The sequence below is a fragment of the Gallinula chloropus genome (assembly GCF_964237585.1).
Source record: "Gallinula chloropus genome assembly, chromosome: 9".
Taxonomy (NCBI): domain Eukaryota; kingdom Metazoa; phylum Chordata; class Aves; order Gruiformes; family Rallidae; genus Gallinula; species Gallinula chloropus.
In genome coordinates, this window is record NC_140094.1 from 9,105,584 (window position 1) to 9,248,197 (window position 142,614).

Consider the following 142,614-nt stretch of genomic DNA (forward strand, 5'->3'; position numbering starts at 1 on the left):
AACGTGCCCGGGCGGCACCTCGGCCTGGCCCAGCGCCCCGGCGACACCCCCTCCGAACTCCCTTCCTCCGGCCCGCCCCGCGGCTCTCACCCGCCGATGCCGATGATGATGTTCATGGCGCGTCCGGTAGCCGCGCGGCCCGACTTCTACAGCCTGTTCCTGACGGGGGGCGGGATGGGGACCCGGTGTCTCTGGTACGGGCTGCCTACGTGCCTGAGCCGGGACCCGGGGAAGGGGGAAAGAGAGGGGCAGGAGAAAGAGGAGAAGGTAGAAAGGGGAGAAACCCAACGTCAACTGCCGGGCAACGCCATGGCCGGTGGAGGAGGGAGCAGCAGCAGAGCTGGTCCGCGCCGCACCAGAGCGCTCCGCAAAGGGAGGCCGGTACCCGCTGCATGGGGCTTCCCCTCACGCTCCTACGCGCCCATTGGGTGGACGCCACCGCTGCAGCAGCCAATGGAGAGCGCGAAACCCATTAGCGTCGCGACTATTGGGCAGAGCGCGAGTCACTCATGCCCGATAGGGCGCTCATTGGCTGTTCCGCTGGCGGTGGGCAGCTGCGCCTATGGCAGGAGCATCGCGCGCCCGGGCAAGGGGAGCGTGGCGGTGGCTGGGCGCTGTGGATCTGGCGGGCCGGGGCCTGTGCGCTCTCCTGAGGTCCTGTGAGACGAGGCGCTGCGGGAGCTGGTCCCGTCGCTAATGGCAGCTCCGACGGGCAGCTCGGTGCCGCTGGGCTCCTTCGCAGTGGTAGCGAGAGGGCGCGGCCTGAGGAGGGTGAGGCCGAGCCCCGCGCCCTGGGGAGGGCGGAGCAGGTGTCGGCTCTGCCGCCTCCGCCTCAGGCGGCGCTGCCCTCCGCGCCTCCGCCCGGGGGCCGCTACAGCGGCTGCGGCGGCGGCTACCGCGTGGGGTGGGGCGCGGTTGTTGCCTTTGTTAGCGGCAGCGCTGGGCCTGAGGAGCCCTTCGCCGAACGGAGCCGCTAATGCCGCCAACCGAAGGGCCGCGGGCGGCTCTTAGAAAGCTCCGCTCCAGATAGCGGCCCGGCCTGTGCCCAGCGCCTCAGGCCGTCACACAGGGCGGTTGCGGCTGCCCCACAGGGCCGTGGTGGAGCGGGAAAAGGTGCCGGGACCGGCCTTCCGGGCATCCCCTGCCCTGCGGCGTGACTCAGTACGGCAGCGCTGCTCCGACGGGGAACGGCTGGGAGGGAAGCGGGCGGGCGCCGGGCTTTGCTCTGTAGCAGGGTGACCCCTGCAGTTTCCCGGGGTAAAACACACCCGCAGCTGTGCAAGCATCTTCTGCGTTCAAGGTCAACGTCTGTCCTTAGGCCATGAAATTCGGGAGTTTTAATAGGCGGGTACAGAAACTTGACTGAGAAACTTGGCGTGGAGGGTTAGTCTCCTGTGACCCGCAGGTTTCAAGAGAAAGGCCGTTGTAACTGCAAGAGCACACGTTGTCCTTGGCGTTTGTCCCTCTGCTGTGGGCTGCCAGTGCTTGGTATTCCTGCAAACCACAGAAGAGTGTAGGACTGGAAGCCCTGCCACACCTGAGGGACTTTACCCCTTCTTATTAAGGCTTTTTTCCCCCTTCTATGAAGAAATAAAATTTTTGGTCACAGTGGGGTTTTTGTGGGGTTTCTTTGTTTTTTTTAATCTAATCCAAGTTTGTTCTTAGTAACACTAAATTCCATTAATTTACAAGCTAGTAACTTGGTTCAATATATTTGCAGTGCCAGTGGTTGGTGTGTTGCCAACCATTCAGCTTGACTATCATCTTTTTGAGACTTTTACTAATTGTTTTTTCTCATAAGGCTCCAGGCAAATGTCAGTTGATTTCTCTAGCAGTTATTTTAAACTTCAGACAGAATGCATTATTTGGTCTCTTGGCTTTTCTAGTTTTTTGAAGGAGGATGGGCAGTTAGGTAAAAATACTTGTGTTTTTTTTCCATTTCGTGACTAAGCTAATTTCTGGTTTGCAATAGAGGATCTGGGGTTGTTTTGTTTTTTTAATGTGTGTGTCTACGCAGCTTTTGAATGGAGATACTTCAAATCTTCTGAGACTACACCCAAATTCCATAGACTAACAATACCAACACACCTAGATTAATGGAGGTCTGTGGTAAAACACTATTTCAATCTTTCTATGAAGTTTTAGGATGGCAAAAAGCCAATATATAATCAGGCTACATAACAGTGTTATTATGTAGTTTAAGAACCACATCTCAGAGTAAATTGTAATCTGTGTATGCATGAATACCATCAGGATGCTATTTCCAAGCAGTTAAGTATTCTACAGAAGGTTTTCAGCTGTTTGGCTCCAGGGTTCTTCCAAAGTATTGGTAACTTACTGATTTTTACTCTTCACTTTTCACCAACCAAGATGCTCACTTGAAGTTTTGTGCTCAAAAATAACTTTTCATCTAGAAATACAAGTTCCCCTGTTTTTTTGCCATACCTCGCCATTCCAGTGTGTCAACACACAACTGTTTTACTATTTTAATGTGATGTAAATATCACATAAGCAAGGTAAGGAAAAGTTTATGAGCAGTGTGGGTTTTTTAGGAAGGTGATTAGGCTGAAATATGCTTCTCTCACTTCAATTCAGCACGGACAGGACTGGAATGAAAACGACTAGAATCAGAAGTTAGCACAACTTGAACAGCTTGATTAAGGCAGGGCCATGATATCTTTAGTCTGATGTGTGATAATATGTGCTAACTTTGCACTCATTGTCTTTCACTAGAACCTCAGAGTCAAGGTTTTGTCACACCCAGACCTTGAGTGGATGTTACTTATCAAGATCATCGTGCACAGAAAGGGAGGATTCTTTTGGTTTGATTCAGGCAAACATTTTCCGTTTCATACAGAACTGATATTTTTTTAAATGCAAGAATGTTTTAGATAGTTCAGTACGCAGCTATGGTGGGAAAAAATGGAATGTTTTGCTTGGTAAAGTGTATCTAAACATTCTTATAACTCTCCTGTGCTTTAAGGCTATGAACTCCAGAATGGCTGTGCATCCTGCTCACTGCATTCAACATCTGTGTCTGTGCGTGCTAGCCATTTCCCTGGCCCTTTGTCCCTCTCTCTCCTCGATGATACTGCTGCTATGGTGAAAAATAGAGAGAAAGAACAACAGGATATTGTCCAGTTCTGGTCTGCGTGCCAACAGTGACAAAATGTTGTTTTCTCCTCTGATTGGGGATTCTTGTTGGCTTTTATTAGTCCTGGGTGAGCCTGAACACATTAAGAAGTGGGGTTTCTTTAACATTCTTTCAGTTGGTGTGGAAACCTTGAGTCTCTGGGAGGAAAGTGGTGCCCCGTGCCCTGGCACAAACTGTCCTGTCCTGGAGGATGATTCTCTGACTCATGCAGAGGAAAAGAAGATTTCTGTTGCGAAGCACAACAGGAAGACACCCCTGGCTGCTGTGTGCCAGGAGGACACCTGCAGAGCTGCCGCAGGGGTGGAAGTGAGCCACAGGCTGTATGGATAGTGCTGAAAAAACTGCCGGGCTGCACAGATCTGAGGCCAAACTAGGACGCGATTTCTGTTCTCCCTTCTGCCTTTCTGACACCTGTAGGTAAGCGTGGAGCGCACAACGGGCTTCTGCGGCACCTTACCGAGAGAAGGAGCTATCGCAGGGGATGGGGTCACAGTGAAGCATCCTTGCTTAGCAATCAGGATTGATTAATTATAACCCAGGAGTACGAACTGCAAATGTGCTGGGGTTGCCAAGGCAGGAGCTGAATGTGTGTCAGCGCTTGAATGAGGACGTACCATCCCCTCGGGACCTCCTGGGAGCAGCGGGTAACACCCAGGTATGTGCAGAGCCAGGAGGTAGGTGGCAAAACGCTTCGGGGTACGGTGGGAGGAGAGCAGGGGTTTGACTGTTATATTTGGGATGGGGATGTTTATCTAATTTGACAGTCATCTCAGTCAATCTGCTTTCAAAATAGGTTATTGGAGTGCAGTGACATAATTTATCATTGTTAAGAAAGTCAGCTTTGATGCACTCCCCTGAACATGAAATAAACCCAAAAGATCTGCAGCTATTGTGAGTTGCAGGCAAAAGCTTTGACTTCTGTGTGTTCTCATGGTTGTGAGCCACTGTCCTTTCTTTGCTGCACCCAAACCAGGCATCAGTGGTGATAAAGACAGTTGTGAGAAGATGAAGTGAGGTGAAAAATTGTAACTGACCCAGATAATGAGTTGTATTGAAACCATCCAGGACAAAATGGAGTAATATGTGACACATTTTTCAATAGCATCATACAGGGCACCTAAAGCTGAGGCAAACATAACAAAAACTTTGAAAGATAAATGGCAGAAATTTACAAAAAAATCTGCTTGAACTCTGAGAAGTGATGAAGTGTAAGAAAACCACAAAGGTGAAAGAAACGTGCTAATTACGTCACTGTGGGACTACATAAACAATTCTTGGGATTGGGAAGTTTATGCTCTTTGGTTGTGAAGACTTTAGTGGGAGTCCAGGAAGGCTGAACTGATGAAGCTGTAACTTCTCTTAAGCTGTAAGATTTAAAAAAATGAAACCCAGTGCTTTATAAATTAACATACAATACTGGTTTAGTGATCTGGGGTATGAAAAAGCTAATACAAAAAGCTACTCTATAGCCCTGGGTTTTATTTGAATGAAGATTTTAAAAGAAATTTGTAACCACTAAATCATCGCTTCTGGGCATTTAAAGTTAGTGAGTTTCCTGGTTGTGTCTTCAGTTCAGGAGTGCTGTGTTGGTAGTTTAATATATTCTAGGAAGCTATAGGCTGTGTCTGACAAATAGTTTCTGTTGCTGACATATAAAGGTTTTTAGCTTTTTTCCCCCCAGCTTTAAGGACTTTTTGGAACTGTAGAATACTGTGAGCTTTTCGGTGTCTAAGCAGCGTGACTGTATCAGATGTAAGGGGGAAACTTTTTCTGCACCTGTTTGCAAAAGTGAAGTATTTGGTCTGTTATGCTTCAAAGCTATTTTCTTTCAAAATACTGAATAGTTCCGAAGCATTGTCTAGCTCTGCTTACAGCCAGGTCATGGACTGTTAAACAAGACCTGACTTAATTCTAGCATTTCTTTTATTATGCTACTGTAAAGAAACCAGAGCTTACCCTACTGTTTGTCTGGGAGTAAACGTGCAGAGTTGTTAACCCTGATTTCTGACATGAATGTACTGATTGTTTGTTTTTTTTTTAATTGATGCTACTCTTCAGTTTAGGTATGGTTTAAGAATTTTACAGTCTTGTTTTAGTCTTCTGAAAGGTCTGTTCCTCAATAACTGTTACAAGGCACTGATATATTTTAATATGAAATTAAGTAGGGGATTTTTTTGCAGGTGTATTCATCACACGCCTTCTGTGATCTTTACCAGTGAATCCACACAAGAAATTCCTTCTGTAACTCACTCTAGGAACTGCATCTTGGTCCTTGTACTGCCTTAACTCCCACAGCAATAACTACCCTAAACGAGACCTTATCACCTACTGAAAAATACAATGACTGAATTCCTGGTTTGTTTCAACTGGTGCAACGGTGAACAGCCCCAGCCGGTAGGTAGATGCACAACCACCATCCTTTATCAGAGCTGAAACTTTGCCTTTCCCTTACGTGGAAAACACTTTCATTGTCATGTTCTTTTGATTAGCTTGGGTTCATTAATGCAAAAGTAAAAATGGACCTGTTAAACTCTATCGAAGCTATGTATGTTTGTCAAAAACTTCGACCATATGACTGTTTGCAGTTCTCAGGCCCTGACTTTGCAGTGTTTTTGCTAAAATGACAGTTTTTGCTAGAATTCAATTAACAATAATGCAGTGACTTTGACCCTCTCACTGCAAACAGCCTGAAACTTCAGCCTGGTTGCCGTGAGGAGTCATTAGGGTCAGGCTTTGTTTGGATGCTGCTTGTTTCTGTCTGAAAGCTGCTCATGTTTTCTGAACAGAGATCTAAGATGTTTTCTCTCTCACAGAAGAGGCGCCCGAGACTGGACCGGAATATGATAGGAGAACCGATGAACTTTGTACACACTGCGCATGTTGGGGCGAGAGAGATGAGTAGTGACTATTCATCAGTAAGTGTGTCCCTCTTGGGTAAGCAGAAATCTCCACTCAGTAACCTGTAGAGCAGGCAGCTAATAAAACACTAGATAACTGTAAGAGAGAAAAATCTGGCAACTTTTTTTTTTGAGGTAAGAGATGTAAGAATAAGTGGATTTTGGATAGCAAGGCCCTTCTTGTGCACTGACTTAAAATAGTATTTAAGTTACTATTTCTCCCTACTACCAGGGACCCAGCATTGTAAACATATGTCTTATGTGCCTCATCAAATTGACGCTTCTAATAACTGCTCTGGCAACCAGACTTTGAGAGATACGTGTTCTAATCAACTTTTTTTCTAGGCTGTATCAATTCAGGACCACATGAAGTCTAAAGGTGGCTACACATATGGCACTTCTGCGGCTGTTGAGGTGCAAGAAAGTGAGAGAAGGCTGAAATCTGCTCTGTCTTGAGAGGACCCCCTGGACTGTGTTTTTGTTTTCTCTAAAGCCTCTTTATCGTGGAGTAGAGAGAGAACTTGAATTATAAATAGGTCAGTGTGAGCTTTGATGTTCTTTGCACAAGAGCTGAAGGAGTTACTGTAAATTATCCTTAAAATGGTCTGTTGTGGTAGGGTTCGGGTAGCAACTGGAATTTGTCACTGTGGATGACTTCCTAGGTGTGTCTCAAAAACCTCATAAAATTGTCTTGTAGGATGGGATTGTCAGTTAGTATGAACTGTCAGGGGTTTTGGTCTCTCCTTTTTCCCCCTCAAGAAATGTGAGGTTGATTTAACTGGAGATCTTCACTTGCTTGAACTTCTTACATGGACTAAACTGAATTGCTGAATGGGAGCTTCTAGCTTATAATACAACTCTGGACCCATTTTTTGGATGGCTTACAGCCTAATGCATAAATCTACTGAGCTGTGCTTTGTCAGGTTGGTTTTTTTAAATGTTTTTTGGTGGTGAATGAACTCTACTGCAGTATGGTTAGCTGAGTCAGTTTCACTGCAAACCATGGTGAAACTTCTGCCTTGCTGTGATAATGCTTTTGGAGCTAAAATTGGAAGTTTATAAACATACTCTCAAATGAGGCTTAGAAAAACATACATTTCTTTCAATTACTGGGCTGCTTCCCTTCCCTATGTGCAGTAGTGTGACTGAGGGATATTACTACCACAGTGTTGTTAATATGTATCCAGTTAACTTCAAGTGGTACTACACTATGCTCACAATTGTGTGTTAATTTTGCATGACTACTACTTAATTTTAAACTGAAGTGAAAATTATGCTGTTACCAATCTGTAACAGTAACGACATAGGACTTCAAAGGGTATCTCACTCTTTGCAAGTCAGTGGAGCTCTCTCCTGCTCTATGATCAGCTGAACTTGTTACCATTTAGAAAAATTCCTTATTCTTGAATTAAAATACATGCCCTATTTTAATATATCTTAAAATTAGCATGTTAGCTGTATACTTAACTTTTTAAGGTCTTTGTTGATATTTTGTCTTCTAACTTTAAGATACAGAGTTCAAAGAAGCTAAATCCTATGTACTGTTGAGGAAGCATAAAGTGGCCAAACTGTTTTAAACAATTAACTCCTAACTCATCTGCTATTGCATTGAGTTTGTGCATTCATTGGTCCATGCTTGCCCAGAAAGAATAGTGATAGAACAACTGTGTTGAAGGACAAGGGTTATATTTTGTAAACACTGGAAGAAAACAAATTTAAAAGGAGTTTGTTTCCTGAAGACTCATTTGTATATTTAAGATTAGTGATATATGCATAACTAGAAATAAAGAAGTTGGTGATCATATCAGTTCTTCTCTCTAAAAATAAACCAGCAGAGATAATTTTGGTTTTAGACCCTTATTTATAGAAAAATCCCAGTTTTCATAATGTAAACCAAACAGTGCTATCTGGTTTAAAATTAATCTGTGTTTATCACCCTATATAGTATTAACTAGGACCATATTAAAGTTAAATAAGATGTAATATTATTAACTGGAAATGTTTTGCTATTGCATTAAAGGTGCCTTTACTTTTAAAATCTAAACAAACAAAAGCATGTCATAGGACTTGGGTATTTTTGTGCTGTATATTTAGAAACTTTATCCAGATATTACCTTTCATGTAACTCAGCATCACCTTATCTCGCTTATAATAAATGTGTTGAACGAGGCACTTATATTCTTCTGTTGTGAAAATGTTGGTATTTTTCTGTGCCCTGAACACCTGCTGGCCAGGTGGGTGGGTCAGCGTGGCTTGAAACTCTGCTGCACAGCTCCAGGCTTCTCCACTAGAGAGCATGGTTTTACATCAAGTCTCTCCCATCCCTGCGCTTTGCAAGCTATTACTCCAGTGTGCTTTGTGTTGGTTGTTTTTAGGTGAGTGTTTGTTTTGGTTTTTGGTGGTGGTTGTTGTTTGGGTTTTGTTTGTTCGTTTGCTTTTTAACTTGGCTGGGATAAAATATAACAAATGAGATGAAAGGATCCAACTTGTTAATCCACCTTGCAGGTTGTGAAGACTTTACATGAACATAACATGGCAATGACACATTACTGCTCTGACTTGATGTTGTTTTATGGTTAACTTGTTGTAGTTGGAAGGAAAATAACTTGCAAGTGGAGCAGGATCAGGTTTTTCTTATGTAGTCTGGCAGTGTCTTTGCAGTAAAAAATAAATGGGGATAGGGTTTAGTACTTGTCCATCATATCCCCTTGATTTCCCTGCTAGGTGTTACTGACTTTACAACAAATATTGCATAAATCTGTAGTCAATATATGGAAAAGGTATTTGGCTTTTTTCACCACCTAATATGTCATTTTGCCTCCTGTAACAGCTTTATAACAGTTATGTAGTGCTATGTTTTGTTCCAAGTTAGCCTGTAATGATAACTTGCAACCCAGGCAGGTAGTGCTGTTCATCTGCATGGTCTTGCTGTGTTGGACTGTCAGGTGCTTCTGCAGCTTCTACTCTGTATAGACAAGAAATATTTTAAGAGATTAATAAATACCCTTAATCTTACTGTGCCAGCAAGAATAAGCAGAACTTATAATCAGGTATGATGATGAAATTGATTATATGTCACTAAATATAGTAACACTGAAAAAAGAAATCAAATCGGTCAATGAAAGGTGATCACATGGCTGCTCTTGATTGTGTTGGGATTTGCTGTGCTATCAGCTCTGTGAGGCTGCCATAAAAACCCAACAGTTGAAGATAAGAATGATCTTGTCTGCCTTTCGTAATAGCTGTAGAGAGAGGCCAGATGAAGTACGAGAAGAAACCAGTGCTGTGTTACAGTAGTATCAAAAAGATTTCTGGTGAGGAGATTCCTGTAAGGCTTCCAGATACTCTGCAGGTCTGCAAACTGGGTTAGTCCAGAATCTCAGCCTGTTGTTTTAATGATACTGTACTATGAAATCATTCAGATTAGTTAGGCAGTCCAGGAATGTGAGGTGGAAGCTAGATCTTCCTTCCTAGCTTTGTACCTTCTTTTCTCAGGAGATCAAACTCGTCAGTGGGGCTTATTAAAAAGACTATATGCCATACTCTGGTTTACTAGGTCGTACTTCTAGTTAGTGGCTCCTGAAGGTAGACTTTGAATTCTAAAACCTGTAAGACAGGTGAATCACACACTAAGGGGTATGTCAAAAGTGTGGAGTCCTAAAACTAAAAAAATAAATCATCTGTTTCATTAGATTGTCTTCAGGGCAGGAAACAATCTGCAAAGATGAACTATAAATAGAATGCTATTCTAAAAACAAGGCTGCTTGGAATAAATATTTCTTATTTTGAAAAAGAAGTGGAGACTTGCATTTTTAACTCCTTGCTATTGCAGTACCATTCTTACTTTGTACCCTTCTGTCTTAATACAGGGACTGGATGAATAGAGTTTAGGCACAAAATTGTGCTTAATGCTTGAAATTCAAATTTTTTGATACCTACCTCTACAGTTGTAGTCCCTGTGTGCAAGAGGAGATGTTTGAAGTGCTTGGGCTTCTGTAGACTGCAGACTGCCCTTTCCTCATACACAGTGATTTGTGTGATGCACAAGGCCCAAGTTCCTGACATCAGTGGTTTTCCTGGTGATATTCATGTAGTTAAACTGTAAAAGGTTTCTTAGTCCTTCCTAGTCCTCTCCAGGAACCGGGCTGTTGGAGAGTTGTTTCCTCAGCAGAGCTGTAAGCCACAGAGCTTTGGGCCAGTTTTGTACTTCGCTGTGCATAATGCTTAATTCTTCCTGCTCTGGGGAAGCTGGTCAGAGAGGCAAATGGGACAGTTGGGAACTGCAGAACAAGGAGATGTACAAGTGAGGCATGTTTAGGTGCAATGGGAAGGCCAAGTGGTGTATGTTTAAGGAACGAGCAGGGAGCAGAATGTGTGCATGTTAATGTTTGTTATCTGCAAGGCCCAGGACGGCTTTGTTGCTATCAATTGGAAAATACTCGTAATGTGTGCGTAATTAGTATATGGAGGAAATTGGGCACTTAAATGCATGACTAAGCTGGGACTTTGAGACACAGAGTGCCAATGTAACTTTAATGGATGGTAGTGTACTCTCCCTGCAGTGGCTACAAAGCATGGAACCACCCAGACAGCTATCTTTGGTTCCAGCAATTGCAGACTGATGGCACATATATGTTTGTAAGACAAGGTGGAGCTTTTTTCTGATGAATCTGAGGTAGCAGATGTTCTAAATGCTGAGGCTTGCTGCACTCAACATGGAACACAAAACAAGTAAAGCTAGATTTAATACAAAATAGCAGTAGTAAAAGGGTATTTGCCTTCAGTGTACTATGCTGCCAAACCTTCAAGGAAATGAACCTGATCCATCTGATATTCAGCTTCCAGGTAGTGGGAGGGTATGATAGATTGGAGCTGAAAGGTCATGAAGAATTCCTTGTGCCTGGGGAGGTTTGTGTAACATTCTCCTGGCTTCTCTGCAGGCTGAGGTGCCAGGATGTCACCACAGCTACACCGGGTTTCCATTAGGACCTTTTCTCCCTATGCTATGTAGAGAAAGGAAACATGAAAGAAAATAATGAAGGCACTTTGAGCAGGCAGGGACATTACTAGTATTTGCTTTTGTGCCAAAAATACTTGCAACTTGAGGTGCTCAATACTGAACTAGGACTGCTGTCTTTGCCTGCGAACTTCCAAATGAGCAAGCTCATGTTATAGTAGCACACATGGGGTGTGCTGTGGCACCCACAGCATGATGTGCTTTGGCCTCTGCATCACCTAAACCCAGCCTGAACTGGCCTATCAAGCGTTGTCGTACACCTACCAAACACCATTGGTTGTCACTTGTGCTGCACATCCTGTTTCTGTGCATCCCATTAGCACAACCGAAATCCTAAGATACTACCCCAAAATGTAATTCAAATGGGAAGCAGTCCTCTCAAGCTAGCTTTCATCCTGTTTAGAAGAGAGTAGTAACAGCTGGATGAGAGCAACAACTTTGAGGTGTCTGTTGAAATCAAGGCCACAAAGCTATACTGAAACCACTTTGTTCAGTGAACCTTTTTAAGTAGTTGTTGTTATTAAAATAATGTAAATGGGAAGAATGTTTTCTTTATAACAATTTAAAATTTCCTCTGGTGTTTGCATATAAATCCAAACTGAGCAAAATCAAGGTTGTTATTACTCAGAGCTCACCCTAATTCAGGGGCAAAAAAGAAGTTGAATTATGTCTTTTACTGTTTTAATATATATGTATATTATATTTAGGCCTTCATCTTACGTAATGTGGAAGGAAATAATCTATTCTTTTAAACTGAAATTAGTATGATTGCTCTGGCTTACTGGAAGTTTTGAAAATGGACTTAAAATCTACATTTAAACCACTGAGAGAGAATTCAATGTGCTTGTGGCCAATGGCAGCTTTAAAAGTGGATGACTAGCTAATTACAGATTCTTCATCAAAGCGCTAGAGAAAGTGCTGGGTTACAGGGGTTTTTATGTTGTATTGCAGTGTATTTACATACATCTGATCTTGCTGGTGCTTAAGGCAGATGTGTACCTTTTACATAAGCTTCATGAGCTGAGTCTAAAGGTGAATGAAGACTGTACTGATAACCAGTAATTCATCTCTTCACAGTGAGCTGTCCAGAATTAAGGATTCGTAGATCAGGCAAAACAGTGGCACTTATTCTAGACAAATCTCTTTTAAAATAATGATCTCATATATGTAAGTTGGGAAGTCCAGACTCAACGTGAGCTGAACCTCGTATGCTTTTGAATGCAGTTATTACCCATGTTTACCTTTGCAGTCTCTGCCACCAGGAAATACTAAAGCCTGACTCAATACCTATGAAGGTATGATACGTGCTTGAGAATAGAATTCAAAAGTAAGGTTTACTGTCCCTATTAATGCATGCTAATGTGACCTTACTGCAAAATAGTGTCTGAGGAAGGCTTTCACCGGCTTCTTTCAACTACTTTAAACATCACCTTTGAAAATGCATTTGAATGGGCTGTTCTTTCTGCTGCGTAATGTCCAGTGAACTGGGGTATGTCTTGCTTCCACAGGCTGGTGTTTACTGGTGTTCAAATCAGGCTGTTGGTGCATGGGGAAAAGCTGTGTTTGAATTAATAAACAGTTCTTAAGTACTGGTCTTTGCTATGTTTTGGATCATTTTCTTGTCAGGAGATAGAGGTCACATCAGGCTGTTGCACATGTCCTCATTATTGCCACGTGTCTGTCTCTTGGAGAGGGCAGGTTTCAGTAAGTGTTCCCCATGTCACTTTACTCAAGAGGTTTCAGTGTTATCTTGCTGTCTTGTTCCAGGCTCCAGCCAAACAGCTGTGAAAATACAAAGCAGTGAAAGAGACAGTTTATAGAACTGGGTAAAATTTTCATTGCTTAAGCCACTTCCTTTTCCTTATCACCTGTTTCATTCTGTCCTATTACTCTACATAATTTCTTAGAAATATATTTACATTCAGTATTTGGGTCAGTGTTCTCTCTTAGCTTTTAGAATTGAATACAACATACTAAAAATACCTTCATCCCATTGAAACTATTAATGACCCCAAAATCCCTCTTTAATAATTTTTGTATGACATAACTGTTTAGTGAGCAATCTAGTACCTTTTATGATCTTAGTCCTTTAAAAATTATGCAGTATGTTTTCTCTTAAATACCTAATGCTGATAGCTACCACCCTCCCAAGTCTGCCTGCCAAACAAGGCAGATATTCTCTGTTCATGGTATTTTATGCAAAATTAACAGAATTGGACAGTAATTCAAAGTTAAGATAATGGAAGAGCAAATTTAATTGCATAAGTAGTTGTAGTGAAAGGAACTGAAAAAGGCAGATTGATTGGAATAAGTTTATTCAAAAGCTGAGAGGCTGATAAATATGAAAACCCCATAAAGCAGCACTTAATGCGATGGGAGAGTCAGGAGAACAGCCTTGAAATGGAAGATGTTTTGCATGTCTCTCCTTGTGAGTCAATTAATTTGTGTTTGGAAGTGTGTGCGTGTGGTGGAGAACAGGCAGGGGGAAGGAAGGGATCATTTCATCATCCCTTTGAAAAGGATTTCAATACATGTATTATTCAAGTAGTTTATTTTCTGTGCTGATGGTTATTTAGCTTCAGTTTCCACTTTCTAACTAAAGTTCTCAAAGCCTACATGAAACACCTTGGTTCCCTAATGCTTTAGGAATGCTTGAGTTGAGTCACAGATTTTCTTTCATGTTGATGTTTTGGTTTCGAGTGGGGATTTTTTTTTCTAGAATGTTGTTGCTCTTTTTTTCTGATGGAGATTATGGTGACAGCGAAGGGATGCATGTTCAAGCTAATGGTAACACCTAAAGACTGCTTCAGATGCCAATAAAAGTTATCTAAGAAGTTTTTTTGATGTCGTGAACATGAACTGCTTGTTCTGAGTTAACATTCCCTTTAGTTAAAGGAATTTTTACTCCTAATATTTCTCCCCAGCCCATTTTTTTCCAGCTGCAGGCAGAATACAAACTGCTGTGCTTTCCTGGGGAACGCAAGGAGCAGGATTAGTGTTTGGTAGGGACAGATACGCTGTGGAATCTGATTTGTGAGCAACTATGGACTTACAATTATAATTAAACACTTGTTCCATGCCAGAATGCACTGCCATGTACCCTTAGATCTTTACAAATCACAGAATTGATAGATTTATTAAAGTAATCTCTATTAATCTGTCATCCAGATCCTGTTAGATTCAGAAGAGAGAGTAGTTGGAGTAAAGTGTCACGGTTGCTCTGACAACAGCACCAAAATAGAAACACACAGATGGACAATGTACTAGCCGGGGTTTTTTTAAATACCAATTCTGCTTGGAGTATGAATTATTAGTTGTGCCATGGTGTGCTGCTACCTTTCACTGCTCACATCAAATTGTTAGCCATGCTTTTGCAGTGTAACAGATCTACAAGATGCATAAAACTGTTGCTGATACAGAGATGAATTGCAGATTGTCGCTGGAGGGGGAAAAGCTTGCCTGTCACCATCAATACATCTGTATGCATCAAAACATTGCTTTCTTACAGGTATGTAAATGTTATTCAGAATTTTTACAGCAACAGTACAGTTTAATAAACATTTTCCATAATGCTGTGGGAAGTGTTCCCCGTAGATGTTTTACAAGGCTTTGTCCTTAAATTCACACAGAGGAAAAACCACACTTGCAGGAACCTCATTCTTCAGTTGTAGCAACTCATAACTGCTTAGTTTGTGAGCAACTCAAGCAAGGGGGTTACCTGCTTATGACTTTGATTTGCTAATGTTGGAATGTAGCTCAACTCTTATCCTCCTGCCTCTCCCTCTTCCCTCACTCCTCCACCACCTCGCTCATGGCCCCATCCCCTTTCTCCAGTAATCTCTCTTGGCTTTGCTTCTGCTTTCCCATGCACGCTGGCCCTGGGGCAGGCCCCAGCCCTTCAGAAGGAGAATCACCAGTGAAGGACGTTGCATGAACATTACTTAACTTCCTTGGTAAATCAGAGAGTTGTTTCAGGCTCTCTCCTTCCTGCAAATCACTGCTGGCTCTTACATCTGCGCTTTTAATACTACCAAAGTCTGGAAGGCGTTTCTCAATTTTTTATTTTTTAAAGTACAACGTGATTCCTTCAACCTTTTGTGATAGGTCCCATTTTGCTGTTTCTTGTGTACGTGTTGCTCTCTCACTTAAGGGCCGCTGCTCTCATCGCCCCTCTTTCCTGGGGCTTGATTGTTTAGAAAGATGAAGTCAGACGAAACGCTTGGATTTGTCTCTAGAGCTGTGGCACAGAACTGTCCCTTTCCTTTTACTGCTGACGGCTGTGAAGAGTTTCAGGTACCATTAGGTTCCTCAAACCCACATGTGGGGCTGCTGGGTGGAAACCCCAAGCTGACAGCTGCTGAACACCCAGCGAAAGAACAAGGCGAAAAGAAACACGGGGGGAGGCGGGACGCGGGGCAGCCCCGGCCGTCACACGGAGCACGCGTGGCTCTCCCCGCCAAAGACCAGATCGCACCCACCCAGCCGGCGGCAGAAGCCGGCACGGGGTCCCGTCTGCCCGGTTGGTGCCCCGCCCGGAGTGCCGCCCTGTAGCCGGGCATCCCCGCCGCGAAAGCGAAGGGAGAGCCGCTCCGGTGGCCTGGCCGGTGGCAGCAGCAGCCGCCCCCATCGGCCGCGGCGGACGGAAGAGGAAGTGGCGCCTCTCCGGGAGCCGGCGACGGTGAAAGGATCCGTGGCGGTGCTGGGCGGGCGGGGAGAGCCTGGCTGAGGCCCTTCCCCGAGCAGGTGGTGGCGGCGGCTGAGGAAGATGAGGGCCGCCGCGCTGCTGTGGGGCCTGTTGCTGCCGCTGGTAAGGGGCTGCGCTGCCCTCCCCGCGGGAGGCGTCGGGGCCCGGCTCCTGGGCCGGCCTGGGCCGCACCGCATCTGGCGGCTCGAGCGACTGCGGGGCGGCGGCAGGGCCGCGGGTGGCGGTGGGGCTGGGGTTGGCCGGCACGCCGGGGGCTCCTGCTCCTCAGCCGGCCGAGGGGCTTCTGTCCGTCTTGTCCCCCTGCAGCCTTTCCCCAGAGAGCCCCGGCCGCCGCGGGCACGGTCCGTGTGAGCCCTCGGGACTGGTGTGTGCCCCCGCCTCCAGACGCGTCCAGGGCGGTTTGGCTCCGAACTGTGGCCCGGGGTGGCTTCGGGCCTCCCGGGTCTGCCTTGGGTCAGGGCCCCTCGGTTCCCCCCACCTTTCCCGAGCCCCTGCCGTCTCTCTGGTGCCAGGGGAAGGTCGACTCGAGTCACGCGTTGGTGGGTTTAGATAACAAATCTGCCGGGTGCCCGCATAGATAAACGCTGTTGTTGTTTCTGGAGGCGCTGTTGTTGTTTCTGGAGACACTGAAATTGGGAGGCGGGGGAAGGGGGAAGCTGGCGCTGCGCGCATGCTTTCTGGATTTTGGTTTGCTTGTTGTTCCTGTGTGGGGCACCTTTGCAGCTTCTCTTGGCACTCTGGTGTGTATTGCTGTGGAAACCGGGTAGGTTGCTGTCAGCCTAATGGAGTTATGAAATGGGGAAGCCAAACACCTCTGTAACTTGCTGAAGCAGCATGAAGGGCATATCTGCACTGAATACTGCTCCACTAAGGTGTTTTGTTGTTGGGTGTTTTGTTTGTTTTTAACATAACTTGTAGCTTGCCTTGGTAAGGCAGGACACAGAGTGCTTCCCTATGTAGGGGGTCACCATTGGATATGCTCAAAAGTAGGTGTACAGGGTGTTTTGTTAGTGTCTCAAGAATGCCTTTGGGGAGTGCTTTGCTCCTTACCTTAGTGGTTTGGTGTCCTGACAAGGAAAGGGGCTTCTGCTCTCCTGCAAGGCTGCAGGGCCCCTGTCCTGCCTTCTCTGCAAAGGCAGTTGTAGCAGTGGGGAGCATTGGACAAGGTTATTCAGCTTCAAGAACAGTATCCTGATGTCAACAGTGTGAGGAGTTAGCCCTGGGAAGGTAGTTAAGTGTCCAGGGAAGGACCACTGCTGCTCTCTGAGCAGGGGCACTGGTTCCCATGGGATGCAGTGCTCAGAGGGAGGGCAGGAGGGCCAGTTTGGCCAGCTGGCAGCACTACAAATTAATGCTTGTTCTGTTTGTGGCTACTGGTAATTTTTTCCTACTTTTGTATGTTCCTGGGGGCTTTATGTTGTTACTTTCTACAGACAAAATACCTTCTTGTTCTGTACCTTTGAGTTTATGTGTCTTAGATGTTGTGATGGATATGGTCATACAGGCTTATTTTGGTTTCTGTGTCCACTGGCTTATATAACTTCCAGTAATCCACGTGGTGGGGTTACTGGCACTCTCTAAAACTCAACAGTCATCCCAAGGTCATATCCAGGGATGTATTATGAAAACTAGGGATTAAGGTACAGCATGAGATGTTGTCCTTCCTATCAAAGGGAAGGAGTTCTACCAGAAAAGTTTAAAGGTGGCAAAGGAAGGAAGTTTAGTGAGGGAACCAGCTGTCAAAAGTAGGAAGAAATTTGTTTGAAGGTGAAGGGCGGTTGGGAATGGCCTGAACCTGGGGTGAAAGGAGGTGATGAGGCCCCTTTATGTGAGAACAGCTGTCACGCCTCTACTCCACAGGGGAATGTTTTTATGCTGGAGTAGGTCAGCCTATGGAAGCCGGTTAATCTTTCCAGGAGCAGTTTTGTGGACACACCCTTAGTCTTCTACTTAGGTAACAAGGTTGGAAATTAACTCAGTAAGAAATTTTTACTTTGCACTAGTACCCAAACGAGTAGCCCTTACCTGTTGTGAAAGGATACTGAAGCAGTTAGAAAACAATGACACTTTCATCTGGATGCAGCAAGAGAACAGTGGGATTAGCAAGCAGCATTTCTCTCTGTTTTTAACTTCTAAATGCTGTCTTAAAGCTCAGCGATGAATAGGTGAGAGTAAATGTCATGCTTTGGTCTTCCCTCCCCCACCTCATGAGCAAGGATTGTGTTCCCTGATTCATCCCCGAGAAGGGAAGCTTGCCAAACAAAACACGCATATCAATTAAGCGAGTAATCGCTCCTTCTAGGTAGACTTAGCCTTGTGCAGCGTTAACACTTGATTTCCTGGAACCCACAAAACACTCACTCGACTTCATGAAGCAGAAAGAGCTTTAAACGGATGGGATCATCTGGGGTTTGCATCTGTTGGAAGTCTTTATTGCTTTTTATCTGCCATTAGTTTGTACTTTCAGGTGAGTGCACTTCAGGGGAAGCTTGATCATTTTTGTGCTGCTCGTAAATCACGGAACAAGTGATTTTAGCTGACAGCTGCAGAGCTGTGACATGTTAAACGGTTAATGTGCCCGGGCCCTTTGACACAGTTCTCCCAGCAGATGTTCCTGTGCTGTGGCCGATATAATGGATTCCTCTGAAGACGGTTTTTTGCTATTCAAACCAGGCAGACATAAACCTCTGAAACAATATCGTCACATGCTTTTCTTTTCTCACTGGGTCTTACTTGCCACAGAATACTGATATGCAAGCCTGAGGAGAAATACCTCTGTGCCACTCTTGGTGATTAGCACTGTATATCTGACAAGTATTTGGGCTTTTCCCCCTTATCCATGCCTGCTGCTAGATTAATATCTCAGTGTCCTTTCAGACAAACCTGCAATTTACAACAGGATCGATTTATTTTTGATCTATTGATACATTCTGACAGGGAGGTCAGTTTCTATCTCAAGAAAAACAGTCCAAATGAGGTCATGTCCCAGTTTTTGTAAGAAGTGAGGTACAAATGACGCTTATTTGTTTTCAGTACCTTGCAGCTACAGCTAATCCTTAGCCTGTTCATTTATCTGCTTAGATACCTGACCTTCATTAGTGGACTGATGCCTGGGGAGAAGTATACACGCCTAAAGTCATCAGAAGTTTTAAAATTTGTGTGTATTAGTAAATAACAGCAATCATGTTATATGAGGGACTCAGAGACACCAGTATTTCCTTAACTACACAAATTCTTCTCAAAGTACACTAGTTCATCTCTTTGTGTTTACAGTTACATGGTAAAAATATTCTAGCAGTTGCCATATAATATTTTTAGTAGTTGGGAGACTCTGGAGTCTGCAGTGAGGGGAAGACTTGAATCCATTTCCCCATGTTCTGTTTTAATTGGTTTCTATGTTAAAATTTAGAGGTTTTGGAAAGCAGGGGGTACAGAATCTGAAATAGCTTCCCTGGGCTTCTCAATGATACTCCACTTGGTGACATGACCTATGCATGTAACAATTTTTTTTGTATTTTGAAGTTTCATTTGTTGTATTTTAGATGAGGGAAAATAGTTTTATACCGTGACTCATTTTTTACTGGTTTTCCATCCTGCTCTCAAGCTGCCCATCTCTCACGGAATCAATCATTAGATAAAAGAATTACTTGAAAAAATTCCTTTTCTACTAACAGCTTTTTTCTTTCTAACAGTTTTTTAGAAGACTGACTGATATTCTGACCTTTGTTTAATTCAGAACACCCTGGTTTGTTGCAGGTGACTGCAGATGAGGGGATCCTGCATGCTTATGGAAATGGTGTGCCACCAGTAGCAAAGGATTACTGCATAATTTACAACTCTAATTGGATATCTCTTCCAAAGAGTCTGGACAATGCTGTAAGTAGGTTATAATCATACTCCCTAAGAAAACCAAAATGCAGCATGAATTTTGGTTACCTGTAAGTGGTTTTCAACATTCTGAGTTAAATAGGTGCTGTGTTGTGCACTGAATATTTATCTTTTTGGGTCATGCCTCCCCCATCCCAGTCTCTATAGTGAACATTTCTATACTGTAAAAATTGTCGGCTTCTATCTGTGCTTAGAAATGGTTTTCAATATATTTATATATCAATCTGGTATTTTATTTTCTTCAGGTGTTACCAGTATGTCTGAATTCTAGGTTTGGGACTAAAACTCTTTGTTTGTAATAAAGGTGTAATCTTGTGAAACAGTCTTTCCTACTGGTTCATCAGTTTGATCTTTTGTTTAATTGTCTTGAAAATGTGGCAGAATGGGACATCATCTAGAATGTATTATCCTGCTGTGTTTTCTGAGCATGTTTCTTTGAGCCAAACTAGGAAGTGAGGCAGAAACACATTTTCTTAAGGCTCTCTTCATATAAACAGGAAATTCCCTCCTGTCATTCATTAGCAGGTTCACTCAAATCTAAAACAGAATAAAAATTGTTTGTCTGCCCCAGACATCTTTGCTGTGCTACTTCAGCCACTGGGTTGTCTTGATTAACTAAAGAAAACTGATAATAATCTAAAAATAATTGTCAATATAGAATCAACTTTTGAAATAAGGACAGAAATATTTACATTTTTTTGTTCTGTTTTAATACATTTGTAATAAATATTCTGGTTCACCAACGATTTTTGAACAGGTGTCATGCTTCAGAGCTCTGGTTACGTTGTATCCACCAGTATCCTTTTGGCTTGTGAAGCCTGGAAATATCCCTGACTGTACACTGCATTACCCAGAACTACAAGCAGGAACTTTACTATATAACCAGCTTCTGATGTTTAAATTGTAGCAGTAACCACTGTGAAATTACATTTAGAAACACCCAGACACTTCTGATACCTGCTGCCCTAAATGTCCCTCAGTGTTGCAGGCTGCAGAAACTGCTGCTCTGATTTTATACTCCTGAATTAATGATTCCTTTCTATTACATCTCTTGCTGGCAGACCTCAAATCAGGGAGCATAGTAATGCAGTCTTCTAGATTAGCTTGTGGTATCAAGTTTCCTACTATCATCACATTTCTTTTCTCCCTCTTCTCTCTGCAGACTTTCAGGACTCTGGAAAACCTGACTTCCACAGTACTCTGCAATTCTTCTGAAGTGCCTTCTGCCTTAATGAAGGATAAAGCAGTTGTGGTGATGAGAGGAAACTGCACTTTTTTGGAGAAAGCAAGAATAGCAGAAAGCTCAGGTGCTAAAATGCTGTTGATTGCCAGTAAATCAAGGCTGGTAAGTTAAAATATACAGTTTTCTTCTCTAGTAAAATAGTGTCCTACCTGCTTGGTCTGATGCAGTGTTGTGCCCAAAAAGCAGGGACCCTCATAAGGTGTGGGTGAGTCCTTAAGCTTCTGTGTCCCCAGCCGGGAGCTGAGCACCACGCAGCCACTCGCTCTGGGGTGAGGGCGAAGGGGGAAAGGAAGAAAACCAAAGGCAAACCTCCTGGGTTGGGATAAGGGTAGCTTACTAGGACAGCAGAGAGAAATAATAATAGGACTTTTATAATAAAAATATATGAGGTTGGTGATACACAATGCAGTTTCTTACTGAACCACACAACTCAGGCTGCACAGCTCAGAGCTGTCCTGAAGCTGGATGGTCCACAAAATCTGTGTCCAGGAGCTGTGCACTCCTCCTTCCACAAGCCTCCCTTTATGCTGAGCATGACATAATTGGTATGGAATACCCTCTTTGGTCAGTTTGGGTCACCTGTCTGGGCTGTGTTCCCTAGCAGCTTCCTGGCAGGCCCCCTCTTCCTTTCCCCCCTCCCTTCACCCCCTATTCTCATACAGAGCAATATGAACAACTGAAAAGTCCTTGACTGCTTGGCAACAACTAAAAACATCAGGGTGTTATCACCACTGCTGTCATCCTAACTCCCAAACACCCTTACACCGACTGCTAGGAAGAAATTAACTCTATCCTAGCTGAAGCCAGGACACCTTCCCTGCTGAGCACTGCCCTGGCATGACTGCTTTTCCTGCGGCCCAGACGGTCACCGCCAGCTCGCTCTGTGCAGCACTGTGTGTTATCATCTAAATGTATCTGCCCCTGAATCCTATCTTAATATGTGACTCTAACCACGGTTCTGAATGCAGATGCTTGTCTTGATCATACTCTAGTTTTAGTGTACTCTGAACTCTCTGTAATCTTAGATGAGATTTTAGATACGTGTGACAAATAAACTAGTAAAATGTAATCCAAAATCAGAAATAGAAAAGGTGTTTTGAGCTGTCTTTCCAGATCCTTCTGCCTCTCTTTATCCTCTATTACAGCTGCAACATGCCTGTACAAATATTTGCAATTTATGAATCTGTGTGATTAAAATGAAAAGTTATTTTTGCTTTAAAATCTTGGAGAATAAAAACAGTTTTGATTATTCCTATAAAAGCCCAAGAACTTTGTGAATCCAGATGTGTTGGTAGTATCATTTGTTTTAAGTACATCTGTCTTCATTAACCTTTTGCAAAAGGTGATGAATGAGCTGCTTTTTTCCCTCCTTATGCACACACTGAAATTTAAAGGACAGTCTGCTTCTAGGGTTCTAACCTGCTTTGCAAATAGGTTCAGCATCCGTATCACTGACACTTTCTCTCTTAGTCTCCTCTTGCAGACAACAAGACTGATTTTGAAGATGTGACTCTTCCAGTTGCTCTCATAAGATATAGTGACATAGTAGATATGCAGCTGGTAAGTAATGCAACTTCAGTGTCCTACAGTTTGTAGAAACTTGGGGTTTTGAACAAAATAAAATAACTCCAGGTCAGATATGAATGTCTACCTGATTTGAATGTGCACAGGTACTGCTTTTGATGTCACAGAAGTGGATGGACATTAAGTCACAGAAGTGCTATTTTTTCTAATTCAGGTTAATTTGGGAGAATAATTAGTTAGAACATTTAAGAATGGGAGACACAATGCTTCGCTGGAAGGGAGGGTAATCTTAGAAGTCTTCCAGCTAAACAAGATAAACAGCCTTCTGGTAGCTGGGTATACAATTGTAGATGCCTGGCATCCATCAGGACCTGTATCCTGAGAGGCTAAAGGCTGTTCCTCTAGCACAGAAGCTAGAACAGTAGAGCTTGTGTCTACTGGCATGACACCTTTCAAGCACACAGTACGTCCCAGCTAGGATCTTGAGGATGGTGTGAGGGTCTTTGCCAAATGATGAGCTCTCTCTTTATATAGCATGACAGCATCTGTTACAGAGAAGTTAGGCAGTACAGTCTGATCATGAGTTCATGGTGAGATGCCAAGTGTGAGTCACTAAAATGTGGCAGTTGTAGTGTCTCCTACACTTTATAAGCAGGGGAGTTTGTTTTGAGGGTATTTGGAGTTTGTTTTCCTTGACATGTAACATTAGAACACAGAAGAAAAGAAAACAGCATCTCTTCATTGGTGTGGCTGTTGAGGTTGTTTTGGGTTTTTACTTAGTGCTCAGTAGTTTTGCTAGGCAGGAGATGTGCTGCACGTGTCTGTGAACAGCAGAGGCTGGCACTAACCTGTGGAATCTTAGCTTCTTGGATCAAATTTGCAAGCTCACTTCACCATTTCTGCTCTTAATCTTCAGAGCTGCCATGGGAGGTTGTCCTAGGTAAGTATGCAAACTGAAACCATGCCTAGATGTATAGGACTTTGATTGTTCCCTGTCTGTTCCCATTAAAGACTGGTTCTTGCTGAGCACTGGCATGACTGAAGGTTTGTGACGACTGTCAGTCTGCCATAGTCTTGATGAATACTCTCTTGTGGCTCAGGTTGTCCTTTGTCTTGAAATTTGTTCCTTCAAGTAAGACAGTGTTGTTTGCTTAATGGAGTGGTTTTAAGATAAGCCCCTCTTGCGTGGAGGGGAACTTGGGCAGGTGAGATCCCTGATGTTCTTAATGTTCTCTGTATCACTTCATTGCCCAGTGCTGCTGCTCAGGGTGCTGGTGTGCAGAATCAGGTCTGTATGGCTGTAGTAATTCACCAGAGTGTCTTTGCTAGTAGGTGAGTGTGCCAGGTAACATCTCATACTGCTGATGAATCAAAGCATTTGGTTTGGTATCATGAGACAACCTTCATATAAGTAGTAGGGAACACAGTCTAGACCTCAAGTGAGCCTTTCCTAGTTCTGACAGTTTTTGCCAAAGCCTTCTGTCACGTAACTGGCAGCTCTTGTTCTGAATTATAGGTGCTGTTAGCAGCTGCCAGTCATTGTATTCTCCTTCTGCAGCTGTATTTCTGTTATAACTATTCTCAAGGTTTCTGACTTTCTCCTTTGATTTAGAAGAGCCAGACAGCACCTGTCTGAGGGTCGCTAGTTCTTGTATCAGCACTCTTTTTACTTCTACTTAGATTTCAACTCTTCTGGTGTTCACCATTTGAGTCAGGTGTGAGTTTTGATAGCACCAGCAGAGCATTCTAACCTTTCTAGTAAGTGGACAGCTCTCTCAAAGAGTTACTTGAGACGATGGATTTGATCCTTGTACTCCCTGTGGTGGAAGTTGAGACTTTGCAAGTTTTTAGTGACAAGCAGAACAAGAGGAACAAAAGGAAATAATCATTCTAGAGTCTAATGTGAATTAATCCAGCTTTTCCTTGAAGTTTCTTATAAAGTGGAAGACGTGTTGGAATTGTGTACTAAAATGTAGAAGTCTTTAGGTCTCTTAAGATTATTTTTTTGGTACTTTTTTGTCTGTTTTGGTTTGTTTGGGGTTTTGTTCCTTGTTTTGTGGGGTTTTCTTTTCTAAATACAAGATGCTGTAATGTGAACGGATATTTTTGTCTTTGTGTAATGTTATGTACCACTTCATAAACCTGCAGTGTTGCACTAGAATTTAATTTTCTTTCTTATTTTCTGGACTTCCTTCAGGCAAAGGAATGATTCTGACTTGTTCAGCCTGCAGTAAGGTTAACATCTGTAATTAGAAAATTCAGATGCTGAAATTGATCAGCTTTTTTCACATATGGCCAGTGTGTTCCACTACACTGCTCAGCTTCCCATTCAGTCTCTTCACTGCCAGTCTGATCTTCCTGTAGCCAAACCTGCCTGGCACATTCGTTTTCTCTCTTGCTTTTATCCCACCTGCAGGCTGTTAACAAATCTATTTTTCCACTGCATCTTTGGAGTCTGCTTTGACTACAGGATTGCTTCAGATACTTTGACTTGGACTAAAATGTCAAACCTTTCTTCCCTACCACCTTCCATTTCCTGTCAAATTTTAATCTTTTGTTTGTTTATTTCTTAAACCTCACCTTCCAGTCAAATGGAATTGTCTTGGTTTTGCTTTCAAGGTTTATGTACAATTCAGTACCAGTTATGTTCTTGGCATTTCCTCCCATCTTTTTCAGTGTTATTCAGCTGAGTGTTTTTTTACTTTGGTGTTTAAGTAGTGTGAAATCACTTTCTTTTCTTCTGACTGCATCTCACATGATGCCTGTGTAAAGCTGCTATTAAATGACACACTGCCACCCTGAGCTTTCACTGTGTCCTGTCTGAAGCACTGTACCTGTATCTGGAGTCTGAGTTGTGCAGTTTCAAGATCTAGAGGTAGAGCTCTGCTCAAGTCTCAGGAGTCCTGTGAGGTTGAATTTCCAGTTGACTCAGCTGTGCTTTCCTACAAACCAGGCACTGTGATAGTGCTTGGATGAAAAGCATTTCGACTAAAGGCACAGCTCATTGGAGGTGTTGGAAAAATGCTAAGTAGTACCCTTTTGCCTTGTGGCATCCATGTGTTTCCACAGCAGTAGTACAGGGCTTGTTTTCAAACCTGGCCATCCTGAAAGGCACCGTGGGAAGCATTGCTTCCTCACAGTGACTGATGCAAACATATGGGATGCCTTGTGCAGTAAGTTGAAAACTTGCTGTCAGCATTGTGTGGGCTCAGAGCAGAAAGTCGTGGTGTGCATCTTGTTGGAAAATAACCAGTATAATTCGATGTCCTTATGAACCAACTTGTATGTTATTCTTTTCAGACGCTTGGAAATGAAGTTAATGTGACTCTGTATTCACCACCTTTGCCAGAGTTTGATTACAGTATGGTTGTCATCTTCCTAATTGCTGTGTTCACAGTGGCACTAGGAGGCTGCTGGAGTGGACTAGCAGAACTGTAAGTTTGTTAAACTGTTTAAATTGTATGGGCTGTAAATTTTTTAAAAGCTGTCACTATGATCAGTGAGAAGGTTGTCGACTAACCAGAAGATCTAGGTGCAATTAGCTGCTTTGCCATGAAATAAATGCTTGAGCACTGCAACCTCTGAAAAATCACCATAGGTCTTTGAGGAACCTTGAGTAGTAGATCATGAAAGTCCCAGAGGGATAACACAGTTCTTGGGGGAGGAATGAGTTAACATTTTTGCAAATTACCAAATACCCTGTAACTGGCATTGTAATATTCCACTAGCTGTGACACAAAGGTAGGTGTTTCTAGTGACATCTTTAAAATCCTGTGATCTGAAAGGTACATATGTAGTTGTATGTAGTGTCAGGGATTGCAGGGTTCTGTACAACTGCTTCATCGCAGCTGGCTGTGCAGCATGCTCTGGGATGTCTCTGCACCACACTCCTGTCACTGGGAGCACGGGGAATGTGGTTTGGTTCTGCCTGGGTGGCTCCAGACAGCTGAAGTCCAACCTGGCTTACGTCCTTCAGCTTTGTGTGTTACCTGATGGAGCAGCAGAGCCGGGGCAATAGCAGCGCTGGGACTAGGCTGGGGCAAGGCAGCAGCAGCTGTCCCTGTGCGGACAAGATGGGGTCTGGAAGTGCAGAATGGCAAATGCTGGGGTCGTAGGGGCTTCTGCACTGTGCTTGGGGGCTGTGTGCCTGTCGTTAGTGCAGCAGAGCACACTTGATGCACAGGACTGGTTTTGGTCTGGGTAGAGCCGGCCTTTCGGAGCACAGCACTGCTCTGCAGTACTACCTGGGTGTCTGCAGGGATGAATGGGCCAGTGCTCATTGCTACCTGGGGCTTCCCGGTCTTAGTGGTGTTCCCCAGAGCAACAGGGAGTGGACTGTGTGTGATAAAAACAGCTTCCTCTTTCCCACTAGTTATGCAAATCCAGCAATTTTAAAGAGATTAAAGATGTAGAAGGATGGGGGAGGTGTGTTTCTTTTTATAAAGGTTGGATCTGATTATGCTTATTTTTACCCTGCAGTGCTGTAGGGTGTGACTGCACTGAATGCCAGAATAATGTGCTGCTGTCTCCCATCCTGAAAAATACCTAGATGCAATTACATTAAACTTGGTAAAGTGCACTTTCATAAATCTAGGGTGAGCTTTTTTTTAAAGCTTTTTATTCAAAACATGCCCTCTGAGAAGGTGATTCATCTACCAAAGTGTCTCTTTTGAAGGTAGCTGTTTCAGTGCTGAATTCAGCCATTTGTAGGTACGGCCTAAGATTCATCAGGAATGTGCTATCTGATGGGCAAGTTGCACTAGTGTCTGTTCTAAAAAGCAGTAATGCCATCAGCTCAAAGAACTAACACAACAACTCAAGTCTCCTTATTTTGCGTGGTGAGGTATAAATATGGAGTATGAATGCACCGAAATCTTACACCCAGTGAGAATCCCCAATTACACCCCCTCTCTTTCTTTCATTTGCTCTGCAATTATGAGGTGTAAGAGTAACAGAACTAGTATTAGCTTGGCTTTGCTAACATGAATGTTTCTTGCAGATGCTCAATGTGCATAGCTGATATTTTAAGATGGTGGGTAATACCCATGATTTTGATTTACCATAGGCATTTTTATCACAGTGACTACATTTAGCCCAAGAAATGTTGCAGTCAGAGGTGATAGAGTTCAGCACATGCATCCAGAAAAGGACTTCTGATGCTGTGAAAAGCCAAAATCAAAACTCAGCAGTCTTGGTGGCTATGAAGCAGGTATTTATTGCAGCACTGGGTGCACAGGGGATCGGCTCCTCCTAATGAGTGCCCTGAAGGAGTTAGTTGCACAGCTTATACCCAGGTTATACACACGTATTCATGACCTTTCAAGAAATTATTAACATATTCATTACTTTTCTGGGAACTCATTATCAGGTCTCCACCCTTTCCCATGTGCACACTACAGTCTTTAGGTGGTCTTCAAGGACCTTGGTGCTCATTTACTTCAGCCGTTCATCTCCATCACTGTGGTTTTTGCTGTGAACTACAGCCCTTATCTTCCTCTTCTTGTTTACCAGAGCCACAGGACTGGTCTTGGCCCCCTTGTAGCCTTGAGTTTTCTTGTTCTCAGAGATAGTCCCTCTAGAAACTTTACAATGTGCTGGTATCACACATTCCACAATACCATTGCTGCAAAACGTGTTACTGGTATCTACAAAAGTCTAGACAGTAAGTCTCTATTAGAATCATTGCTGCATAGTATGTTGTTGACACCCATGATACCCCAGACAGTAAGTCCCCATTAGATTCAGCCTTCTTTTCACTTCAAGAGTTTTGGTATAGGACTACTTTTCCTCACATGAATTTGTCCTTGTAACCTGGACGAGGTTAGGAGTGCATCTCTATTAAAAAATTGTGAGAAGCTTGGTAAGAGTATATTTTTTTCTTAATTTTTAAGTCCAATAATGATATAAAGAATTAGCCTGCAATGCTGTCAGTCTAATTGATGTATAATCAACAGTTCTGGTCCAGGTAAAACGTTTTCATAATCTGTCAGCTGAGGTAAATGTGTTGGTTGTTTTCTTAAAACAGTGAGAATTTGAAAGCAATGGCAAGTCCTGGGGAGAGAGAAACCAGACGAAAGAAGGAAGAAAATGTTACTTTCACCCCAGTAACAGTCATCTTGTTTGTTGTCATCTGTTGTGTCATGCTGGTCTTACTTTATTTCTTCTACAAATGGCTAGGTAAGAAACAATGGATTCATGATTTTATTAGGTGTCTGAAAAGCTAGATTTCTAAACTAAAATTACTGTAATTTTAATTGTTCTTTCCATCTAGGGGTTGAGGGTTGAAAAGATGTAGTTGCTACTTAAAAAAGAGAGAACCTTTCTTCTCTCTCAGAAAAGGCTGCCTTGACAGCACTAGTTCTGAATGAAGTCATGTGGACAAGAGATGAGTAATTAACAAAATGTTGATGTTCTTGGGAGGATGTCATGATAACTTAGTGGTGTTTAGAATTAAAGTGTTGTTAGCTATTGCTACATTGACCTTGAGTTTGGGGTTGCAGCACCCTAATTAATGTGTCAGGTAAAATGACATTACCGTAAGGGAATACACACAGGCATACTAGCTCAGTTACTGAACAATGCAGATCTAGTAAAACATATTTTCAAACTGTTAGTTGATTATATTTTTTTCTGCTCTCAAAGCATGCAACTAGGAAAATACCCTGTTGTAAATCACACTTTTTAGTGCAAACAATGTAACTTGCATACTGAAAGCTTCCTAAATTCACTCTTTCCTAGAATTTGTCACCAGTTAACCTCCCACATCTGCAAAAGAAACTTCACCATCCTGACTTTGTTTAGCTTTTATCTTACTATGGGCAATGCTACCTTGACTTATCCCACTAAAAGGCTGATGAACCTTTTAATGTGATGAAAAGGTTTAGGTTCAGAATGTCCCCTGTTTATGCTGAGATGTTTCAGGTGAGGGAAGTGAACAAAGAGGCCTCTTACCGGAGATAAAAATAGTGCTTTGGTTTTAGCAGTAACCAAATAAAAGTATGTGAAAGCAGTAATGGTGACATTTCCTCTTACAGAAAAAGGAGGGCAAGTGAAAAAGTCAGTTTTCAGTTCAAAAATATTCAAACTCAAGTCTCTGCTTGATGAGAACTCTTGTTGTGGCAGAGATACTCAGAATCCAGCACTTTCTGAAATCAGCTGACTGTGGTCTCCAATGACTGTATGGAGCGGTGCTGTAACTGTTACCAGTTTATATCAAATATATATTGTTGTGTTCCTGTTTGCCAATATTTTTTTCTATTGTATTTTGTCACTGATTCCTATCTTTGTTTCATTTTATTTAGTGTATGTTATAATATCAGTCTTCTGCTTGGCATCTGCAATGAGTCTCTACAACTGTCTGGCAGCATTAATAGCAGAAGTACCGTTTGGGCAGTGCAGGTATTGTACACCTTTCAATTATTAAGCCTGTAAGGATTCTTATGGGTGTTTTCTGGGTGCTACTCAAGGTAGTGTGAAAATAGAACAGTCTGACATTGTTTCCTGTATGCTTTGGTGTGGGGGATTATTTCAAAAGTACAAGCTTCTTTAATAGATATTAAAGGCATCAGTGGCATAATTAAGTGTTAAGATAGTGATGTGGGTGATTTGCTGCATTACCTCTATTTGAAAGCTTTTCTGTGTCAAACTTGAACAAGTCTGCTTGGCTGTCTGAGCTTAGTTTTACAAAGTTCTGATTGTCTGTAGGATGTGCTCACTGTGTTCCTCAAGGAACTCCCTAAGGGGGAAACCTACATTTATTCTGGTTTCCCAGAAGTGGGAATGCTAAATAGCTTCCAGCTCATAGTGGACTGTTCTATGCTGCAGGCGCTGGAGTGGGGCTTTTTTCCTCACGTACTGTACCTGTGATGGACCAAGTTTTAACTTCTTGTGAAGGCAACACAGTGCCCTTGTCCTCTCTTAGAAGCTGACAGCCACATCCTAACTCAGGTCGTGCATTATCAGTATACAGGTAGCCCCTTCTCACTGCTCCAAATACCCTGCAGGTACTACTGAGTACCAGTGAGTCCCTGTTTTTCTCCCGTGTTTTCACTTTAAAACCCCCTAATGTTTAAGGCAACGAATGGCTCTTCCGCCCAAAAGAACAGTGCTCTTAAACCTGGAAGCCTGAGGCTGTGTTTGCATGTGGGTGAGTACAGGATATTGGAGCCAGCTGATCCAGTAGCACATCAAAGGTAGAGATCAGGTAGAAAAGGCAGCAGGTTTTGTGTAAGCGGAGGGACAGGCATCACTTCTGACAGCAAGTATCTGTTCAGCTGTCCCAGAAAATTGAGTGGGCAGTGGAAACAGATGCTGGCTTGTGATTTTGCAATAAGTAGCGTTCCATTTTTAATTTTGGTTTGTTGTTTTTTTTTTTTTTTTTTTTTTTATAACTTGAGTATTCTTTAATCTTGATTATATTTTTTCCCCACCACCACCCCTTTCTGGGATCATGACGTGACTGTCCCTCACTGACAGAGTTCTGGTGGTATAGTTGTTACATGACAGCAATAGATTAGATAAATTCATCTGCCTACCACCTTCCCTGGATGTGCTTGCTAAAATGAGGGCTGGCTGTCAAAGCCCAACTTGGTTTACTGGTTTTAACGCAGCCCAGAGAAGGACTGGTACTGTGGTGGTGAGACTAACGCTGTCAGAGTCTGGGCAGAACCAACAGGCAAAGGAGAAGCTCTGTGGGTGGGAACGCTGCGTCAGACTGATAGCACAGGCATGTGTTTTGGCTGCTGCAGACTTCCTTTTTTAATTATTTTCTCTTAGGATTGCATGTTGCAACAAAACCATTGAAGTGAGGCTTATTTTTCTTGCTGGATTCTGCATAGCAGCAGCTGTCGTCTGGGCAGTGTTTCGAAATGAAGACAGGTAAGTGATGCATTCGGGCTTCAAAGAGTAATATGACTAATTGTCATTAATGAACTTCCCATCGTGTAACTATTCCGGGAGCATAGCAGCTTTCTAAACTCCACTGCTGATTTAGAAAAAAGAAAGTAATGGAAGTACTTCTGAAGCTTAATGAGCAGGGGAATGATAGAGAACAAAGCTATGCAAATGAACTGTGTGGTAATTAGTTACAAAAAAATCATGAAGATAAGGAAGAATGAGCTTTATTGCTCATGATTGCTACAGAAATGGAAAAAAAAGTGCAAAAATAGCATAGGGACCACAGGACCTGTGCTTCTTGTGATTCAGTGGAAGCACAGGACCACAAACATTATAGTAAAATCCCCAGTAGCATTTTGAGCTAGACATTAAGTAGGGTTCCAGTCAAGTGAGCAGTCATGCAAGTGAACACCAAGGCCCTGTTATGACCTCTGTTCTACTCATTTTCTTTGCAGTGTGATGGCAAAGGATATCTGCCTGTTTATGAGCAGAGGCTAGTGTAAACAGACCATATCTTGAAACTAGTGGTTTTGGTAGCAGTACTTCCTTAAAAACTAATTTCTTGCTTTCATTTTGCAATCCTGCTACAGCAAAATCTGGAGTTGTTATTGCACTTAGATTCCAGCAGTAGTTTGAACAATGTGTAAAAAAAAAATGTGTTCTTACTTTTAGGTGGGCTTGGATTTTGCAGGATATTTTGGGAGTTGCTTTCTGCCTAAACTTTATTAAAACACTGAAAATGCCCAACTTTAAGGTACTGTAACTTGCTTACCATGAGAACATATCGTAATACAATGAACCTCTAAATTTAGGGTGAGGAAGTATGTTTTAATCATTGAAGAAATATACATTAAAAAGTCTTTGATAACTATTAAAATAAATTAACCCTGTTCTAAATGTTGTGCCAGAATAAAAACACATCAGGGAGGAGAAGAGGGTGTTGGGGTGTTGGGTTTTTGTTTTTTTCTTAACAAGGTGGTACAGGAATGTTGGTAGAATCTGGCTACATGGTCCTTGAAAACCTACAGTAATATCTTTATCTTTTTTTTTGCCAGTCCTGTGTGATACTTCTAGGCCTTCTCCTTCTATATGATGTATTTTTTGTCTTCATAACACCATTTATCACAAAGGTATGTCTGTGAATTTTTCTTTAAAATAAACCCAGAAATGTTGTTCAGTCACTGGAGGTGATATTCTTGTCAAACTGATCAGTGTTTCAGTATTCTCAGTGTGGAGATGCTGACTGCCTTTTTCCCCATGTAAGACAGCTGCAGCCTAAACTTCCATCTTGTATGGGCTGCAAATTTTGTTAAATGACTTAAGTTTTCAGCAGTCACGTAACCAGCAGTAAGCTGTCCCCAGTTGTGTGACGGCACAGTGATAAGAAATGACTGTTCCCCAGTTACCTTCCTCCTTTTGCTCTCAACACCCATGGGCTGGAACATGCTCTGGTACGTTCCGTGGGTGCTCGTTTGCTGCTGTCGTGTGAGCCCTATGGGAGTGTACCACCTTTTATTTTGAAGCAGAAAGCTCACAACAGAAAAAAGCTGACATGTTTTTATCTGAAATTCCAGCTGTGTCTAGTGGATTTGTTGTCTTGTGATTGTCTTTTTTTAAATGGTTATTTTAGGCTGGATTACATGTTTTTAGTGCAACACAATACCATATAATACTGTATGATACTAGTGCATTCCTTTTGATGTTCAGGATTTTTCCAATCCTGAATTCTAAGATGAGGTACAAGCAGTTTTAGTAAACATAGTATGGATGTTTTGGTATATTAAACCACTAACTTGTGAAAATAACCTTAATTTCAGAATGGGGCAAGTATAATGGTTGAAGTTGCAGCTGGTCCTTTTGGAAACAGTGAAAAGGTATGAATGGTTGTTACGATATGTGCAACGTAAGTACTGACACTGTGTAGCTAATTCATAGTGTGCTGTTCAGCATAACTTTCTCACAAAATATAGCCAGCTTCTGCTATTTTCTTTTAAGTATTAAATACCTGTTGACTTGGGTTTGATCCTAGAATGATGGAAACTTGGTGGAAGTCCCTACTGAACGCTCAGCTCCCCATGAGAAAGTAAGGAATGTATTTCAGATACTGGATTTTTAAATGATTCCCTCTGACAAGACTACTCTTTTGGGGAAAACCTGACTGTCCAAATTTCTCTTCAGGGCCTGGATATCATTGATCAATACTCTGTAGTTAGGTTAATCATCCAGACTTGTTCCCATTGTATGGTTAAATGTTGTTTTAACCTTTTTTTTTGTGCGTGTCAGGGCATATTATTTATAAATCTAAAATTCCAGCCTACCTGTTGCCTTAAGCTTTATCCACTCTCTATGTTGCTTCCTGGTTTTTACTTTAGGTTCTACTTATTTTGAAGTTCCGCATTAACAGTAAATTAATTATATTGAAACTGTTTATTAATTTAAGCAAAGAAAAAAAACCATCCAGGCCACCAGGATGTTTTAGGTAAGATTTATGCGGGCTTCTGAAATGCTGTCTTACAGTTACCTGTGGTTATCAGAGTGCCCAGACTTGAATACTCCGCATCCATGCTGTGTGACATGCCATTTTCACTCTTGGGCTTTGGAGACATTATTGTCCCAGGTAAGGAAATGTTTTTGGTGGTCATAACTTATGAGTAAGTATTTTGGGTTGGATTCTCAACTGACATTAGTTTATTCTATGAAGCAATTACTGAATGGAATGCAGCAGTTTGCCTTGGTCTGTCAGTGGACTACAAAATACAACACAAGCAACAATATTAGAAAGTGTAGTGTGTTAGAGAACACTTTAATAGTGAGGGGGTTTTGGTTTTCTGTTGCTCTGTATTGTGGAAATACAAGTCCCACAGATAAATCCAGTCGTCAGTATTAATTAAACCTTATCAAAATCTCACACAAAGCAAATATTCTGTGACTTCATAGTATTTTTGTATTCTAGACTACCTAATTAGAGGTGAGGTAAGGGAAAATGTATTATCAAGTTTTCCCATCTTTCTCAGAAGAGCTGAATTTGCCGTAGTTAATCCTGAGCAAGTTACTGAAGTCAGGCACGAAGCACCATCTCATGCACAGCATGAGACTGTTAAGAGTGAGCATTAAAATCCTGTTGAAGGAAAAGTGTTAAAACTAGGTTGTTACTCTGTTGTATTAGAAAATAGAAAATAGTGCAATGTAATTGGCCTGCTTATAAAACTGAAATCTTTTAATATTAAGCTCACTTGGCTCATATTTCCTTTATGGCTTTGATTTTTCAAGACATACCAACTGGTTCTTGGCTTTCCAGAAATAAATGGGAAGAAAATAATATATAGTAATGGGAAGTCTTACTATAAATTTGTTTTATGCTGCCTTGATTTGGAGGATTGGGAAGAAAAAAAATAATCATAGGTAAATATTTAATTAATCCATTTGTTTTTTTTTCTTCAAGGACTTCTGGTTGCCTATTGTCGAAGATTTGATGTTCAGACCGGTTCATCTTCTGTATACTACGTTTCCTGTACAATAGGTAAATCGTGGTGTTTAAGCAATGTCAATCCTCATCCTGGCTTTTTCTGAATGGCAGAACTAGAGAGTCATTGTTGTCAAGAATCTCATTATAATCTCTTGTTAGTGAGATGTGATTCTTGCCCATATTTCAGGTCAGTATTCTTTCTGGTAGTCAGTTGCTTTGAGAAAGCTTGGAAACAGAGCAACCTATTGTCCCTCCTTCAGTTAGGCTAACTCAAAGATACTCCTTTAAAAATAATTCTGGCTTAGTGAATGAGTGATATCATTTAAATTAATGCACTTGTTCTTGATTTTGTATGTATACATATCTTTTTATAGCTTATGCCGTTGGTATGGTGCTGACTTTCATTGTTTTGGCATTAATGAAGATGGGACAACCTGCCCTTCTCTATCTTGTACCGTGTACACTCATTACTAGCTCGCTTGTTGCTTGGAGGCGCAAAGAGATGAAGAAGTTTTGGAAAGGAAGCAGTTACCAGGTAGGCTGGATGACTTTGGCATTTTGTTGTTAATTCCTTCCAGTCTATACTTCTAAGCTCCTGGTAATACAGCACCCACAAGCCAATGTTTGCTGTCTTCATGCGATCCTCTGCAACTAGTAAGAAACAATAGCATTTACTTGTAAGAAAAATCTTAGTCTAGTAGTTGACGTGGCAGATCAAAGCTTAGGGGAGATGAAATAGCTGCTTCAGTAGTCATGGGAAGAAGTAATTTGTTCTGGTTTATTTTCTTTGAAATGTTTTAACATTCCTCAGCTGTCACCTTGATGTGGTATAAAGTAAGTCACCGAACTGAGCATGCAGATTCCAATCTGCACTGTCCTGTGTTAAAACACAGTTTAAAAAAAAACTGGCAATCAACTAGAATTTTAGAAACTTCCCACACATCACTGGTGTCCTGCATCATCAGGGTTACAGGGAGCATTCGCAAATGAAATAGCTGGGCACTTCCTATCACAGCACACACTGCGTGCGCACTGCCTTGTGTGTTCTGCATTTCCCCTTTGGGTCTCTCTAACGCTACCCAGGGACGGCAGAGCTGAAGGTCCCACAGGATCTGCCACTGACACATGTGCATTCCCCTTGCCTTGACTTGCTGTAGTGACCGTGTGCCTGTAGCCCCTGGGAGTGGGTGTTTATCAGAAGACAGACCACACTCGGGATTACTCTCATCTTTGTGTGAGACCTGTATTTGCATTCAGAACCTCTCACCCCTGCCAAGGCTGTGTTGATCTCGGCTCAGAGTTAGTCATTGTGTGGGGAGGTGGGTGATGCAAAGCTCCTGAAAAGCTCCTGCTTTTTCAACTTTGGATTGCAGGGTTTAGGTGGATCAAGGGAAGTCAAGGTGGTGGTAACTGATAGATGTCAAACAGCAGGCCCACAGCTCCTATAGCATTGTCTGCTACGTGCTGCCTTTTGTTGATCTAATACTCTTACACCTGCTTCAGCTGGAGGTTGGCTAGGTATGAGATTACTCAGGAGATCTTCATCTTGAACTGTCTTTTTGTCTACAAAAACAATTCTTCTGAATTTGTAGCTCCAGTGAATAAAAATGTTTCTCTGCAGGTCAGAATGAATTTGGCTTACCATGCTTCTGTAATGGTGACTGGCTGCTCTAAAATAAACACATCCCTATGTCGCATGTATGAAGCACAGTAACTGAGTCTGTTGTGGGGCAAAAACTTTGCAATTTATTTCTGTTACTCAAGCTCCCGGTGAGATTGGCCTAAGTAAACCTGGCAGCTCTCTTTTAGCAACAACAATTTCTTGTACTTCTCATAGCAAGACTCATACTTGGAAGAATTATGTTGCCATAGTAGTTATTTCATGTCCTTTCAACTGGTTTCTTGAAGGATTAAAACTGCTCTGAAGTTCAGCTTGTTTTGAGGTCAGATGACTTAATTTCTGGCACAATTTAAAATGCTGATTTCCACCCCCACTCCGCCACCCCTGAGTTAGACTTGCCTGCAATTGAGCACTTCTGTGTGACTTGACTAACCCCTATTTTTCTATAACCTTCTGAAGAACTTCTCTGTACTAACTCTTTCCAGAACTCCAGTTGTGCTCAGAATGCTGCAGTGTTGATCCTTCACCTGTGTTGTCCTCTCCACATAAACCTGTATTTTGAACTGTCCTTACTGAACCCAGACACATAAAAAAGACCCCACAAACCCCTCCCAACCCAAAGGCTGAAATCACCGGCATTCAATGCTCATTCTGAGGAGGAAAGATAGAGAAAGGTGACAGAAGACCATTCTTTTGCTACAACAATCAGATGGGAGCAGGGCTGTCCGATTGACAAGGGTGACCAGGCTTCTGTAGAGGTTTGTTTTGCCCTCATGGGAACAGAGGAACCTTGCAGGCTTGTTCAGTCAAAGTGTGACAAACAGGGGTGCAAGAGCATGTGCAGTTTATCAGGTGCCTAAACTTCCCAAGTGCTGCTCTTTGTTTACAGTCTGTTAGGTGGTTTTACTTTTGGCTTTTTCTGATTATTATTGTGTATGATTTTAATAATGGAATGAATTTTATTTAGGTATCGGACTCCTCCAGGACGCCTTTGCTACAAGGTGTGATTATGGTCTTTTAATGCAATTTTATTATCTTATAGTTTCTTTTTTGTTTTTTTCCCCCTCTGCTTCCTATTTTCTTTCTTTTTTGTGTCTATCTTCTATTTAATTTTGGGTTTGAATTAAATAGAACAGGATAGAAATTATAAATCTGTTTTTATGCTTAGGTGTTATAAGGGGTTTTTTTCTTTGATGGAATACAAGAAAAAATACAAAGTATCAATGGAGCTGTGATCCCTAAGCCTGAAGGCAAGGCTTTAAATGTCCCCTTGTAACTTCCCAAATTTCTAGTAGGAGTGTCTTCAAGTATTTAGCATTGGTGTCATTTCCTTTACTGTTACATATATGGAGATCCTTCACTTAATTTTCCTGTGCCACTGCATTGACCTGAAAACCTGCTTAGTGCTAAACAAGGGTTTTGTTGCTCTCCGTTAGTGTTCAGCATTATAATTTGCCTTTGGTAACTGTGTCTGCAGTCCTCCTTATTACTCAAGAGTATACTTTGTCCTGTACTGTCTGGAGTGCTTGCAGTGGGACAGGGAGCAAGGGTTTGGATCAGCTTTTGTGGTCTTACTGCTGTGCAGCTTCTCTCCTGCAGCGAGGAGGTTTAACCTGCATAGGCTGTATGTAGCTCATGACTGCTGACACCGGTGGTATTTATTTTAGCTGTCTGCTGTCTCAAGCACAGCATGACAAGAGCAGTGCAAGCTTTCAGATGTCAACTTCTTGCAGAATTGAAGTATTTAAAGATAATCTTGGATTACACTCGTCAGTCTAGCTATACATCTATTTACAAAGTGTGGCTTGTCTCCCCTATACACTGAAGACACTGTGTCTTAACTTCTGAATTAAAAGTACTTTTCTTGTTAGCTTCTTTCTTGTAATAAAGAGTACTTTTAACAATTTGTCTCGTTAAAAAGCACTGGAAATGAGATACAAACCCAAGAGGAGGTTAGGAAATGGGAGAGGCCGAGTGCAAATTAAAATCACATGTCAAGGCTGTATTTTTATAACTTAAAATTCACATGTCCTACAGTGTACGCTCAAGTTCTTGGACAGGAGTGTTTAAATCAACTTTTCAGTTTCTTCTCTATACATATGGGAAATACTTGACTCCCTAAGGTAGCTTTAAGGTGCTGTAATTCTGAGCTGAGAGCACTTCTGTTTCTGCATAATGAGGCAGTCTTAAATTCTAGTTATGTCTTGTGTGGCTTTTTTAATGGAGTAGTCTTGAGCTGTGATGAGTTGCTGCACAGGATGTTTTAACTATTCACTGAAGCACAGGGATTTCTCAGGAGGATAACGTTCCTACTTTTCTACCACCAGACAGGCAGTGCTTCTCCTGGGAAGTATATAATAAAAGGCTTTGTAGTGTTTCTGGATTGCTTGTATTCATCATATATACCTGCATAATAAATTATTTTGATACCTATTTCCCAGCTATTGATTTAATTTTAAAATACTACTTGGGTTTTTTTTGTATCAGTACAATCTGTGAAATAATTTTAGTAACATAATGAAAAATCTAGAGGACTCCTGCAGCTTTGAAGTCAGAAAAGTTGCAGGACTATTCTCTCTAGAGCTCATTGATTGGCAGTGTTCACCAAGCTTTCTCTCTTTTGAACTAATGAATAATTTGTCATTGGCATGTTACACAGCACACACCTACTGTTCAGTACCACGATATTAAATAATGATTTTAGACACTTGCAAATTAATCATAGCTGTAAGTTGGTAGGGATTCTGTGATTGCAACATCATCAGAGTGAATCTTGCAGCCAAGTGTGTGTGTACCTGCTGTGTACTCTTACAGGTAGGATTTTATGTTGCCAGGTCTAGTTTAGCTCTGTAGGGTTTTGTCTTTTGGGGTTTTTTAATAGTTCACCATGCTTAGGAAAGAGCTGTGTAACTAAAACACATGTATGTTTAACCTATTTGATGGCCCCTTGAAAGCTGTCAGGATGTGGCAGAAAAGCTTTCAAATCTCTTTACTACTAAAAATTCTCATCAGCCCCGAACAATGTACAGTCCAATTCCTTTGGCTCTTTCAAGGCTTGACACAACAGCTTTGTCCAGGATTTTAGCATGGTGTCTTCATCTTGCTGCTGGTCATTGTAAAGATTCCTGGAGCTTCTGCTGAGGCTTTGAGTCAGGGACCGAGCTGGAGAACCTACAGCTTAGACTGACTTGTAGGAAAAGCTGCTTAATGCAATCGTACGCTTTCAGAAAGGCAGCTGTTGTCCTTGACTTCAAGTTGTGGGCTATCCTCCTTCTATATGGTGGAGAAAATAGAAGTGGAGTGGGGTGACTTTCTGCATTTCCCCCCCAACTTTTTTTTGGTCTGGTAATATTTCTGTGTATCAAAAAAAAACCAAAACCCTCTATCCTCTACTAGCCATCAATTTTAAAGTTAACTTAAAACTCTGATGTATTGAGCAGAGACTTCAATACGGGTGGTACCTCCAGCCTAAGTACACACTGTACTACTTACCTTGTTGTAGGGTTAAGAGGAGAATTTTTGACTTCTGTATCCACTGAATTGTTGCAAATAGCGTTAATGCTTCTGGAAGCATCTTCTCAATTCAACAGAGATACAAAAGCCACTTACCAAAACAACCTTTTCTATGCCAGCTGTTTGATGATCCTCCCTAGGATGAAGGAAGATACGTGGCATTACTTGATGTAATGCGGTACTGTGTGTGGTTTTGTTGGGTTTCTTTCCTGGAAACAAATACTTCATTCCTCATTCAAAATGAATGTTTGATTTCTGTAATTATAGGGAGTGGTTAGCTTTGGGTGACTTTTGATGTGGATTTTTGGTCAAAGCACAGGGAGAAAGTTCTAGATATACTGAAGTGAATGCAAGGCTGTCGTAGCACAGTAGCTTGGTGTTCACTGTGGGACTGAGTGTGTGCTATTGCTGTAACTCGTTCAGTTACATCAATTGGAAAGTATTATCTGTCTATATAATAATATGGTTTAAGTTCTCCTCTGTTGCACAACTTTACAGTTCCATTTCCTTTATACTTTTTAAAATAAAGGAAAAAATTACAAAGAAATGTTGCCAGCACAGTTAGTTCTTCCTGTAATACAGCTAGCTCTTACTGACACAGACAGAGAAAGTTAGTCTGTTCTAATTGAGCTATTGCTTGATACCTGTGAATGGTAGGTGGGGTCCTAAGGTCTGTTTCCAGTTCTGCAAACATTGTCTTTGAAAAACTTAACACAAATTGTTTTGGGGAGTTTTGTTCTCTATTTAGTAATTGAGACGCTTTAGACTCCTAAGTCTAATTTCTTGCAGAGGACTTAGATCCCTGACTGGAGAATGTTTTGTAGTGGAGAGCATTAACTAAAAGAGCTTTGATTATTTGGCTTGAATACTGTCTGATCTGTAGAAGATTTCCTACCTGTATGCTGCTAAAAATGCACTCTTAACATGTGTTTAATTAATTTTTTCTTAGCTAACAAATACTTTGGACCAATGGGGAGAAAGCAGTATCTCTTTATGATCTATGTATCTTTTTTTTTATTTTCTTTTTGACATTTAGATGATGGAACACCTGGATTACACAGGAAATGAAGAAAGCACAGCATCAGCCAGTGAGCAGCCTGGAGGACAATAGCATGTAGGATCCTGATTTAAAATAGTATTCAAATTTTCTACAAGAGAATTAAGTAAACTTGGTGAAGTTTTACAACAGAGTACTTCCTACTCCATGTGAAAGGATTTTTTTCTTACTCCCGCGCCTATATTTTTATGGAAATAATTGTTAATAACATAAAAGTAATCAAAATAGACTTGCATTTTTACAGCCAAACTATAGCTAGTGAAACTGTGCCTTATTTTGGTTTAAATAAAAGGATATTTTCTATGCCGTTTTCCAAATGTGTTTCTATACAGTATATTTTTATAGAAGTTTCTTGCCCGTATCAGTTTGATGCAGGAAATGTTTTCCTCATGTGAAAAAGAAATAGGTACAGTGTCCTTCCTAGGATTTCTTTCCAGCTTTTGAATGCAAAGAGTGGCAGTGATGGAACTACAGCAACTAAAGGATGAAACTATAGTTCCATTCCTACACGTAACTGAACGGACAGCCTGGGTGTCAGTCTGTGTGTGTCTGAAGCCATAAGATAGAGAACAGGGAACTATCGCTTGGGGTTGTGAACCCCTAGAGTGCCACTGGCTTATGCCTTAATTGTGAATGTTGTTAAGATCTGATGCAAGTCTTTGTATTATATACATCGCCAGTCATTTCCAGAAAATAAAAGGGGGGAGGTACTTACATAGTGGTCCTGGAAACTGAGATGCAGCTCGTGGAACAGATGACAAACAAGTTGGTGCAAAAGGCAAGAGGGTTTTAGCTCAGGAAGTGCTGTTTGAGGGGATGGGATGAAATATTAACTCTGGCCTGGTTCTTCTCCTACCCGTTGAGGCTAGATCTGTGTCTGTGGTCTTCATTTGGCTTATGGGTCTGTTCCAAGGGTTAGGGAAGACAGTAAATGGGGTGGGAGGCAGTTGTGTGGGTTTTTTTATTTTAAATTTTTTTAGCTTTACTTTGTTTTGTTTTTTAAACTATTTTTTAAAATTCTTTGCAATTGATAGACAAAGCAACAGGTTTGAATAGTGCTAGTAGTGCCTGTGTTAGTTAAGGCCAGTGCATGTGTTTAACTTGTTTAATCTTAATTTGTTTTAGCTTTTAAAGACTTGGAAAAGGAGAAATAGTTTAAATCATTAGTTTGCCTTTACAAGAGTTTGAGTTTGACACTTTTCCTTTTTCCAGGAAACTGCAAATTGTGGGGGATTAGGCATAGAAAATCTGTATAGCTGTAGTGCTAACACTTTACACCAAAGAAAATTGGAGAAGGCAGCAACAGGAAACCACTGACATCAGGTAGTCCTTAAACACTTTTCCTGTTCTTTAAATGAATGACACTCCTATAGTCAGTCCAAGCTCAAGAACCCTGGAGAACAACCGAATCAGCGCACACTGGGCAGTGGCAGCGCAGGCTTTCCTGCCTTGCCTCACCTAAGTGCCTCGCTGTTCCTCTGAAGGTCACCTTTAGACATTTATAGTTAGTTTGGGGCATGTTGGCTCAGGAAAACTTACCCAGATTAAATCTACTTTAGCTAGATTTACTTTGGAAGTACGCTAATTAAGACAGTTGTAAATCTGCATCGTCAGTTAACAAAAGCTTACTGCAAATTTGCTGCTTTACGTAATTTATGTCAAGTTTAACTTTTGCTGGCAAGACTCAGGAGCAGACAAACTTACAGCCTGAGTATGTCACTGCCATTCACAGGGATGGACTGTGATGCCAGTTGGTATGGGTAAGGTAACTGCTGTTTGCACCTTCCCTAAGAAAACAGAAATTCCAAACAGTTTTCATGTTTGTAGTTTCCCTTCTTGACTTTTTTGACCTGAGCTTGAACTGACAGCTGCAGAATACAATGATTTTGTGCACTACCTTCAATTTTTATTTGACTGGCACTTAATAATAAATTACAGCATACCTCAGTGTCGCAATAGCAGACTGAAAACTTGTCCTCTGGTATGTTGTCGTGCTCTCTGACAAGCCTGATGCCTGCCAAAGTTAAATGGTTATGAAGAAATCTCTGAAAAGGGGTAAAGAAGTCATAATTCATTCAAGTTGCGCACTACTCAAAGCCCTCAGAAGCATCACCAATGTATGACTCCTTTTTCTCTTTGAAATCTTCTGCATGGAAGATTTGCTAAATTTTCAGCCGTAAATGATAGTGGAATTGGCATAGGGGAAGACCTTTGGCAACATACATGTATTCAGCAGCTGGCTGTGGAAGCTCTGTCTTGTTCTGTGCCTAATTAATGCTCCATGCCTGATCATACCTGAGGTTTCACACAGATGTGCTGCAGTTTAATGGGTTGTAAACTAACTTTTTTCTTTCAAATGCTTAGGTGCTTTGTTTACAAAAATTTAAGAATGGAGTTTAAAATTTTATATAAATAATAGGTTAGTATTGACTACTGAAACTAAGGTTTTTGTAAGTTCAGTAGAACTGATTGCAACACTTAGCAATTCTGAATGTTCTTAATAATAAATTTGGTTGGGCTAAACACTGTGTAAAAAGCCTTTTTAGTCATACTTTAATATAAAAATCTTACTACCTTTTTCATTGTATGTTTACTGACAACAGCCGCCCTTCCTTATGACTTAAGTTATCACTTTAAGAATGTTATTAATAAATGTTACTTGGGAAAAAATCGATGAGCAACTGCTTTGTTCTGACTCTTTCTTATTGTGCACACTCACTCATGGCAAAACAGGTAACAGTAATACCAAATAAATTAATAATTGATTCTACATGTCCATAAATAAGTAGTTGCCGTTTTTATCTGTTCTGCCTGATGTCTGAGGGTTATGATTTTGTTAGTAACTACCTCTGTGGTGGGTTTGGGTGGATTGCCTTTTTTTAAAAAGTTGGGTTTTGGTATGTGGGGAGAATTGGTGTCTGAGTTGAGCCCCATCAAGTTCATTGGTCTATAACCCAGCAGATGCTTGTTGTGCAGCTGCTGGCCAAGGGGCACTGTGAAAGCATACCTGGCAAACAGGGAGTTAAAAATTGAACACATGCAAACTTCTCAACAGTAACAAGCTTACTTGCATTCAGCTGAGGAAATTGTGCTGCAGAAGAGTAGTTCAACTGAGTGTCCTAAGCCTTAGACACAAAGGGAATTAAAAACGAAGCTTCCATGTGGAATCGCAGGGGAAAACAGTAAGAAATCCCTGAACCTGAGTACACCTGCTATGTGATCCCCGAGGTGTCCCTAGAACCCTGTGATAGCATGTTTGTCTTCAACATGCTTGTAAGTTATTTCCAGCCTCTTCTGCTTGTACACAGCAAGTTCCAGTACCACTGAGTCACAATAATTGTGTACTTAGTTGGGAGAAAACTCTCCAATATGCTGTTTGAATTTACCTGTTTTAAAAGGTAGTGAAGTTAGGGAGAAGAGGCACAGCTGCACTGGGCAGACTTGTTTCTCACTGTCTGTTCCCCATGCATTCTGATGTTAAGGCTGGTACATTTTTGCAAATCTGAGGCTGCAAAATTGCAAGCAGCAGAGCGGCATTTTCCTCTAAGGAAGAGGGTTACCTTTGTTAGCTAACAAGTGCTTACAAATCTTTACAGTGCAATTCTATTTAGACATAAGGAAGAACTTCTGGATGTTTTCAAACACTGGAGCTGGCTGCCTGGAAAGGTTGTGGAGTCTCCATCCTTGGAGATACTCAAAGTAGAACTGGACACAAGCCTGTCAGCCTGCTCTGAACACTGGGATTGGAAAAGGTAATCTACAAGAGGAAACTTTCGACTCCACTGCTCTAATTACTAAGGCTTTTTTGTGATCTTTTTCCAGCCTGAATAATCTGCAGTATTTTTTTATTCATAGGAAACCTCAAATTTTTAGCACAACATGGATTTGATTTTCTTTTTTTTTTCCTCACTTGGAATAGTAATTTGCTACTTCTAAACTGTTAGATTTAAGCATATTTAAAAGTTGGGTTTGGATGTGCAAAGCTTTCAGAAGCTGAAGCACTGTTTTATTTTCCAGTGGCCAATATGTCACGCTTTACTGTGGGTATGATTTTTCTTTCTAAGTTTTGAGGGAAGCAGGTGGAGATCAGCTCAGAGGGTTATCCCCTTTGCCAGAAGTGAGTGATCAAAGTTCAAGGATTTGTGCTCTTGAGAGAGGCTGATGATGGAGGCTCAGGTATCTCTGGAATCCCTCTTATTTGTAAAGAATGTGCAAGATCCTGTTTCCCTGAACACAGAAGGCATCAAATAGCTGAGAACAGTTTTTTGCTTGCAGCTCAAAGACCTTTTAACCAAGGAAGTGTTTAGATCAAAGAGCTCTCCTTCAGGTTCTTAGGACTGTGCTTACAAGTACTTTATTGTCTGCTTTTCTGCTCTTCCTCCTCACTAGTGCACATACCTCCCATCTTTCCTTCTCTTCTCCATTTGCAGACAATACCAGCATATTTTGAAGCATCTTTGCACGTTACTTTGGCTTGGACAATAATATGTGCTTCTGTTCCAGTATGCAGACCAGCGAATATGAGGAAGTTCAATCTTTTGGGGTCTCTTAAAAGAAATGCCACAGTCATACCCATTGGTATCACTCATTTCAAACAGGAACTTACCTTCTGTGCATCCTTAGCTGGGGCTGCATGAATGTTGGTACAATAGCCTGGCTTAGATTTGAAAAACAAAAGTAAAGGAAGATTTTACTGTTTTACCAGGAACCGAAATGCATTCCTGCTGGCTCTCCCCATCTTCTCCAGGAAGTACAAGAGATGTGATAGGCTGTGTTTAAAAGCTCAACAATAGCTCAACTACTTTAATTTCAAGCTGTATTGTGAAGCTGTTATTTTTTTAAAGCCAGGCTCGCTGAAATCTGATAAAATCTTGCAAAGGGTTCCCATTTTGGTGTAAATGTCCCTATACTGTTCCTGGCAGCTGCTGGTTTTACACATGTAAATTCGGAGACACACCCTTGGCAGTTTTATGCAAGACTTTGGCCTGCGTTGGGTAAATTCTCAAGAACTGTTTTCTGAGCAGTAAGGAAGGTATCATATTCCCAAATACAGGATATGCTTACATTTTACCTTAGATGATGGGTTGGGCAGCATATTTTTTTTTGTACACTTCCAGAGCACGTCAATGGAAAAGCCATACTTTCATAACTGCTGTGTGCACTTAATTAGCTTATTAGCTTGAATATCCCTTCCTATTAATATAGAGCATGTTTAACGCGGATTTCAAAACTGGGAAACCCACAGTTTCATTTGGATGTGACAAGCCACACCGCAAAGCCAAACCTGAGTTACTGGTTTTGCGCTCTGAGGTAGGTGCTTTAGGTCATCAGGCCCTTCACGCTGCCATCAGAAAGCCACTCTGCTTTGGTAGGAACCTGCCAGTCCCAGAAAAATGGAGAAGCACTGAAAAACTTAGAAGCCTTACTGTCCAGTTTCAGCTTGGATATGGTTAATTTCCTTCCTAGCAGCTGGCACAGCGCTGTGGTTTGGATTCAGGGTGAGGATAACACACTGGTGGTTTAGTTGTTGCCAAGCAGTCAAGGACTTACCGGCTCCTCATGCCGGTCTGCCAAGGAGAGGGTGTGGGGCACCAGAGAACCTGGGAGGGGACATGGCCAGGACAGCTGACCCAGACTGGCCAAAGGGATATTCTGTACCATATGTCATCTTGCCCAGTATGTAACTGGGGGGACAGTGTCCGGGAAGTGGTGCAGCTCAGGAACTAGCCGAGCATCAGCTCTAGGTGGTGAGCAACTGTGCTGTGCATCACGCATGTCTTTTTATCATTATTATTCTCCTTTTTCAGTCCTATTCTTAAATCGACCCACGAGTTTTACTTTTTTCAACTCCCACTGTGGGGTGGGAGCGAGTGAAGGATGGGCTGTGTGGTGGTTTGAACTGCAGGGGGGTTAAACCACAACTTGTAGCTTTCCCAGCATCTCCATTGCAAAGTAAATGGCTGACTCTGTAAGCGAAACAGTGCTGGAGCCCTCAGTGAACAGGTTACATGCACAGAAAGCACTCCTGTGACAGGTCTCATGGTTAGAAGGGAGCTGAACTCACTGTGGCAGTCAGGTGATACCAAATCTGTTCCCTTGTCTCTAAAGGCATGCTACCTCCCTGCTCCCCTTTTATAATTAATTACTTTGTACAGTCAGATCAGCTTTGCTCATTTTAATATGTGAGCGGTTCTGTTAATTTAAATACATGCATTGACTGTGAGATTGGAGTCTAATTTAGTTACAGGGGATAATTTGCTATTAAGTATGTAAAATTAAAATTCGTACATTATTTTTTCTCCCAATATATCCCAAATTTGCCCTAGATTTTATGACCTATTTCATGAATATACAGCTAAGATATTTGTTTCCTTTGAGGGAATACATACCTTCTTGGACGTCAGAACTCACACATTGCTCAGACTTAATTTTTGGTTTTGAAGAACCTTGGTATAGTGCAAAAAGATAACTAAACCTCTGGGACCTCTTCAGAAAATGTGTAACTGTTATGTACCAAAGACGTAACCAAAAATTTTAAACAGTTTAAAAACAGTGAAGTTACACTTTTTTTATTATTATTTTCCCTGGCTTCAGTGGATGTAAGCATACTGCTTTTAGGTTATATTGTGTTATATAATCAACTATATAGTGGTTAACAGCAATAAGCTGTTTCCACTTCATCGCATTTTGAAACAGCATCTTGTGAATTGCTGAAAAGTCAGGGGTTTGTGATGATATTTAGTGTATTATCAGAGAGGGACTGGGCAAAATATTTTCACAGAAACAGCAATGTCAGGACTAGAAAAATGCTTCACAAATAATGGAGGGGACTTGCACATCCCATAAACTTGTGCCATCATATGTTTTTCTTCCCCCTTACCTGTTTTTTTAATGTGAAAAATTTAAGTATCTTCATTGTTCAGGAGTAGCGGTTAGAATGGAAACTGGTGAGTTGCCTCTCTGGCTACAGCTAGACAGCAGGAGAGCAGATTTGCCTAGATACATGTATCAGAAGTGCACAAATATGTGGCAAACAAAAAAAGGGGGGGGATTGGGAGAATTCACCCTTGCTAAAAGAAAAGTGACTCACTAATGCCTCTTTTCTGCCAAAGGTGACTTTAGTAAGGGACAAAAATGGTTTCTACACAGAATCTGTTTGACCTCTAGTAGGATATTAACTAGATTGCCTTATCAGTTGGTGTTTGCATCTGCATCTGATTCAACTATATGGACTCCAGCACGTATTTTGAACAACTTTAAAACAACAGCTGCAGAAGAACAGCATTTTTCTCAAAACTTATTAGGAGTCAAAACAAAAAAAGTCAAAACCAGATTACTTTTATTTAGTGGCAACTCATTTAGTTTCTGCTGAAGAGGAATGCTGTATTTTAGGTTTTTTCTTTCTGTGCATGAGCAGGTATTTCACCTACATGAGGGTGAGAGAGCAATCAGCCAGCCTCATCCTGGCTACTGGGTATTGCAATATTGACATAAGGGCTTCCTTAGAGAGGGTTGGTATAATCCTTCCACGCTTATTGCAGTGAGGTCAAGTTACAGCTGGTTTAATACAATGTAAAACCTATTGAGGTTGACATCACAAAATTTACTAGTTCTGACAATGATTACATAACAAATAATTACTCAACATAAAATGCCAGTGACAGACTGATAGTTTGCTTTGAGATGTAAAAATGAGATACAGGAACCACATAGCAAAAGGAGTTTTGTTTAAACCAGTTATATTCCATTTGAGATAAGAAAAGCTTGCTTCAGGTTAAAGGTCCTTAAATGCAATAAGGTATAAAATACTGCTTCATTATTTCCTTCTAATTCACAGCTGACAGTTGTTGATTGGCAAAAAGATATCAGAGGAATTTTGAGTTGACTATTATGGGGTTGGAAGGTAACACTTAGGATGACAAGTCGGAAATATTTATCTTACTGCTTAGTCCTCTAAGGTTCAGGCACAGTGATGAAAACAAGATTTAACATCTGAATGTACAAAAATCCACTCTTTGGATGACTAACTCTGCTAGCTTTGGGTCAGATTACATCATGTTCTGTATAGCTGATCAATGTAATAAAAGGATATAAGGTGACTTCCTTTTGCCATGTGCCATCAGGTCATAGGATGTATTTCACTGTGATACTATGTCCTGCCCCCCGCCCCCCTTCACAACACTCTGAAGCCTGACACTCCCCCAGAGTGAGGCAGAGAGGATGTTGATGACTCATTTTCCCTTCGTTTTCTTCACAGGCTGTTCCATGAAACAATGTGCTGTCTCTCCATCTAAGCTTATCACAAACAGTTTAACTCTCAAATAATTTGATGTCAATCTCTTGACAGCTTTGCAGGATCAACAGGAAAAAATGCATGGAAAATTCCTCACCTCAAGCACGTTCTCCTAAAACAACAGTATGTAACAGAGAAGTCTCATGCCTAGGCTGGCCACCAGCTACTTTTTCCTAATTCCCTTGCTCCTTCTAGCTCTTGGACTTAAAAATGTTAAGAGAGGCCAACATTATAGCCATGAGAATCAAGTCAGTATAGCCCAAATACTGCTGTGAGATGAGATGGAGGACCTAGTCATGGAAGAACTTGCCCATTAACTTCACATCGGATGTGAGAGGGTTTAGATTAATTAGGGAAAAAGGAAGGGAGGAAGCAGAAATGTGGTAGTTTGTCAGAAATGCTTTGCAGTGTTAGCTGAAGAATTCAGAAATCCCCTATTTTCTCTGCTTTCCTTTGGAAAGTTCTTGAACTATCTCCAGAAAATCTTACTGGGTTTCCACTGCTCCGTCTGTTCCGGCTCCATAAGCCAAGAATGAATACTGGTACATGGGCATCTGGGTGGGAACAAGTAGCTGCAGATCAGCAGGCTTGGATTTTTCCTGCAGTAAGAGAGAGAATTTAGCCTGTTAGTCGTGATATCTCATACTCAGAACTAATTTAGTTTTCGCTACTTTTCCCTGTTCTACGAAAATGGATTATATATTTTTTTAGGGTGCCAGAAGTGTGATTTTCTTACCTATGTGAGATAGCACAAAGTCTTCTGAACTAAACCCAAGCCTGAGGAGGTCCCCTGCAGCTGAGGAAATGCTCACAGCAACACCCTAATGTGGAGCTGAGTATACGTAGTTGCATGGGTCTTCTCAAATTTGCACCTATTTGACTACCAGGTTCTACTACTGGAGTTGCCCTGCTAAAAGGCTGCTAACAGTAGGACCTTTTCTTTCCTGGTATCTACAGTTCACTCTAGCAGCTGCCAATTCTGCTGCGGTTTTTTAAGTGCTTAGTCTGATTTTTGGTCATCCTTCTCTCAATACTAGAGTGGGCCTACTAAATCTGGCAGATTCTTAACAGACTGTTTCTGTCATGCTGAGGCTCGCCAGTTTTCAGCTGTGAGTACATGCAGAGCTCGTTACACCGTGATGCAGGAACCCCCAGTTCAGGTGTGGACACACTCCTATGTCTGTCAGCTTAGCCTGACACTAGTGGGGTTAATGCTGGCTTTTTGCAGTAAGGGGAGATGGGTGGTACCTGGTTCAACACAATGTCACAACAGCACAGATAATAAGGCCTGACAATTAAAGTTTTAGAATTAATTTAACATACTAATTGAGTTTATACAAAATTAGTGCTCTTGAATGGCTATGATTATTTTACAGATAGCACACCAGATTTACTCAAAAGCCAGATTTAACTCCATTGTGAACCAGGTTTTCTCTGCAAAGGAAACGTTGAGCTATCTAACCCCAATGTCTTCAATAAAAATTAGCAGCACACCAGGAATATTAGATACACGTTTCTGAGATTTTTCTCTAGGAAATTCTGAATTTTCTTGTTTTAGGAACACCAAAAATTTAAGCCAAATTCAATTAGTCATCTTTTCTTCCCTTAGAAACACGGTTTATTCCAGCAGAGTCTGTTGCAAAAGATAAATACCGGAGCGCACGGAGGGAATTCCTGCGCGAGGCTCATTATTAGCAACGCTAATTCTCAAGTTTCGCTGACAAAAGAAGTCAAGATTCCTTTCCTGGGCCGTTCCTAATCTAAACTGGGAACGGAGCTGATTGAAGTGGAAGAAACGCATCCTCCTTTTTCCCCTCCAAAATGAACTTTCCTCCAGTTTCCCTCAGAGGGAGTTACAGAACGTGCTGGAGGGTAACGGCAGCGCTGCCGTGCCTACGCCTGGCTGCCGGCGAAGCACCAACCAGCCGCTGCTGCCGAGCGCGTAGTCTGAGTGAGGCGTAACCTTCCCGGGGCACGGCCGCCTGTGCTTTACCAACGCGCGGAGCGCCGAGACCCGGCTTGGGTTTGAGGTGGGGTTTTGAGGAGCGGGAAGCAGAGACCCAAACGCAGCCCACCCCCCCCCCCCCCCCCCCCATCTCGGCCCTCACCACACCTGCGCCGCGGAGCCCCGCGCTAAGGCTGGTGGCTTTAGAGAGTCGGGGTGTCAGGAGCGGGACTTCCCCCTCAACCCCCGCTCAGGCGGATTTTTATACGGAAAGCCCCGTTTGTAACGTCTTTTCGGCCTCTGCCTCACCGGGAGCCGGCGCCTGCTCTCTGGCAGCCACTTACACCTTTAGAGGGTATTTCGGGACATTGTTCGAGGCTCCCCTTTCCCCCGGCTCGTTTGGGGAGGGGGGACCCGCCCTGAAGGGGCCGCGGCGGGCGGGCAGAAGCGGGAAGCTCCGCGCCGCCCCGGCGTCCCCCTCCTCCCGGGGGCGGTGCGCGCTGACGCGACAACGCCGCGGCTCTCCGCCGGCCGAGTCGCACAATTATGAGAAAGAGCCGCCGGGCCGAGGCCGCCACCAGCACTGGGTCCCGGTGCGGAGTCGAGCCAGCGCCGTCCTCCTCGCCCCGTTCTCCCTCTAGCCCCGGGAGCGTTGTCCTCGCCCGGCTTTTCCCCACCCAGCCCTCCACTGCTGCCGAGCTCAGCCCCGATAGATGGAGACAGGCCCCGCCACCGCCGACGCCGAACCACGAGCAGGAGCTGCCCGGCGCGAGGAGAGCCAGAGTCGGCACCGAGACCCAGCCCGGCCCTGAGGAGAATGGTGAGGGCGGCGGCGGGGTGCTGCTGCGGCGGGGCCGGGCTCGCCGCCGCGGCTCGAGGGGGGAGGGACGGGGGCGCCGGCCGCCGGATCAGACCTGTCCCGGCCGGCTGCTTCGGGTCCCGACTGCAGCGGCCGCTCTGATCCGCCCTAGCCCCTCTCGCGCCCAGGCTCGCCTCCCGCCGCGGTGGGGCTTCCTCTGCCCGCCCGGTCGGGGGGGGACCCTGGTGGCGGGGAGGAGGACGAGGGACCCCGCCGGGCTGTCAGCTCCGGGCCGGAAGGGGAGGCGCAGGCTCGGGCGCCTCAGAGTCGTCCGCGTGCGCTGCCCGGGCCCCCGGCGACCGGTGGGGCGACCCTTCCCCACCCCCCTCAGCGCCCGCTCGCCCACGACCCTGCCGGCCCGCGACCCTGACGGCCCGGCGGGCCCTGCCCTGCCCTCCCGGAGCTCCGCGGCGCTGGCTGACCCGAGCCGCCAGGGCGAGGCTCCCGCCGCCGCCCGGCGTTTCCAGAGCCTGCTCGCGTGGTGCCCGCGGGGCCGGCCAACGCCGCCCTGCCGCCGCCGGCCCCTTCGCGCCTCCCCGCGCCTCAGAGCCGCGCGCTGCGGAGCCGGTCCTGCGGCTGAGGGGACTCCACCGCTTAGAAACGTGGTCTTGGGTTTAGCGCTCTCTGAGCGCTGCCGTGCTCCTTTACGGCTTTGTCTAGTGCTGGCGTTTCTGCGGTGGACTGTGTAGTGCTCTGGGATGCAGTTGTCCTTCCCTCCTGATCGTTCTGCCTGTTTCATTTTTACAATTCCGACACGATGTCACGTACAAGGGAGTGTATAAACCCTTACAAAGAGGTGTTTGAGCTTCTACAACGAAAATACATATTTAATTCCAGCTCTTTCTTCTCCTGGCTGCCAGTCGGTTCCTCATCCCTATGCTTGTTCCATAATTCTTATTTACAGGATTTAGTGAGCTGTCAAGTCAAGTGTTTTCCAATGATTTTGAAAATCTCAGTGGCGTGGAGCCTACATCTGTGGATTTCTACAGTCTTCTTGAACATCTAGTCAGATGCTTTGTTTCATTTTAAATAAAGGTGGTTTATTTCACAGTACACTGTTCAAAGCCACAGCGATTCATGCCCATGAGCATGAATCCATTTCTGACTTTATCTCTGAGCTGTGTAGAAATGTGGGCTGTCTTTTTCTAGAATCTGCACATCTACTGCTCTTCTAGGAAGAAGATGAAAGTGCAACCTTCTGTTCTGACTTGGAAAGGGTACTTGTCACCTTCCACTTGTGTGGTACTTGCTCCACTCAACTGAAGCGGGTTGGTTTATTTGTTTTGCTTTTTTGTTTTTTTTTTTCAAGTTTTGCTGGTGCTGACATGACCGAGATGACCGTGGCTCAGCCGTTTTTCTGGGAATGTAATATGTTAGCAGTGTTTTGTACTTACCATGTGTTTATCAAGTATTTTGAAACCACTGCTTGACAGGTGTTGTCCCTGAGTTGAATATAGGACATTTAATGCAAGTTCATTCTGCTAAAAATTTCCCTGCGATTTGGAAGTATTTCTGGACAGTGTCCAACAGTAGATCAGAAGTTATTCTAAAGTATGAGTCGTTCAGTGTGGCAATTCCGGGAGTTGAGCCTTTTTTCTTTTTTTTTTTTCTGTTTTTTTTTAAATGTGTCTGTGTGGGTGAGGTAAGTGTCTGCTAGATCATCCTTCATACCTTCTGGTATAAGACCATTCTTCACTTTGCTATTTCAAGTGGGGAAAAAAAACCCTTTGTAAACGTGGAACTGTTTAGGCTGGTTTTGGACTGTTTGTACCTTACTTTCCTGATGTTTTACTTTGATATTTCTTTTGCTTGCTTGAGCACAGGAGTGAAAGGGTAGCTTTCACTTGTCGTGCAAAGGCACCTTGAAACATCACCTTGCATTTAACAGGTATCTCACTTATCTGTAAAGATACTCTATCAGATTGTCTATCTTGCTGCATGCATTGTCTTGGAGAGAGGCGCTCTGTTGTGCGTTAACTTTCACTCCTTGCCCCTTGAGGCTCTGCGTAACTCTATAGCCTTGCTGCCTTTTTTTGTCTTATCCCGACAGCCCTGCTTTCTCTGCTCTGCTGGTGATAGCCCGCAGCATCCAGAGTCCTCTCTTTTTCTCATAGTTATCATTGCCACTTGCTGTGCTTCCCGTTCCTGGAAGCAGAGCACCAACACCCAACCTTTTCCTGCTTCTCATTCGTGTCCCTTCATAAGGTGCGTTTCTATTAACAGTGTTCGCTCCTTGTGGACAGTCATGACAGATGATGCTTAAATAATTGATGCTGACACAGTAGGGGCTGGCAATATTGGTCTGGCAATTTTGCACCAGTAATGTTGCGAATCTCTAAAAGGACTTGTCAAAAAGTGTGTGTGAAGTGAGGGAGGTTTACAGTTTGTGTGCTTGACAGGATTTTGCACAGTAAGCTTCACTTTCTTTTTCCAGAAAGACCCTGATGAGCCTAATTAGGAGTTTAATACGTAGCTGTACTAGCAGTGACACCTCTAGTGAACTTCTGATGCTGTCAGCATATCGTTTCAAACAAGCCCAAATTTGAAGTTCCAATATTTAAGCACTGGAGTCTGAATTTTGAAATTGTGACTTAGGCTTTGAAAAATCAAGGCAATTAAATGATACTTCTCATACCGACATACTTAATCTGAAAAAAAATTAACATATTTATTTCTATCAGAATTCCTCTTTTCTTTTCACTGGGTTTGTTTTGGCCACAAATTTGCATGCCATGTTAATTTGTTGAAATGAATAACTGTCTGGCTGGTTTATCCTACTTTTTAAAAGGCAATAAGTGTGTTTTCCAGAATTTAAGTTTTGTAGTTGAGGTCATGTTTCCTGTTTCTAATGTGAATAATTCTGTTGGTGCATTTTAGCATCTCTGGTTAAAATTCCAGCAGCTGGCTTTTCGGCAAGTAAATTAGTGAATAATCTCACTCTGTGTGTGTATTTGGGTAAGATAATTACATGGTTACTAAAGATAATGTCACTTCTTACCTCTGATACTGACAAGTAGTGATGGCCTCTGAGAAATTAATCTGTATGCTTCATTATTTGTACAAAAAATAGTTGTAAAATGTGAAGTTTATTGCATGCTTTGTTTAGGTTCCCTGACCTAAAACCGTCTTTCTCCTCTATTGTATTCTCTGCAGTCATCTTATTGTCCTTTATTTAATTTAATCCCATCTCTTTTGCCACGTAGTGAAAATACAGAAGCAGTATAGAAGTAGTGGTGACGTTATTATATTGCAATACAACCTATACTGAAAGTTATCTACCTAATCCTTGGTTTCTATTATTGTTATTATTTTAAACTCAGTTTTCCTTCTACTCAAATTGTAGATATATTTGTATTTCAAGTACTAAAAAGCTAATCTAACAAAACCCCCGGAAAAAGTAACCCCCTGAAACCTTTGTATTGGCAAGCTTTGCTTCCTGATCTGGCTCAGTGAAGGATTAGCTGGGCATCAGCGCTGCTGTGGGAGACAGGAGGTAGGATGTGCAGGAGGCAACTTGTCTCTTTGGTAGCAGCCGGTCATTAAACCAGCATCGCCTGGCATGCTGAACCCTGGCGTGTAACTGGGTGCGACCACAGACCCAAGCGGCAGCGTTTCCGAGACCTGCCTCCTTCCCAGCTTTTGCACTGACAGAGGGAATGCTATTTTTTGAGGAGTGGTGAGATTTTTTTTTTTCCCCAGCCTTCTTTACACCTATATTTTGCTTAGCACATAAAGTGGATGTGAGCTGTTTTAAAGCAGGGGCGTGAGCCATTTTCTTTAACTACTAGGTTTGCTGGAACCGCAATACAGCCTGAGTTTGTTTTTCTCTCTAGCTGCTATAATTCCTGTGTGGAAACAGGGACAGTGCGGGTTGTCTCATCGCTGTCAGATGAGCAGAGGAAACTTCTTTATCCCTCTGTTCTTACCAAGAAGGAAAGGCCAGCGAAACTCTTGTGGGAAAAGAAAAATGAAAACCAGTAGAAACTGGGATAAATAACATTATCCTTAACTGTATTGGGTTTTTTCTGTCCCAAGAATTGGGCAGAAATTGTTCTAATCATATGGAAAATACAGGAAGAAAAATAACTGTGTTGCTGTTTGTGGTGCTGATAGTTCTGAAATGCTGTGTTATGAAAGGACTAGAATATTTAACTGGGGAAAATGGTTTTACAACATGTGGTATGAGGATGTTATAGAAATAGTCTGTGAGATAAATGTAGTGGTTGATTGCCAGGGAGAGTTTAAAGTATAGTGACAAAGTGGTATTACATTGGAGTGGATTGAACATGGTTTTTAAGTTACGCATTCTTTTCCCCCTTAACTGAAGTAAAGTTCAGCTGTTATGAGGTGTAGGCTTGGATCAAACCTTTATTCTGGGATTTTTTAAAATTTAAAAGTCGCATCAGAGTTACAGATTATTTAATACTTAGGTTAAGAGCAATATATTTTTTTTTCTAAATAGTCTTTCCAACTCAATTTAACTTGAGATGTTTCATGTAATTTTTATTGTCAGATTTTCTGAAATGTTTGGGCTCAATGTGTATGGCAGACTTGCAGGTGCTGAGTCAGTGTATCCCAACCCACCTTTATTTCATTTGATTTCAACTGAAGGAGCATGGCGTGTGATATGTGTGCTAGCATTTCTGTGGATTTTCTACAGCTGCAATATTGGAATTTTACAGTCAGTTTCAGTAATAAAGCTGGTACTCTGTTGTGTATAGTTTGACAACCTATGTTTTCAGACAGTGATCCAACTTCAGAAACAGCTATTGTAAACCCTCTGCAAAGTTTTATTGCTGCTTCATCTTCAACCTTCAACTGTTTACATGCGGATGCAGTCCAACATTAAGTGCTTATTTTGTTTAAATACACATAATGGCTTTTGCGAAGAGTATGCAACTAGCCAATAAAGTGTTTCAAAGAGTATAGGTAGATGTGTGCATGTAGTTTGTCTGCACCTGAAAATATTGCCCATGTGAATCTTAGCAGTGTCTAGACTTACTGCTAGTAATTGCAATACCAACAATTTGAGGAGGACTCTTTCTGAGTTGGAGAGCTTCAGAGCTGTTTCAAGGTTTGTGGCAGCCTGGTCAGGCTTTCTGTTTCTTAGTCTTGGATCCCAAAGCCAGGTGTGGATGGTGCCCAATGCTACTGGATTATGCCTTTAATTTCTTACTATTAATGAAGTTAGTTAAAAAACCCAAAACCCATACCAACCAAACAAAAAAGCTGCAGGTTCTGATAATTGGCATATTTCTGTTATTTATATTGTTTCAGTTTCTGGTTTGCTGAATTTGGGTTTTGTTTGTTTGTTTGTTTGGGTTTTTTTTACTGAAAACCTTTCAGGGGATTATTGTTGTGTATTTTTGCTGTCATACAGTAACACATTCCTGCTTGAGAATACTGTCATAGTTACAGCTCTAAACTAGTTTGATCTAGGTATTCAGTCTTTCACCATAATATAACTCTGTAATCTTCAAAGCCTGTCGGTGTTTGTTACAGCTCAGTCAGTCTTAACACAATGGTTATTGCAATTGAATACAGTCTTTGTTGCATGCATTGTTCCCACTTACCTCTACTTATTTTCTTAAGCTTATCTACTTGATTCTTGTCACCTTTGCTAAGGGAGGAACAGAAATGAGGTTGGGTGGAATCTGGCAAGGTGTCCCTGGCTGACAGTTCTTATCCTAATACCTGCCAAGATTTTCTCCTCCTGTTCCTAATACTGCAAAGTGATTATCAGTTTTTATGAAATGCAGACTTGACAAACTTGACTTGTAAAATTAAAGTTTAATAAGCAAATAAATGTACATTTTTGCCTTGTGCAAATTCTAGTTTCTCTTTTAGGGATGCTGTATTTCACAACCACTTATTACCCAAAAATTCCTGGACTCAGGGCACTTCTAGAACTATTATTACTTAGCAGTTCGGGTCTTCCCACTATTGCTTACTTCTTTGACAGTATAGCTCCCAGGTCTGACCCAGAGCTCTTAAAGTGTGGGTAAAGTGTGTTGCAGGGCAATAATCTCAGATACGAGGCAGTGCTGATGTTGAAGCCCGCAGCATCTTTACTAGCCACTCCCAAATCTACCAAAACTCTTCTAAAAGGTGTGGTTGTAATCCAGTCTAAACTCATCTAAACCCTGGCTGTCACCCTTCCGCCCATCCCTTTGTGCTTCCTTCTGTGCTCAGTCACTGTTTTGGGGATCTGAATTGAATAGATGTCTAATCACCTCCTGTTTTTCTTTCCTTTGAGGTTTAATTCTTTTGCCGGCCGTTTCCCTGAATCGGCTCTCCACGTGACTGTGTAAATGCTGGTGCCAGTATGAGATAGGGTGGGATCATATGCAGAGATGTAGGATAATGGGATTGTGGCACCCTAAGCTTGATGATCAGTGATGACGCTAGTTTGGAAGCATGCTGTGAGGTGCTTGAGAGTTGACTTGTGCCATCATATTAGCAACTGCTCTGGTACACTGTCATCCACTCTGCATGAGTGTTTTCTAAGTCTTAGAGCCCTGTGTGCAGCATGGGTGTTGCTGTGCTATCATAAGTCAGGTTCTGTGCCTCTTCAAAGTATAAACTAGATTGCAGACCTTGTCTAATTGTTCTGCAAGCATGTAGTAGATATGCTTGAATACTTTTGTGTCTGAATTCTTCTTTACAGAGGATGGTTCCTTGATCTTCTTTTCTGAATGTGTGCTAGCAGATGTAAGGTAACTGTATTTTACCAGATATGCTGTGGCTGTAGTCTGTGAATGGAGCTGCATTGGATGAGTTTGACCCCTCCCATCAGGTTATTTCTGTTGGCAGATGATCCGCTGCCCATAATTTGTCTTGCATAACAAAATACTGCCAGATTATTTTTTTTTCTCTACGTTCTTAACATGCTTCTTATTTGCTTTTAAGTAGTATTTCCATCCCTGTTTAACTTTCCCAAGAAGGTGAACCTGTTCCTTTGGGGTAGGAGAGAGTGAGGCTGCATTCTAGTAATCTATCTGATAGAGCTCAGCACAGCAACCATGTGACCAGGTTCAGTGACGGTCATGCTGATGTACAACATAGTTAAAATTGTGTGTGTATTTGCTTTATGTAGTAAGCTCAATGCTGTATACTACTTTGTGGCTAGAACCAGTCTGAAAAAGTTCAGCTTCCTTTCAAAGCCTGTCTCTGTGGCTGCCACGGTCATGCAAGTATTTAGTCGGGTATAACTCGGTCACCTGAATAGGTTAAATTATGCATGTGCTTAAGTGACACATGATTGGAGCCTAAAAATACCAGTTGTGTAATTACAGAACTGTTAATCAACTCTCTGTTCAATTATAACAATCAGTTAATCTACAAGAGTAGGTGCAGTTAATGATGTTTTAAATGTCAAAGTCTTACCAGTTTCTCCGGTGTTCCCTGGCTGCAGTTCTGTCTGAACTGTAGTTTGCAGAGTTCTGTTAAACAGCAAATTTGATAAATTTGGAACTGATGGCATGAGAACAGTACATGGCTGAGGGTGATCTTCTGGTAAAAAAGTTTGAGTGTGATTGATCTCAAAGGAATTCCTGTTTATGGTAGTAATCTTGCCCTAGTGAGAGAGTAATGAGTCATCGATACCATAGCTGACATCCTGGACAACTTTCTAGGAACTTAGTCTGGCATTGCAAGGCCTCTGGATGTGGAACTAGTTGGAAGAGGCTCGGTCCTCCTGATTTCACAAGCTATAGTTTGCCGACTCCTTAATTACTCTGCTGAAAGTGTTTATAGGGTTATATGGCAGACCAGCCCGTGCAGCAGCCCTGCGAGCACTTACCTTGGCCTGTGTGAGGGGCACTGAGCAAAGCTGTGGAGGTTGAGACGGACATAAAACTCTCAAACTGGCATTTACTGGCTTTGCAGCCAGAGGCATTGAAAAGCAGAAATATCCCCTTAACTAACCTTTGTCCTTTTGCTTTGTGCCAACTTCAGATTTATGCCCTTGCCTTGTTAAGCAATTGGTCTGTCTCTTTCTTGGTTTCTCTATAAAAACCGTATGCAGAAAAATCCTTTTTTAGTTTTTAGCTGTGGGAAGAAAGCAGTTTGTATGCGTGCAGTTTTCTATGTAAATCCTACCTCTGTGTGTGTAACTAGGGGACTTTTCACTGTTAAATTCGCTGTAATTGTTTTAAAGGCATTAGTGAAACAATGTGGTCTTTTTGTATTGTTTATATAGGGGAAAGAGGACAGAAAACACTCATCGTGGTTGTCCTGGTTTAAGCTGCCAGCTAGTGTTACAGGTAAACGTTCTGTAGCAATGAAGGCTGCTAACAAATGAGTCATTGTTTGAATGCATCAGTCTTTGTGCTTAGTGTTCTGTAGCCCACGAGAGAAGTGCTTGTTACTAGTATAATCATAGACTTTGCTGGACAGCACAGTGCAGTAAACTTTGGGTTGCGCTTTCTTCCGGGCATAGAAGGCGTAAAAGACTGAAGCTTTTCTCCCTCCAGAAGCAAACTGTTTCCAGGTTGTAGAAAAATGTTTTCTGGTCATATGCATGTAAACAATCTGAGGAATACAGGTAGACGTTGCAGAGGGGGGAGGATTATTCATGAAAACTAATTAGGCAGTTGAGTCCCTAGGCTTACTCGCGGGGGGGGGGGGGGGGGGGGGGGGGGGGGCGGATTCAGAGCAGTTCTTTTCTGTCTTCAGGGAGGATGCAGGAAAATTAGTACTGCTGAGATAAGGTTAGTCTTTTTGACTGTCCTCTGGGGTGTCATTACTGGATTTTTCAGGGTTTTCTGAGAGATATAAAGATCCTGAATGTAGGACACAGAAAATAGTTTGTAATTAACGTTTTAGGAGTTAGTTGGGTTTTAATTATACTGCGAATGAGAGAAAAACATGTTCAGTGCCAGATGAGAATGAATACTGTTCTCAGACCCAGGGTATCGGCTCGCCCAAAATGTTACCTTAGGCAATATGTTCTTGCTTCATTGGCTGCTCTCCGAGAAATAAAGAAATACTGTCTTAGCTTCCTTTCCTTCCTGAACATCAGGATACAGGTGCTTAAAAAGAATGCATTTTTGTGTGACAGATCTGTAGTCTTTTCCTGGATGCTTAGAGTAACTGTGCTTTGGGGGATTATTTTTGTGTACCTTGACAGTATGCTTAGATCAGCTCAGCTGTTTTGCTAACCCAGTATCTTGCTGCTGCTGAAGGGGGTGTCCTACTTCACTTGTTCCCACTCTGTTCATGGCCGTGAGGTCCTTTCCTGTGCCTTAGTTTTCTGCCCAGGTTGCATCAGAATCTGTTCATTTTGGCAACAAAGATACCAGCTCTTTTTTCCTAGAAATAATGTTGCATTGGTTTAGGGAGTTCAGTCAACTCAAGGAGTGACTAGTACACAGCTCCTGGTGGGAGGGAAGCAGCAGGAGAACTGGTGGGAGGGCAGAGGAGTAACTTGCTAAGCTTGTCTTCTCTGACTGCACCCTCACTGTATAATTTGATGAATTGCATCTCTTAAAGCACGTATTTCCCCTGTGTATCTTGGCTTTGCTGTTGCCAGGACCTCCACCTCCTTAGTGTTGTCTTTTTTTCTCTAGAATGATAGTCTTTGCTCCTTTCCGCCAGTAGGCCACCAAGGAGCCCCAGGTAGAAGTCCAGTACACCTTTGGCAGGCTTTTGTGCAGCGTACCACTCAGCATTGGTGAGTTTTACTGGAAGTGAATATGCTGAAGGAATGATAATAAAAAATAAAGTATCTACAAGCTGCAGTTGGTGCTGTGATCTCTCAATGTTGTTTAATTAGTGTTGCACCTGCCTTGCAAAACCAAAAAGTTACTTAGTCATATGTTTGATTTCTGAGTGATTATTTAGGCATATGGTACTTAACATAGATGTGTTGCAGGTAGTTTAGTTCTGTGGGTAACCTGCAATTTTGCATGAACATTTAGTGAGAGAGCTGAAAACCTGTGGTTTTTTCAATCAGCGTAAGTGGAGGACACCTATATTACTGTTTAATAAACACAAGTTAAGAGATAAGATTGAGACAGTAAAATATATGTCCTAGTGAACTACCTGCATTGTTTCATTATATTTTCAGTTAGTGAACAGTCATTTGGAATGGATCTCTATTTTAAGTTTCACTTTTTTTCTTCTTGAGTTGATTTTCCTTTTATCAAATATATTTAGATTTCCTTGCTAGAGCAAAAAGCAAGTTTTTTTCCCCACAGGTTATTCTGCTTTTTAGTTGCTACTATCCAACTTGATCAGAGTATTTCAAGTCCATACAAATGTTTGATAAGAGTTTTCTGCTTTTGATTTGGGATCTGAATGCTCAGCATGGGGACTCAAGCTTGCCGAGGCCACCCTGTAAGACTAGGATAAGAGAAACACCAAAAGACATTCTTCTGTTTCTCTCTACATTAGAACTAGCCAGACCTTGGTTTAAATTGGTAGCTGGACATTAGGATCTCTGTGCTTGTATCTTAATTAGCACTGCTGTGTGCATGTGAAGGATGGTGTGGTAGAATGTTTTGTAGTGCTTTTGGTAAATGGTGCATTAAAATGTATTTTTTAGCAGGTATTGACTTGGAGATAAAATGAATAACTTTAAGCTCTTTAAAATTACGTGCACTGTGTAGGTTTTACAGCTCTGGTTCTAATAATTCATGAAGAGGGATGCAATTTCAGCAGTCAGAGTGAGGTTGTGATGGAGAGCTCAATTTTTATGTTAAACTAGTCTTCAGAGATCAACAAAATAAGACACAGCAGCTCAAACACCTGTTTATTGCCCTGAAAAAAGGAGGGTGGAAATTTTTTAAGTGCCTAAATAAGCATTGTATATTACTTCAAACAGTAATTAGCTGCTTTCACATTTGTCTAAATAAACCCAGCTAAGTTTCATCTTTGCACTTTTCTAGAGTAAACAGAAACTATTTAAATAGTTTTAGTGGGGAACTTTTATCTTCTGATAAGGTACATGGATGTCTCTAGAATGCTGTCAGGCCACTTGTGTCCTGAGATGAGGGCTGTAGTCAACATACGCTGTTGAGCAATTGCGGACCTAGCTAGCTCTGTCAGGAGACCTTTGTCTTGACAGGCAATGAAAGTGTAATTGAATCCAGTAGCTCTTTGTTAGTGGGCTGAATTTAAAAATGCTGAAGTCTACAATAATACAGGAGGTGAACTATGCTATAGTGAATTCTTGTTCAGTCTTGTTCTCGCAGCTCATCCTACTTTCTCCATCCTATTCTAATCTCCCAAGAATTCTGGTCGCTCTGGAGATTTGGTCAGCACGTTCACTTCCTCCACTACAGCCAGCAAAGATTGGCGTGTTGACATGCGCGTACGTGTGGCGTACGTGTGGCAGTGTGGTATAGCCCCAGCCAGCAGCTGAACACCACGCAGCGGCTCACTTGCTGTTGATGACCACCTAAATCCCAACCACAGCGCTGCACTAGCTACTAGAAAGAAAATTAACTCTACCCTATTCGAAACCAGGACTGTGGGCTGGGGCAACGTGAGGAGTAAGGGCTAAGACAACTTATGCCATCACACCTCCATGATCCTGTCTGAGAGTTACGCACCTATTCCCTTTACCAAGGAAGTGAAGGCAGGCCAGGGGTTGTATGACTGACTTCTGTCTCCCTCCAACATTAGGTCCGATGCTGATATTTTAATATTAGCCTGGAGCCAGCCTTATTTTCTGCTCTGAGATGACTTGTGTAACTTACACAATGTGACTATTATTATTATTATTATTATTATTATTATTATTATTAAACAGTACTGGCTGTTAAAATGAACAAAATTAAAAAACTCTTTCAGGTGGTTCTTTCATAGTGTGTTTATTGAAGGGCTTGTTTCCTAGTGTTAGTAGCTTTGATTAGAAAAATAAATTGTCTTTCCTTGATACTGTCTCTAAAGATAAGTTACTTGAAATTTCATTGTCTTCAGTAGTGGCCTGGTGCTGTCACCTATTTCACATGCCCACTAGTGTGTTCTCTTGTTCTTCCCTCTCACCTATGCTGTTTAGAAAAATGTTATTAATCTAACAATTTAAATGTGAGGTTGAGGCTTTCCGGTTTTTTGTTGGGTTGGTTTGGGTTTTTTTGTTTTTAAGATATTCAATGGGTCATCTGAGGCAAGCTATGTTAAAAATCCCTTACTGATAACAAGTTTCCATTGCTCTAGTGAGTTAATAATAGCCTCCTTAAGTCAGCAGGCACCAAAATCTTTGCTGTGATGATAGAGAACTACCTTTCTTTGTATGACATGAAAAATAAGTCAGATCTGTAAATGGAACAGGCAAGAAAGTGGTAGAGCAAGACCAACAGCATCCACCCTTTCAGCTTGCTTTTGTAGTTGTAGTGTGCTTCAGCACATAATGCATTAATCAGATGTTCATGCACTTCATGAACCAGAAAGGCAAGATCTACTTCAAATCTGCAGCTCAACTAAAGCTGAAATAGATGCTTTGCACCAGGTGAAGTCAACTTGCAACCTGGGTGCTGTCTATGGATAGCAGGTGCCAGAGCTGAGCTTTTTTCATCTGGGAGCAAATTGGAAGCCAGTAGAGGGTAGGACTTGGCTGGTGCTGGAGCCTTTTTTTCCCCTGATATATTTCCAGAGGTGGCTACCACTAATTCGTCTCTCACATCTGTGATTGGTGTTCCCTATGTGATGGGGAAGGGACTGTAAGTTGCTTGGGAAGGACGGCCAACAGATACAGGCTATGTGAGTTGTTTATCCTTTGAAAGCATTCCCCAACGCTCATGCCTTCCAAAAATAAACCCAGAGTTGATAGGGTGTATGAACAGACAATCTTGTGTGGCACATGCACAGTAAGCCCAGCACTTGCCAGAAATGTTGGATATGAACCAAACCAATTCTTTCATGTGGAGTAAATCATAGAATAATAGAATATCTTGAGTTGGAAGGGACCCATAAGGATTCTCAAGTCCAACTCCTAAATCTGATAAGCCAGGGAATGCAGAGGTTTTAGCAGCTGTGCACGGTGTGTCCCACCAGCCCCTATGGAAAGCACCAGGTTGAGTTGTCATCCTTGATACCCACATAAATTGTTTGACCCACTTGAAAAGGTTTGGCACCATTTCTGTTGTGTGGTGGTGAGTAGGTATGCAGACTGCCTTCCTGCTGGTGTTAATTAAGAGTGTGTAGGCTTGCAATCTGCATGAGCGGTGAGATGAGAATGCAGACTGCAGCTAAATCGGTGTTGAGAGTGGTGAAGAGGATGCAGACTGTACAACTGTATCACTGTAGGTAAGGAAGGAAAAGTAGGTTGTGTGTTTAAAAATGTAAGAGATTTGGGATTGGTTTACACTGGTAATGTGACATAATTAGAGAAGGGCTTTAAACAAGGGACCCTGGCAAAATGTAGCAGGCACTGTGTGACAGATTTGAAAGCATTCCAGTGTACTTCTGCTATGTATTATTTTGGAATATGTCATTTGAACCAAGTGGTGTTAGAACTCAAAATGTGACTGAAGAGCTGTAGCTGTATTTTCCTTGCAGTTACAACCATATACTCTCTTTGTGGCCTTTTCTTTCAACCATGATTCTAAGTCTTAGGGGGTCAAGACTTACTTTCCTCTATCTTGAAATCTCAGTGGGCTAATTCAATGTTCCTTGCATCCAGATCATAGCTTTGGTATATGTTTTAAAATACTTTATGGAATGCATCTGAAATTGATTGGTCAAGGAGCTCACAGAAGGTAATTTATAGATTCTTTAGAAGGGCTAAAAATGTTTACCTTGGTATTTCATTAGTCGGGAGGATTGCGAGGGTAACTTGAAATCAATTTACTTATTCCAGTTTACAGCAGTGAAATTAGTTTACCTTATTTTGTGTTTTTGTTTTCCTACCAAAATTCCTGATTCCATTGATGAAAGTTGGGAAATAAAAAATAAAATGCATTCCTCTGTCTCCAGGATACTCTGCTTTTCTGAAGGCCTGTTCAGGAACAGTGTGCCATCTGCTGTGCTGGCAGTTTTCGAGAGTTTCTGGCTCTGGCAAATTTGTTTGATTACTGTATCTGTTAATTGGACATTTAACTCTGGAGGTATTTATTGTTCTCAGCTAAGAAAACCATTTTCACATTACACCAGTGTGCGTGTGTCTTCTGAAATCAACTGATATTCCAGTGTGACCTGAGATCTCACATACTGTAGAATCAGCTGTGAAATATTTTGTAGAGACATCTTAAGATTTTTTTTTTTTTTAATGCCTGAGATGGATGGTGTATGCATTTTAAGATTTAATGCTTTCTAAAAAGGAAGAGTAATTTTAGGACTTGTCTAACTGCAGAACAGCGTGTAACTTGACACGGATGTTAAACCAGAAACATTTTAAAAATTTATTTAAAAATACACTGGTTTTACTCTGAATTTTCCCCTGAAAGACCTGTGTTGCAATTGGAAGGTAACTTTCCCAGTAATGTGGGTAGAGTGCATTGAGTCTGAATATAATAAAAATGTCACCAAAAATATTAGTGTTTTGGGCTATATCTGGGCCCATCAGGATTAAAAATAACAGCTTCAGAATGTAGCATTCATTGTATGAGTTTATGGTCTTCTGAATTAAATGAATCTAACAAAATTAAAAATCCCCTGTCGGGTTAGCTTTGATTTGTGGTTATTAGGTGAGACAGTTGTCCCAGAAGCATCCTGTTGGCTCCATTGGGATAACTGCTTTCATGTTTGACAAATCCCAAATATTCTTTGCATCCAAAGCTGCATGTGCATTTTGTGAGTTTGGTGGCCATTGCCTTACGTCAGAGAAGAACTTGCTGAAACAATAGGTACTCTGTTAAAGAGACCTGGATTGCTGTGAAAACTGTTCAGAGCAAATCTCCTGAACTGTTCAATAAAGAATAGGATTGTTGAAGGTTTGTTTTCAGCACTGAAGGAGCCATTGATGTGAAGATTGGTATCATTGCTTGCTGGCTCATTTGAGGTCTGCTTCTGAATACAGTGTGAAGGAGAATCAACAGAAGACTTTCTCTGCCCCTTTACCTTCCCTGCTTCCTCAACAGTTTTTATTTAAAATAAAACCAGTATTTTTTTGCTATTGAGCAATGTGTTTTCAGGACTGTAGAAATATTTTCACTAGAGAAGTCTTTCAGCCCAGAAAATCAGAGCTGTTTGGTTTCATGAGTCAAGTGAAGCTTGGTGAACTGTTCTGCTGAGAACAGGATCTTCGACATAGCAGAGACACTACTGTTTGGGTTCTGTGACAAGAGGTGCCCCAGTGGGTTTTGGAAGAATTTAATGAAAAAACTTTTTCTTGTAGATAAAGGTGGTAGTTGTTTCAGAATAAAAAAAAAAAAAGAATATCTGATAGGGGCTATAGGTAGAATATCCTTGTAAAACCTCTTGTTTGTAGTGGGGTAAACAACAATTTAAGCTTAATAGACAATCCTTCAGGTTTAGTGTGACATACATACTTCACAGAGACACCTTAAAGCATTCTGTCAATACCATTTGGCACTGTGATATTATTTGGGCCTTTTTGTCTTCTGTAATATCACACACATCCATCCTTTCTATACATGTAAGATTGACAGACATTCTCCTTATTGATTCTGTAAGCTGTTTGAATGTGTTGTGTATTCTCTAGACAGACTACTGTTAGTTTCCAGCAGAGAGTCTTTTAAATATAGTTCATGGTACTAGCAGGCTAAATGCTTTGTTTTCTTCACCCCCCCCCCCCCCCCCCCAAAAAAAATACTGAGCAGTAATTATAGAGGTATGTAATTTAAATTGCAAGGAAAGCAAGTAAATTAAATGTCTGGGGCTTGCTGGAGCCAAGAGTTTGAAACAAATGTTAGCAAATATATGGCATCGAACTTGCTTACCTCTCTCTTTTTTCCTCCCATCTGCTTATTTACTTAATGTTATCTGAAGTTGTGAAGACTTTCCTCAAACGATAAATGCTTCAATGAGGAACAGAGTTGTGCTCTGCTAGTATTTTTAATATAAATTTTAGGTATTTTCTTTGATAAATGTAGGCATAACTGTTTTTCACATAACTCTCCACCCCATACACAGTGTATTTAGCTCATCTTGGGATGCACATTTTCAGTATGATTCAGTTAATCTGCACTAAGAACAAGTCCAGGTACTTTGCCTGGAGCACGACTCTTACTGCCTGAAGAGTTTGAAGCCCCAGTTGGAAGTCTCTGCAGTGAGAGCTAGCATGCCTCTTATTTATCACACTTCTTCCCACAAGTTTTATGGATTCTGAACTACTTGATATGCATTAACTTAATTGGATAGTGTATTCATCCTGGTTGTTTGGCTTCATTTGGGTTTATTTGATGTATTGAGTATAAAATCGATAAGATAAAGGTTTGTTTGGAATTTCTGCCTTCCAGCTGTAGCTGCAGGTCTCAGTGCTCAAGTAGGGGTTAGTTAGCTGGGCAGGGGTCACAGTTCAGTCCCATGGTATAGCACGTGTTTGGCTAGTGGAAAGGGTTTCCTAGATAAGAGATCCTCTGGTAAATCATGAGGAGTGTGCTGAATGTATAGTTATATAAGAAGCAGTAACTTGTCCATGGAAATTTCCTTGAATAGACAAGCTAAAGAACATTCTTAGTACAGAATGTCTTTTAGAAATGTTTTGAAATTTATCTTCTTGGTTGTGAGTGACCTAGATGGCAGTAGACAGCAGTGCTAGCATGAAGATTCCTGCTGCAGACAGTTTGCACTCTTATCCTATTGCTTTCAGGCTTCCTGAAGCATTCCATGTATTTTCTGTTGCCCAAATGGAAACTTCTGCTTTATGGAAAAATGGAGGCAGTGGGGAAAGAATATAGAGTGTTTATTTTAAAATGAAGGACAAATAAAACTGGAATACCTTTTCCTTTAAGAACTATTGCATATATTGACCTGCTGTATAGTGTAAGCAAAGATTTGAAAGCTGAAATATGAGATGCTGTAGAAAGTGATATGACTTCTAAATTTGACACTGAGGTCTGTGCAATCAGTAATTGAAATCTCTATTAGCCTTCCACAAAGGATGGTTTAGAACGTTATTTTTTCTAGGTCAGTTTCTGATTCACCTGGTCAGCTTTGTAGAAGAAGTGTCAGCAGAACTGCTAGGTTTGTATGGGGTGTTGCAGGTTCAAGAGTGATATATTTAGCAAAAGTTAAAGTTTAGTTTTGTAGCCAATACTCCATAGCTTATGAGCCCCCAACAGTATACAGTATTTCAAGTAGAAGGAATAAACTGGGATCCTTTTGTACATGAACAAGTTCACGGTTGTCAGCTATACAGTGTGTTTATATCTGCCATATTTGCATTCATGCAAGTTGTTCTGAGATCTGCCAAATAGGAAAGCTTACTTTCTGTACAGAAAATAATTCAGATCCATCCTGTTGGATAATGTCACAATAGTTTGATAAAGCTCTTATTACTGTTGTCCATCAATTGCTGCACTGCTAGAAATTAGTTATTTTAATATATTGAATAAGAGGCTCTTTATAAACACTTAGGTGAGTTGAAGGGGAAGAGTGGTAAATGATTGGGTTGTTTTGCTGCTTTTTTCTGAGACCTCATACTGTACTTTTCTCATAGTGGACTTTGGTGATTGCCTTTTTTCACCTGCTGTCTACAAAACCTTAAATTATAGTTAACTGTGTGAAAAGTTTCAATGTACAAGGAGACTTGCTAAAAATATCCATCATGAATTTTGGTAAAGATAACATAAGGAACTCCCTGCTGCATGAGCAGGTACACATAAATCATTTCTATTAAGGATGCTTTGGAGTGCTTATGCTGTTACTGAATCAAAAATAACTAATATTAAACAGCTATGGTAAAATTGCCATCTGTTGTAAAAGGTTATGGGATTATTTTGATATTTAGATACTTTTGGAAGTTGGAAGTACATTTTCTTGAGTTTGTAGGCCAGCAAATACTTGTGTATGTTTTGTTTCAAATAGCAATTGTAATTATTTCAGCACTTGTGAAACTGTTATGAAAGGCCTTATTTAACGGAAATAGTTCAAAGGATTTTGTTTAATCATGATCCCAGGGTGAGTATATCTCTTCTAGCTTACTGAATCAAATCTGTGTGCTTTCTGTTTCTTGAAGTTCTTTCAGAAATCCTGAAAGACACAGTGAACTTTGTTGCCTGCTCAGAAATCAGTGCAACCAGAATTGCGCTCAGTTACTGTAGTGCATCTTACAAGAAGTGAAAGTCAAGGGTTTTTCAGTGCACAGCAGAAATCCTGCCAGTGTTGACAGCTAAGAGGTCTTAATGTGGCAGTATTTTCATACATCTTTTGCCCATTGGAAGAAGGTAGCGAAGGTAGTTCTACAGTAGTATTAATTGTATTGACATTTTTCTTTTAAGTCTTAGATTTTATTTAGCTTGAGGGATTTGAGATGTGTGGAAAAGAATCTGGAAAACTAAGGGGTTTTTTCCTCCAAATTCAAGTTTGAAAGGGAAGAGAGTAAATAGTAGCTCTTTATGTGTTGTTATTACTTGTAGTGTCTGTATGTTTTTTGGGGAAGGCTCATAGTTCCTTTTTGCCCCTTTTCTTGATTAACAGCACTACAGAGCTCACTGTATTGGCAGCTCCTGACCCTAGTTGCCTGTAACCATCATGTAAGGTACACCTTCTAAAGTACACCAGCTAAAGAGATCACTCCAGTGAGCAGAAGTTACTGGGAGCAGAGTTTAAGGGGTATAGTTGTGTATGCAGTAGAGATGATGAAAAAGCTTTAAGAAGGATAGGCAAATTTTAAAAAACTGGCTGATAACTTGCATATTGATTTTTGACTCATGGCTTGCTCTTCTATTTTAACTTAATCTCTAGCTGTTAAGGAAGTATTTCTTAGAGGTAATTGCTGCAATCAAGTTCTCTTAAGTGTCCTCACATCCTCTTCCTTTTTCTAGTCATCACAGGACATTATGTAACAGCAGTTCTTGCTTACAGGGAAGGCAGTACTGTGTGTCAGCTCTTTCTACGTTTAATGTGATCTTTACCTGCTTATGGGAAATGGCTCTTGCTTACTCTGTCCTCTTTTTGGTTTGCTCCCCTCCTTTCCACCCTTTTCCCTCTCCTTAACTAAAAGCATGATTCTGTAGTTAGCAAGTTCTAAATGTAACTCTTGCAATAAAGATTGATCAGTGTACAAGAGTGCTTCTGGAGAGAGTCTAATCTTACCGAAAGAGAAGTTCCAGGTGTGTTTTAATAACATAAAGCCTCCCCCACGTAAATAACATAGACGTACCTGTGCTCTGCTGGAAATACTTTCACTACTGAGGAATAGTGAGATGTTCTTGATGAGTGGTCAAAACTCCAGAGTCTTTAAGATAAAAAACAATAAAAATGTTTTTAAATATTCAGAACCTTTTATTATGGAAAGTGATGGTGCATATTGTGAACCAGTGTTCCTTGTCCCCAGCTGTGATCACCACTTAATAATAAAGCAATATTGCATGGAGCAATTGACACAATTACTTGTGGTTTATATACTTCAGATTTCAATATCTAGCACCTTCTGCCTGTGATAGCTTGCTTCCAGGTGTGATTTTAGCCAGCTGACTAAAAGGTTTAAGTATTAAATTACTTTTTTTTATCTTTTATCTTCTGGAGGATCTGCCAAGTTCATATATAAGCTTAAATAAACTGCTGCAGTGTTAGTGTAATGATCTATACAAGATTGCAGTTTTAAGAAATGAAGTGCAAAAATACCTACCCATACAAGCAGTGGGGACACTCAGCTAAGTAGAAAGCAGCTTCCAGAACTGGGATTCCTATCACAAAGGATAAGGCTTAATAGTCTTAAAAAATACTATAGGAGAAAGAAGCTAAACTTTTGGACTACACTCTCTCTCTTTTTTTTACATAAATATTATGTACATACCTAAATCTACATGTAGACATATATCAAAATTGTTTTAGGACATTGCTAATCTTCTGATAAAGGTACAGAAGAGTTAAAGCTGTTTTGAGCCCAGCTCATGTAAGGCACAGGTGTCTAAGAACTGAGATTAGAGATAAATTCTGAGGACATCAGAGAAGGAATCTTTTCACAAGCACATTAAGACTCAGTTACTTCAATCTAATGCTCCAATGGGGAAGAGGAGGGGGAATAAAAAGAAAAAAATCACCCAGCATAAATGTTATAAAATCTTTGATAACTACATGTTTGCACAATTGTCTAATACCCTGCTTTTCCCTTGCTAGGACTTAATTCTTTCTTCTTTGCCACAGCATTCTTTCCTATGTATAGGAAAAGAAAGGAGTGCAGTAGCGAATAACAGCTTTGGCTACTTAGTCCAGGTGTTTAAAATATTAATTTAAATGTCAAGTATATGGTGTGAGTGCTCATTCTGTTGTTTACAGCTCCTTCCCCATCATGATTCTTCCCTGTGGATTGTGCCTCTAGCTTTCTCCTACCCTTCCTCCTCTCTTGGGAAGTGCCAGTACCCCATAACTTTCTGTCCTCCTTGGAAGTGACTGGTGGCCCTCTTAAAGTGAAGACAGAAACTGGAGCAGCAGTTTGCTGCTGTCTTGACAGATTCATAGTCACATTTCCCTAAAACAAAATACTGGGAGGAGATCATGATGAATAATACGGGAAAGATCTGCTGACTCTTCAGAAGTGTTTTGAAAGAGGGTGGGCAGTTGAGGAGCCTATGTTCAAACTAGCTGGTATGTTCTTGTAATAATTTCTCTGTATTATCTTAAGCTGATCTTGAGATTGTGGGGAGTGGAAAATCATCCATCTTCACGGAATTTTCTGTTATAATGGATCTGGAAAAAATAATAAATAGTTTCCACAGACCTCTGCGTAGCTACCTGTAGATAATACACAGCAGCCCTTGTAAATACTGCTGTAAAATAGAACAGGTGTGAAATTCTTCAATTTTTTCCTAAGAGTAAAACGTGTTTCAGCAGTGAAGAAGTTTTGATGTATTCTTAATAAGGGATTTAAAGCAAAATTGCATGAGGTACAAATTAGCATTCCAAGATATTTTTTTTCATGATTTCAATTACTAGAAATGATGTCTGAGATTCTTTCCCAATATATTGCTGAAACATGACGTAGGCATTGGGCGTTACGTGTGTTGTTTATCATGTAATTCTGAGATTATCATGTGAGATAAAGTTACACGATCGTTTAAAGCAACTGAGATGAAATTATGTCCAGCTATTAGAATCAGTAAGCATCTAAAGAAGTAAACATTCCTAATTTCAGCTCTTGGAACGTGTTTCGAGTTTAGGCTTAAAACAGTTTAGAGATGCTAATTGACTATGTTTTGTTGAAACAAAAAGTTTCTTGATGAAGAACAAAGCTTATGACCTATATATTGCTACAAGGAAAGATTGCCAGTTGCGTTAGAAAACCTGCAATTTGAAGATGAAAATTTTACTTTAATAAAGAGGTAAATAGATTAAATGTAGGGAAGTAGGTAAACAGTATATTTTGAAATTGTTTAGGGTTTTTTTTTCTGTATATTTATTTGCACATTGCAAATTTTTGCCATGTAAATCTTAAATTTGAAAAATATTACTTTGGGTTTTATCAGCTTTGTGTGTCAAGTTTAAGGTACCCAATTCTGGTTATCCTAACCTTTAGGCAGTGTGAGATGCTTTTATAGGGTCATAAATGTTTTTCTTATTTTTGGGGAGATAGCAAAACATAAATGACAATTTCACTTTTTTATGTTAGACACTACTTGTCTTCATTTTTAAATAAAAAAAACAAACCAAACCAAAAACCTCATTTTCTCATTTCATTTTCTTTAAAGGCTTTTTTTTTTTTTGTGGCAAAGTTGTATGATTTGTGTTTATTGTAACACTTTTTATTTTTCAGTCCCAGAAATCCTGGATAGAAAATACTTTCACCAAGAGGGAGTGTGTGTACATCATACCAAGTTCAAAAGACCCCCACAGGTAAACACGAAATGATGCAAGAACTCATTGCTGCTCTTAAAAAATTAAAAGACATCGTTGCTATAAAGAGAATGTATAATCAATTTTTGGACTAACTGTTCTCTCTGTATAAAATACTGTCTGTAGTTCACTCTTTTGTGACTGCACATTGTCACATTCTGTCTAGCTTAGAATTTCATTTCCATTTCTGAAACTACTTTGACATTGCAGAAATTGTTACTGAACATTCCCCTGTTCTCTTTGCTGCTTCTTCCCAGTCTTTCCAGTGATGTCTGTGGTATGGGGTTTGGGGTTTGTTTTGTTTCATTTGATTTTTATGGCATAGTTTGGAAGTCAACCTCAAAGAGGTACACTGTATTGAATTTAAAGAGCTGAACTGTGAGTGTAGAGTGCAGTGTATAAGTAAACATGATGGTCAGGAAAAAGGGAGGAAGTATTCATAGAGGAATAAAGCAAGCCAAGAATTGTGTTGGGAGAAAAAACCCAAACTGAACAAAATATGAATAAATATTTGCTTTCAGGCAAGATAGGTAAAATAAGAACAGTTTGAACATCAAAAAATTTCATGTAGTATCCAGTAATTTGTCATCCTTAAGTTTTATAAGGAAAAAACGAGTCTGAAAAATGGGGAAATATATTTCTAAATGGGAGGCTGAGACTGATGAGGAATAATTTGTATGTCTCACATGCTGCGTTTACCTTAGAGATGCAAAATCAAGCAAATTAATGATACCTCTAACATATCTATTTGGTAGAGTTTACCTGCACTAAATATTGTAGGTATAATTTTCAAGAGTTCCTAAGATGATTGAACTTGATGTGTGTGGTCATAACGTTTGTGTCACAGATTAAATAAGGTGAATTTGAAAATAAATTTAAAATTGGGATTTTATGGCGGTTTTATCTCCCCAAAGTGTTTACTATTGTCAGTATGGATTTTAGAGTAGCTTTTTTGGCTTCATATATTTGAGAGCAGCTGAGAAACCTTTTCTTCTGGAATTCAGGAAACTTTTCCAGTCTTTTCAATAAAAAGTTTAATAAATTTATTTTTGTTCTATTGGAGCAGGGTAGTATTCTTCTTTTAAGAACTTTGGTTTTAGGAAGAAAAAGAACAAAGTAAATGCTGCAGAATTTTTTAAGTTATTGTAAATAATTCACCACATTCCTTGAAACCACGTGACATAAGAAGCTTTTAGAATTTATAGCCATGATTGTAGCACATGGAAAAGTTGCAAATGCAAACAAAGTAATTAGGAAGCTGTTAAAATTTCCAGAGCATTTCACAAGGAACAAAATGGTCCTTAACACCTGCCTTTTTGGTTTAACCCATTTGTAACTTATAATGGACATTACAAGTGTTTCCTCAGATCTTTTCCTTCAGTTTAAGAAACTATTGTTTGTGAATTATCCATAAATGAATCAAATATATACAGGAGTATTCAGTATGTTTTGTTCATCTACACCTTTTAGTATAATTAATAACTGTTAAGAGAGGATCTAAAGGGATAGTTCAGTATTAAAACCACAGATGATTAATAGCAGAGTGTGAACTTTTATACAGTTAAAAAATGGCTTATGCTTAAAGTCTGAAAACAGTTTGACTACTGTATGACCTAAATATTTACATTTTTGCATACTGCCTCTTTCTTAGCCACAGTTGCTTAATGGCTGCTTATAAAAATCATGGAAAAGAGTGGTATAGATCTATCTGCTATGCTAATTTTAGATGTTAAGAAAGCTGTTAGCAAGAAAGCACAGAAAATGTTTAAGATGGAAGCAGGTTGAAATTAAGAATTCTTTTCACACACTAAAGTTTATGTGGAGACACTACTGTGTATGGTTTGTTAAAGTGTATCTTTCTTTGCACATGAAACTCAGAAATGATCAAACAACCTTCCCACACAGGCAATTCAGTTTGCATGTGTATTAAGATGACTTTATAGACTAGATGCACAATGCATAGTTAGAAGGAGTCTAACAAAACGCTGGTCTGTTAGCAGTTTCTCAACATCTAGCAAAATGTTTCAGTTTGATTACTGTAGATAATCCAGTCTGAAATATTCCCAAGCTTCAGATATTGATGTTTCGAAGCCTGAAAACCCATCTGAAGTCTCAGGACTGAAGCTTTTGCATGTTTATGCGTTTTTACTTGCCAAGTGTACTAGTGTTACATGAACTAAAGACAGACACGTTACCACATTAAAAACAGGCAAACTCGGGCACTTTCCATTTACTGGAGATCTCTTTGGTTGAGTAATCTTTCTATAAGCATGTGAAGTAGTGCCAGTGGTTTGTTGCCACACACAGGCTCTAAAGTTGAAGCTGGAGTTAATTCATACATTTAAATATTTCTTATAGATGCCTTCCAGGATGTCAGATTTGTCAGCAACTTGTCAGGTAAGAGTTCTTTGTTATTGCAATATTTATGAATATTTTTTTCCATTAAATAAGTGCTTTCATAGTAGTATTTTTAAAAGTTTTGATCAATATTGCAAATGACAAGTTGGTGAAAGATTAGATATAAATAATGAGTAAAGAAATGTATGCAATATATTGATCATAGTTTTATTACTGTTTTATAATTTGGCTTCAAAGAATAACTTTTCCATGTCCTGACTATGCAATTATTTCTGGTCTCCAATTGCTATCTCTCTGAGCTTCAATATTTTGCATAATAATTATTTATTCTCATTAATTCTTAGTATAATGCTTATTAAAACAAGGTTTGCTCTGGAAAAAGAGGGTTATATAATATTTAGAATCTTTGCTTTATATATCTGATTTGTTTCTTTTGTAGATAAAAGCTCTCTCTTGTCTTATAATAATAGTAATATTTACTGAAGTATTTTGATGGATATGGTTGGGTGCAGGTGCTGTTGCGGCCGCTTGGTCAGACAACATGCTTGTTTTACTGCAAGTGTTGCTATGAAATACTCCGATGTGAAGCTGGGTGAGAACTACAATCAGGAAATAGAAGAATGGTCAGTGGAAAAACATACAGAACAGACCTCTACTGATGCTTATGGTGTCATCAACTTTCAAGGTGGCTCTCATTCTTACAGGGCTAAGGCATGTATGACGTTTTCTTGTTCTTCTTAATTCTAAACATGTTGGTAGAGATGGGGGTTGCTTCATTTAACTTGTGAAATTGAAGGCTGAGAAACAATGCTGACAATACTGTGACAAACTTGTACTGTTCTAGTATTTTTATTTTGTGATCTGGATCCTTTCTGATAACCATTTTTAAATTTATATCTCACAACAACAGTTGCTCAGATCTATCAGAATTAGTTGTATACATGTACCTTAAAATTGCAAATGGTGATAATTCATCATCACTTCAGAAAACATTACATTAAGAATTCAGTGTCACTGTTTTAGACTTCATGAAAATACAGTTTACTCATCTGTGCTACCTGCTTGCTACTGATAATTTGTTCTAGGGCCTGTTAAGTAGAATCTGCTTTCTGAACCCTTTATTCATGATTTTCAAATGATGAAATACTATTTAAAAATATGGACAGATGTGGAATATGCTTCTTTACTAGATTTCTTCAAAGTTATTAAAGCATAACTGAACTGATCAGAATAACATAAGCTTTTTGTGAGAGAGAGGTTAGCTGAAAACAAGCATAGGAAAGAAACTGAAATGTTGGAATCCAACTCGTATCACAAGTGCAGGTGTACTTGAGAGGCCATAAAACTGGAAATTCTGACATATTCTCCACAACCATTTTGTAAAGGATTTCTGGCTGTGGTAGAAATGATTTAATGATCAAGCTGTTAAAAGCTGCAAGGAGTTCTGTCTGCTACAGCATGGGTCCTGTGGCCAAACTGGAGTGTTTGAATGAGGGAGCTCTGTTCTTTATGCAGCTGGCAGAACCCCCAGGGATAGTCTACGCTCTAGGTGAGGACATCTCTGTGGAGAGGAGGGCTCTTATCAGAATTCCTTCATGTAGGTAATAGCAGTTTTTGTGTTCTTTTGTACAGTATAGCTTAAAATTGCTATGAATCCTTTCCTAGGAATACAAAAATAGCTGGCGGCCTGTACTCATTTCTGTGGGTATTTCTGCGGAGTGCTGGTGGGGTTGCTAAAATTGGTTTATTGGAATAGTGATGTGATGGGGCTTTTTCAGGGTTTTTTGATTGTGTTTGGATGTTTTAGGGTTTTGTTTGTTTGTTGGGGTGTTTGTTATTGCTAGAACTTGATTCAGGTAGGGCTTATTCAATAGTTCATATTAAAGATGCAGCAGTATTTTTAACTGATCAACTATCTACTTAATGCTGCTAAACATAGCAACTTAAAGCTGTGAGTTTTGAAGTTTTCTATTACAGAATGGCTTTCCTTCCCACCTGGAATACCGGTAGATGGTAGAAATTTTATAAATGTGTCTGAATTTAATCTAATTTAGAGATCATTCAATACTTCCCTAAAGACTCATTTTTTTAGGTCATTGTGCCAGTAGGATGGAATAACAGAATCACAGAATGGTTTGGGTTGGAAGGGGCCTTCAAGATACCTAGTTCCACTTACCTGCCACTGGCAGGGACACCCTCTACTAGCCCCATCGAACCTGGCCTTGAACACTTCCAGGGAGGGGGCAGCCATAGCTGCTCTGGGAAACCAGGGCCTCACCATGCTCACAGGAAAGAAATTCTTTCTATTACCTAGTGTAATTCTCTCCTCCTTCAGCTTAAGGTAATTCCCCCTTGTCTGTCACTGCCCTTGTAACCAGGCCCTCTCCAGCTTTCTTGTAGCCCCTTTAGGTACTGGAAGGCTGCACTAAGGTCTCTCCAGAGCCTTCTCCAGGCTGAACAAGCTCAACTCTCCCAGCCTGTCTTCATAGGAGAGGTGCTTTCTATATAAAAGGAAAACAGATCTATACAATCCTTCTATAATTATTCCCCTTCCAAAATTTGCTTCCAAAACCATTAACTGTCCAGTCATTAATTCCTGAAGACATACAGTAGGCTTGTTCACTGCATCTCCTGTGTTTTGAGACTAGTGAATTACATTTTTCACAGCCAGGGATAAGAGAATATATCCTGAAGTACATCCTGGTTCTTCTTTCTACTCATTGATTTTTATGGTGGTTTCTTCTGAGAACCTTTTAACTCTCTTCTTGTGCCTGCAGTATGTACGACTGTCATATGACACTAAGCCTGAAGCTATTCTGCAACTTATGCTGAAAGAATGGCAGATGGAGCTGCCGAAGCTTGTTATATCTGTACACGGGGGCATGCAGAAATTTGAACTTCACCCACGCATCAAACAGTTGCTTGGCAAAGGTCTTATTAAAGCTGCAGTAACAACAGGAGCCTGGATTATAACTGGAGGAGTGAACACAGGTAAAAAAGTAGCCATGGATGTGCACGGTTAACTGGATTATAGTTTTTAGGAGCCAAAAGATTTAATGGATGTGTAGCTTCACCTTAAAGCAAAGTAAATTTGAGTGAGTTTGGTCAGGTGAAATGAAAAGAATACATTGTGAACATCTGTAGTTTGAAGATGTGGTATAGTGCTTTTCCTTTGGTGGTGTGTCAAATAAGTTCCCGGATCGTTCAAGGCCCAGTTAATTAATAAACCAGTTGTATTTCCTAATAAGATGTGACACTTAATACATTGAAATCTTCTTGTGCATAAACAGGTGTTGCAAAACATGTTGGTGATGCTTTAAGAGAACATGCTTCCAGATCATCTCGAAAGATTTGCACTATTGGGATTGCTCCGTGGGGAGTGATTGAAAACAGAAATGACCTTGTTGGAAGAGATGTAAGGATAAATTACCTAACTGAAATAATGATTTACCTGAGTTAATTTTTGGTTTTTTTTCACTTGCTTTGCATCATTGCAATACTTGCTTTAATATGAAGATGTATTGACATCTGTGACTTATGCAAGATCATTAGTGCAAACAAGTTGCAAAATGCAAATGAACTGGAAGAGGAGCTTATTCTGAAGTACTTAATCCCCCCCCCAATATTGCTGAATCAAGTAACAAAAATGCTGAAGTATAATAGGGAAATCACATTTACAAGGGGTGATAAGTTCAAAAGTTTTGATGCAAACTCTTCAATGCTCTGTTTGTTAGAGAAGTCACAAGTTTTCCCCAAAGATACATTTTTCAAAGAACCCTTTCTCTGTTGTCCATCAAAACAGAATTCTTTTGTGATACAATTATCTGCTTTCTGCAGAGTTGATCTACAAATGTTCATGTATCCTGACCCAAGGCATGCTTCAGTGTGTCACTACTTCCTGTTGAGCCACCAATTCTTGTGTCTAGACAAAAAGTTTCACATAAACAAATTGGAATCTTTATAAGTAAAAGATGTTGTTGTGTGCTTATATTTAGGTGGTTGCTCCATATCAAACCTTGTTGAACCCATTAAGTAAACTAAATGTCCTAAATAACCTCCATTCCCATTTCATTCTGGTGGATGATGGAACAGTTGGAAAGTATGGAGCAGAAGTTAAATTGAGGAGAGAACTGGAAAAAACTATTAATTTGCAACGGATCCATGCAAGTAAGTAATTCTAATGCTGGGGGCTGTCACTCTGCTTTAGTGGAAAAGGTACTTGCACCAAACACCCAAATGAGAAAATAGAGAAATTAGTCTTTTGTTTATGCTGCTAGATTTAGGATTTCTTTGGGACCAGATAAGAAGGTTCTTTTGAGTCAAGTTGTTGATTTTGCTTTCATAAAGCAAATGGACATCCCTTGAGTTATTAATATGTTGTCAGGTGTTACTGGTCTGATTTGATCCATCATTTTGCCACTGATCACTCACAGTTTCACAACAGGGCAATTGAGTTTGTAAAACATCATCTGTGTTTGTGCAAAGAAGCCATGACTTCTTTTGGTGTTTTCCCAATTATGGAGCAACTCCTCTGTCTTTTCTAGGAATGCTTTTGCAATACTGCCTGTCAGTAGAGAGATTCCATGTAGCTCTGTTCAAATTGTATACATGTTTCATGTTTGGAAACTATTTGGGGGGAAGGTAGAAGGGGAGTTCCCTAAAGGAAAAGGTTAACCTTTCTGCATTCATTCAAGAAGTTTTCTGTGAAGAATCGGTTCTGTTTTGTAGACTGTATTCCATTGTTTTTATCAGCTCCTTTGCAGTGCTTTCCTCCCAGCCCAGAGGAGCAGCAGTGCTTGAAACTGCACTAGCAACAGTTGAAATGTCTGACAGACAGTTTAATTTTTAGTCAATAGAAGGGACATAATTATTAAACGTGTAAAATCCGCTTTAGCGTGAACTGTACGTTTACAACTTTGTTGCTTGGTTTTTGTTTGGTTTTTTTGTTTTGGTTTTTTTTTTTGTTCCCCCTCAACTTTATAGGAATTGGCCAAGGTGTGCCTGTGGTAGCACTTGTGTTCGAAGGTGGCCCCAATGTCATACTCACAGTTTTAGACTTCCTTCAAGAAAGTCCTCCTGTGCCGGTGGTAGTATGTGAAGGAACTGGCAGAGCTGCAGACATACTGGCCTATGTTCACAAGCAGACAGAGGAGGGAGGGTAAGTCTGCATTATAGAAAGATGGGTTTTGAGAACATACCGTTATAAATTTGTGAAAGAGCCTTTTCTATGGAAAGACAAAGTCTAAATGCAGAGAGTTTATTTCATCTTGGCTGTGATGCAGCTTTCCAGGATGGCTGCAATAACATCTCTCCCAAAAATCCAAGACTTCTTTTTTAGTTCTGGGTTCCTCCCACATACTTTATACCAATTGTGCCAAATTCTGTAGTATATGCTTCCTTCAGCAACACCTACAAAATGGATAGGGAAAGTGCACACCCCTATATCCTAAATTAAGGAAACATACTGTGTGTAATTTCAGTTAGGTGTGGCAATTTTGTTACACCATTGTAACCAGAGGACAGAGTTTTGCTCAATAGAAGTCAGAGCTGACCAAACCTTCCAGAGATGTGAGAATAACACAGACAATAACAGTTGCTTTTATGAGGCAGTAATAGAAAGTTGTAGATGTACTTCTTCCCTGAGGTTACCCAAGATTTTGCCACTGAAACAACAATAAGCTTATAGATAGGAGGATTTTGAATGCACATGTTGAAACTAATTAGGTGTGTTTATTGTTCTTGCTCTTCATGTATAACAATGCATTTTCCTGTTTGTTTGTTTCAATCTCAGGAATGTTCCTGAGGGTGCTGAGTCTGAAATCATTTCAACCATCAAAAAGACATTTAACTTTGGTCAAAGTGAAGCAGTTCATTTGTTTCAGACACTGCTGGAATGCATGAAAAAAAAAGAGCTTGTAAGTAGATCTTTCAGTATTTTTTTTTCTTTAATGCAAGGTGCATGCCTTTGTGGATACAATATTAAATTGTATATCAATGTGTGTGACCTAGAGTGGTTAAAAAATGTTTTCTAGACGTTGGTGGATCTTCCTGTTACAGAAGATAGTCAAATACAGTTTTCATGTATACTTCTCGTGACCAAGAGAGGCTTAATTTGCATCAAAATTAAGGTCACCTTTTAAAGTATTTCAATTCCTGATATAAAAGACTGGAGCTAATCACCTTTGCCTGAAAATAACTGAAAATATGTTTTCCTCATTTTATGCTTTTGGACAGATTACAGTTTTTCATATTGGGTCAGATGAACATCAAGATATTGATGTTGCAATACTCACAGCATTGTTAAAAGGTGAGACTTACAAGAGCACTTGGAGTCACAGCTATTGTTTAGTGTTTGTATGATGGATTATTTATGAATTACTATAGTCTGTAGGAATCTTTATTTTTTAAGCAAATAATTCTCTACTATATTTTGTCATTATATAATACCATAATGCATCATAAATGCTGAAATATACAGTATAACTTTGTGGTAGATTGTTTGATTTGACCTTTTCAGAAAGCAAGAATGTTTATTATATATTTTAATGTTTTTCCATTGTTTTTGCTTCTTAAGGCACGAATGCATCTGCGTTTGACCAGCTTGTTCTTACGCTCGCGTGGGATAGAGTTGACATAGCCAAAAATCATGTTTTTGTTTATGGGCAGCAGTGGCTGGTATGTAATGGTCTGGATTGAGCAGAATGCTATTTTCTAAAAGAGAGAAATTCAATTAACTGTAAAGAATGAATCTTTTGACTTTTGTAGAAAGAGACTGTAGAATACTGACACATTTATTTTGAGGACAGTAATTTCTTCATACTGTATAGTCCTACAGCTGTTTGGTTATTGTGTGGTTGAAAATGGTCCAAAAATGTTAGAAAAATGTCAGCAATTTGCTAAGTGTTCTGAATAATTAGGGGAGAAAAGGCATTGCAGAAGATGGAAGCTAAATTCATATTAGTCAGATACTCTTTCTTCCTTATAGTTGCGTGGTCATAGGAAGTTCTGAAGAAGTGTCTAGTAAGACACACTGTTGGCAGCATTGTAGTGTCTTTTAAGGGGGGGGAGGACAAAATGTTTCTTGCAGTCTGCAAATTAGTTAGAAAACTACATTCTCGATCTTGCCTTTTCCCCATATTTTACTGTAAACAAAATCTTACGTGAGTGTAGTTAGAAGTACATACTGTGGGGCTTGTTGATAGCAGTGATGGTTCTGAGCATTTGTCTTTGAAACAAATTGTGCTTGAAATGTTTTCTGTCTTTGTTGTATCCAACCTAACTATGTTAAACCTGATGTCTACTTAGTCTCATATACTGTGCCTGTAGGAGATACCTATGGAAGAATATAACACTTACTGCTGATTAAGTTCTCAGAATATTCTCTCATTCTGCAATACTGTGAAGTTAAGGGGATTCTCTGAACCAAGGCTGACATTCTTGTATTTCTACAAATAGAAGGTTTCCCCAACCCTGTAAATGAACGAGGTTGATACGTAATCTAAATACATTTGATTTTGTGATACCCAGCTTTATTGGTTCTTTTCAGGCTCTACCTTGTTGTTATTTGTTGTAGGTTGGCTCTCTGGAACAGGCAATGTTAGATGCCCTTGTGATGGATAGAGTTGCATTTGTGAAACTTCTGATTGAAAACGGAGTAAGCATGCACAAATTTCTTACAATTCCCAGACTGGAAGAGCTTTATAACACAGTAAGTGAATGATTGTTTTATAGGCTACTTTTTGAACAGCTTTTTAGGTGCTCAATATGTTGTTTAGTGACTAATGTGCACCAGTCTGAAGGCCATGGGAAGTTCATAGGGAAGGATGTCTTGCAGGTTGGTTGGGGTTGAGAAGTACCTGCTGTCTGGCAGCTGGGTTGGGCCACAGCTGCTTTCTGGCTCTCCAGAAATGAGATCAGAAATGGTTTGTCAGCAGGATATTCATCTGTATCTGATGTTAGGGATAGATACTAAAGGGAAGATCGCAGCCTTCTTGTGGGAATGTATAAAATGTGTAAAATAGAGAGGAATACAACAAGAGAAAATCAGATGGATGAAACTGGCCCAAAATAGATAATCTATAGGTAACATTGTTAGGGCTTTGTAAGACGAGTTCTGTCTGTAGCAGCTAATGTTATTGTTGTACTTGTAAAAATAGTTTATTTTGTGAACCTGCATTGGAGTAAATATTAGTTAGGAAAATTTTGTTGCCATGGTGCTGATTTTAAGGTAGTTTTATATAACAGTTAGTATCTAACAGGGCAAAACAAAAAACCTTCCATTAGAAAGTCACTAACATTGATAAAATGCAAATATGACTTAGGCTTACATTAACATTCTCATTACCTGCTTTTGAGAAAAAGGGAAAAAAAGGAATTCTTTAGCTAATAAAACTCCATAAAGGAGCCCATGTGATCACGTTTTGTTATTTAGGTTTGTTTAATAAACCTCTTATGGTGTTGCTTGTACACATTTGATGTGCTTTTGATTGAGTTCTGTTTGGGAGCTAGGGTAACCATATGTCTAGAAGTGGAATGGTTCACATGTTCATAGGAATTCAGAAAAGGAAGAAAAATACACATTTGTCTGAACATTCCCTCTTTTACTGAAATTTTTAGAAGCAAGGGAGCTTTTACTACTGATCCTGAAGTACTGTAAACATGAATATCATTCCATGTGTTTTCCTGTAAATTAAAATGCTTATTTGTTAAAACTTGTCTCTGAATATTATGCTTAAATAATAGAAGAACGTCATAATGCTGTTGTTTGAGCTTTGTTGGGGTTTTTTCTTCCTTTTTGGACAAACTATAGGCAAATTAAATATGTCTGAAATTGAAACAGAAGTAAAATGAAACAAAAAAGGAAATAGTCTATAGCTAATGAAACATTTGCATTTATTTGATGGCTGTTGTTTAAAAGCTAGGGGCCTTGTGGGGTTTTTTTGAACCAACATGCAAAAATATTTGGCTTTCATTGTAATCTTCTTATGTTTTCATTGCACTCTAATTTCTCATTCCAAATTTCCTTCTCCCTGTCCCCCCCCCCTTTTTTTTTTTTATTTTAATAAAGAAACAAGGCCCAACTAACCCAACACTCTTTCATCTTGTTCGGGATGTCAAACAGGTATGCTGTAAATGTAAAATCTGTCAAAGTACCAGTGTTAGCTTTTTGGTGGTTTCTTATGTTTGACTGTCAGTTTAATATTGGGTTTATTAATTAGGTTTTATTCTATGTAATAAGCTACCTTTGCAGTCATTCTGATTTTTCCAAAACATTATAAACCTGATGAGTGTTGTCTTTCATATCTCTTGGGATTGTTTTGGGGGGTAAAAGCTGGTATTCCTGTCTTGCAGTAATTTTGGCTGTTAAAACAGTACATGGGGAACGAATATCTACCCTGCTGGGGGAGATCATCGAGAAGAGTTGTTCTAACCTTCTCTCTATCTGAAACTGATAAAAACTTGAGCCAGGTAGCTGTGTGCTGGGTTTTTAAATGATGAAAAGTTTCATTGTTTTTAGATATGGGATGTATAGAATCAATCTGAGCAAGTTAGAGTATAGTTCAAAAAACTAAAAATACCTTCTGAATTCCTAGGGAAATCTTCCTCCAGGTTATAAAATCAACCTGATTGATGTGGGACTGGTTATTGAATATCTGATGGGAGGAACCTATCGATGCACCTACACGAGGAAACGTTTCAGAGCTATATACAATAGTCTCAGCGGGAACAGTCGGGTATGTGGCAGTTGAATAACAGGACATGCTGATTCACACGTTCTCAATGCAAAAAGCCCTACATATTTGGGAGAAAAATTGGATCCATATTGTTTTGTTGTTCTTGTCAATGGACTGGTTCTTTTAAAGGCCCTATGAGGGTAGCTGGTAGCTGTTTTGAGCTTGAGGACAGACAAAAGATTTTGTTCTCTTGCTCCTTATTCTAGCATATCCCAATTCCTTCTCTGTTTTTCCTTTTTCTATTTTCTCTGCTTTTTGTGTTTTTCCCATTTTCCTATTCATAGGGGAAGAACGAGCACTAAACATGCAGATTCACCAGGGCATGGGATGCAGATATCTTACACTCTTTGTTGCCTAATGATAGCTTGATAAGTATCCAGTGAAAATTCTGGTTGTTTCTGTTATATAAATTCATTGATGTTTCACTTGCAAAGTAGCTATGTAATTGCTTGACTAAGTAAATGTAAGCAGATGAAATTGTAATGCAGGGTAGGTAAGAGTAAAGAAACCAAACCAAACCCCTTCTCCTTATTCTTGTTACAGCGATCTGGGAGAAATGCTTCCAACACTACTCCTCAGATGTGTAAAAGCCATGAATCTTTTGGTAACAGGGCAGACAAGAAAGAAAAAATGCGCCATAATCACTTCATCAAAACAGCACAGCCATACAAACCAAAGGTACAGATGTGTGAGGAGAACATGCTGGGGTTTATTTCAAGTAGTTAAGAGGGGGAGAATCTGGTGGAAATCCAGGTGTCACTGAAGTATGAGTAGCAGCAGTTTTACTGTCTTTGGTAAAGCTGGAAGTTCAGTCTTCCTTTTGTACTTGTTTATAGACTGTCTAGAATGCTTATAGAATTCTGTAAAGAGTGTTTAACTCTGTAGTAGACTCCTGGATAAGCTTTGATACGTTAGGAACCAAGAAGCTTACCTTTGGTACAGTTCTATTAATGTGGGGGAAACTCATGGCTTTTAGCTACAGCAAGATTTGGCCGTCTCCGTGAGTTTCCTCATTTGTGTGTAGGTATATACTTTTCTTTTGATCTACAAATCAAAGTAATTCAGTCTCCCAGTTATTAAAGTGAATTGGAGTCAATTGAAGTTTTTGAACAAAAGTTCCAGATTATTTTCAAGTCCTCAGAAATTAATTTTTTTGCAATAATTATATGTAATTTGATATTGGACCACTCAGCATTTTATTTCAAGTTATGTAGTTACCAAGTTTAGATATTTAAAGCATAACTTTCTGTCTTTATTTTCAAGATTGACACTGGTGCAGAAGAGGGAAAAAAGAAAAGAACCAAAGATGAAATCGTAGACATAGATGATCCTGAAACAAGACGATTTGCCTATCCTCTCAATGAGCTGTTACTTTGGGCAGTCTTAATGAAGAGGCAGAAGATGGCCCTCTTCTTCTGGCAGCATGGGGAAGAGTCCATGGCCAAAGCCTTAGTTGCTTGCAAAGTGTATCGTTCAATGGCATATGAAGCAAAACAAAGTGACCTTGTCGATGATACTTCAGAAGAACTCAAGCAGTATTCCAAGTAAATTACGTTTATATAGTTGGAAGATCTTATTTATTGAAATGTAGAATAAAAGTATTTGAACAAACCCCAAACTGTTCTATTAGCACACTTGAAGACAGTTCCTTTTTGCCAAAAAGATTAAGCAGCGCTCTAGTATATGTCTTAGATTAGATACTGGTCTCTCCTGAGAGCTGTTAAGAGTCATGATTTGTAGATTAATTAAAATTATGCTGGGTATAGCATTTACTTATTTCTATGTAATTTCCTTGCAATTCCCTGTTTGAAACCTGCATTTTTTTTATAGAAGTCACTGATTCACATGTTGTAGTTATGAATTACAGAATAGTCTATCTGTAAATAAGGGACAGATAATTGTCCCTTCGAGTTGTGCTACAGGGAATTTGATTGCATAAGAAAATGAACTTAAACTCCAGGTCATTTCCATAGACACTACATTTTTTTTCATTGATTTTTTTTTTCTTTCTAGTGAGTTTGGTCAATTGGCAGTTGAACTGTTAGAACAGTCCTTCCGACAAGATGAAACTATGGCAATGAAATTACTAACCTATGAGCTTAAAAATTGGAGCAACTCAACTTGTCTGAAGCTAGCAGTGTCATCAAGACTTCGTCCATTTGTAGCACATACTTGTACACAGATGTTGTTATCAGATATGTGGATGGGAAGGCTGAACATGAGAAAGAATTCATGGTACAAAGTAAGTGCCACGGGTTATTGGTGTAAAAACAGTCAATGGAAATTATGTTTAAATTGAAGGAAAGCATGTGTTTAAATGCTATTAATATAAAGCTTTCACAGCTATAGGTTATGTTAAAAAATCCTGTAAAAAGTCTCCTTTAACATAATCAAAATTGGAAGTATTTATTGTTAACTCTTCTTTTGACACTCTATTATCTTTTCAAATAAGGTACAGAAATAGAGAAGGCAAAAACCAGGCAAGTAGCCTTTAATCAGAGGCTTAAAGAGATCATGTGAATACTAATCCACTACTAAAACTTAGTGGTAAAAAAACCTTAACAGACAGAATCCACTGTAAGAATAGTTTCATGCATTTTGCCTTTTTACAGGCAGCACGTGAGACTTGCTGTATAAAAGCTTTGTGTATATTGTATTTTGGAGGAAGAAACTGAGCAAAAGCAGTGAGCAGAACAAAATGAGGGCAAGCAACTCGGGGATAAGTTCTCCAGTGGTGCCCTTTGTGGTACGGATCAGTTGAACCAAAATGGGTCTTGCATATTTCTTTGAGATGTTGTACCAAAACTTAGTTGTTGCTAGGAATATAATAAAACCCTTTCCTACAAAATATCTACAAACATCATTTAACTTGTGACCTACTAAAATACTTTTTGATAACTGATTAACCATTTTCTTGCTTGCTTTGTACCAGGCTAATGACAGTAAATAGCTTTCACTTACTCTCCTCATCCATATCTTAGTGCATTTTTCTACCCTAAGTTGGAAAAAAACCCAAGCAGCAAAAAAATCTCAAAACAAAATGCATACCACCACCATCCCAAAACCCTAAAACTACAACCTTGACTTGTATATGTAGCTTAAATACCTTGACAGTACAGTGTTGCAGAGTTTCTGGGAGTGCATTAAAGAACAGAATGTAAGCAGTATGTATCTGGACCCTTGGGCTTGGAGTACATTCTTTCAATTGGCTTTTAGTTTTGGAATTTGTTGATTATTCCCCTTTCCCAAAGCTTTAAGTCAAGGAATGCTCTGTATATGTGATTTTAGGCTCTTAAGTGTGTATAATAACAACTAATTATTTTCTAACTAATTATTTGCTTTCCTGAGTAACAAGCAAGTGATATTTGGGTAATATATTTTGAGAGGATACTCTGTGTGTTGGTATATTTTGATACTTTAACATAGCTATGAACAATTTGCACTTAGTCTTCGTCTTTTTCAGGTGATACTGAGTATTTTACTCCCCCCTGCTATACTGCTCTTGGAATATAAGACCAAGGCTGAAATGTCACACATTCCTCAATCTCAAGATGCCCATCAAATGGCAATGGATGACAGTGAAAACAACTTTCAGAATGCAGCAGATGAAATACCTATGGTAATGGGGAGCAGGGGGAGATACTAAAACCAAGATGTCTAATTTAAAACTCTTACATTTTAAAATTAAAGCAGGAGTTAAAGTTAATGGCTAAAAGAATGTATTTCTGTGTGGTAGCCGGTAATGAGCAACACACAATTCAATATCAATTTTAGATGAAGCCTTTTGTTGGGTGAAATCATACAAATTCTATACCTTTGTTACTGCAGACATGGCAAGCTAAAAAACTGCCAATTGGTTACATAAACTATTTACACCCTACTGTGGTTAGTGATTATAACGAGTTCTGATAAACATATCTTATAGCTAAATATTGTTAGTTTACCTTTGATGCCGAAAAACATCCGCACACTGGCTGTTTTGACCATCTTACTATGACTGGTTCTTAACATGTTCCGTTACTCCCAAGTTCTTCTCATAACAACTTCTTGGATTAGGGTAGCCTGTACCCCTGTCATCAAAGCTGCTGTGTTTTGAGAATGTGATTATTAAGTTCCTCTCAGCATTAGTAATTTTTTCCACCTCATGAGAACATGAGGATATTGTCAGGGCCTATGTTTTGAGTGAAGAGAGCTAGGCCGCTGGCAGGCCTGCGGTCTTCCCTGACATTTCTGTATATGAATTTAACAGCCCTTTCATTTTAGGAGGTGTTTAAAGAAGTAAGGATCTTAGACAGTACTTCAGAAAAGCATGATATGGAGACTCCAGCAAGACCAAAAAGACTTCCAATTACACAGAAATTTTACGCGTTTTATCATGCACCAATTGTGAAGTTTTGGTTTAATACGGTGAGTTTTTTTCTGTGACAAGTGTATTTTATTTGGAAATGGAATGCAGATTTTTGTGACCTGAATCAAAGTTTAAGCACTCTTTAAAAATAAACAAAACCCCCCTTGCTTTGTGAAGCTGGAGATGAGAATTACTTGATTTTGAAAAACTTCCATATGCACATATGGTGCTCTGTGGTTTGAGGATTTTTTGTTTTGTTTTGTTTGTGTGTGGCTTTGGTCTTGTTTTTGTTTTACATTCATGATGTTGGCTTTGAGAATTTTTTTATTTTTGGCTAAGGGAATAATTAGTGTGGACATTGTTATTCTAGTCTGAGTAATCAATTTCATCAGTTGCTAGCAGGAATTCTGTAATTTATTAGGCTCAAGTGTTCATGCACAGCTTTGTTTAAATTATTGTAATAGAAACTCTAGAATTTACATTAAAGGAAAACCAGCTGTAATATTAGCAAAATTTTGTTCTTAAGTAGCTTATTACAGCTATTTTTCCTCTTCTAAGAAGAGAATGTCTGCATCCCCTTACAAATAATAACTTGTCTGCTCAAAGGGGTAAATATAGTACTGTAATCCCACTTGAAGCTTTTACTGTATACCACATCAAAAGACTCCGTGCACATCTATAAAGAACCGTTTGGTAATTATATGTGTAATTTTCATTGCTGTTTTTAGTTGGCTTACTTGGGATTCCTCATGCTCTACACATTTGTGGTTCTTGTAAAAATGGAAGAATTGCCGTCTGTTCAAGAGTGGATTGTCATTGCTTACATTTTCACCTCAGCCATTGAGAAAATTCGTGAGGTATGTCTGTAACAACCCAGGAGTTTAGTTTGCCTTGTCAGTTAAATGGTATCCTTTAAACTGTGTCTGTAACTCGCTGTTTGTAATGAAATCAACAGACTTACTTTTCTAAGGGGTGAAACGCATTTATTACTTAGTGTCAGACAAACTCTACCACTGTGCTATGAACAAGATGACAAAACAAAACCATTTTATTGAGAAAAGATTGGTATCCAACAATGTTGTTGGTCAGCGGGAAACTTTTGAGAAGTTCCGTAAGAATTTTTAAATAACAAGTTAATTAGCGTGGTACATCAGGCCTAACTGACAGGGCAGAAAGGAGGGTTCACTTTTATAAGTTACTGTCTCAAAAGAAAATACACAACCAGTAAAAAAAACCCAAACCCAAAATTCCTTCATGTATTGTTCAGACAGGAAACATGCGTCCTCCTTGTCCTTCTTGTGAAGTTGGCACGGTTAAATGCTGTATTTGATTCTTCAGTGTAAAACAGTTACTAATTTGATTAGATAATTTATTTTTGCAAATATAAATATGCTACTAATGAACATATTTTATTGTTGGTCCACATGCAATAAGTGTGAGCAGGTCTGACTTTTATTTCTGTTGCAGATTTTTATGTCAGAGGCCGGGAAGATTAATCAGAAGATTAAAGTGTGGTTCAGTGATTACTTCAATATCAGTGACACAGTTGCCATTGTCACTTTCTTCATTGGGTTTGCATTAAGATTTGGAGCAAAGAGAAATTTTGGTGAAAACACTTACAGAGAAAATTATGTCTTTGTTGCTGGAAGAATAACATACTGTCTCAATATTATTTTTTGGTATGTGAGATTACTGGATTTTCTAGCTGTAAATCAGCAGGCTGGCCCTTACGTGATGATGATTGGGAAAATGGTAAGAACTACTTTTATTACTGTCTTCCCCACCCCCCCAACTGAAATCTATGTCTTGCTGCATACATTTACGAATTTTCTCAGTGTTTTATTTAGAAAAAGGTTGTTTATCCTGGTGTAATATATCAACAATTCATTGTGCAGGATTAGCAGTCTTAATATAATGTGTCTCGAAACAAACACTGATTAGGTGGTTTACTTTATTATGGAGCTTTCTCTGTCACGTATCTGGAAAAAGCTGGCAAATCTTCCTTCTCTGGTCAGATTTTTAATTAGATGTCAGAGATTTGAATGAGTATGATGATGCCTTTGTCCTGATTCATCTAGCACTCCTTCCTTTTTAGGTCTGAGATTAACTTATAGTCTTGATTTTCATGTCTCTGCATGCTCCCAGTGCCAGACTAACCTGCTTAGTCTTGTAAAGCACCTTCATATTTTGGGCTATAGAAAGCTGGGAATAGATTTAACTGTGTTCTTGTCTTTGCTCACATAAAAGTATTCAAATTGTTTAAATTTAAAAATAAATAATTTAGCTTTACTGTCAGTGAGCTATTCTAAATGTTAAATATTTTAATACTTGAGAATGTAAATACAGAGGTGGAAAGGGTGTTTGTTTTTCTTCCTCCTATAAAACGGTTCCTACAAAGTTGAACCCTGCCTTGAAAAACAAGGGCATCAAGTTACTCGTTTCTCACTTGGATTTTGTTAAAGAGGCATAGGTTCTGCAATTCAGCCCTTGGAAAACTACATCTGTGGGTTTTGCAGCTATTGAGTACCTTTAGGAAGGAATGTTTATTAGCTGCTACTCAGCTGCATAATAGATATTTGTGTTACCAAGGAAATAACTCTCAGCTGCCTTTGCCCAAGGATGCTAACTACTGGATAGTCTGTAAGAAAGGACAGAAAACCCCCATATTTTTACAGGACTTGTTATCTAACAAAATTTTCAGACTCTTTTCCTTATGTAATATTTAGAATTCAATAAGCTTACACTGTCAGTGTAAAATTGTTTAAAGTTGTGAAATCATAATTATGACCTTGTGGTTTAATGGCCTTTTTTTTGTGTTAATAGGTGGCCAACATGTTTTACATTGTGGTGATCATGGCACTTGTACTACTTAGCTTTGGTGTTCCCAGGAAGGCAATCTTGTATCCTGATGAGGCACCATCTTGGACTCTTGCTAGAGATATTGTGTTTCATCCATACTGGATGATTTTTGGTGAAGTGTATGCCTATGAAATTGATGGTAAGACACTGCAATATTTGAAGCAAGTAAGAAGAAAACTTACTCTAAGATCTTTTCAAGGTCTTCAGAAACTGATTTTTGAAGCAAAATTTAGCTCAGTACTGTTGCCATTGGTTCCATTCACTGGATTATCTCCTCTTCATGGGTTGCAGCTGTGTAACTTCTTGACTTTTGCACTATTCTTGGTAAAGCTTGAATGGCTTCTAATGAAAACTTTATCACCATTTCTCATGAGGCTATTCCCAGCAAGATTTTGGCATTTTCCTTCATAGCTGTCATGCCAGAATTTTGGCTGTGGTATTATGCTATTTTTTCAGCCAGTAATATGACTGCAGCATAGTATTAACCAGAAAGCTTGTCTTCTGTATCTTGCTACCATGTTCCTAAATGCATGGAGACATTTTAACTTACAGAACTAGTGTGTGATAGTTGGTAGTTGCAGTCTTTGTAGCTGATCTTTCCCTTCCCCCATCTATACCTGCTGGGAGTTCTGAAAGCTGTATGTATTTTCTGTGTCTTTTTTTTTTTTTTTTCCCCCAACCCAGTATGTGCAAATAATTCTGATGAAAAAGTTGCTCATCTCTGTGGCCCAGGAACATGGTTGACACCGTTTCTTCAAGCCGTCTACCTCTTTGTACAGTACATAATTATGGTTAATCTTCTTATTGCATTTTTCAAGTAAGTATATGGATGATTATTAGCTTTTGCTAATCTATTTCTATTTCACAGCAATAAGATGACAAGATAAGAAGAACTGACGATAGTTCAAAGCAATCCCTTTTGCTGGAAGCTTTTTCAGGTTCTAAGGCTGGTCTTCAACTCCTGCTCACTGCAAGCCTGTGACCAAGTAGTAGGGAAGCATGTGATATGTCACGTTCCTGAGGCATGGGGAATTGGAAGTCTACAATTTGAAAGCATAATGTAACTTCTCAGTCAGAAAACAAACACATTTTTTTTCTAGATCTTCATATTGACTGTTGTTCCTAGATTAATTTAACTTTCTGTAGTTGGTTGAGTTGAATTTAGTAAATCATCTTTTGCAGTTCTCTGCAAGTGTTTGATTTATGGGAATAAGCAGCTCACTAACACTGAAGAACAGCAGACTATAGAATTAACATGGTCTGATATGAAAATCTGGAGTTAGTTAGAAATAATTTTGTTTGGCTAACTTGAAATTTGATCTCAGTGTGATTTATTTCTTAGGAAAAGTACTGAGATTTTCCTTGCTTTGGATCATGGTGTTTTCTTGAATGTCATGTTTCCAATTGCCATTAAAAATAATTCTTTAGTAAAGAACAAGTATGTGCTTTTGCCTCTTAGTTGACTAGCTTCAGAATTAAAGATTGTTATCAAAGTGTTAAGAAAAAAACCCCATACACCCTCAAAACCCCCCGAAACACAAATCCCATTTCCCCCACTCCCCCCAAACCCACCTTGATCTATTAATTGGTTTTTTTGTTCCCTTTCAGCAATGTGTATTTACAAGTCAAGGCAATTTCAAACATCGTGTGGAAGTATCAACGCTATCACTTCATTATGGCCTACCATGAAAAACCTGTTCTGCCTCCACCACTTATTATTCTTAGCCATATGGCTTCCCTGTTCTGTTGTATATGTAAAAGAAGAAAGACAGACAAGACTTCAGATGGGCCAAGTATGTACAGTTATTGTCCAAAAAAATTGCAGTAATTTTTTTATGACTAAAGCAAGCTGTCAGAAAAGGTCTGTGTTCTTCATTGTAATGTATAGTCTCAAGAAAGTTGAAGTAGGGCTTAATTTTCCATGTTTTTAGTATCAAATAAGACTAAGTTTGTTCAGACTTCAGTGTCTTTATGAAGGGTATAATGCACAGCCCCTAGAAATCTTCAAACTGACTAATGACACAAACCACTGCTGTTAGATTTTCTATTAGAATAAAGGGGGAAGATTTTTTTTTTCCCCCTACTAGAAAACATCTGTTTTTACTGGAAAACCTTTGAAAATTTAAAAAGGGAAAAAAAAGTCTTCCACAGGTGATAAAATCCAGCTAAGGAATTAGCTTCTGTCTCAGAGAAATAAGGGATTGGAGGGCAGTAGCATATGGTATGGTAATGTTGTGTGCAGATCCTCTCAGAATTGCTATTTATTTTAGTGGAAATCTTTGACCTTTAACTTTTTTCTAGCAAGGAGAAGAGAAGGGACTTAGCTGGGACTATAGGTTTTTTTGGTTTGGTTTTCTTTTATTTTATTTTTAACACCCTTTGTAAAGTTGTGGGTATTAGTCTCCAACACCTGTACTACTTAAGTACATATGCACCTTCTTAACTGTGCAATCTCTCTTTAGAACTCTTCCTGACAGAAGAAGATCAAAAGAAGCTTCATGACTTCGAAGAGCTGTGTGTTGAGATGTATTTCAATGAAAAGGATGATAAATTTCATACTGGAAGTGAGGAGAGGATTCGAGTCACATTTGAACGGTAGAATATTTACAAATACAATTTCTGAGTAGTGAAGCTTAGAATGTCTGCAGGCTTATGAAGTGTGCTTTAAGGGCAGTATAGCACAGCTAAAGAAAATAAATGTTTATGCAAACTTTAGATAGTGTCTTCCCATTGCTATGCAGAAACTAACAATGGGATTGATGCTCCCTGAGGTGTAACAGCATTCAGTAAGCTGAGGCAATTGTATTATTTAGCTTTCATGATGTTTTTAGAAACTCATACAGGTGAAAAAGTGTGTAGGCCCTATTGATGTGTTAATTCTGTGAATCAGAAGGACGTACAAGTGTTGTGTTATAAAATAGTCCAATGCTATGTTGTATGCCATCTTGAAAATTCAGAGGTTTTTTCCTTTAATGGACAGAAAGAATTGCAAAGATGTTTCTTTTTCATATTGAGAAAATTACCTTTCATAGCTACTTCATAATTTGATTTTTCTTAGGGTGGAACAAATGTGCATTCAGATAAAGGAAGTTGGTGATCGTGTCAACTACATAAAACGGTCATTACAGTCTTTAGATTCACAGATTGGCCACCTGCAGGATCTGTCTGCACTAACTGTGGATACTCTGAAAACACTGACTGCACAGAAAGCTTCAGAAGCCAGCAAGGTGCATAACGAAATCACACGGGAGTTGAGCATTTCAAAGCATTTGGCACAGAACCTCATTGAGGATGGCTCTCTAAGATCATCTGTGTGGAAGAAGCATAGCATCGGGAACGTCTTCGGTTCTCTTCCGCAAGGAGGCCTTGAAAGTAACAATGCTTTACTCTGTAACATTTCTATACGTGATGAAAAAGAAGCCCAACATAAGACAATTGGTCAGGAGTTAGCTCCAGTTCCTCGAAGAGAAGAAACAAACTTTCAAGAGGCAGGTTCCTCAGGCAGTGCCTTATTTTCAAATGCCGTTTCCCCTCCAGAACTTCGCCAACGAATACAGGCTGCAGAGATCTCAAAATCTATTAGTAAAAGTAAAAAATTAGGCAATTCGTCCAACAGCATGCCACATATAACATCCCCAACAGCTAAATTCTTTGTTAGCACTCCATCTCGGCCCAGTTGCAAAGGTCAACTGGATTCTTCAGCAAAGCATGAAGAGACTGTTTTCTCTAAGGCTACAGAAGGAGATAATAATGTAGAATTTGGTGCATTTGTGGGTAAGTATAAAAAAGTAGATTCTGAGTGTCCTGAAGTCATAATTAGCTGCTCTTATCCTCTTGCTTCTGGCTCTGCTTGCATTGCTTTCACCCAACCTTGTGTTGAAAATGGAGGATACGTTAATTGTGGTTTTATTCATGATGAGAGTGACACTAATGATAACTACAGCTGCAGAGTTGACAAATGTGATCACCAGTCCTCTGTCAACTTACTGAAGAACAACCCCCAAAGGAAGTTCGCTTTGTCAACTGGCGACCTGACATCAACAGTCAACCGTAGCGGCTCGCATGGAAAATTGAATATTAAAGATGAACTTCCCAAAAGTCAGCATGTCCATGCAATGGAACTACAAACCCAAGATTTATGTTCTAACATCCTTATGGGACTGCTTCATAAACTGTGGACCAAATCTAAGCCACAAGGTTTGACTTATCAAGAATTGTCTAGTATTTTGGGTGTATTCCGGTTGCAGGTGACTCTACCATTTTGCTCTGCTTTTGTTGCTTTTAACATCTCTAATTTCCCTACGTTGCTCAAATATTTTTTTTTCTTACTTAAACTTACATTTCTTTATAATTCTGTCACATAGACAATATTTTTTCTGAAAAGCATTAGCTGGTGGATGAGTATAGCAGTTTTGTGCAATTAGCAGCTCTACTACTTGGTATCACCATTGTAGACAAAGTATTTGGGAGTCATTCTAAACCTCCTACCTCCTCATTGCATAAATTAAAAATATTGTCTATTTCTTGACGTAATTTCAGAAGACTTCTGAGGCTGATGGAATCCTGGACAAGCATCTTTGTGGTATCTGTGTCAAGCTGAGGGATCCTCCTATACTATGTTTCTAAACACTGTTATAACTGGGATCTTCCACTGTTGCCTAGGCTAGCATATCTTTCAGCAGTAGTTTTGGAAGTTTCCAAAGTCCTTTGTTAAATACAGCATTATGCCTCCCCTCAACTTTTTGCATAAGAGTAAAAAGTTGCACATTTTTTGTTAGAGTTACCTATGTGTTTGGCTGGTAAAACAGTGGCAGATTCATTGCAAAACACAGGTGTGGGTTTACTAACTGGTTTCTGTAAAGTACATAATGCTTTAAGTACGCTTAGTGTATAGCAGATCGTAATCTGGAATTGTAAGGTTGCCTGCAGAGGTGTTGTCTTGCCTCAGTTGTTCAGGGATGTCTCAGTGTTGTCCAAAGGTTTGCTGGGGATGTAAAAATTGATATCTTTAAACAAGAGTTTATTCTACTGGTGTGAAACTTGGGGGTTCCAAGAAGTTACATACATGCACTAGCATTTTTAGATTTGTCTAGAAGTAGAAAGTGTCTACACATTTGCATGCTCTCTAGCTATTTATTTATGATTTCCTCCTGGTTTAAAAAAAACACCTTTTTTAAAAAATTCAGAAAGCAAGAACTAAACAGGAATAATGGACAGTGACTGTATAACTCTAATCTTTAAATGTACTTCACCACTAATAACTTTGAATACTAACTATACTTATTTTACTGGAGCCAGATTCTTAGTGTATGGTCCTCTGACATCTGTAGCATTTAGAACATGCTCTTCATTCATAGTGTCCAGGTTTCATAAAACTTGTGGCACAGTGCAGCTTTCCACTGGGAAGCCAAGTAGATTTTTAGAAAGCCACGTGCTTCAAAGAATTCTGAAAAGTATTTTTTACACCTGGGAGGATGAAGGGCATATTGTAAAAGCTACCTCAAGAAAACTGTCTGCTTTTCCTCCATTTGTTGTACCTGCAGAAAAAGGCTGCAATTCAGACTGCCCTGTTCCTTTCACATGAGGAGCATTTGCTTGAGTAAAATGCTAAAATGGGAGTTTTACTTTTGGAATAGTGGCAAGCCACACCTTCATGTGGGAAAAGCAATAGTTTCACATTCCTGTTTTGTTACACTGATCTTTACTGGAGTCTGTTTGGAAAGTCTGCCCTAGTGCAAACAGGCACATGGAACTGAAGTGGTTTGTAACCCTTTCCTGTGGTGATGCAAACTATTGGCGTGGTCAGAAAAAATCAGGCCCTTGATTTTGAATCCTGTTTTTCAATTCACTGTGTCAAAGGTCACAGAGACAGCATGGAGTTGCAGCGGTTTAAAGAGGCAGCAAGCAAATTTAAAGAAAGAAGTGCTGATATTGAGGTAAGTGTGGAAAACTTTATTGAACACAACATAAAAAAGCTTCAAGCATTCTTTCCAGGCTGCGTTTTGCATCTGGTTTATGATTTAAACTTTAAAAAAAGTGAAAACCATAACTACACATCAAGTACTGTTGCTACTAATGAAATATTAAAGAAGATCTGAAGTTAGGAAATCTGAGATGACTAGAATGTGAATTAAGATACAATTGTGGATCTCATAATTAGCGTTTAATGAAATAGTTGACACTCAGAAGTTTCAAGATCGACATTTAGGAAGATTTTGGTGATTTCTGTGGTATGTTACAGAGCAAAATGGTAGTGTAAATTATTTTAAAAAGGAACAAAAATTTTTCATTGTGCTTCCATGAATTAAAGGCCTTTACTTACCATAAACTAAAATTATGTATAATTCCCATTTTATTAATAATAAAAATAATTAAATGGAATGTTATTGTTGCAAACCTGCCCTCCAAGTGCTATAGTTTTGTCACTCTAGCTGTTGAGATAAGTTAGTAAATACAAGTTACCATTTGCAGTTACCCCCTAATTCGGGGGAGAATCTGACTTGAGAATTGCACTGTGACCATTTGCAATGTCAGTGTTCTGCTGAGTTGCTCCTTCTGGACCTTCTGATAAGTATATTGTGTGACCAAAAAGCTTTTTTGTGTGTGTATTCTTGTATGGTGTGGTTGGGTTTTATTTGTTGGTTTGGTTTTGTTTTTTTTTTTTGTTATAATGTTTACTATTTGTTTCGTGGGTTTTTCTGTTTGATTTGGGGGTTTGTTTGTGTTTGATTTTTATTTTTTTTTAATAGGAGCAACAGGAAGACTTCAAAAAGGCTATATTGGAGGGCATAGAGACAACCAGACTTCAAGTAAGTAAAGAAAGATCCCATTTGTAAGAGGCATTATTTTCACTAGATAGCAAATGTATTCGTTTCAGCAAGGCAGGGAACTCTGTGTTCCTTTATCATTATCTGCAAGTGAACTCTGGTCATGATTTAAAAAAAGAAATGAGAGAGGTGCAGTTGCAGTTCAATCTTTGTACAAATAGAGCTGGATGTCTCCTTGACATAGGTCTAAATAGTTCCATGTTTGGTACCATTGGGATGGAAACTCCAGTAGCATTTCCAGACAGTACCACTGTTTTTAAACACTGTAATATAATTATCACCTCTTCACTGGTGGGACTGAGTCGCTTCTTACCTTCCACGGAGGCCCTGCAGTCATTGTAGGCGATGAGACACCGAGCGTGTGTGCTATGCTGAACACTGAAATGCAAATAGGCTTAAAAATGGGTCTTCAGAGGACACTTTCAGTAGATGCATTCCATGTCTTGCCTTTCAGTGATGTATTTATGTTTAGAGATGTAAAATAATAGTCTTTCTTGTGCGTATATAAATGCAGAGTCTTGTACACATGCACACACGTGTGGGTATAGACATGTTTTGGGCACACGCACACACAGAGGCATCTGCATGTCTGGGGGATGGGGTGTGTGTGTGGGGGATGTATTCTGTAAGATAGGTGAAAGACTAATGAAATGTACATTTATTTATTTGTTTGTTTATTTGTAGGGTCTTCAAACTGACTGTGGTCTAAGGCAATCTAGTTCTTGTGGTGGGTTTACTGACCCTCTGGGAGTCCATTCAGAACAATGTAAGTGTGTCATGTTTTCAGGTGACCTAATTTTATCTCTAAAATGCACTGATAATGCGTATTGTAAGAATATACAAAGGAAACACAAAAGTTTAAAGCATCTTGAAATATTATCATGAATCTGCTCGTGTGTTTTACTGTGTTTTCGCTAGCCATGCCAACTTAATTCTGTTACCCTGCATTTGCCACAGATAGTGAGAGTCATAAAAAGCAAAGTGTTCTAGCCAGGACTGTGCTGGAAACTTGTAAAGATAGTTGTGCATCAGGCTTTTTTGACACATGCTGTTCTCTGTCTAGTTATGAATCTCTTTCATTTGTAGTATACAGCAAGAGTCGAAGAGCATCAAGTGAAGACACCCAGCAGGTAGACTCTAAAGCAGCCTTACTGACGGTTAGTATCTTCCTTTTTTGTTGTTGAGCAAAACTACAAACTGTGAACAAGTAATAAAGAAAACAGGTTGTGTAAAGAACAATCCTGATTTGTGGACTCATTTGCTCAAGGAGGCAACAGAGGGGGACCTATTTTGACTGAGGGAGAAAGTTGTGCACGTTCTCTACTACATATTGTGTATATTCTCACTATGAAAATGTATGCTGCTCCCTGTTTATGGAAAAAAACCCACAATTTTTGGTTTATTTATGTAGTGAATGTATAACCTTATCTATTCTTTTAACTGTAGTTACCATTCCTTAGTTGTATTTGGGTCTTTCCATTCGACTGCAGTTCAGTACAGCCAGGTGAAGTGTTTCCAATAAACAGGCTGTGCTGCAAGATCTTAAAACACATTGTCACCTTCAGTTACCTATACTACATTTCTCCTACAAAACTGAAACAACCTTTGTATTTTCTCTCCATTGTTTTACAGGATTGGTTACAAGGTAGACCTTCAAACAGTAGTCAAATGTAAGTAAGCTTTCTACTAATGGAGCCGTTTTATCACTTTGTACTTTGATTTTTCTTTTTTGGTTGCTGTCTTTGGCTGCAGTGGTATTCAGTTGCAGTTAATGAAGAAACAAGGTTTAAGGTTTGGGGTTTTTTTGTAATAAATAACTGAATGTGTTCATTGGAATGCTTTGACAGGTTCTATTTAGATTAATGGGGCCACATGTCAGAGTACAAAACATGCCCTTAAATGAAAATGACTCTGTTGACACTTATTAGGGAGCTAGCTTCCTGGTAAAGGTCTTTACCCAACCTTTCAAACTGTAGACCTTCTCTGAAATCATGCAGACATTGCTCCTGTTAACAATTATCCTCCAAGTTAACTGTTAAAACCATTACCTTATTAATCTGATAACAGAAGGGTAAGCTGGTGTGAACAAGTTTTTAATTAAAGCACCTCTGTGGGAATGAGCTCTTGTGATGCAAACTTTACATAATGCTGTGCGTGACCTGGTGGTATTTAAAGTATAGCTCTAAAACATGAGATTACTTAACAGCCTCCCATTACTGTTTTGTAATTAAGAAACCTGTGCTGCCCTTGTAAAAATAGGATAAAAGCAATTCTGTGAGGTTAACAAGGTGACCTAGGATGATGTGTCAAAATCAGTGAATACAAAGTAGGTTTTTAAGAGGCAATGACTGTTGGTGTGTGGCATTTCACAGGCCTGCTGAAGAAGACGCGCTGAATGGTAAGTTTGTTTCTGCAGTAAACAAGCTGGGAGCTTTTCATATAAGCAGCTGTTTGAGACTGCATTTAACTACTGCTAAGTTTGAACATAATGGACATGTAGTAGTGTGTGTGGTTTCTTTTTAAAATAAATAGCCTACCACTGAGCACTACAATTTTTAGTTGTTCACTGTCCACACACACACACTCCCCCTCCCCAAGTACTAAAGAGCTACCTATGTGTGACACTTAATTTCCTGCATAGTACATCTTTCAACCTCTAGTGATGTGGCAAGTGTTCTTTGCATGTGGTACTCTTAATACACAGTACAAGGAGCAGACAGTATCTTTTTATTTTTCTTTTTTTAATCTTTCAGGCATTGCTTCTCCTTTCAAGCCTATCATGGATATCAATTACTATTACTCAGGTCAGTCCCTCTTATGAACTAATGTTCATATGTTTAATGATACTTATTAGATGCTTAAACTTTAACAAATGCTGTCATTTTCCTCTAGCTGTGGAAAGAAATAACTTAATGAGATTATCACAGAGTATTCCATTCACTCCTGTGCCTCCCAGAGGTAAGAACTATATTCCTTGTTGCTGGTTCACTACTGTCTTTTGGGCAAGAAAACAAAAGTAAACTCTGTACAGATTCCTTCCCATATTGAATGATCAAACCAAATTTCATGCTTGCTCACAGCAAGTGTGAAACTAAATTTCTAGTGAACTAAAAGAACTTTAATGTCCGTGTTGCAGAACTCAAAAATATCAATGAGTAGGACGCCTTTTCTAGGGCAGCTCACTTTATTATGAATCTAGATTTAATTGTGGTTGTCCTCAGAAATAATGATGCAGTGATGATAGCACTATGCAAACAGTTTTTCTTACAAATTATTCTGGAAGGATTCCTTTGTTTTGACTCCCATTAAAGTGTAAACAACTATTTCTTAATGCTGTTTGAACAGTGTCATTAACAGTTCTAATTAGGAGGGCAAAACTGCTGTACTGGTTTGATGTATGAAAGAAGTTGGAGGGAGGGTGTCTTCCCACAATGTAGTTTAGGGAATTTAATTCAGGATGTTAGTAACCACTTGTTGAAATCTAAGAAACTGTAGGTTTTCAGTGCCTTTAACTGGAAAATAACATGTGGTGACTGCTTTTTGTGTTGTAACACAGGCGAACCAGTCACTGTGTACCGCCTTGAAGAAAGTTCTCCCAGCATCTTGAACAACAGCATGTCTTCCTGGTCACAGCTGGGACTCTGTGCTAAAATTGAATTTCTAAGTAAAGAGGAGATGGGAGGAGGTTTACGTCGAGCTCTGAAAGTAGTATGCACGTGGTCAGAATATGATATCCTGAAATCAGGACATCTTTATATCATCAAATCTTTTCTTCCTGAAGTTGTGAATACTTGGTCAAGCATTTATAAGGAGGACACTGTGTTACACTTGTGCTTGAGAGTAAGTTTTATCCTTGTCAATTATTAAATATAGTCAGGTATTATATGTTAAACAGGACCTTCTAACCACCCCAAAAACTAGTATATATGCATTAAGAAAAGGAACAAAAGGTTAGTCTGCTGTCCTTTGAGCTGAAAAGCTCTGCTCCAGTATGGTTTATTTAATCAAAATGCTCCAACTCTTACACGTAGACATAATTTAAAAAGCAAGCAATTAGCTATACTGCCTTGAGGCTAATAGACACAAACTGTTCCCACTGGGAATAGACACATACTGTTCCCACTGCTTTTTTGGCTGCCTACTGTTCCCTGTCCTGTAATGCAGCTAATGAAATATGGGCTTTGAATTGTAGGAAATCCAACAGCAGAGAGCAGCACAGAAGCTCACCTTTGCTTTCAATCAAATGAAGCCCAAGTCCATTCCATATTCTCCCAGGTGGGTGTATTTAAATGTTCATCATGGTGCATGCTATTGACATAGAGGGTTGGCTGACAGATGGATGGAATATATCAAGGTACTGATGTGTGAATAGACATCTTGGAACGTTACTATGAATGTGTCAAGCAGAATTATCCTTGGCAGTACTTCCTATTGATTCTTGTGCCTAGATACTTCCTAGCCTAATGTAAAAATATAAATAACTTAAAATTACTTAAATTCTTATTAAATCAAACAGAAATCTAGTAGTAATTATATGTTTGGCATCTATTTTGGAAATAGGTTCATTAAGTATGCTTTTAACTAGGTTCCTGGAAGTTTTCCTGTTATATTGCCACTCTGCTGGCCAGTGGTTTGCAGTTGAAGAGTGCATGACCGGAGAGTTTAGAAAATACAACAATAATAATGGTGATGAAATCATTCCAACTAACATGCTAGAAGAGGTTATGCTAGCTTTCAGCCATTGGACGTATGAATATACAAGAGGAGAGCTGTTGGTGCTAGATCTGCAAGGTAGTGTCCTTTTTTATATTTGGGATTGGGGCCAAAGTAGATGGAGGTGCATTTTTCTCTTGTGATAGCGTTTTATTAAGAATTCTTATGCCTGTAGTAAATGACAAGCCTTATTTAGGGTATTTTGGTCTACTTAATCTGAATCTATGGTTTTCTTACTTAATATGGCATTAAATCCTGCAGCAACATCGTTTCCTAATGATAGGCACCATAAAAAGTTGTGGGGTTTGGTAGATTTCTCTAGTGCCAGTACATAACCTGTATTTATTCTGAGTCGCGTGTCAGATATTCATGCTGTGAGAACTATCTAGGAAACTTTGTTCTTGTGGGTAAAAACTGAAGTCAGGACTTGCAGGCAGATGTCAAAATAGGTAGAAGGAATCTGAGGAGTACAAAGTGCTTGTTTAGGAGCAATTTTTGTAAAGATAAAGAGTATTACATACAATTTGATTTCTTTTTTTTTTCCTCCCTTCTGCTTTTCTTCTTGGGGAAGCTGAGAAGTCATAGCTAAGGATGCCAGGGCTTTTCAGTATTAATGCATTTGTGTCATGTATCAGATTTAACTTTTTCTTCATGTGCTGTCTGAAGGTGTTGGTGAAAATTTGACAGATCCCTCCGTGATAAAAGCTGGAGAGAAAAGGTAAGGTTCAAGAAGGGTTTAAACCAAACTTGATAAAACTTTCACCAGAGAACACATGCAGCCCATGTTTATGTGCCCTTTGTTTCTCAGGTCATATGATATGGTGTTCGGCCCGGCCAATCTGGGAGAGGATGCAATTAAAAACTTCAGAGCGAAGCATCACTGCAATTCCTGCTGCAGGAAACTTAAACTTCCTGGTAAGAGTTGCTGTGTGTCTTCTGAGACACTCGTGTCATGGAATGTTTTATGGTACATAACAAGACAAGTGATGTCATGCTGTGAAAGTGAATAAGCACTAAATGGTGCTGTGTTGTAATTTTGCTTTTTAAAAAAATACACCATTTTAAGATAAAATTGTAACTGGAGGATTTAATGTCTGTGGGCTCTATAGCCATAGGCACAGTGTTTGAGGAAGGTAGACTGGTTAGACCAAAACTTCAGGAGGTACAGTAAAAAAAATGAAAGAAAAGATGAAAACAGTAGGAGAAGCAGGTCAAGATGACTGCAAACCTTCAGGCTTCTGGAGCAAAATGATGCTTATTTGCTTGCTGGCGGGGGGGTTGTGCGTGTGTGTTGGATTTTTTGGGGGGGTAGAGGTGTTGGGGATTTTGTCTTTTTAAAAAAAAAAAACAACCCCAAACCCCAGACATATCTAGGGGCTGCAGAAATCTGTTTAAAAATGTCCATTTGCGGACAGTTTTGCTGCATAGACTACACTACACTGATCTTGAACCTTGAAATTGCTTCTCTGTATCAGGCTTTTAGGCTTCAGCAGAACAACATAAGGAATTTCCATGATTCCTGCCTGTTTCACACTGCTCTTACAGGTTGTCTCTCACATGGAGAGGTGTCATTCATTTAAAATTTGAGTTGTAGATCCTGCTAGCAGGAAAACAGATCACAGAAGGATCTGGTTGCCATGGAAAGTTGACTCAATACTTGCTATCATATCTCCAAATAAAATATTTCTGTAGTGTCCATAACTTTTTCAAAGCAGAGCTTTAGGCTTCTGACTGCATGTATGATAAAACCATCATTTTCTGACACTGAGTATATTGAGGAGTTCTTCTTTGTAAGTACCTATGTGTGCCCAATTCTTTGGGCCCCACTGATTCCATTATCTCAAGAAATAGTAATCAATGTGCCTTGTTTTTGTTTGTACAGATCTGAAGAGAAATGATTACACACCTGACAAGATCATATTTCCTCAGGATGACTCCCCTGAATTGACAATTCAGCCTGGAAGCTGCACCAAAGAATCCGATTCAGCTAATTCTATCCGTCTGATGCTCTAATGATGTGACCAAATCAGTGGCTTCATCCAAACTGCGTGGAATGTCACAAAGTTGTCACTTATCTTTCCTTCACTATGATTAAAAGAAAGATCTGTCAAAACCAGGATCGCTGGCTAGGTGGAATTGGGGCTGGTCCATAATCTAAGGACCGAACCCCTTGTGATAACATCTATGGAGAACAGCTCAGCAGCTGATCATTTTAAAGGCTGAGTAACGATGAGTATTTAAGATACGTTTTTAAAGGCGCTTTTTAGCAGAAGGTCTATTTATTTTTATTTTTTGTTTGTTTGTTTAGTGGAAGATTTTTCTCTCTGTAGTCCTGTGGTGTGCAATATGCCTTGAAACCAAAAGGATTCTGGTAGTTGATGGTTTAAGGTAAAAGCATTTGTCTGTTTGGCAGCTCTCTTGCTGTCAGTCGGCAAAAGACAGGAGAAAGTACCTACCTCTGTAATGCCAGAGTATTCTTTGAGTGAGCGTTTTTGGAAGTGTTCCACTAATATTTTTTTCACCAGATGTCTTTTAGTCTGGCCTTTTGAAGAAGACAGAGCCAAATGAGGTGTGTAGGCTGAGGCTGAAGGTAGGAACTTCATCTGTTCCGACAGCGAGGGAGTGTCTCCTGAATCAGAATTCAGCTTCGTGGCTGTAAAGCTGGGGGGTTGTAGAATAGAGCCCTACTTGTGCATAATGGAATTCCTTCTTTTATACATTTCAATTTTATCAAGTCACCGTCAAATAACAACAAAGCCATGATAGACTGGTATGATCATATTTCATAGGAGAATTAGTATGTACTGGTCCAAATAAGTTGCCTTGTAAGAACACAAGTTGGAAGTGCTTTGCCTCGTATGTAGTGACTGCTTCAGAAGTTATGCCTTCCAAAGATCTCCTAAACCAGTATAGCAGAGCCGAATGTACACATAACTTCTAAATGTATTTAAAATTGTGTAGAAAACATCTTTATCGTTATGTTATTTGTGGTACTTATTTAAGAGAGACTAGGGTTGGATGAGCATTATGTACAGTACGGGAGATTGCAATGCACCTTCATGCCAATACAAGGTAATTTAACTGTCCCAAATACTGTTGAGCGTTCAGCAAGGAAGAGCTGTTGTCCAACTGAAGTTTCATGCTGCGATTTTTTTTGTTTTTGGTTTTGTTTTTGTTACATAGGTACTAATTTGTAATTTTTAATTAAAAGGGCAGTATATAGCTCTATAAATTTTTTTATTCAGTAGTGTATCTTATAGATACAGTCCTAAGGCACGAACACAATAGCTGTTTAAATGGTGTTTTATGTTTGACGGGGAAAGGTAAAATGTTCTAAGGATATAATACTGTATACATTTTGTATATCATTAAATCTTTAAAGAATCTAAAATAAATTTATTCTTGTTTACAGACTCCTGCTGTCTGTCTTCGTCTGAAAGGTTATTTGTGTGAATTTAAGTCGAGTTTGCCATGCTGGATGAAAGCAGTTGTTTGCCTTTGAGATATCTCAGCTTCAGCTAACACTAGAAACCAGGGGTGGGAAGGGGAAACTGATAGTAGTGAGACATATGTGATGGGGTTGATGGGTAAATGGGACAGAAGTATCTTCAAGCTCTTCACGGTGTTTGTTTTGCATGAGGAGCTGCTTCCTGGATGCCTGGCTGCGTCCCCTGCTGTTGCTGTGAGGTAATGGGCAGTTACTCAAGATGTACTTACACCTTTCTAAAGCTACATTCTTAGCCAAGCACCGGCAACAGTTACTCTCCAAGGGAGGCTGGTTCTTCCAGTGGGGAGCAGCCTCGGGTGGTGTGAGAATGTCACCAAATTTGCTGTATGAAATAAGGAAACTGTTCGGGGAAAATTGTGAGAAAAAGATTGGAAATTTGTTTCCCGACAAACAGTTAACAACACATGGTTAATTTGGACAACCACAGAAAGTCTCTTCAGTAGTTTTGTCTGTGACTCATTCCTTAACAGAATAAACAGATGTGACTCTTGTCCATGCAATAGCAGGGAGTGTTCCCTCTGCTCCTGGTGACCTGAAGCCCTTCCAAGATCAAAAGGGACAAGTAGGCTTGGAGTGTATGTGTAAAGGTTGGAATGAACACTGCATAGATTTCTGTACATCTTCCTGGAAGGAGCACTAGCTTACCCTGTGAGACTTAGAATTATGTGAGACACCTATGTCTAAACTGAGCAGGGGGAGAATTACAGCTCTCACCAATTGTCTTCTCTTTGAAACTAGCAGATTTTTAAAAAATGTGTATTTCAGGGAAGGCATTGGAAGGATGTGCCAGCAAAGAAAAGAAAACCAGAAGTTGGTTTGAAGAAGCAGCCTGTCCTTGTTAGGATAATGCTGTGTCCTGTTGATGTCAGGCTGTAGGAACATGGAGATAACCCCACGTAATGGAATTTGGTTGAGAATGTCAAGTGTCACTCCTCTGCTGAACCTCAGCACTCCTGAAGTGCTCTGTGAACAGAGAAGAGCTGCGATCCTTCAGCATTTAAATTTCCTTCAGATCACTGAAGAGGAAGAAAGCAGAAGCAGAGTTGGAACTTCTCTCCAGAAACAAAATACCAGCATACCTTGTTAGAGTCTAGCTTTTCAGCACAGGAATTCTCATTCAAACTTCTAATTATTTTTAGTAAAAATCTGAAGTGCATCAGTGGCTTTTCTACTGAAAAGATATTTAAAGAGTGTATCTCATATGAGGAAAACACATTGAACAGCAGACTAAACTGAATATTCAACATTATTTTATATTAATGTTGGATGCTTCTGTAACTTCTAGTTTAAGAGGCACTTCCATTTCCTCCAGCATCAGTGTTTCTGTTTGCAAAAACCTCAAATATGTGTGTGTATTTAATTAGCCCAGTAAACTCAGCATCACCGAGTGCTGTCCTGCAGTGTTCAGGTGCTGAAACACCCCAGATCTGTTGTGGCAAAGTCAGTCAGGTGAGTGTCCTGGGGAGCTGCTTTCTGAGCTGTGGCTCAGAAGAGGAGGGATTTGGCTTTTAAGGCTGTGGCAGTGATTTCCTTTGCTTGTGGTTGCACCTCACCCAGTGCCACAACTCTTAACACTGCAAGAATTTGGTGGAGGGGGAAAAACTACACCTGAAAACTTGCACAGAATGACTCATGTTGAATGTTCCTAAACGGTCATTTGAGTTTAAAAAGTGTGTTTTGGGGTGTGTGTGTGTGTTAAATGTAACCATGCTTCTGAAAAGACTTTTGATTTCATCTTCTTACAGTTAACACTGTTCCTTGCAAGTAATCCTGTTTGTGGTAAGGGGACTGGAGGTTAATTCTCAGCCCCTGGGCCTGCAGTATGTGGCACTGGGGGGGATAGTAAATAGTAAATCAAGGTCTTGATTCAGTTTCCACACAAAGTAGGAAGAAGCATATACTTTTGCCTTTTGGATGATGAGTGTTAGCACTGCTGGGTTTAGTATGAAGAGCAAAATTCAGCTGTATGGATTTATAGTCTTTCTAAAATGCTGAAAATATAGTTGATGATTGCAGTGATTTAGCAGTTCTCACTACCAATCTAGTTCTACCTGTGTGACAGCTATTAGGGGTCAAATTTAACTTACTGTTTCCCAACAATGGTTTCAAAAAGTGCTTTTTAATGCTGCCATTAGCCTGTACGTGACCATAGTACTTGCTTTTCAGTCTGCTGCTTCAAATTGTCCTCCTTCTTATCTTTGACTCTTGATAAGAACGTTAAGAATTAGTTGAGGTTGGCCCAGCCCTTGTTAAGAGGCCCTTGTCCTTGCTAAAGAGTTGGCAGTGTCATTGTTCCCTGTCTTGTATAAGACAAATTAACTTGGTTCCCTCCTCCTGTCTGCAGTTCTCAGGATGTTTTACAAGATATCTTGTTTGGTACTCTTGCTCTAAATGAGTAGTTGGCTGTGCTCATACTTGTCATTAATGGATTGATGATTTTTTTTTTTTCGGTAGGGCAGGTGATGAGGATGTTTAGTCCAGTCACAGGAGCTTGTCAAGAAAATCAAGGAGCAAGTTCCTGACATGGAGAATCCAGATGAAATGGGCAGGAAAGGTAAGATATGCCAGAGGTGTAGGGCTAATTACTGTTTCATTAGTAGTATTGAAATAGATCTCAGTATTATTTAACCACATAGAAGGTGAAGACATGTCAGTATGTGGGTTGTACTACACCAGAGGCTAATTTAAAGGGGGGTGGGGGAAAGTTCCAGGCAGTGGTTTTCCACGTTTGTGCCGTGCTGCTGGGTTTGTGCTGAGTGAGAGATACACGTGGTGATACAAGTAGTAGTAGAAGTTGAAACTCGGACCCCACAATTGCTGAGGGGTGTTGCAGAGCAGGAAAAGGAGGATAAGGGTAAAATGCTCTTTGAACAGTTCCTGAAAACCTTCCCTGCAGGGAGCTTTGAAGTCAGGAAAGATGGCAAGCTGATGCTTTTCTGAGATGGAAACTTGAGGCTGGCCTTTTTCAGGACTGTGACCAGTGGCAGGCTTGTTTCCACAAAAATGCAATGAACTACTAAGAAAAGCTGCCCTTGGAAGTTGGCTCTAGGCAGGAGGAAGCTTCCTCTTCCCTCACACCCATGCTGCAACTGAGCAGATATGTTGCAGAAATTTTCTAGCATTTTGTTTCTCCAGGTTGGATGTTTGTCCTCGTTCCTCAGCCTGTGCCATGGCCTTAGCTCAGCCTTTCCCTGCACTTGCATCCAACATCTGAGTTCCTCCATCCCACATGGCTACCAGTCTGTACATCCCTCTGCTGATTTCATGGCAGAGAATACAGACTTTGTTCAGAGACTTAGTGACTAATATCACCTGGCTCCTGCTCCTCTCCTGTGTGAAGACTGGGATGGACATTGCCTGAGCCAGAACAGATGGTGGGAAGGGGATGTAGGAGCTGGGATATAGCTGTGTCAATCAAAGTTGCCAGTTGTGGGTGGGAAGGACATGCCATGAGCAGCAGGAATGTGCACAGATGTGTACAGGAAGCACATCTGTCAGTCACCAGTGGCAACTAGAGAGAACTGTGGGAACAGAACAGCATCACAAAGCCAGGGGAGCCTGGGGTGTGGGACATGCAGGACTCTGCTGGTTACGTCACAGAACTGGACAGAAGAGATGATGGTGTGAAGATCAGAGGGTAAGGGGCAGCCCAGACACCATGAGCTGGATCAAACACTGCTTCCCAGCCATCCCCCATACCCACTGGTCCCAAAGTGTTTTCCCCAAGTTGGTGTTTCTCAGAGATGGATACAAAAAGATGGAGTTAAGTTTTTTCACAGGAGGCTGGTCTGTAAGTAGAGCTGTTTGTAAGTGTTGGCTCAACTATTACTGAAATTTAAAAGGAAACAGGTTTGTAGTTGTTTTGGAGCTTTTGGCTGATAGAAAATGGCTGTCAGCCTGAGAGGACTCCAGATATGGGGACTTGAGCAAGTGTTGCTGAGCTGAAAGGGAAGAAATGGCTTTTCTTGCTCAGCAAAGACTGTTGGGGTTTCAGAATTTTCCCTCCTCCTGCATCAGAGTAAAATAGTGGCCTTTAAAAATCCAAAAAAAAAAAGCAACATCAGCGAGCAGATCTGGGCTGTGCAGGGTCCATGTTCACATCTCTCTTCTGGGGATGGGGACGGTCTGGTCCAGGACAGACTGAATTCACTTAATTTGCATGAAGTAACATTTTATGGAAAAAGCCTTTTCACAGTAGCATCTGGACCACAACCTACGGGTTTGGAACTGAGGAAAGGAAATGTGACCCATGTTCTGCAGGGAGGAGCGCGTAGGGCAGCGCTGTGCAGCTGGTTACAGTTTCTGACTAAAGGTGTGTGGAGTCGAAGGAGTGAGTGGAGTTTTAGGAATCGGTCTAAACCCCCAGTTATTTAATTAACACCTCTTAATGGTGTACCTGACTGTACTGGGAAGAGCTTGGTGTGGGAGATTAGTCTTTGCCACTGTATTTTGCCTGGTGAAAGTAAATGGGAATGTGACTTAAAAAGAAGATCCTGAAACAGCGGGAAATGTCTCCTTAGGACAGTTCCACTTTCTAGAATCCCTAACACACCAAGTGCCACAGCATTTGAGATTTCCCTTGTTGTGGGGTTTTTTTCCTAATAGGTAGAAGTATGACTCCATTTGCTTGGAAAGTGTGAAGTATTCCTGCGAGGAACTGCTTGAGATGAACAGCCAGCTCCCAGGGCTCACGGGCCTGAGGAATCTGGGCAACACATGCTACATGAATGCTGTTTTGCAGTGCCTCTGCAGCCTGCCACCGCTCGTGGAGTATTTCATCACAGGAAAATACAAAGCAGCCCTTCACAAGTAAGTTGATCCACTCAGGCTACTTTGATTTCTCTGCTTGGCACTGCCGTTCTCCTTCCAAAGCACACGTGTTGCCAGGAGAACACCTGAGGCAGCCACCTAGCAGCTCCCCACCTGGCAGTTGAAGTCAAATTGGCCACAAGCTGGTTTCCTTCTCCTTCCTGTGAGACCCTGAGTAGTTTCCTTGGTGGGTAACTTAAGCATTATACGTAACTTTTGGTCATTTTGATGTTCATACCAGTTACTGCCATCACTGCCTCTATGATGATTCCTACTACCTCCTAGAATCTCCAGAGCCCCTCAAACCAAAAGGGGAGGTTGCCAGAGCCATGCTGTACCCATGTAGATGATTTTACTTTCTGTATTATTTCCCATTTGAAGGTAGAGGCACCATCTTTCTATACTTCACCTGAAATCTATGTTTATTTTTTCCAAGGGAGAATGGAGAGTCTGTGGCTGCCTTTGGCCATTTGATCGTTGATATGTGGCTTGGAGAGCTTGACTGTGTTTCCCCAGAGGCTTTTCATTCAGCCCTGGAGAAGCGGTACCCAACTTTTAGCAGGATGACTCAGCAGGATGCGCAGGAGTTTCTGATCTGTGTGCTGAATGAGCTCCATGAGGCTTTCAAGAAGGTAAGAGCCCAGCCATAGTGTTTTGGGGGCTGTAGCTGTTCCCTCTTTACATTTTGTGGTTTAGCATTCCATGTAGTAATTGCCTGTCCTCTTCTTCCAATACACATGTGGCTGCTAGAAATTGTCATTTGCTTCCTTTGTTTCACGCCCACATGCATACACTAATTAGTTTGCTGCTTTTCTAATGCTGCATCAAATTGCAGTCCCTATCTAAATGATGACCCTGCCTGCAGCTGCTTTCTCATCCTCACCTCCTTCCCCCTTTGCTCCTTTCACAGTACATTCCTCCTCCTTTTCATCTCCCTGAAAGCTTTGTCTGCCGTGCCCCCATGTCTGTCCTCCTCTCCTACAGATGCGCTGATAAAGAGCTTTTCTAGCAATTAAACCACTCCTACCTAATGCCCAGAGCATTAGATACTTCTTAATTTCTCTCAGAAAAAGAAGTGAGTTCACCCTGTATGTATGAAACGTCAAGTAAAGTAATAGCATCTTAGAGCCAAGTTCTGTGACAAGACTAACTGCCAGCCTACGCAGGCAGTGGGCAGTGGCCATTAAAACCCAGTGAAGACACTTCTGAGACAGCTTGTTCCCTACATCTTGGGGTTTCCTGTTTTCCTTCTGTGTAGTCCAGCAAAGCAAGAGGCGTGTCCGGGGCAGGAGCCAGCAGAGGAAGTGTCAGTGAAACGTCTGTCATCACAGAGTTATTTGAGGGAAAGCTCACTTACAGCATCACCTGTCTGAAATGCAAGACCACCACCCGCAGACCCGAGAGCTTCACCGTCCTTTCCCTGCCCATCCCTTCCAAGCAGTCGTGCTCCCTGCAGGTACAGCTTCTCATACACGGCTCCTGGTTTCTGCTGCGTGTGGGAACGGGTGCCTTACTAACAGGTGTCAGTAAAATGATGCAGGATTTCAGTTGCTTTGATTCCTGGGACATTAATAGATAGTTTTTGAACTGGTCCTAAGAAAAGTGAGGTTTCTATACTGGTTTCTGGACCGCAGAGATGGTAAGGCTGTGGGAGCAACACTCCTGAGGTGCTGTGGGGTGAGGGAGAGTAAGATTGTTCAAGAGTAACCGTAAGAGTTTCTTTAATTCATCAATGTATTTCCTCATGTTTTTTCGGGGGGGAAGGAAGCCAACATTGGCTGCTTTCTGTTCTTGAGTGTCTTTGTAATGTCAGCCTTCATGTAGGCATGTCTGCCTACATCATGCTTCAATTAGGAAGAGAGCTCCAAAATATAGGAACCCCTTCTCTTACCTTGCTTAGGATCTTCAGGGGTGGAGATCTGTTTGGTCCAATGATTTTTGTTGTCTTTGACAGGACTGTCTCAAATGCTTCTTTCAGCAAGACACACTGACTTGGAACAACCAATTCCACTGTTCCAGGTGTGGAACTAAACAAGATGCTGCAGTGAGGTCCACTATAACCAAGGCACCGCAGATCATTATTTTTCACCTGAAGAGGTACAGTCTCTGTGGGGGAGGACGTGGCCTGTTCCTGGGATTTGTGAGACATAGAATCACAGAATCATAGAATCATAGAATGGTCTGGGTTGGAAGGGACCCCAAGGATCATAGAGCTCCAACCCCCCTGTCACAGGCAGGGCCACCAACCTCAGGCCTGGATCTACACAAGGTTGCCCAGGGCCCCATCCAACCTGGCTTTGAACACTCCCAAGGATGGGGCATCCACCACCTCTCTGGGCAGCCTGTTCCAGCACCTTACCACTCTCTCTGTAAAAAACTTCCCTTTAATATCTAATCTAAACCTTCCTTCCTTTAGTTTTAATCCATTCCCCCTTGTCCTGCCATTAAAGGACATGAAGGACAGTCACTTGTATTTGCATAAAAGGAAAAAAATCCCTGTAAAAGGGGTGATTTTATTACTTCTCATACTGGGAAGCTAAATGGGCAGTTTTAGAAGTATACCTGTCACATAGCAAGCTGCACTCCTGAAATCCCAGACAATCCCATCAAGTTTGCCTCTTTAGCCAGCCCACCACGTGTCACTCACTGCATTTGGGATCTCCAAAGGCAAGAAAAACTCCACCAAGGAGTGATTGCTAGCTCGTGTGGCCAGATGTCCCTACAAGCACAAGATCCTGTGGCAAGAGGAAGAGCTTGTGACTTGAGTACTCAGCGCAGGACTGAAAGGAGGGTTTGTGTGTCACTGCTGTAGCTGAGCCCCTGGCATTTTGTTCATCCCTCCTCTCATTCCTAGGCCTAAGCAGCTGGGTCTGCTGAGCTTATCAGTGCAAGGGCTGCTGACCAGTGGATTTACTAGCCACATGTGGCCAGATGTTACATTTATTCTGAAAAATTTATTCTTCACAACTTCCCATCTATGCAGAAACTTGCTCTGGGGTGACTTGGTTTCCCTGAACTATGTTATGTGAAGTTGTTTAATTTCCCAGTCAGCACCGGTGTTCCTCAACGTGCTCAGAGGGACCTTGTGGGCCCAGCTGCTGCCCGTGGCCACATCCTACCAGACCTAACAGATGAAAAGTACTGCCTTGGGCTGAAAGCTGCAGGGGAGGCAGGATGGAGGCTGGCAGAGAGCTGACGTCAGTGCTGTCCAAAACACTTAGGACACAGTGGCAGTGATGCAGATTTGACTTCTTTTTAATAACTCAGTTGGAGTGAGCGATGGTGTCACTAGTGAGAAGGGTCAGAAGCAAGATCTTTGCTTTTCTTGCTGGGCATTGCTTGTGAGTTTAAGGTGTTCTCTGTCACTTCACAGGAGTACTCAATGCAGATCTTTCGATTTCAAAACATGGGGTAGTCATTTGGTGTTTGACCCTTCCCCATGGCAAGTCAGTTAAGCACCCAGCACAGTACAGGAAAGAAGTTGAGTGTTAATTTAAAACAGTTCATACTTGTGTTTCAGGTTTGAATGGCAAGGCAGTGACCAAAGGAAGCTCTCAGCTGACATCCAGTACCCACTCAGCGGCCTGGATCTCTCCCCTTACGGGTCCTCCCATTTCCGCCAGGAAGCGGCGTACAGCCTGTGTGCGGTAGCGGTGAGTCTTCCCTTCCCTGCCCCGGGGAGCAGCTGAAGCCAGTGTTACCATGCCCTTCATGCCCAGGGTTTATCTTTTTGTGCTTTTCATACTACCTGCTGTGGACAGAACCCAGTACCAGTACGTAACCAAAGGAGAAGTGACTGTGTGTCTCTCCTCCTGCCCCAACCCCAATTTAAAAAGCACGTACCTCTGGCACACACCTGGCTGGAGCCTCTTCCACCTCTTTCCACATCACCTCACACACAGGTCCTGCCTGGATCCCATCTACAAAGAGGGGCTGAACAGGCTCTTGCACCCTCACTCACTGCAAGTATGGTTTGCTTACAGTGACCCGAATCTGAGCTAATGGCTGGGCTGCAAATTAGTATCGCCCAATAGAGAAGCACAACCGTCGCTTATTTACTCAGTTTTAAAGCATTTATTTGAATTAACAATCCTGGCTGTAGGCCAAAGGGGTATAGAGCCTTCTCTTCCATCTTTGTGCAAACAAAAAATGGTTGCCAGGTCCTGGCTTTGCCTGTAAGCAAGAGCGAGCCCTCTAACAGGCTGTGTTGTTCCTTACAGAACCACGCTGGTTCTCTGGACAACGGCCACTACACGGCGTTCTGCAAGCACTCAGTCACCAAAAACTGGTACAGCTTCGATGATACACAGATCACCAAGATCCCAAATTCCTCAGTACAGACTGACAGAGCTTATCTCCTGTTCTACACCTGTCAAGACCTTCTTTGGACCCATTAACCATTTCCTAGCCATGGAAAATGAACAGTGAGTAGGCCAGCAATTAGAATTCATTGGTAGCATCAACCACATCCTGTTTCATCAATAAACTGGAGCATCTGTGTTACCAATCATCTGTTGTGGTCTTTGAGGAAGTAATTTCTAGAGAGAAGAGTAACAGCTTCTGAGCCTGCTAAGGAACGTGCATTTGCTCCATTAGCACAAGGTCTGGTGGTTGTTTTCTGTGACAAACCTGAGCAGATGATAGTGCACTGACCTGCAAGTGCCCATCCCTGCTGGGAAAGGGCATTCTGGTGTCTTAAGCTGCCTTTCAGAACGTGACAGCAGGATATGGAAGTGAAAGCACACAGCCAGGCCCCTGAGAGTTGGTGTTTCAGGTGAGAGCAGGGGGTGTAGTGACCATTAATGTTTAAGAAAGAAAAGGGCCTTCATTCCAATACTGCAGCCATTGTCCCTCTAGTATTGCAGAGTTAGTGGCAGCTTCTAAGCTTCTAGAAAGCATTCAGTCCTGATCTTTATTCCATCAGCACGACACACATGCATAGACAGATAAAAGCACAGAGTGTAGGAGTTAAGGCTTCTGATTGCCAACATAATCAGAGGGTTAAACCAACCAAATTCAGAACAGGGAAATGCCCAAGATGCAACCCAAGTAGTTTCCAAACTACTCTGTTCCACACAAAGCAGTATTTTTCATCTAAAGAACCTCTGAACGCTGTGAATACAGTTCAGACTGTCATTATGCTGAGCCTTCACCATTACATAGCTAGTTGAGAATGAAAACACCAAACCCAAACATACATTTAACAGGATATATTTTTAAATCATTTCTTCATTAAGGTTTTTAATGCATGTGTACATGAAAATTTATATTAAAAAATTAAAAAGGAAAAATCTTGTTTGTTTAGAATAACTCTGAAGTGCACAAATATTGACAAAAGCTAACAGAAAAAAACCCCACAGCTCTGCTTTTTAAAGTAGTGTTGCAATTACTTAGAGCTGGCAAATAAATGCAACCCTCTGAGTTTTAGAGATTCTCACAAAAAGGATGACATTTTATTATATACATAGTTCTGATGTGCAAGTATGCAATCAATATGTACACTTACATTCCTAACTGTTTACATCATTCTAGAGTATTCACAGTAGAATCAAGCTTAAGGTTAGAAATGTGAAAAGGCCGTAACAGTGAAAGAAAAAAAATAAAAATCAAGATATGCATTGGGATTTTAAGACATTTTAAACTACTTGTTAATAGATTTCAGATGACTAAGCTAGAATTTAATTTTGGAGCAGACTGAAAATATAGTTGTTTTTTTAAATAAATGGTAATGCAAGTATGCTTTTAAATGGTTTCACAGATGGCAGTATCACCACAAGCATTATTAATCAGTCTTCTGATTTTTAAGCACTAGTACTGACCAGCAAGAGCTTGCTTGCAGAAAAGCTGCTGCAGTCATCCCCGCACCCGTGCCTGGCTTTGTCAGAGCTTTGCATACCTCTCTGCATTCCCATTCCCGCTTTGCTCTTAGGAAAAGAAAACCCCTTCTCTTCTCCTGCACGGCTTTACGTGGCCATGTCCACTGCTCGCTGCTCGTAAGAGGTGTAGAAGAGAATGTACGCGGCTGAGGATTTCACAGATGACGCTGAGATCTCAGACACTTCGTGATCGTCGAATTTGAACCAGCGCTGCTTGGAGGCGTTTTTGCAGTAGGCGGTGTAGTGCCCGCCGTCCAGCCCCCCATAGTGATTCTGCAAACACAAGAGAAGAATGAGCGGCCTCGAAAGCTGCCACTTCTTCCCTGGTTGAGAAGTAAAGCAGAACGTGAGTTTTTTACTAAATAGCAATCAGTATTTTTAGAATGCAGCTTAATCTGCAACAGGTAGACTGCCTGGGAACCTAGGTGACTCACAGGGGCTAACTCAAGTCTTGGCATAAAGACCAGGTGACCTTTGGGACGTGACATGGCCACTTACCGATACTGAGAACAGATTGTATCTCTTCAGGTTATTCTTTGGACCAATGACATACTGTGAGAGGTCAAGAGTTTCCAATGGGAAATCTACAGAAGTTTGAAGCTTTTGCTTCCATCTTCCATCATAGGAAAATCTAAAGAGTTAGAAAGCATTATTAGAAGTTACACAGGTTGTTCACAAGCTGTTTAAGAGCACTGAGCATGTTTGCTTTCCCTGTTTATAACCAGGAAATTATCTCAACCAAAGCAGTTCTGTTAATGCTTGCATGCATGTGTGTTTGCACAGATGAAAACAGATCACTTGTGAAAGTGCTTTGTGAACTGCAGCCAAGTAAGAGGCATCAGATGAAAATAAAACTCTTACATTACAACTGGCAATACATACAGAACTTTCTCTAACTAAAAACAGTGAGCTACTGCGCGCTTAACAATCCATCTCCATCAAAGCCTGGTCACTTCACCCTAACTGATGTTCACCCATCACTCTTACCGTTTCAAGTGCACAAGAAGAACAGGTGGTAGTTTCCATATTTCTATTTTTTTTAAAGAATCCCTTCTAGTTTTGCAATGGCTACAGTAAAACCGATTGTTATCAGTGAGCTTTTCCTCTTTGGAGAACAACCTAAGGCATTCCTAAAACAAAAAGCACACACAGATTGTGAAGGGCAGGAGTGTAGCACAGTGTAGCACCACAGTGTAGCACAAATGTTTTTTTTCCCCTCTCTGGTTAACCAGCCTTGATTATCTATGTGCTATGTTGCACAAAAATGAGGAAGAGTGAGTTAAATCCATGCATGGAAGTAAATTTTGCAGCTAATACATACATGCAGTAAGTCCTTCCAACAATTGTAAGCATACTTGGTTTTTAAACAAAATATTTCTTCTATGACCTACAAAAGCAAATACTATACATGTCTTTCTTGCTACTGCAGCCTTGATATTTCCATCCTGCCTGTATTTTAAAACATTTAATGAACTGGCTTTTTAAACATGAGAAGAATGAGAAAGCAGTGCCAACTCAGATCTGTTCATGTTCCAGGTTAGTGTAAATTAAGCTGAGGCTGAGAAGCAGCAACATCATAATGAAGTCAGAGAGAAATGGTTTTCCTTCAAGAACTGTTTCTCTAGTGCCACCATACCTGCAGTGTACATTTACTAGTGGATGCAAGTGGTAAGGACAAATACATGAAAGCCTCGAAGGTCCGGGACTTCTTGTGACATGTAAGACACTGGACTGTAGACTTGAACTGGCCTTGAAAGAGTGCCACAATAATGGATTCATTGAGCTGTTTGTGTTTGTGCCAGGCTAGTTCTGCTGCTCTGAAGTCATCCAGGTGATCGTTGTTTTCTTCCTTGTATCTTTTCCTGTTGTCAGCCTGGGTAACAGGAGTTAAAATACCATAGCCATAGATTAACAGAGATAAAGATAGGAAGTCTCATCTGTCAGCAGGCATACTACTGAATAATTTGCAAGAATATCTAAACACATCAGCGTAGCCATCCATGTCTTATCTAGTTAGGCTTCTTCCACTACTCCCTTCAGTACCTTACACGGTTTCAAACTAAATTCCTACTTTAATTCTGAATGCTCACATTTCCTTCTACAGGAGGTTCCAGGAACATAATCCTTATGAACTAAGAGGGTCTCTTAAAGATTTCTCTTGATGGTCTGACAGACATATAATTTGCTACAAGTGTATTGCTTACTTTATTTAGGTCTTCATGCAAGCCATCCATTAGAAAGAGAAGCAGTTCTTGGGAGTCCTGTTGGCTGTATCCTGCAAATTGGTCATTGATCTTCCCAATTGTAATTTTAAAGTCTTTTGGACTGATATATTTATATTGTCCTGTCCATAAAGCTTTCATTATTACACCAAACTCTTCAGCCACTTCACCTTTATGCCCCAAGAAATTTGACCTATACAATTAAACAGACAAAAGAAAATAGTGAGTCCTTCAAATAATTGTTTTAGCATTTTTTAATTAATTCAAGACCTTATCCCAATTTCAAAGTAACTTGTTGAGACCAAGAAAAACTAGTTGTTAGATTTTTGTCTACTTTGGCAGTGTGATTCAGTTCCCTGTTTAAGACTGGGCTGATGTTTCCAGCTTGTTTTGTAAGCTGCTATTTAAATACTGTTTGGTTTTAGGAGACTATAGTATACATATTTATGAATGTAGTATGCATAATTTAGTTAAGACTTAAGTCCTATTTTGTCACACATCAATTTTGAGCATGTCAAGACACTTAGAAATAAGCATTTATCTCCTAAAAAAATACCCACCCACCCCAACCCCACTAAGTGATTATTTTAATTAACAATTGTAAAGGCAGATTTTTTTTCAATACTTCACTTATTAATTATAGGAGAGAGTAAGCTATTGTTACCTGTTAATATCATCTTGATACAAGTTTCTGTTAAAATAATCAGCCAGGTGAGGTGCATTGCACAGACACTGTAGTATGGAATTCATATAGCAAGTGTTCCCTAGATTACGAAGTCCCGTGAGAGCTGGTCCTGATCCCCCAAACACAGGATTCAGATTCCGAATCTGTGATGCAGAGAGTCTTGAAATCTCTGCTTTGGTGTAACAGACTGGCCTGTAAGGGAGAGATCACTTTTTAGGAGTCTCAGACTTGACAAGGCTGCACACACAGGCCAACAGAACCACCCTCCCTCACAAAGAATGAAACGTGCTAGTAGTACACGAGGTCACCAAATGCCGTTGCTTAAGGTACAGAAACCCAGTCAGTGCACAGTGAGCAATCCACGTACCCTGGTCTATGATGAGCCCAAGTTACAGGCTCCATTAGTAATAGTTCAGGTTTTTTTAAAATTCAGACATGAAGAATAAGCTGTTGCTTTAACCCATCTTAAAAACTGAAAAGTCCACAAACCAGAGCTGGACAGATGAGTGGCATTTACTATGTTAACACAAATACCACCACTTCAAAAGCGACTGTTGTCCAGTTATACAGTGACCTCTGAAATTCAGGTGAATATGTAAAATGACATTAATCCTCAAAAGGTAGCTGCCCCGTATGGAATCTAATCAAACCTACTTAAAAACTACTAATCAGTTGATTAAGTCCTATATGCTATCATACTGCATGAGTTGTGGTACAACTTCTTGAACATACTTATTGTCACGGTTGACTGCAGGAGTTACAGGAATTCTTTTCTTCTCTTCCTCCTGAATGGCTTGGGTTATATCTGGGGAAGAGTAGGAGCGCTTCAGTTTGGAGTGTTCTCTTTCTCGTTCAACAGTCACCTGTGGCTTGGGTTTATGAGTTGGAGGGGTTGATGGAGGAGTGGATGAAGGAGCCATTTCTGGTGGATACATATGAACAGTATTTGTTGGCGAGTGATAGTAACGAAAGGTTCCAGTGATTGGATCCAGAAACTTGGGGAAGAAAAACAAATTGTTTTAAAACCAAGTAAAAATCCATCATGAACTTACTTACCTATTTTTAAACTACTCTAAGAGCAGTGTGTGAAGTTTTCAAACATTGAGATGGCAACAGTCGTGACTGGCCTCGATACTTAATGGATTACATTTATTGGAAGGCACCACTTTCACCACAATGCATGTTAAACAGCAACTGCTGAGTACCAGAAACAGCAGATGAACTCTCTTTAGTTTCATTACAAGTAATTTTACAGTTCAGAAAACAGCCATGTGGAAGTCAAAGGGGGGAAAACCAAATAAATAGAAAAATATCAAATTATCCAACATAGAAAAATGTCAGAACTGAAACACATTACAAAGCTGCAACTTGACTGTAATATCAGAATAGGAAGTTACCTTTGCCCAGCCCGCAGGCAGTCCTGGTATTATCCTTCCCATTTCCTCACTTCGCGCTCTCATTAACGGCTCCCGCTGAGACTATCAAAGGAAAGGACAGGTAAGGGACATCACCCAAGCAGAGCAGCCAGCTACTTGTGACTTTCCTATACAGTGACATGGATTAATGCAAAACAGTTCAATGAGAAATCCCTGATCACAGCTGGAAATACAGTTTCTTGTACTGCTAACATAGTGCTACTATTTTCTACATCTCAATCTAAGCAAAACCTATTTGTAGACATGCTCCAGAAAAAAAGGGAAAAAAACCACAACTCTCTCAAAGTCTGAGATACTCAATTTCTTCCCTAAAGAAGCTATTTTCTTAGGAACACGTGCTTCTGTTAAACACATATGGATGATCCTTCCTCCCTTTCAAAGCGGTATGCAAAGCAGGATGTGGGATGACTAATGAGTGTGGAATGTTAGTGCCATCAGAAGCATATGAAAATTTTTAGTGAAAGCTTCAAATATTTTTTCACATTAACATGACAAATGAAAAAAATTGCAAACAAACAGCTGTAAACATGGCATAGTCTTTTCTTAAGCTGATGATTTGAAAAATTGAAATGAGGTGGAATTTAGCATAATAACCATGAAGCATCTGCACTTGATTGGTTTTGGCTACATACAACACATTGTATTTACTTTAAGTCTTTCAGTATCTTGTTCAGAATCCTCTCTAAGGGGTCCTGGCTTTTGAGCTCCACTGTCTGGTTGTCCTTTAACCCCAGTTTGCTGTAAAAGATTTTGAGAAAAGGCTTTCAATTTTCAGCTGTAATGTCAGTAAAGAATGCTGAAAAAGCAAGAGAGGGGCAAGTTATGTTTTCAGTTGTGGCTGTTAAATTCACGTGCCACAAAGAAGTGGTTATAGCAGGTGTCTATACATCATGTTTATGCTTCCCAGTATATACTACAGGCAATTCACTGGAATAGCCTTTGTAGCTGAATGTTGTATTATGTAATCCAGTCTGTTACGTAGCTTCAAAAACTCAAAACTAAAGCACAGAAGTTCCACCTACGCCATTTCCCCCCCAAAAAGCTGTGGGTTGTACAACTTGTTTTTAAATGAAAGACTTTTTCCCCTTTTACTTGTCAGTGTGAAAAAGCCTCTTCATGAAAAAGGCAAACTGTGAAGCCAACACTGTGAATTTATTTTATCACTGGCAGTCAGTTTAGGATTATGTGAAGTTGCTCTGACAGTCAAGCTAAAGCTCAAGAATGATTGTGCTAAGGTTGTCCAGGAAGATTTCTTTTGGCTTCCTTGTGTATCTGCATTACACAAGAACCAAAGCTGGATCATGTAACAACTGCAGGTGCAAAGGGAGAGAAAAATATCCTAATGCATGTTCTTGAGAAATGCTTTTAGAGACATCTGTTCCGCTATTAACTCGGCTTCACAGCTTCTGTTTCACCATCAGAATATTTTTACACTCAGAAGTTTTCCAGGTTTTTTTTCAAGAATCTGAGGAAAGAAGGAACTGTGATCTACCTCCTCTTCCCTCAAGAGTTGGGACTGTCCTGTTCTCAGCAAAATACTTCACCAGGGGTCTTGCTTTGCTTCCTAAGCCAGTCAAGAAAATCCTGCTGGATCAGCGATTCTGCAGCTGGGGGCACTAAAGAGTGTATGAGACTATTCTGTCCCCAGCATGGGTTACAACAGTATAATACACAGTATTGGGCTAGTACAAGAAAGAAAATGTCACACTCCTCTATTTTTGAAACTGGGGAACGACCCCATCCAGTGCAAAGCTGTATTATCCTACAGGGATCCCGTGCTGCCCACCCACAAGTGAGATTCCAGGCTGTCTTGCAAAAAACAAAAAAACCCCAAACTATGTGTGTTAGGTTTACCATTCTCCTCTACAGTTACATAAAAATGGCCTAAATAAAACCCCAGTGATGTAAATAATATGGCTAGGTTGATACTAGAGCCTGCACTCACAAATCCTTACATTGGGTAAGGGTTTTCTCTTTCTCACTAACCTTGCCTGGTACAGTCACAAAGGTCTGTGATGTATCGACTAGAGCCCGTCTCTGCATTTCTGGTGTTCGAGCTCCCTTTTCTCTTTCTTCCACAGATATTTTATCCATCTCAATCCTTTTAGCACCAATGCTTTCTAGTTCATTTTGCTTTTTTGCTTCTATTGCTTCTTTGCGTGCTTTTTCTTGTTCCTTCTCCTCCTGCTCTCTTTTAATTTGCTCATCCCTCTCCCGCTCTCTGTCCTCTTTAGACTGCTGCAGCTTCTCTTTGTGTTCCTTTTCTTTCTGTTCTTCTTTTGCTTTTTGTTCTTGTTCCTTTTCTCGCTTGAGCTTCTCTTTCTGTTCCTCTTGCTGCCTCTCACGAAGCTCCTTTTCCCGCCTGTTTTTCTCTGACAGAGCAGCAGCTTCTGCATGTTCACGACTCTTGTCCTCCTCTGTCAGGAGGCTCTTTGCATCGCGTAACGGCTTTGTGGAGCGGTCTGGAACCATTCGTCCATTCTCAACAGGCTGGCTGTCACCAACTGTACTTTCAGGTTTTGGTCTGGTATCCTCAGGGATTTTTAGTGAAGGCTTTTTAGTACGATCAACCTGTAACACAGAAGTGTAGAACAAAACCCTGCTACAGCTGTTACTGCTCTCTCAGCTTTTTCTAAATGAAACTTGTAAGAGAATAAAGATGACGAATTTGACTTCTGCCAGATAGACAGTGAGTTTTCATGATATTAAATTAGGTAATTCTAATTGCTTCGTAGTAAAAGTAGGTATTAATTTAAGGACAGCATTAAGAGCTGATTACAACTCCTCTCTTTTCAAGTTTTCCAATCTGCTCTCAAATGTGTTTGTTTTAGGGCAATCAGGCAGCCTAATCAGGGCTTGGCTCTCCCATTCATGTGACAGAGCATGTGATTAAGGCAGATCTGTTTGATGAGAAGAGGTATTTAGGAATGGCTTATGCACAGACCCAAGAGAGCAGGTTGGTTTTGATGCTAAAGTAGAAGTTCTGAAGAAGTAAAAGCTAGTCCAGGGAAGAACAGATCTGAGGCTGAGTTGGTTTTTTTACAGTCTAGGGTCTCTTGGCTGACATCTGTATAAAAGTATCTAGAAGGTTGGAAGGGAAGAGTTTGACTTCAGCTTTGCTTCTGAAGGACAAGATAATTTTAGTGCAAGGACACTATCAAAAGTGTTTTTACACCGTGAAAGGAAAAACCAAATCCCTACACTCTTGCTACTGGGCCAAGAGTGACAAGCCACTGAAATGTTTTATTATTTCAAGGAAGGTAAGTTGCTGGAAAGGAGATCTTTGGAACAGCCCAGGTAAGCCATGGCCTAACTGCTCTTCCTGTATTTCATCATATGTGTGTTTTGAGTAGAAAAGTTTGCTTGTAGACTTTCTGAATTCATGATCCATTGCTGACTTTCACTACCTCAGGTGCTCATATCAAAGTATTAATGAAAAGTACTGCAATTATGTTAAGTGTATCTAGTTTCATAAAGTTCTGTAGATTAGTTATGATGGCTTCACAGGCCACCAACAGTCTCTGTACCAATATACTTACATCCAACCCTTAAACTGAGTATGTTTCTTTGTGGATTTAGGCTCCTGTGTGCAGGGGCTGTTTAGCAGATGAACTATATACTAACTCTGAAAAAAAAGAAATGCTGCTTACCTCAGGGATGCTTCTTGTAATCGATACTGGATTAGCTATAACTGAACTGTCAGATTTTGGAGCAGCAGCATCCTGTACCTTTGGTCTGTTAAGTGATTTTAGCCTCTCTTCCAAATTATCTTCCATTTCTTTGTTTTCAGTCACTTCTGTTGGAGATGGCTTTACAGCAACAACAGGTGGAACAGGAGCTGGCTCTTCCAGAGATGGATATGTAAAATCCACTTTAGGAGAGGGAAGAGGAGTTAAGCATGACAGGGCTCTTAATAACACAAAAGCAGATTAAGCCCCATGTTCCACCAGACCCCAGAACTTAGATATGAGATGCAGCCCAGAATATGGCTATCCTAAACACATCTGAATGAATTAAAGATGCATCCAGTTATTATAAATACTTGGGAGGGATGAGGGGGTGTCATCCTTTATACTTACAAGAAACAGTCACTGCTTCACTCTTGTTGCCGTGCTGGGGTGGAGTTACTTTAGCATTTGTTGTAAACTGGGGAAAACAGAGGAGCCAGTTTTCATACCCTCCTTCTAGAACTAGGGGTTCATTCCGCAGGATAGTTTTGCTTTCCCACTATAAGAAAAAAAGTTTGAAATGACGTAATTTTAAATTAGAATCTTTTACATCTTAATGGTTGTTGCAGTTTTGTGAGGCTGTGCTGCTGAGATGGGTTTTTTAAGCAGCAGTTAAGAGTTTTCTGCCAGCCTAAACTATAAACAATGAGCAATTCAAGGCTGAAGTTGCGGCCCGAGAGACAGTCACAGCGCCTCTGAGAATCACATAGAGGAGACAACAGCCCGGCAGCAGCTGCATTTTGCCACCAGAGAAGGAGCGAGAAGATGTAACGAGCTGTGCAGACACCAAGGCCGGAGAAGGGCGGGGAAGGAGGCGGCCCAGGTGCGGGAGAGAAAGATGCCCCTGCAGCCCCTGGAGAAACCCGTGGAAAAGGCCCAGACCCCACCTGCAGCCCATGGAGGGGCTCCACGCTGGATGGAGCAGGTGAAGGCATAGAGAAGACGCTGTGACCCTACATTGGAACAAGCTGCTGCCAGCACTTGCAGCCATGAGGAGATACAGAGACACAGAGAAGACGCCGTGACCCTATGTTGGAACAAACCCCTGCCAGCACTTGCAGCCATGGAGAGAAACAGAGACACAGAGATGAGTGAGAGAGAGATTTGCACCAGAACAGGTTTGCTTGGGGGAGGCTGGTGACCCCGCAGAGGACTGGGACTGAGAGACATTGTGATTTATGACTGCTCACCATAGCAGTGACCCATGGCAGGGCAGCTGGTGAATAGATAAAGCCCTGGGGAAAGGATTCGTGTTGGAGAAGTTCGTGGAGGACTATCTCTTATGGGTGAGACCCCACGGTGCAGCAGAGGGAGGGTGTGGAACGAATGAGCTCCCCCCACCCTGGCCGAGAAGAAAACCAACTTGCAAGGGACTGACCAAAGCCCCCATCTCCCAGTCCCTGCCCCCCTGTACTATGAGCAGGGGGGAAGAAGGGAGCATAATCCTGACTAAAGTCTGCTAAGAAGGGAATGGTGGGGGAAAGTGTTTTAAGATCTGGTTACGTTTGTTTTAAGATCTGGTCGTGCTCTCAACTCCAGTTTCTTCGCTGTTCTTTGTAGCTGTAGTGTAATGTAATAGATCTTCACTTTGTGTTGAGTCTGTTTTGCCCACATTGATGACAGAGCAATCTCTCCCTGTCCTTATTTTGACTCTTGAGCCTCTTGATATATATTTTCTCCCCTGTCCAACTAAGAAGGGGAGTAACAGACTGACTTCGTTGGGCATGTGGCCTCCAGCCAGGGCTAAACCACGACAATGATGTTGCTGAAATTTCTGTGTCTAGTCATTATGCTAAGACAGGTTATTTCAGAGATTTTTCAGTAATAATTAAATAAGCTGGGGAACATGGATCCTCTCTGCATACAGAGAGTGTCCAACACAATGAGGTTCCTGCCTCTACCTACAACAGGATCTGAATATTTCCAATACAGAAAGAACCACTTCCTGCTACTTCAGATTTGAAGCTCAAATTTAAATTAATGTTTCTCTAAAAGTTATTTTCAATAATACACAAAAGTTAACCATGTTTGAAGTATTTCTGTGATCTCATTCAACAAAACTCCATTCTAGAAAGCAGCTGGCTGATAGGACTGCAAGGAAGCAAGGCTTCTTTGCCTGCCTGTGCAGGTGGCCACCCAGGGCCCATGAACAAGGAATTACAGTTGCTATTCGAGTAATGAAGGTGACAATGTTTCTGGCAAATAGGACTACGTACTTTCTCAAATAACTTTCAGCCAAGAACTCAAAAGTTTGAGTCAGTTGATGAGGAAGGGAGCTAGAGCATGCTACTGTTTACCTATTTATTAACTACACTGTGCTCTACTAGAGCCCAAGCATGGGAATCTAAGACCTTAGACTACAATTCTGGTATCTAAATAACCAATCTCTGAAAACTTTACCAAGATGTTTGCCTAAAGTGTCATGAAGTCTTCCATATGCTCTGTAATTATAGGTGCTCTAAGACCTCCTTATTTATTGGGATGAATTCATATAAAATGTAAAACTTGCCAACCTTAAAAAGTGCATCTTTCAGGCTCTGAAGAGTTGTTCCTAGCTTTAAGTCTTCTGCAGAACTAAACCAATCCAGCAGTATAACGTAATCAAAGTGTCCTCTCCTCTTCCATGGATCTCTAGAATCCTCTGGGAGTCTAGCTTCAATCCAATTTGCAGTAACTCTGAAATATATTAATATGCACTTAAAGACAAATGTATAATAACATTGTGCACCATAATATATAGTCCACATGTTTATGTGCTTGGATAAAAAGAAATGTGCTGTGGCTTGAAGGCAATACATTTGAGAACAGAGCTGTCCAGGCAAGTCTCACCCACGCGTATATACAGGAGACTCCAAAACTAAGTCCACAAGCCTTAAAAGATCTTTTTCCAGTCCATTTATAAACTTATAAAATTAACTATTTCAATATCATTTAACATTATTTCATACCCAGGACTGATAGCTTCTTCTGGGACACTGATAGATCTTGGAATACAGGATTCCTGATAATCCTTTAATCTTCGGGCATCCATTATAATCAATTCAATGTTTTTGTCTGACATCATTGCAAACAGCTTCTCAGCTGTGACTGCTCCTTGAAACACAGAGGGGATTAGATGCAAAAAGCTACATTAGAAATGGAGATAGCTATGATCACATCTGAGTAGTGCAATCAAGACTGCAAACAGATGAAACGACAGAAAACTCCCACAAAGTCGAAGTGAGACATAAAACAAACATACTGGTCCTTGTGCTCCTACTCCTGTAGTGATTAGCCCCCAGTCTGCTGAATTAGACAATACTCAAGATATCACTGCGTGTGATACACTCATTTCAACATTTTGTGGTCTCATTTAAATCAAGCTATATAGACAAGCAATTGTGAACTACATACTGCAGATGTTCCTCTTCAGTTAATAACTCTAGAGAACATTTACACATCTTTATTAAAGGAACAATAACTAGAAGGTTGGGCAGGGAACGAAAGAAAAAATCTTATTTGACTAAGAAAACTGACACATTTCAGTTTCACGTGGAGTTTTTTCTTATCAGTTGAGGAGACATTTTTCTTTTTACTTTGGCCACTCTAGGGTTAGTTCATTTTTCATTATTAAACTGTCAAAAAGCTAAGTATAGCTTTCTAAGTTCACTTCCATGAAGAGGAAGTGATGAAGGCTGCAATACAGAGCTTGTTTAATTACCAAGTCACAGTTACTGAAATGCAGGATACTGGAATTTCATCAGAATACTCTGTGAAGTAACTCCTTAAAGGAACTGCAACTGCTAAACCAACAGGTATACGGACACATTTCACATCTGTGCGAACGCTGATTCTCTTACCACTCAGACTGTCAGGTTGATCCTTTCTTTCCAGTGAATTCTTCCTCTCACCATTAATCTGCATTGTAAGAAAAAAGTTATTTTTAATATCAAATACTCATAAGAAAGGTGGCCAACAGACAACGACTCATATAAAGCTTGAAGGAATCTGGTGAGACTGTAAGCTACAGGAAGAAACTAAGAAAAAAGGAAGCTGCTGCTAAAGATGTGTTGACAGGTGTACTAAAAAGATAACAAGGCTGCTGCCCTGCCTAGACAGAAACCAGTTTGAAAGGCAATACGACCTCAGACAGCATCATCTGCTGCATGAAATTCACAAAGCATTTGTAGATAATTGAGTTTCTTTCCACACTATTGCTGAAAAGTCAACTCTCTCCTAAAAAAGAGGCATGTTGCCCATAACACCAGCTTATTACTGCTTCCTTGGGTAGCTAACTCTATTATAAAATAGAATTTGACTTTACAAAACCAAACCCAGTCTCTGTGATGCAACACTTGGAGGTTGGTAGGATTCAACATTTCCAAAAAAAGGTCAAAGGAGGGCTATGGGGAGTGTAAGCTAATTTTCAAAAGCACATTCTGAAGTGGAAATAGCTGCTAGTAAAGATCAAATGCTAGATTAAAAACTATATATGTAGACTGATTTAGGGAATTTGTAAACAGTTTCAATTACCCTTTGGCTTTTTCCTTTGGAATCCACACCACTTTCTGAGGAATTTTTGGCTGGACTCTTTCCATCATCTTTGGGTTCTTGCTTTTTCTGCAGCTCTTGTCTGTCCTTCTCTTCAAGTTTTTTCCGAACCTCAGCTTCCTCATATCTATTGGGGTGGGAAAGAAAAGAAAAAAGCCTTTTTTCTCCTTAATACTGCATTATTAGCTAGCCTTTCATAATTACTATCAGAATCATCTTGTTTTCAGGAGGAAAAAGTATTTAAAGTTTTTTAAAAAAGAAGTTAAAACACTGTCAATCATTTTATTTCAAAAAAACCCCATTTTCCTCCATGAATGCATGGTATTAATTCTACTCTTGGACTGGTTTTTGGATTTTTAAGTCCCATTTTGGGTCCCATTTGACAGCCACTTCTATTGAGGCTAAGTGTTTTTTCTCTTCTAAATCTAGGGTCATGCTTAGTTAAGGTATCACTGAATGTAACAGGTCTTTCATTTCACAGAGGAAAGAGTAGGTATTGGCGATTTACAGGTAAACTTCAACATATTATAACAGTCATTCTAGATATTTTATTTGGTTTTGCAACAGAGCTAACAATAACAGTTAGAAATAAGTTAGCTCAGTTACCTACCTCTCCTTTTTCTTGGGAGTCAGATCAGAAGTATCTATATGGCTACAGTCACCTTCACCATGCAAGCTAATTTTTCTAATACTGTTACATCCTCATCTTTGTTTCTACTGTTTCAAACACTAAGGCTACCGTGAAGTCAACGCAAGAGTCACACATGTTAGAGTGCTTTGGCAGACCTAGGTGATGTATACAGGTGTCCTTTTCATAAAGCCTTTGAAATAAAGTCTTTGCAGACTTTAAAACTAAGTTGCAGCCTTCTGTCATTATAAGGACAATCACAAATTGTAAACCGGTGGCCTCCAAACTACAGCTTTTAGTTCACCAACTGTAGGCTTATATAGTTACATCACAGTTAAATAGGATTTTATTATATTTAATATAAATGAGAAGCTTAAGATTTACTAATGAGTCATTTAAAAACAAAAAAGATGTTTTCAACTAACAATTCTGATGACTAAACCAAGCAGTGAAACATGAACTGTATTAGTAATTGCTAATTTTAATCAGATGTTGCTTAATCAGGACTCAAGTGACAACAACAATACAGCTGTATTTCATATCAGTAGTACTGTGTCAATAAACTACATCATTAAATCAAATTCTGCCTCAAAGTCTACTCCATTAATTGGCCACTAATAGGAAGGAGGCTGTAAGCCTGTAATTTTATTTCTTTTAAACAGGCTTCTTGATTTGGCAAAGGCATCATAAGTTAGAACGGAGCATTCTGTTCTCATATGGAGTTAACAGCACTAAAGCATACTTCAGCATTTAGTTCTGTCAATATGGAATATTTACCCACCAATTTCCCATTTATGCCTTTGAAGCAGATAGTAGGTCATTTATGTAGGTGTTTCCACTCCTATACAAATGATGTTTCAGTGGCTCCACTTTTAGTTAACAATTAACATTTAAACTATTTGCTGGACTACTGCCTGGAGAAGAAATTATACAAATAATTTCCCTGAAACCACTTCTGTAGATACACAGGAGTCATGTTTCATTTGTATTCCTTGTAAGTATATATACATTTTGCCCAGTCTCATTGAAAATTACTGTATCAACTCCCAAAACTCTTTTCCTTTCATAAAAAGCCACAAGTTACTGACCGGTAAATCTCTAATTCTGGTTTTCTGTAAGTCTACCAGTGTTTATTCTTACAGGGAATCTGTAGCCCTGTTGAATTGTAAAAATCATTAAGGAGAACATAAAGATTGTTTCTTTCATAGTATCATGAGACACCCTTGGAAAGTCTCTTTTCATGTATGTGTACCTATGCTCTTATCTCCTTTCTCAACTAAACTTACTTTTTGGAATAAGCAGTTCAAAGCCTGCGTTCACAGTAATATTTGGTGGGGTGGGGTGGGCTGGTCCTGGGAAGGGATGTACCTAACTGACGAGTTAAAAGGGTAAGAAAGAGGTGAGAAAGATATTCATTAAGGATGCCAGAAGGAGGTAAGGCTGGAAGCAAGACATATTGCACTAAATATCACCTAAAGATAAACTCTACCTTGCACACAATTTTGTGGCTTACAGCACAAAGACAGTTGTAAATGAGCTACCCAAAAGCCCATTAGCATCAGCTCAGTTACATACTGGCAAAACTGTGTGTTTCCATATACATGTCTGCAGGTGGCAGAGGTAGAGCAAAGACACAGCAGGTAGCTAAGGACTCGAACCGTGTTAGTGTAAACTGAATTCATGCTAGGATGACTCTTTCACATATGTAAATATTAGGAATGTTGATTAGTATATTTGGGTTCAGATGACCTCATGACGAAAAGGGTAAAGAGGAAATGGCTCTTGATCATCTCTAGTGTACATATAGTTTGTTTCTTGTGGTTTCTTTGCACTAGTCATTAAACAAAACCAAGAGACAATATCAACAAATCGCAGTTAGCAAGAATTAAGAGAAAATGTATTCAGTGGCAAGGTACTGGGGGTGTTCAAAGTTATCTCCACTAACAGACTGTTGTGGATAAACAGTTTAAGCTCTCAAGTATCAGGTAGCTACAGTCTACTCAAGTATAATCCCTTAGTACTATAAAACATGTACACCTGCAACTGCATAGGTACACAGGCTTCGGGTATAATGAACAGTATTTTATCTATTAACTGTTTTCACATACCTGAGTTTAAGGCTGTCTGAGAGTCTTTCAGCTTCTTCAATAGCTTTTTTTAAATTTGTAGGTCCAAGAATTGAATGAAAATAATCCTAGAATTACAAGCATCACCCCACATATTAATAGTACAGCTTAGTAATACCTACTTCTGTGTATATTAAGAGCCACTAATGTACAGAGAATTGGTATTATAATGATATTAATGCAAACAAAAGGAACTGTTTTGAATCAGAATATTTTCCTCTGAAACGTGAGATTGTAAGTAAAGTTATTCTATAGCACTATAAACAAAGGCTAGGCAAGGCAACCGCACCAAAAAAAGTTTGAATGGGAAAGATGACAAGAATATGCTTCCCTGAAAAATATCCACAGATCTGACAATTTATATACCTTGGACATATTAAAAGCAAACTGTAAAAGTGCTTAAGAATAGACTTGTCAAAAATAGGAAGGAGTGATCTTAAGTGAGGCAGTTTACTTAATACCAGTGTAATCCTTTGAGTACACATTAGTGTACTTCTCTGTACTTCTAATACTTCTACAGATGCAGAAGAGGTCAGTCAGAAAGCTTTTGTACCTGTTGCTGCTTAAAGTCGGGTCTCTTTTTAATAAAGTTATAAACAGTCACGTATTTCATATATAGGATATAAGCTTTTTCTTCATCTCGGTCCAGTCTGCTTTCCTCTGCTGCCTTGAAAATCTTAAGGGCACTCTGCACATAACTGAAATCAAAGAAGAATGAAGCACGTTATTGCTGACGTGTTCCCGAACATCTTTTCATCACAAGATGCCATTTTAAGAGTTCACAGCCTCTGCCCATATGTTAAGCATTACACTTTTACTATCATAATGTAAGGTTTCCATTAAACATGAATTACAATCATGCTCCTCCAAATAATCTTTCTCTATTCTATCTTATTAGCCTTTAAAAAGAAATCCATAATTAAATAGCATGCTGAGATATGGAAAAGGAATACTTTTCCCTTCCAAAAAGAACTTAAAAAACCCAATTAATTCACTGTAGGACAAAGCAAAGTTGTTGATTGTCTAAAAATGCTAAAAGCAAAATATTTTCTATTCACATATTTGCTAAACTTTTTATCATTTTTCTGAATTTGCACTGTGTAGCATTTTCTCAAAGTATGCAAGTTTTAGCATCGTGCTCTGCCCAAGTCATGTGCTGGCAGTATGTGAAGTTACCTTCTGTAGGCATCAAGCGAATCTGATGTGACGGTTGATTTATATATGTAAGAACATCAAAGATTTTATATCAAACAGAAACAATTGAGGAAATTTAAATACACAACGTAGTTGGGTCTGGAACCTGTTCAGCAGAGCAGCACTAATGCTTCTAATATTCACCCAAAATCAATACATATACCTCTTTGTACTTGTCCTTTCAGGTTTTATTTCTGTCTTCTTGTTGAGATCTTTCAATGAAGTACAGAGATACAGCTCCTTAGGCACAGATGCTACAGCAGGCATGTTAATGTTGTTACTTATGTCCCTTCTAGGATGGTATCGCTTCTTAGAAGTCTCTATCTATAGTCTTCTGGGGAGGGGGGAAAAGTATGGAGAGCAAATTATATTCCAATGATTTTTAATACACTTAGTTACCTGTATAGGGTTATTACCTAATTGATCTTGCTTTATGTGAACTAGCACTAGTATAAAACAATCTGGAACTTAGTTTTAAATATTAAGCTACAATGAAAAATTCTAAATGTAATTTATTTGAGGTAATGAATTGGAGCTCTAGTACCTAATCTGGTCACTACAGTCTGGCAAAATGTTGTTATAATACTACAGCATCTGTACTTATCACTACACTTATGTCTTTGATGTTAATTTATATTAATACTATTCAAACAGTATTACTTACATAGAAAGATCCATAGGTTTAAACCAAGAGAAAAAAAATCTTTCGCGTATTCTGGAGAATTACTTGTAATACAAGAAAAAAAATGTATACCCAGAGGTCAAAGAAAACTTCTTAGTCAGAAGAATAATGCAACTGCTTAAACAGTTTGAAATGTTTATTATCCATAAGGGTCCCCTTCTATCAGTTCTGAGTATTACTGATGCAAACAGTGGCTGTACAGTGAACAGTATCATTTAATCATCCCAAAGTGATAGAATTATTTGGAACCACTCTAGGTAACTTATCAAGAATGTTGGAAATACATTGCTAACAGAAGAATAAGAAAATAATAATAAAAAAATGCTGACTTAATATTCAAAATACTCATATCCAGCAAACTACTTCAACTGTAACACCAGTAAGTTTATTATGAAATACTAGCTGATTTCTCTGTACCCTGAAATCAGTAATGGATACTTATTTTATCACTACCTCAGCATAAACCTCTGGAAATACAAACTACACCCATGGAACTACGACTTCTAATGTCATGGTAAGAGACAAACTGAGAAAAGGAAGATTGCTGCTGTGAAAGTTTAGGTGAACCTGCTTGGACATACTGTAGGTCTTAAGCTCCTAAGTATCTTTGTGCTTTCATTCAGAAGTGCTCTCTGGGTAGCCATGACACACACGGTTAAGCAGTTTGGCCAGAAGGGACTATTACATCATCTCATCTAAAATTCTGCACACAGCAATCCATTAAGTCTCATACAGATACTAAAAATCTTTGACTCTAATACACAGTAAGCTGGTTTAGCCTGTATGTATGTGGCAGGGGAGGAACAGAGCCCCCTCTCTGAGAAATAAAGGGAAACTAATTAGAAGAAAGATGCTTAAATGCACTACCATTTCCTACTAGTGAAGACCCACATGACCTTTAATAAGATAAAGGTAGGGCATTTCCTTTCCACCCTCAAGCTGATGATCAGCATAAGCGTGACCAAAACATCATCAGCCAGTGACCTCAGAGTGAAGTTTCACAGAACTGAATTGACTTGTATATGACTTGACACCAAATGAGATGGTCATTTCCCTCCCTCTTTCTCAGGCTGGTGTGGTACCCATCCCACCTCTTACTGAGCCAATTCAGCTTGCTGAAGAGGCAGAATGGCTACACTTGTTGTGCAAGGACAGCAGTCAGGGTGTGCAGCCAAGATTTTTTGATCCCTTCCCACAGCACACGCTGTTATTCTTTGAAGTATCACTGCATATATAGCATCAGTTGACTGTTCTTTGTCTAGGAACATGTTATCAAATAAAGACCCTAAGTTAACCCAAATCTTTAGTAAGTCCATGTTGGAAAATAGATGCAAAATTAAGGTAATATATACCTGTAATGATGATTCTTTGGTTTATGTCTGGCATGCCAAGGTAAGACTAAACCGTATCCAGCTATGTAACTTACTGCCTAAACACTGATGCTGTGTTTGCTAATTTTATGATTACACAGCAACCTTCTGAGGTTGATAAACTTGTAAAAATTCTTCCTTAGGAGACTAATTTTCATGTAATCTTGGGAAGTAAAGAAAGTGTTCAAGTACTAATTTTAATAAATAAAATTAATAATATATCCCATAGCCCACTCATCTTAAAACGTTGTTTTCCCCACATATAGTGTTCTATATTCAACTTTAACTTTCAGCAAGAAAGGAAAACAAGGCAAAAAACTTATTAGAAGAATTACACTCTCTAAAAACAAAGCACAGACACACCACCTGCCCCAAAGGATCTTTCCAGTCTAAAAAGGGTTTTGCCTAAACAAAGACATACTTTTTACAACCTTATAGAATTACAAAGCAAGGCTTCGCTCCTATTAGGATTTTAGTATTGCTAGGCTCCTACTTTCAGAGCATGTCTTTACCTGGCTTTTTTCCTTTTTCTCTCTCTCTCTTAGAACTGTAAATAGACTTTTTCTTTGAAGCTAAGTCCTTTCCAAATATATCTTCAATGTTTGCTCTGTTACATAACCAGTATTTTCTTAAATCTGAAGTGGCAGCATTTGGTTGTGTTCTGACAGAATATTGTAACCAAGTATGTCGGCCAAAAAAGATATGAATATAACATTACAGTGACAGTGTGCATATGAGGAAAGCCCCCAAGATTATGTGGAAGATCAACCACTTAACAGAAGGCAAAGGATGCTAGTAAATTCTGAAGTGCTGCTGGTGCACCTTGATACAGGCAGTTCTTCTGGAACCGTATCTATACAGAAGTAGAACTAATGGATAAAATTAAATTCTGAGTTTTGGCTCAGAAAAAAAGGGCTTTCCATGCTTCTCTGCTATGGTTATTAACTTATAACTGTAGGTCTTTAAAGTGCCTGACAAGTTCATCACTGAACTTACTTCTATTTCCTGATCTGAAGAAATTTCTGTGTCTTTTTTCAAAGATGAGCTACTAATCACAGTATCTGATAATGAGGTATTTTTCTTTGACCTCCCACAGCACTATAATTCATACAATAAGCTGCAGTAAAATGAGTAAAGATGGATTAACATTTTATTAAAAAAAATTCTCAACAGCCTACTTAATTTACAACATGTTCTGTATGTAGTTCTACTAATGTATTTCAGTTGCAGTTTCTAATTTATTTTTCTGTACAGAACTTTTAACTGTGCAACTATAACTAGTGTGTCCAGTCTTCTGCAGCAAAGATCCCCTAACTATAAACTATAGCCTGACCACTGCTTGCCAGTTGACTGCTCACTCTTGGCTCAGAAGAACCCCTAATACTCCTCAAGCTTCTACTACATTTCAAGATGTGCTTGTGATGTGACTTTCCCTTATACTCAAATAAAGGTGGGGGGCAGGCACTGGGAAGACACTGGTTTCAGAATTCAAATCAGTTCCTTCATGTATAACTAGCTGGTTCTGAAACTATCTCTTTGCAGATATCAGATTACTAACTGACCTGGTTTCGATGGTTCCTCCAGCAAAATCAGTTGCACAAATACAGATATTCAGGAGCAGTTAAGATACAGGAGTGAAATGCAGGTGACAGACCAGCTCTACTGCAAGCTCTGTCCAAGGTCTGTATTTGTTCTCATTAGAGGAGCTGAAATGAACTGTACTTTCTTATCAGTCACAACCATTTTGTCAGGATAAACTCTTGCTGCTCCAGGCTGTATTGACTAGATTATGCTCACTTTTGCCAAGGATTCCATTTCCCTCCCCCAACTTGTAATCATCATACCAACAAAACGGCAACGCTGAGACATTCGTGAACCCTTCCAATTACATAGGTGGATCTTTCATACATCATCTATCTATCTTCTTTCCCAACAAGAAAGGAGAACTGGATCATAAAACTGTAAATACAAAAGGACTGAAAAGGCGGTAATAGCTAATTCTACTATTAGTCAACCCCACGAGGAAGAAGAAACAGCCTATTTTAGGTTTGCCAACTTTTTTTCTTAAAAACTAAGATCAAACTCTAAACCATGGATCTGTTCCGCCTCCAGCTGAAGTATTATCTGCTCCTTTTCACACTCAAAGTCTCCTTTTTCATACTCGGTACTGACAACCAGGCCAATATCTCAAAAATATAAGGGAAGCCATGCCTGGATGTTTATGGCAATTTAAAGTATTTAGAATGGATAGTTTTACGCTGACAGGGAAACATACCTGTTGGTAACAGGTTTTTCAACATCTAATTATCATCCCTGTTTTACTAAGGATATGAGTAAGCTTTAAGTGGAATGACCATTGCAAGGACAATGCACAGAAGCAGTTACATTGCAAGCAGCATAACACCAACAGAGTCTGAAACAAACTAACATGCTGAGCACTGTGCATCACCAATTCAGGTATGTTATAAAATATTATTCACCTACTTATTTTTGACTTTTAAGACTTGAGCAAATGAGAAACAGGTTTCTCATGAAAATTACATTCCTCATTTCTCCTGGAATTAAGTTCTACTGTCTGTATACAGGAGTTGGGTTTGCTATAACTTAATCTGGAGATCCAGTATTTTAACATGATTGAAGTATACAATAAATCAGCACATTAATCTCGGTGAGCCCTCTAGCTTTATTTCAGTCTCTGATACTGTTAATGCTATGAGCTTTGGTCCTGTAAATTAACCTGCAGAGACTATAACCTGTAAGATTATAACCACTGGGGACTTCTCATAGCAAGGTCATTATGCTCACAGAGTATCCAAACTTTCATAACTGTGCTGGGAACCACCAGTCATCATGGCAGTAACATACTGAGAGTCTGTCCTTGTCCACGTACCATGCTGACACTACCTGCACTGTCCAGCTTGGGAACCAGTCTCTTTGCAGTGAGAAAATCCTTTCTGACACTTCGCTCACCAATAGTTTAACTGATACTGATGAGGAGGGACGGCACTACAAAGTTAGGTTGCTTAGAAAAAAAGTAAGTTAAATTTTATACAGTAAGTTTTAAAGTTACTCCATCTGAGTAAGAACACAAACAGCTTCACTTCTTACTTAGATGAATAAAAATCCGCAAAGCCTATGCAAGCACTATAGGTGATAAGAAGCCGAAGAGGTGACAGAGGGGCTGTAAGCTCCTCCCCGGTTTTTAACTGGGCTGTTAAAAACCCTGCGGCGCAGGGGTACGGGCCCGGCCGGGCTGTGGGAGTCTCCATGACGCCGCAGCTCCTCGCCTCGCCCGCTCCGGCCGGAGGAGTGCACTCTGGGAAGCGCTGCTCCTGTGCCATCTTCCTCCGGCCGCTCTCGGGCACCGGGGCGGCTTCCCGGACTCCGCTCAAGCGTCTGCCCGGCCGGGCTGCGGCTGGGGGGACTGCGGGCTGCCCAAGGTCACATCGCCAGCGACGGGGCGGAGGGCTGCCCGCCGGGCCAGGCCCGATTACCCCCTCGCGCAGCCCAACCGGGCTCCCACATCTTCCGCAGCCCCTTGAGGGCCGCCTCCCACCCTTCACGGCGGGACCGGACCCGGGGCTCCCAAGGGCGCCCGCCCCCTCCCTCCGAGGCCGGGGGAGGGCGTGAGACGAGTCCGCCTGCCCTGCAGGCCTCGGTCCCCCGGCGGCCCGGGCGCCGCCTCCGGCCAGCGCGACAGGCCCGACTGCGTACTCACCGCCGCGGGGACTTGCTGCCTCAGCCCGGCGGCATGGGGCAGGCCCATGTCCGAGCGCGACTGCAGAGAAGACGCTACGCGGCCATGGCTGCTGAGGCGGAACTCGGCGGTGTCCCTCCCTCCCCGGCCTCCGCTTCCCCGCGGGGGCGGGGACTCGTCGCGGTCCTATCCGGGCGGCGGGGCCGGGCTCGGGCCGCGCGGGGACGCGGCGGGAGCTTGGCGCACGGGTGGCAGCCTGCGAGCCCTGCGGGGCTTCGCTGGGCCGGGCGGGAATGTGCTCCCGCTGTGGCGCAACCTCGGACCTGGGGGTGGATCGGGGTGTTGTGAGGAGAGGGGAGGGCAGCTCACCTCAGATCAACGCCACCCGCGCTGGCTCCTCGGAGTCGACCCTGGAGGGAGCTCAGAGGGAGCGTGCGGTCACCCACAGCCCACCCTCGCCGTGGCTGCCACCCGGGCGTTCCGCAGGGCCCAGGCCGCCCTGTCGTGCGCTGCCAGCCCCCCGTGGTTCCGGCGCCTCGTTTCGTTTCTAGGCGCATTGTGTTACCGAGCCCAAGCCACTAAACGTGGGCTCTGAGGTTTGACACCTTTTGTGGGACATGCAGTGTTTGTACAGGGTGTTAAACTGGCCCTTTGCTGCACGCTGAGACCTGGTGTGGGAAAGCAACACACCTCCCTGTACAAAAACATCCTTTTTTTTCCCCCTAAGGAAAGCCACATGGCCTGTAAGTTCAGACCTCACTTTTTTGATGGCTGTTTTCTGTGCAGCTTGTGGTGTTACTACATGCATCGTACCTCAGGAATGGCAGGTACGTGCTGATATGCCAGTATAGTCACTGGGATTTAAAACATGGGAGAAAGGAGGGAAGAGGGTGGTGCTAAGCCTCTGTCCAGTCAGTCAGTTAGGCAGGTTGTATCACTGAGACACAAATAGATGCACTGTCCTGCTATAGATCTAGACTGTCCCTTTTGTCAAGCTGATGGATTCAAATAAGATTGCTTAATCTACTGCTCTGTTTTGGCAATGGAAATGTCCTGCAAACTGCAGTGGTTGCCCTCTGCCACTCTGGGAAACAGGGAGGATCATGAAGAGAAAGAAAGATGCTTGTCTTTATGTAGCCTTCCAAAATACTACTGATTCATTGCCCAGAAGGCTTAACTGTATCACAGTATTTAACAGTACAGTACTGTTGTTTGGTATTGAGTACATGCAAGGCCCAAACAATATCCTCCATCTCTAATTTGAGGTGAATCTAAGTGATCAGACATGTAAAAGACCCTGTGAG

At 40.5% G+C, this 142,614-nt stretch overlaps 5 protein-coding genes across 10 annotated transcripts in view; 3 read left to right on the forward strand and 2 right to left on the reverse strand.

The window, feature by feature from the left end:
• Positions 1-361, reverse strand: part of LOC311194640 (nicotinamide riboside kinase 2-like) — a 2,963-nt gene extending 2,602 nt beyond the window's left edge. Inside the window, exon 1 of the mRNA XM_084267830.1 lies at positions 91-361. Within this exon, the coding sequence (XP_084123956.1) occupies positions 91-116 (26 nt within the window). The 5' untranslated portion in view covers positions 117-361. The remainder of the gene's footprint in view (positions 1-90) is intronic.
• A 15,380-nt stretch (positions 362-15,741) lies between these two features.
• On the forward strand, positions 15,742-41,846 carry SPPL2A (signal peptide peptidase like 2A). 4 transcript variants are annotated; one of them, XM_084268358.1, is made up of 17 exons: positions 15,742-15,875; positions 19,530-19,649; positions 20,824-21,006; positions 22,375-22,464; positions 25,729-25,862; positions 28,454-28,605; positions 29,730-29,826; positions 31,204-31,305; positions 31,996-32,077; positions 32,379-32,453; positions 33,141-33,197; positions 33,353-33,406; positions 33,841-33,940; positions 34,766-34,843; positions 35,164-35,324; positions 37,378-37,411; positions 40,960-41,846. In XM_084268358.1, the coding sequence occupies exons 1-17, from the start codon at positions 15,834-15,836 to the stop codon at positions 40,989-40,991; spliced, it is 1,593 nt and encodes a 530-aa protein (XP_084124484.1). In that variant the 5' UTR covers positions 15,742-15,833; the 3' UTR covers positions 40,992-41,846. The 4 variants fall into 4 exon arrangements, with proteins under 4 accessions (XP_084124484.1, XP_084124483.1, XP_084124486.1 ...); XM_084268357.1 differs by lacking the exon at positions 37,378-37,411; XM_084268360.1 differs by lacking the exon at positions 33,353-33,406.
• Positions 41,847-52,834: 10,988 nt separating this feature from the next.
• Positions 52,835-108,232, forward strand: TRPM7 (transient receptor potential cation channel subfamily M member 7; the record flags this gene model as incomplete). The annotated part of the gene is made up of 40 exons (XM_084267934.1): positions 52,835-52,936; positions 73,901-73,980; positions 76,339-76,377; positions 76,851-77,049; positions 79,116-79,329; positions 79,629-79,753; positions 80,334-80,505; positions 81,322-81,496; positions 82,130-82,253; positions 82,573-82,645; positions 82,913-83,013; positions 83,912-84,046; positions 85,406-85,459; positions 85,932-86,072; positions 86,616-86,750; positions 87,336-87,616; positions 88,086-88,314; positions 89,536-89,691; positions 90,336-90,479; positions 91,149-91,277; positions 91,888-92,172; positions 93,244-93,418; positions 93,964-94,096; positions 94,888-95,072; positions 95,742-95,874; positions 96,338-97,476; positions 99,139-99,215; positions 100,029-100,088; positions 100,791-100,872; positions 101,193-101,263; positions 101,739-101,776; positions 102,479-102,504; positions 102,860-102,910; positions 102,999-103,064; positions 103,663-103,946; positions 104,299-104,381; positions 104,692-104,897; positions 105,486-105,537; positions 105,628-105,734; positions 106,702-108,232. The coding sequence occupies 40 exons, from the start codon at positions 52,835-52,837 to the stop codon at positions 106,830-106,832; spliced, it is 6,192 nt and encodes a 2,063-aa protein (XP_084124060.1). The 3' UTR covers positions 106,833-108,232.
• Positions 108,233-113,017: 4,785 nt separating this feature from the next.
• USP50 (ubiquitin specific peptidase 50) lies at positions 113,018-117,733 on the forward strand. The gene is made up of 6 exons (XM_084267935.1): positions 113,018-113,136; positions 113,573-113,768; positions 114,395-114,592; positions 115,091-115,233; positions 116,657-116,789; positions 117,234-117,733. The coding sequence occupies exons 1-6, from the start codon at positions 113,051-113,053 to the stop codon at positions 117,531-117,533; spliced, it is 1,056 nt and encodes a 351-aa protein (XP_084124061.1). The 5' UTR covers positions 113,018-113,050; the 3' UTR covers positions 117,534-117,733.
• Positions 117,734-118,331: 598 nt separating this feature from the next.
• On the reverse strand, positions 118,332-135,843 carry USP8 (ubiquitin specific peptidase 8). 3 transcript variants are annotated; one of them, XM_084268066.1, is made up of 19 exons: positions 135,725-135,843; positions 134,921-135,065; positions 134,350-134,435; positions 131,596-131,740; positions 130,923-130,980; positions 130,032-130,176; positions 129,597-129,759; positions 127,435-127,582; positions 127,084-127,226; positions 125,342-125,926; positions 124,004-124,093; positions 123,317-123,397; positions 122,652-122,914; positions 121,899-122,111; positions 121,217-121,427; positions 120,649-120,885; positions 120,000-120,142; positions 119,511-119,643; positions 118,332-119,285 (listed from the first exon to the last, which is right to left on the reverse strand). In XM_084268066.1, the coding sequence occupies exons 1-19, from the start codon at positions 135,826-135,828 to the stop codon at positions 119,100-119,102; spliced, it is 3,279 nt and encodes a 1,092-aa protein (XP_084124192.1). In that variant the 5' UTR covers positions 135,829-135,843; the 3' UTR covers positions 118,332-119,099. The 3 variants fall into 3 exon arrangements, with proteins under 3 accessions (XP_084124192.1, XP_084124191.1, XP_084124193.1); XM_084268065.1 differs by having other exon boundaries at positions 127,006-127,226; XM_084268067.1 differs by lacking the exon at positions 124,004-124,093 and having other exon boundaries at positions 127,006-127,226.
• Between the last annotated feature and the right edge of the window lie 6,771 nt (positions 135,844-142,614).

What these genes read in the sequence shown, in the direction of transcription:
- USP50 (XM_084267935.1), top strand. Translation starts at nt 113,051, where the DNA reads ATGAATGCTGTTTTGCAGTGCCTCTGCAGCCTGCCACCGCTCGTGGAG. An exon ending in TCCATGAGGCTTTCAAGAAG is followed by an intron (nt 113,769 to 114,394) that starts GTAAGAGCCCAG and finishes CCTTCTGTGTAG; the next exon opens with TCCAGCAAAGCAAGAGGCGT. An exon ending in ATTATTTTTCACCTGAAGAG is followed by an intron (nt 115,234 to 116,656) that starts GTACAGTCTCTG and finishes CTTGTGTTTCAG; the next exon opens with GTTTGAATGGCAAGGCAGTG.
- USP8 (XM_084268065.1), bottom strand. Translation starts at nt 135,828, where the DNA reads ATGCCTGCTGTAGCATCTGTGCCTAAGGAGCTGTATCTCTGTACTTCA. An exon ending in TCAGACAGCCTTAAACTCAG is followed by an intron (nt 131,741 to 134,349) that starts GTATGTGAAAAC and finishes CCACCCCAATAG; the next exon opens with ATATGAGGAAGCTGAGGTTC. An exon ending in TTACAAGAAGCATCCCTGAG is followed by an intron (nt 125,927 to 127,005) that starts GTAAGCAGCATT and finishes TCTGTGTTACAG; the next exon opens with GTTGATCGTACTAAAAAGCC.
- SPPL2A (XM_084268357.1), top strand. Translation starts at nt 15,834, where the DNA reads ATGAGGGCCGCCGCGCTGCTGTGGGGCCTGTTGCTGCCGCTG. An exon ending in TGAAAATGCCCAACTTTAAG is followed by an intron (nt 32,078 to 32,378) that starts GTACTGTAACTT and finishes TTTTTTTGCCAG; the next exon opens with TCCTGTGTGATACTTCTAGG. An exon ending in GCTCAGCTCCCCATGAGAAA is followed by an intron (nt 33,407 to 33,840) that starts GTAAGGAATGTA and finishes GCTGTCTTACAG; the next exon opens with TTACCTGTGGTTATCAGAGT.